The sequence below is a fragment of the Pseudophryne corroboree genome, chromosome 3 (assembly GCF_028390025.1).
Source record: "Pseudophryne corroboree isolate aPseCor3 chromosome 3, aPseCor3.hap2, whole genome shotgun sequence".
NCBI lineage: Eukaryota > Metazoa > Chordata > Amphibia > Anura > Myobatrachidae > Pseudophryne > Pseudophryne corroboree.
The window spans coordinates 274,103,090-274,239,854 of NC_086446.1; the positions used below are offsets into that span (position 1 = coordinate 274,103,090).

A 136,765-nucleotide genomic window follows, 5' to 3' on the forward strand; every position below is an offset into this window, starting at 1 on the left:
CTGGCTACATAGATTTTCAAAGCCCTGACTACGTCCAGCAACTTGGAAGTCTCCAAGTCCCTAGTAGCCGCAGGCACCACAATAGGTTGGTTCAAATGAAACGCTGATACCACCTTTGGGAGAAATTGGGGACGAGTCCTCAATTCTGCCCTGTCCATATGGAAGATCAGATACGGGCTTTTACATGACAAAGCCGCCAATTCTGACACACGCCTAGCTGAAGCCAAGGCCAACAGCATGACCACCTTCCACGTGAGATACTTTAGCTCCACGGTCTTAAGTGGCTCAAACCAGTGTGATTTCAGGAAATCCAACACAACGTTAAGATCCCAAGGTGCCACTGGAGGCACAAAAGGGGGCTGAATATGCAGCACTCCCTTAACAAACGTCTGAACTTCAGGCAGTGAAGCCAGTTCTTTTTTAAAGAAAATAGATAGGGCCGAAATCTGGACCTTTATGGATCCTAATTTTAGACCCATAGTCACTCCTGCCTGTAGGAAGTGCAGGAATCGACCCAGGTGGAATTCCTCTGTAGGGGCCTTCCTGGCCTCACACCAAGCAACATATTTTCGCCATATACGGTGATAATGTTTTGCTGTCACGTCTTTCCTAGCCTTTATCAGTGTAGGAATAACTTCATCCGGAATGCCCTTTTCCGCTAGGATCCGGCGTTCAACCGCCATGCCGTCAAACGCAGCCGCGGTAAGCCTTGGAACAGACAGGGCCCCTGCTGTAACAGGTCCTGTCTGAGAGGCAGAGGCCATGGGTCCTCTGAGATCATTTCTTGTAGTTCTGGGTACCAAGTTCTTCTTGGCCAATCCGGAACGATGAGTATAGTTCTTACTCCTCTCTTTCTTACTATCCTCAGTACCTTGGGTATGAGAGGAAGAGGAGGGAACACATAAACCGACTGGTACACCCACGGTGTCACTAGTGCGTCCACAGCTATCGCCTGAGGGTCCCGTGACCTGGCGCAATATTTATTTAGCTTTTTGTTGAGGTGGGACGCCATCATGTCCACCTGTGGCAGTTCCCAACGATTTACAATCTGTGTGAAGACTTCTTGATGAAGTCCCCACTCTCCCGGGTGGAGGTCGTGCCTGCTGAGGAAGTCTGCTTCCCAGTTGTCCACTTCCGTAATGAACACTGCAGACAGTGCTAGCACGTGATTCTCCGCCCATCGAAGAATCCTGGTGGCTTCTGCCATTACCATCCTGCTTCTTGTGCCGCCCTGGCGGTTTACATGGGCGACCGTCGTGATGTTGTCTGACTGAATCAGTACAGATTGGTTTTGAAGCAGGGGCTCTGCTTGACTCAGGGCGTTGTAGATGGCCCTTAGTTCCAATATATTTATGTGTAGAGAAGTCTCCAGACTTGACCACTGTCCTTGGAAGTTTCTTCCCTGAGTGACTGCCCCCCATCCTCGGAGGCTTGCATCCGTGGTCACCAGGATCCAGTCCTGTATGCCGAACCTGCGTCCCTCGAGAAGATGAGCACTCTGCAGCCACCACAGCAGAGACACCCTGGCCCTTGGGGACAGGGTGATCAACCGATGCATCTGAAGATGCGATCCGGACCATTTGTCCAACAGATCCCACTGAAAGATCCTTGCATGAAACCTGCCGAAGGGAATTGCTTCGTAAGAAGCCACCATCTTTCCCAGGACTCGCGTGCAGTGATGCACCGACACCTGTTTTGGTTTCAGGAGGTCCCTGACCAGAGATGACAATTCCTGGGCCTTCTCATCCAGGAGAAACACCTTCTTCTGTTCTGTGTCCAGAATCATTCCCAGGAAAAGCAGACGCGTCGTAGGAATCAGCTGCGACTTTGGGATATTCAGAATCCAGCCGTGCTGTTGCAACACTTCCTGAGAGAGTGCTACGCTGACCAACAACTGCTCTTTGGACCTCGCCTTTATGAGGAGATCGTCCAAGTACGGTATAATTATAACTCCCTTTCTTCGAAGGAGTATCATAATTTCGGTGATTACCTTGGTAAATATTCTCGGAGCCGTGGAGAGACCAAACGGCAACGTCTGGAATTGGTAATGACAGTTCTGTACCACAAACCTGAGGTACTCCTGGTGAGGTGGGAAAATGGGGACATGCAAGTAAGCATCCTTGATGTCCAGCGACACCATAAAATCCCCCTCTTCCAGGCTTGCAATAACCGCCCTGAGCGATTCCATTTTGAACTTGAACTTCTTTATATAAGTGTTCAAGGATTTTAAATTCAGGATGGGTCTCACCGTACCGTCCGGTTTCGGTACCACAAACATTGTGGAATAGTAACCCCTGCCCTGTTGAAGGAGGGGGACCTTGATTATCACCTGCTGGAGGTACAGCTTGTGAATTGCCGCCAGTACTACCTCCCTTTCCCTGGGAGCAGCTGGCAAGGCTGATTTGAGGTAACGGCGAGGGGGAGTCGTCTCGAACTCCAGCTTGTATCCCTGAGATACAATTTGTACAGCCCATAGATCCACTTGTGAGCGAACCCACTGGTTGCTGAAGTTTCGGAGACGCGCCCCCACCGCACCTGGCTCCGCCTGTGGAGCCCCAACGTCATGCGGTGGACTTAGTGGAAGCAGGGGAGGATTTTTGTTCCTGGGAACTGGCTGCCTGGTGCAGCTTCTTTCCTCTACCCTTGCCTCTGGCCAGAAAGGATGCTCCTCTGACCCGCTTGCCTTTCTGAGGCCGAAAGGACTGCATTTGATAATACGGTGCTTTCTTAGGCTGTGAGGGAACCTGAGGTAAAAAAGTCTACTTCCCAGCAGTTGCTGTGGATACAAGGTCCGAGAGACCGTCCCCAAATAATTCCTCACCCTTATAAGGCAAAACCTCCATGTGTTTTTTAGAATCAGCATCACCTGTCCACTGCCGAGTCCATAATACTCTCCTGGCAGAAATGGACATTGCATTAATTCTAGATGCCAGCAGGCAAATGTCCCTCTGTGCATCCCGCATATATAAGACGACGTCTTTTATATGTTCGAAGGTTAGCAAAATAGTATCCCTGTCGAGGGAATCAATGTCGTCTGACAGGGTATCAGTCCATGCTGCTGCAGCACTACACATCCAGGCTGAAGCAATAGCCGGTCTCAGTAGAGTACCAGAGTGTGTATACACAGACTTCAGGATAGCTTCCTGCTTTCTATCCGCAGGATCCTTTAGGGCGGCCGTATCCTGAGACGGCAGTGCCACCCTTTTAGATAAGCGTGTTAGCGCCTTGTCCACCCTAGGGGATGTTTCCCAACGTAACCTATCCGTTGGCGGGAAAGGGTACGCCATCAGTAACCTCTTAGAAATCACTAGTTTCTTATCAGGGGAACTCCACGCTTCTTCACACAAATCATTTAATTCATCAGATGGGGGAAAAGTCACTGGCTGCTTTTTCTCCCCAAACATAATACCCCTTTTGGTGGTAACCGGGTTAATATCAGAAATGTGCAATACATCTTTCATTGCAGTAATCATGCATCGGATGGCTTTTGTAGACTGTACATTTGTCTCATCCTCATCTACACTGGAGTCAGACTCCGTGTCGACATCTGTGTCTACCATCAGAGCTAGCGGGCGTTTATGAGCCCCTGACGGCTTCTGAGTCGCCTGGGCAGGCGCGGGCTGAGACCCCGGCTGTCCCAAGGCTGCTGCGTCATCGAACCTTTTATGTAAGGAGTTGACACTGTCGGTTAAGACCTTCCACATATCCATCCAATCAGGTGTCGGCCCCGTCGGGGGCGACACCACATGTATCTGCCCCTGCTCCGCCTCCACGTAACCCTCCTCATCAAACATGTCGACACAGCCGTACCGACACACCGCACACACACAGGGAATGCTCAGACTGAGGACAGGACCCCACAAAGTCCTTTGGGGAGACAGAGAGAGAGTATGCCAGCACACACCACAGCGCTATATAATACAGGGATTTACACTGCTAATAAGTGATTTTCCCAATAGCTGCTTTCCGTATCGATTTGCGCCTAAATTTATGTGCCCCCCCCCCCCCCTCTCTTTTTAACCCGTCTTGTACCTGGATACTGCAGGGGAGAGCCTGGGGAGCGTGCTTCCAGCGGAGCTGTGAAGGGAAAATGGCGCTGGTGTGCTGAGGAAGAAGGCCCCGCCCCCTCAGCGGCGGGCTTCTGTCCCGCGTTTTCTTTAACTTAATGGTGGGGGTTTTTACACATATACAGTTAACTGACAGTATTATGTGTATATTTAGCCAAAAGGTAATATAATTGCTGCCCAGGGCGTCCCCCCTCCAGCGCCCTGCACCCTACAGTGACCGGAGTGTGTGGTGTGCTGTGGGAGCAATGGCGCACAGCTGCAGTGCTGTGCGCTACCTTAATGAAGACCGGAGTCTTCTGCCGCCGATTTCATCTCCTTCTTCTGTCTTCTGGCTCTGCAAGGGGGACGGCGGAGCGGCCCCGGGAACGGACGATCGAGGTCAGGCCCTGTGTTCGAACCCTCTGGAGCTAATGGTGTCCAGTAGCCTAAGAAGCACAAGCTAGCTGCACGCAGGTAGGTTTGCTTCTCTCCCCTCAGTCCCACGTAGCAGTGAGTCTGTTGCCAGCAGATCTCACTGAAAATAAAAAAACCTAACAAGTACTTTCTTTTCTAGTAAGCTCAGGAGAGCCCACTAGGTGCATCCAGCTCTGGCCGGGCACAGATTCTAACTGAGGTCTGGAGGAGGGACATAGAGGGAGGAGCCAGAGCACACCAGATATAGTACCTAATCTTTCTTTTAGGAGTGCCCAGTCTCCTGCGGAGCCCGTCTATTCCCCATGGTCCTTACGGAGTTCCCAGCATCCACTAGGACGTCAGAGAAAGACTAGGAATACAATCAAAGGTTCAAACCAGTGATGGTTTTCTATAATTGGTTTCCTGCATTTATAAAAGTAACAATGATTTAGACCTTCTATGTCCCTTTCTTCAGTAGACTACCCTATGTTACATTCTAGGGGTTTCTGATCCAAGTCAGGACCCTTAGGATGGGCTCACAAGGAAAACAGAAACTTGGGAGGTTGGATATGACTTCTGTGCATAGACCCTGGCCCACAATGGCAAGTGTACCAGGGAACTGGAACTCACCAGCCAGCCCCTGGAACCAATGAGAGTAACAGCTTCATGCCTGAACCCCAGAACCACAAAGCTGGAACTCAGGGAGCTGAGCGGGTGGAACTCAGTGAACTGTAACCAGACTGGATCTGATAAAAATTGCACACTTCCCAGGAACCCAGGCTGGGCAGCTGAGATATGTTCCCTAATACCCACAACTCAGCACTCAGAAGCTCAGGAGAAGCCTCAGCAACCAGTCAATGGAGCCAGAAGCACAATTCACCACCATTAATGGTGCCACCAGTTGTGGCACCGGGGTCATGGACACCCAGAGGCCCCTGCGAGTGCCTTTGGCATGCCATTTGAAAAGGTGTGTGGACTCATAGGAGCCCCGCTGGCATCCCTAAAGGGACATGGCCTTGCGGGAAGCCCTGATTACTTCACTCTGGGAGCATGTGGGCTGCCCCGAGAGATTCTTCCAGTACTACTGGCTCCTTCTTAGTAACAGAAGCCAAATGCTGCAGGATAATATCACACTGCAGCACTTGGCTCCTGTCATTGCAAGGATTCAGCATTTTTATGTCAACCCCTTGAAGGGTGACACGGGATGCGGCACACAACCCTTGTTACTACTCTGGGTACCAATGGTGGTCCAATGATTGGAAGCTGTCTCAGAAGCTGGTATTGATTCTGACGTTTAATTGCTGAATAATAGAGCAGAAGCTGAGGACTAGTAGTGCAGATAGAAAGATGCAATGAGCAGGTGAGATAACAAAACTAAAAGTGCTGTGTAACACACTGGAGTTGCTGAGATCAATACAGATTGTGCCCAACAATAATGCTATATTCAGTATAGAAGCTGTTGTATTCAGGTGACAAGTTTGCCATAGTTCATCCTGTGCCATTTTGCCAGCCTGAAGGCAGCAACTGCATGGAGTCCCAATCCCATGAGCGATCTGTTGTATTTTATTCTCTTCAAAATGAGTACAGAGTGTAACAAAATCAGAATGATTCATAGAGACTATGTTGCATGCCAGTTAGGCAGGTTAGCTGTGCCAGTGGTCAGCTGTACGGCCAAGCCCCTCATATTCCTCCAAAGTAAGATCTATCATCGGGCCCAAAGAATAGTACAGTATATATTATATTTAATTTTCCTCTGTAGGTGGGATTGCCGCTGGTGTGACGAGGGTCTGTCCATTCCAGAACAGAAGCTCCCACACTGCTGAGTCTGGTCATCTTCAGTGCCCTAACCTCATGTGGACTTCACCACCCACTGACATGTCTCCTCTCTCTCCACATGCTATGCGCTTTGCTGCCAGTGGGAAACGCAGGATTTGCATGGTTTTTTTTTCCAGAACTGGGTGGAGCCAATCACGGGGGTGGGGACTGAGGTGACCCAGTATATGCTGGGTCCGTAAAACTAGTGTGTCTGTGTATATATATATATATATATATATATATATATATATATATACATACACACATATCTACACATATATATATATACCATATATACACACATATATATATATATATATATATATACACACTTATACATAGCATATTACACATGCATACACATATATATATCCAAGAAGAGTACAGGCACTCACCACTTCCTTGATGATAATGAATTTATTATACCTCACAGGTGTATCTCACATAGAGATGAACGACAGCATGTCAGCAAAAATGTCGACGTTTCGGCTCCATCCGAGCCTTTGTCAAGACAGACAAAATCACATCAGGCTGCTGGGTGTTAACCTGATGTGATTTTGTCTGTCTTGACAAAGGCTTGGATGGAGCCGAAACGTCGACATTTTTGCTGACATGCTGTCGTTCATCTCTATGTGAGATACACCTGTGAGGTATAATAAATTCATTATCATCAAGGAAGTGGTGAGTGCCTGTACTCTTCTTGGATATATTTTGGACTATTTGAGAGCCCTTTATGGAGCACCGCCCATGATGTAATTTGCAGCAGTGAGTGTGGATTCATTGGATATATATATATATATATATATATATACACACACACACAGTACACGTATATATACACATGTATATATATCATATGTGTGTGTGTTTATATGTTTGTATGTACGTATTACATGTGTATACTATATATATGCATGCACATGGATATATACTGTATGTACTTTAATAAAATAAAGTAAACTTTTATTAAGCACTTACAAGTGCCACCAGGAAGACAGCAGGCTGCATAGGACGCTAGACAGCCATTAATAATACTCATGCAGCAAAAAAAAAAAAAAAAAATTGTTGGAGGGGGGTTTCTGGGTGCTCGGAAAACCCCCCTGGGTGCGCCACTGGCTGCATCCTCACATTCAAAAAGATAAAGCCTTCAGAAAGAAAATAGTACAATAATTAGTGGTACAGCCCCACCATTGATGCCAAAACCATTAAAATAGAGCCATTCATGTTTGCTAAACATTGAGGTTGACCAATGGTCAACCCCATGGTATGTCCCTTAATTTTCCACAGGAGAGAGAAAGTCTGTGGGATTCCCCAGCATAAACAATATCAAGCAGCATGCTATGTAAGGATGGTCTTGACACACTGTGAGGGTTATTCAGAGATGAACGCAGATCGCTGCATATGCTGAGGGCCGCCCAGCACAAGGCAAGGCCGTCCAGCCTGTGTAAGGCCTCTTTCCCGATGCGCCCGCAATGTTATTGCGAACGCATTGGATCTAAGGTTGACCCCTGGCAGCGCAACCTGGCTGTGTTGTCAGGCGGTCAGTGGCCATCTTTTTTTTCAGAGCGGTTGCATGTGATGTCACGCAGCCGCCCCGAAAATGGTCCATCCCGCCCCCGTTTGCATCGCCCCGTCCTACCAATGCCGTGTCGCGGCCGCAGCTGTCAATCACATTGCTGCTGCATCCTTCACGAATGTGGCAGCAATGTGTATGTCCGTGCAGCCATGATGCGGCCGCTGAGCAGGCCACTGGCAAACTGCACTGCGTGCCGCAATAGCGGTGGGGTCTGAATGACCCGCTATAACAGCAAGATATGTGTTCACCTTATAGTATGAAAGCAGCCCAGCCTAGTCTTTGCAAACTCAAATGATCTAGAAAGAATAATATGTGCTCAGCCAACCTTACTGTTTTTCCCACATTCCAGCCAATCAAAAGTTGACCTACTGATTCTTGTTGCAGTTTCGCTAGGAGCAGGTTTTTCTTTTCTTTTTCTATGGACGTCTTTAGTAGAAAAAAAAATCATGAATTTAGGCAAATGATAATAAATTAGCTAAAGTTTTGATGGCCTTTTTTGTTTGAAGTAAAATGTGTTATATTTTTCTATTTTATTATACACTATTGTGGAACTATATATTTCAATGGGCCAGGGCTACTAAGACATGCTGTTCTTTCACAGTCAGTCAGTGGTTGCTGAAGCTGGGGGTAATTCAGACCTGATCGCTAGGGTGCGTCTTTTGCATCCCTGCAATCAGGTAGTCGCCGCCTACAGGGGGAAGGTATGGAGTGTGTGCAGGTGTGCGATCGCTTTTGTAGCAGAACTGCACAAACATCAGTTTGTGCAGTCTCTGCTCAGCCCAGGACTTACTCAGCCGCTGCGATGATCAAAGCCGGAGCTGACGTAAGACACCCTACCTCCAAACGCCTGGTCCCTCCTGCGTTTTCCCGGACACTCCTCTAAAATGGTCAGTTGCCACCCACAAACGGCGTCTTCCTGTCAGTCACCTTGTGATTGACCGTGCGATTTATTTTTCTTCCGCACCATCCCGTCGCTATGCACCGATTCCCGGTGCAGTCGTCTGACGCTACGGCGCATTGCGGTGCATACGCATGCGCAGTACAGACTTGATCGCCCACTGTGTGAAAATGCACAGCAGCGATCAGGTCTGAATTACCCCTGCTATTCACACCACAACAGTATTTCATCTAATTGTGACTTTTCACTAATACCTTGCAATCTGCAATAGCAGGGATACCTAGATCTATTCTGCACAAAGCTGGTTGACCCTGGGGTTGGTTGGGCATACACATTTTTGAGAGTCTGTCCACCCCAGAGTTTTATACCTGTGCACAGAGGCTACCTTAGTTTATGACAGAGGAATTCTATGCTTTGGGACTAGTGCACTAGTGTGACCAGCAAAGCCTGGTGCAAGTTACTGCTTTTGCAGGAAAATCCCATTCTCATTGTCTTACTGCATTAGCGGAAATCACCCCATGATATAGCCTTGGGGGGTCATTCTGACCCGTTCACTCGCTGCATTTTATCGCATCCGAGCGAACGGGTACCCACTGCCCATGCGCCGGCGCCGTAGTGCGCCGGCGCATGCCAGACGGCCGAAGGCCGTAGCTGGGCTGCGATCGCCTCTGCCTGATTGACAGGCAGAGGCGGTCGCTGGGCGGGAGGGGGCGGAACGGCGGCATTTGGCCGCCGTTTCGTGGGTGCGGTCCGGCCAACGCAGGCGTGGCCGGACCATGCAGGGAGTGGCCCACAGTGGCTGCGTGACGTCATACGCAGCCGTTGAGGGCCGGGGAACGACGAGTAGCTCCTGGCCAGAACGCTAAAGCTGCGCTGGTCGGGAGCTACTCTTGAAGTGCAAAGGCATGCACTTCTGCTGGGGGGGGCGGCACTGACATGCGGAGCGGACTACTCCTGTGCTGGGCGTCCCCCCGCATGACAGTGTGAATGATCGTAGCTATGCTAAATTTAGCACAGCAACGATCATCACAGAATGAGGGCCTTGGTATGGGTACTCATCTTACAGGATAACGTGCCAAATTGTTTATTTACTTCTTTGAACACTACAAATAAACAGCTCATGATGATGACTGCTATATCTTTACTATGACCACATGTATACACCAGAATGTAAGTTTACTATGGCCTACTGCATTTACTGTATCTTAAGATACCGTATCTTGAGATTTGTTTTGATCCCATAGTTTTATAACTACATTTGGGCCACATTTTTGCAGCCAACTTAAAACCAGAAAGAAGGAATCAGTAAGCAGTTTCTTTTGTTATCATCGAAAGCATTTTACTGTGTTCACCTGCAGATAGAGCTCTGTTCTTGCAACCATGAACTCAGCGAGGCATTTAATTATTGAGCTGATAATTGTCATGGAACGCTGCATATCACCTCAACACAGCTTGTAATTGATAAACAGAGGCCTACAGCTGAAGCTGTCATATACTCTGATTAAGGACAAGGTGTAGGCACAGATCTCCTATTGTATCCCGCTTTGATCTCATTTCAGAAAAAGGGCATCTCATATAGAGGGTCTCAGCTGCACCTAGGCTTGTGATGACCAGACCCCCCTCTCCCCAGAGGATTGCAAATGTTTCTGTCAGGACAGTTAGGGTTAACGTCTGCTCCATATCTACTTAATGAGAAAACTACCCATGGCAGATGAGACACGAAGGCAGTTTATTTATCACTATTTAGGGGAATCCACAGAGGTGAGGGTTGATGTGGTGACAATGCCCATTGGCAGTGGTTTATTATGCTAAAACTATCTATACATATAATAAAACTGTAAGGGTTGTATCTGTACATAGCAATTCTTTGGAGAAATATACTTCTAGGGACTGTTTATGGACTATGAAGACTAAATAAAATGCAGAATTTTTGTCTATCTCTCTGTTCGTTCCAGCATCACGCAAAAAGTACTGGGTGAACTGGATCGCGTTTTTCACTAATGTAGCTTAGTGGCCTAGAAAGAAACTGAGGTATGTATGATCTCAATGGGACATCAGGGAGAGAAGCAATAAAGGTAAAAACCAAAGACGCGTGACACCTGGCGCGTGCAAGCTCCTTAAGTCCAAAGTTTATATATATATATATATATATATATATATATATTGCACACCCCAAAAACACTCTGGGCTGCAAGTGTGGATCTCAGGACTAGCTGCTTCTCCCATAGGCAGCTTTGATTGGCTTGTTCACAAGTTAGTAGCCCCAAGCATCTTTGATCCCTAAAGGAAAAACTGCAAATATTGTTTACAAAGAAATTTTGTGATCAGTGTGTACAATATAAAATATACATCACAATATTAGATGGCACTACTGTCTTTGTAAAATTAGTTAGCCGCAACAGACCTCCAAAAGAGTGAAGCCGTGGGCGAACACTAGTATTAAATGTAAAAGATTAGTTCTAGTAAGGGAGAGATGCCAAGGTTATAATACAAACACACTGACTTCATCATTATTTTTTTAAAAGGAGTTCCACATTCTGAAGGCCTCTTGTAGCACAATATTTGTTATATACAATGCTTTTCACTTTGGGGGTAATTCCAAGTTGATCGCAGCAGGAATTTGGTTAGCAGTTGGGCAAAACCATGTGCACTGCAGGGGAGGCAGATATAACGTGCAGAGAGAGTTAGATTTGGGTGTGGTGTGTTCAATCTGCAATCTAAATTGCAGTGTAAAAATAAAGCAGCCAGTATTTACCCTGCACAGAAACAAAATAACCCACCCAAATCTAACTCTCTCTGCACATGTTATATCTGCCACACCTGCAGTGCACATGGTTTTGCCCAACTGCTAAAAAATTTCCTGCTGCGATCAACTTGGAATTACCCCCTTTGTTCTTACAGGTGGTTCATACTGTTATCCAGCATGGCAGCTTCTGCCATTTATTCCTGAAAATATCTGTTACTGTACCTCTAGACAATAACTTTGCAGTCAAGGAACTACATTTCTTAAGCAGCACTTTCCAAAGCCGTTGCATCTGTGGCGGTTTCTGCCAATAGATTTAATATTATTGGCTCTTAAATCCAGTGGACGAAACCGCAAAAGATTCAGCAGCTTTGGAAAGCACTGCTTAGTAAAGTTAGCCCTAGGGCAGGGGTGGTCAACCAGGCAGAGACAAAGAGCCAAAAAATCTTGTTAGGTACGTCAAAGAGCCGACATCGAGCCGAAGGCGCGTGTGCAATAATGGGGTGTGGCTTTTTGCCAGCTAGGACACACCCCTGCTATAAAATACATTGAAAAAGCCAGATCCAGCATAAGATACATTTTAAAGCCAGATCCAACATAAAATACATTGAAATAGTCACTTTCACATAAAATAATTGAAAAAGCCAAATCCATATAAAATATATTGAAAGCCAGATTCACATAATACATTTCATCTCCCCCTATGTATCCTCTATTTGCCACCTATAGTATTTGGCTCTGTCAGTTTTCAGTCCCTGTAGTGTTGCTGCGTGTCTGGCTGGAGTGCAGCGGTTTCTTTATCTGTTGTGGTCACGTGACTTTGAGTGTTGGGAACCACATTTGAGTAAAGAAAGAGCCACATATGGCTCAAGAGCCACAGGTTGGCCACCGCTGCCCTAGGGCTAAGTAGGTCTGAGGTCACCACATGAATATTTGGGTAAGAGCAGAATACAGCGTGGAAGGAGTGTACAGTCTACAGCAAGCCTGGCCAACCTGTGGCTCTCCAGTTGTTGTGAAACTACACATCCCAGCATGCCCTGCCACAGTTTTAGCATTCCTTAATAGCAGAACTGTGGCAAAGCATGATAGGACTTGTAGTTTTACAACAGCTGGAGAGCCAAAGGTTGGCTAGGCCTGGTCTACAGCATGTGGCAGTGGCGTAACTAGAAATTTTTCTCCCCCAAGCCAAAAAATTCTTCGCCCCCCCCCCCCCCCCATAATTGGCACTAGTAGAGGGACAAACATGCGCGCGCCGCCAAAAAGGGGGCGTGGCTTCGTTGAAATGGGCGTGGCTTCACATAAAGGGACGTGACATTGCAAGAAAAGACTACCTTATACCCCAGTTTTGCAACCTGCACGCCCAGACGTTAGCCACCACAGGAAAGAAAAATAATCCTGATTCATGCCCCTTACATTATTTGTCATTTTTGCTCCTTATAGTAATGCCCATTATACATTATGCCACATACTGCAATGGCCCTTAGACATTATGCTACACACAATAATGCACATGACACAATGGTGGTCATTCCGAGTTGATCGCTCGTTATTTTTTTTCCGCAATGGAGCGATTAGTCGCTAATGCGCATGCGCAATGTCCGCAGTGCGACTGCGCCAAGTAAATTTGCTATTAAGTTAGGTATTTTACTCACGGCATTACGAGGTTTTTTCTTCGTTCTGGTGATCGTAGTGTGATTGACAGGAAGTGGGTGTTTCTGGGCGGAAACTGGACGTTTTATGGGTGTGTGTGAAAAAACGCTGCCGTTTCTGGGAAAAACGCGGGAGTGTCTGAAGAAACGGAGTGTCTGGGTGAACGCTGGGTGTGTTTGTGACGTCAAACCAGGAACGAAACTGACTGAACTGATCGCAGTGGCAGAGTAAATCTCGAGCTACTCAGAAACTGCTAAGAACTGTCTATTCGCAAATCTGCTAATCTTTCGTTCGCAAATCTACTATGCTAAGATTCACTCCCAGTAGGCGGCGGCTTAGCGTGTGCAAAGCTGCTAAAAGCAGCTTGCGAGCGAACAACTCGGAATGAGGGCCCATATGCACACACCGTAATGCCCCCGACACATTATGCCACACACCGTAATGCCTGTGACACATTATGACAGGAATCGCAATGCCGTTATACATTATGTTACACACTGCAATGCCCCTGATACATTATAGCACATACAATGTCTGTGACACATTATGACACACACCGCAATGATCCTGAGACATTATACCACATACCACAATGCCCGTGATATAGTATACAACACACCGTAATGCCTGACACATTATGCCACACACCGTAATGCCCATTACACATTAAGTTCTACAGTAAGGCTTCTAATTACTTTTAAATTACCTGCTCGTTGCCAGGGGTTTCATGCTCTTGGTTTCATGCACGGTGCCAGGGATTTTCATGCTCAGGGTGTCATGCTCGTTGCCAGGGGTTTCATGCACTGGGTGTCATGCTCGTTGCTAGGGGGTAGTGCTTGTTGCTAGGGCCGTGCTCCCAGTGTCACATATGCCCCCAGTGCCAGGTATTCCCCCACAGTGCCAGGTACTCACATGCCCCCAGTGCCAAATATAGCCCCCCCCCCCCCCGTGTGCCAGGTACACATATACCCCCCCAGTGCCACATATGCCCCCAGTGCCAGATATTCCCCCACAGTGCCAGGTGCTCACGTGCCCCCAGTGCCAAATATACCCCCCCAGTGCCACATATGCCCCCAGTGCCAGATATTCCCCCACAGTGCCAGGTACTCACATGCCCCCAGTGCTAAATATACCCCCCCAGTGCCACATATGCCCCCAGTGCCAGATATTCCCCCACAGTGCCAGGTACTCACGTGCCCCCAGTGCCACATATGCCCCCAGTGCCAGATATTCCCCCACAGTGCCAGGTACTCACGTGCCCCAGTGCTAAATATCCCCCCCCCCAGTGCCACATATGCCCCCACAGTGCCTGCCACATATGCTCCCCCAGTGCCGCGCTCCCCCGCTCCTTTGTGTTGGAGGGACACGGAGGGCACAGCGCGCACCTCTCCTATGTCCCTCCTGGGTCTCCGGTGGGTCTGTTAAAGGAAGTGCCGGTTCGTGAGCCAATCAGAGCTCACGAACGGCACTTCCTTTATTAGACCCGCCGGAGACCCAGGAGGTACACGGGAGAGGCGCGCGCTGTGCCCTCCGTGTCCCTCCTTACAGCAGCGGAGGGAAGGAGACCGCAGATTGACATGCGGACGCTCATCCGCATGTCAATCTGCGCTAAATCAGTGGCGCCCCCAAGCCACCGCGAGGGCTGCGGGGGCAGTAGTTACGCCACTGGTATGTGGTAACATATCGAACAGTTTATTTAGTAGGTAAGCACATCTAATAGTACAGAGCTTACTCTTTTTAATGTTGGCTTAAAACACTAGCCAAAACATGTAATATATGACATATAATGGAATGAATACATTTAATGCACTTATTGTGAATAGGATTTTACAAATGGTTATTGAATATGTCAGAAGGGTACTGGGTTTAGCAAAGGTGTGACTTGGATTTTGAGGACATCTAAGTGAGAGAGGGAGAGTAGAGAGATATAAAGTGGAGAAGTAGCCCAAGGCAACCAATCACCTTCTGTCATTTATATAGCACAGATAGAACCGTGAATAGGACCAGATAGTATAGAGTGCAGGATCTTGTACTGTCTTTGCTCCATTTCAAGGGTGGACCTTGCACCTCTTTAGCAATAGCTGTAGGTTTACCAAGGGTTACTCACAGGTCAGACCTTCCTGTGTTCTTTTGGGTCTCCGGATGATAGGTCGACAGTCAATAGATCGACCACTATTGGTCCACATGCATTAGGTCGACATGGACAAAAGGTCAAAATTGACAAAAGGTCGACCTGGCAATGGTCGACACAGGAAAAGGTTGACGTATTCTAAAAAAAAAAACATTTTCAACTTTTTCATAATTTACCATCCACATGGACTACGAATGGAAATAGTAACTTGTGCTGAGTACAGCGGTAGCAGAGCGAGGAACCTCGCCCACTCGCTCACCATGCAAGGGGATGTGGTGCACTAATTGGGCTTCCCATTCCTTTTATGGAGAAAATGCCACCCCAAAAAAACAAAAAAAAACGTATGTCAACCTTTTACATTTACAGTGTCGGCCTTTTTACAATGTCGACCATTTTTCCATGTCAACCTTGTACGTGTCGACCGTTTGGGGTCAACCAAGACACTGTCAACCTTTTTCAGATTGACCTGTTGATCAATAACAGGTCTTTTGATGTGGTATTGCCTATCGGTGTCCTGCTGCAAGCAGGAAGTGGTTCCAATAAAATAAATTGTTGTAGTCAAGTAGCTTCCACACTGGGTAGTAGTAGAAGGGGTAGCTGTTTTGTTAGTATCCCTTTTATACCCCTGATTTTTTTTTATGGGTTTAAGTTGCCTTCCTTTTGTTCTAAGTATAAAACTAAAGGTTAAAAAATAATTCATCAGCTTCTCTTTAGCAGTAAGGAATAACTGTTTTGTAGAGTCCTGCAACTTTGCTGCAAGAAAGTGAGAACAAAACTCAGTACTCCTGGCTCTGTCAAGTTCTAATGTATACCCCTTTTAGACCGCCAGCTTTGAACCCGGGTTATTGCACATGAGCGCGCATAGGGTATATTCAATTGGTGTCGAATCCCGCACCAGATTCGACAGTTTGCCGATCCGACAGCATTCGACTGTCGAATCCCTCCTTCCTGGTCACTGAATTCGACATATTCAATTTGAAGTGGATTCGACACGCCTCCTGTCGGAAAGTGACCCATGCTCAGATTGTGGGCGGCCGGGATTCGACTTCATGAACATCACAATCTGGTCAGAAAAAGGCTCCATTATTGTAGTCAGTGTAAAAAAAATAAAAAAATATACATATATATATATATATATATATATAAAAAATATATATATATATATATATATATATAAGTTAAAAACGCAGATTGCCCTAAAAAAAACCATTCCACGAGAAAGCTGACTGTGTAATGGCTGCTCTTCTCCCTGAAGTCTCAAGCATAGGAGTGGCTTTGGGGAAGTGTAACTTGGGTAAAAAAGTGGAATCATGGGTACATTCCTACCCCCAGCCCAGTAAAGAAAAAAATATTTGGAAAAAAATCTAAAAATAATAATGTGGCTCATAAATACAAAAAACAATTATATGATTACTTAAAATATAAAGAGGTATGCTAGTAGAAATCAAAAACGCTTAAAAAAAAGTCAAGTATTTAAAATTCCTTGTCAGCTCACGACAGAAAAACTTGTCGGAGTGAAATTGTCGAAATTCACATCGAAAACCACTGACACCGATTCGACAATCTTCAATTGAATATGGTTTTGTCGAAAACCCCATTTTTTTTACCATTACAGACACTCAAATGTCGAAAAGTCAAAAGTCGGAACGGATCCGACAGTAATTTCGGCTAAAAGCGACTTATTGAATTGTCGAATGCAATTCGACAGGTTTTTTATTTCGGAAATGGGCCGTTTTCCGTCAAAATAAGGGACTCGACACCAATTGACTATACCCCATAACCCGTGTTGCTGTGCGGTATGAAAGGGCCCATTTGGAATAATCCGTGTTGAGTGACCCGGTATTCAAACTCAGGTAGCACGTGTTCAACCCGACTCGCTGTGCTGTGTGAACTGGAAGCCGGGTCGCATCAACACATTTTCCGATCACTCTGTGTGGACGGGCGACGCTTGGAGATCATCTGATCTCTAAGCGCCGCCCCCGCCACATCCCTGCTGACATCACCAACCCGGCAATATGCTGAGTTAGGAACAGCAGCGGCGAGGGGCCTGAGGTGGGTCGCACCAGTGTCAGGCTGACAATGCCGTTTTATATGCAGGAATGAAAGCTATACCTTAAACACACCTTAATACATTTTACCATGGAGCCGCTGCGGCCGCTGTACTTAATACACACTCTACGTACTTTGCACGCTATTAGCGTACAAAGTCCCATGCTGTGTACGGATTTAGCGTACAAACACCGCGCTGACGGTACAAAGTACTCACAGCGCGTACACACCCAGAGATACACCTTAAACCTTCTACAGCAATGCAATAATACACTTTAAACCTTATACAGCAATGCAATGCAATGATAATACACTTTAAACCTCAGCAGGGCAATGAAGATACGACACCAGATTGTAATTAAACCGCTGGGTTCCGACACCACAGGGTATTATTGCTGAAAGGGGGTTACAATACAAATAATACAATACAATATAACAGAGTAAATGGCTACATTCAATGGTACATACGTGAGTGGACAAGCTTGCGCAACCCGGCCGGTCCTCGGTCATCTGATAGATAACTTGGTGAGTCTTGTGTCTGACCAGGCCTGCTGCAGGCTCTCTTTATTCACTTCATCCAAAACATAACACAATGGGTACTGTAATCTCTTTGTCCATTGGACACAGGGATGGTCATTTACAGTACAGGAGAGGTCATAGGTCTGTTTGAATAGGTGGGCGATGTCTATTTTCACTGCTCTTGTGGGTGGTCTCCTCTGGATTCCCGCCGCATACATAATGTACAGTAAATACAGTTTATATCTATATTCTACTCCTGCACATAACTATCCGCAGGAACATGCGATCTTTCTCAAACCAACATCGGAATGTTACCCTTAAAATACCCTTCAGCTGGATACCAAACACCACCTTATAACCTTGTTCTGTCCCCTCCTATTCTGTAAAGGTGAATCCCTTTGTTCTGAAACCATTTAAACTGTTGTAACTTGCTGCTGTGGTGCAGGGAGGCTATGTGTAAAAGTGCACTATTTGGATTAAATATGTAATGTGTTTTGATAGCCTTCCATGCGTTCACAAACTCTACCATAAATACCCATACCACGCGCTAATGCGCAGGACCGCGGGAGCGACCATACGCAAATTGCGAATATGTGCACGCACAGCAGAGCAAATACGCGCACAGGGAGGCCATCTGTGTGTAGTTTGTACGTGATGTGTGTACTGCAATATTTTTCGACTTTGACAAGGCTCCCAGGTGCGATCCGCCTCAGGAGGTCTAAAAGGGGTAGTAGTGAAAATGGAAGGAATGGGTATAACAGCTCAGACCATCTTTTCAAGCTCAAATTATATTTTTGTCAGTAGAAATCTACAGCAGATATATTTGAAAAACCTGAATATCAATTGGGAGATCTCCATGAACACAACTGTTTCAACTTCGTTTTTGTTTGTTCTTTCTAGATTTGAATCTTCTTGTGTAAGCGGTAACTATGTACACTGTATGTAGTCTTTTGATCCTTTGTGTTGAAACTTAGCTAGGGCAGTTCATATTGCAAAGATCAGCTGATTTGAAGTATCCATACACATTGACTAATGGAAACATGACGAGGGCCCCAATCATAGATCCAAACTGCACTACTGCACCACACCACACAAGGGAGCTATGACTTTGGCTGCGTAGAATCACTCCAATCATTACTTTCACATAACTGAGCGCTCCAATAAAGAGAACCCAGGAGATTACCTGAAAAGACAGGATTCAAAAGATCAGACATTGGTACCTCTTAGAGGTTTAAGTTCTTAATTGGCTGTTAATTTTGTAAAAGCCCAATTTCATTTGTTTTTATTCAGTAATGAAATACAATCACGTCTGTAGGACAAGCTTTGCTGGCACTCATTTTTTTGGAAATGTGAAACACCCTGACACTGAACAAACCACTACTGTTAATCAGAGCCAGCAACGTTCCCACAAATTAAACCTACTGTAATAGTGACCCTTCAGATTTTACCAGGACAATGACCCCCTAATAATATACAGCACAGCTTCCCCACCTAACACAATAGTACAGTCCATCATTCCATGCAGGATGCCAGATCAGTGACTCTCTGATAGCTAGTATACAGGCCAGGACATATTCCCTGGTGGCTTGTGAACAGTATAGAGCTATTACCTAGCATACAGCACACTGTTACACATCACACATGATGGCTGGCATGTAATAGATAACGCACTGCCTGGTAACTAGTTTTCTGAACAGAGCAATTACACTGGGACTAGTGTACATTACAGGAATAATTGCCTGGGTTACTAGCACACAATACAGTTGCAATCTACTTGTGGATAGTATGCACTGACTCTACCATCCATGTCCCTTTGATAAATCAGCTTCTCTTTTTATTGTCTGATAGCATATTTGCTTAATCTCTTCTCACAGGCATTTGGAGTTCAGTGTAAGAGAAACAACCAAATGCTATATAGAACAGTAGTACTGCACTGAACTCCACTGTGGGCTGTCACTACCCACAGTGGAGTTCAGTGAAGTACATAGTGACTAGGGTGGTCATTCCGAGTTGTTCGCTCGCTAGCAGTTTTTAGCAGCCGTGCAAACGCTATGCCGCCTCCCACTGGGTACAATCCAAACCAATTTGTTGACTCACATGCGTATTGGTATTTTTTTTGTTGGCATTTCAGGTGAGAGACAACCCCCACAATAAATATATTTATTATACATACACACATCATTGGCAGAACCTATAGATGATGGTACAGGTGGCAGTAATGTGTGATGAAGGTCAATCCACACGACTAATAACTAAGTTTTGGTTTATTGATCAGACAGAACACCGGATGCAGGGTAACACAGGATGAATGCTGGTATGTAAACAGGTACACAATGTAGGCATATAACAGATGCAGCTGATCCAGCCAGGAACGTATGGGATTAACATAGATGGTGTGCTGTGTAGTGAGGCACATACTGTACCTGTATATGGGGTGTGGCTATTAAATAACAAGATATCTTAAATAACAAATATCTTGATTTAACTAGTTTATATATAAACATAATAGATTATGATGGACCACAACTCCTGGGTTGAATAGTGCTGTTACTGAATGATTTTGAAAGTGTATCTATATATTGTACTAAAATAATTGCTATACTATAATATGCTATACAGTAGGTCTAAAGTCATCAGGTAAATTTGAATAGTCATGCCTTGGTACAGTTGCAATAGTGAGATCTGGGTACTGTTGCAGATAGAAGAAATCAGAAACTGCAGTGCCACCTTGTGACGGTTTAAAGGCACTGCTGCTTTAAATGCCATTTTAAACTTGTGTTAAATAAAGCATAAACATTTAGAAGCACTCTAATATCAAAACTGTTGGTATCTCAAAAGTGACAGGATAGTTTAGGAGGAAACAAATTGTTAATGTAACAAATGCACAACCTATGACTTGTTGTTAAATTAAGCAGAGATATAAACACCTTGATTTTTCATCATCCGAGAAAGCCCAGTCTGGCGCGGTTGCATCTGATGCGGCCACGCCAGGCAACTGGTTAAAGTTGCTCTTGGAACTGCACAGGGTATTTATCAAGCAGTGTGCCAGTAATTTCACTACTGCAATGCTTGTTTTTTATTTCTCTGCTACATTATACAGCCTGTTGTAGTGTGTCCCCCATACCAGGGGCAAACACCAGATTTCTAGATGGGGAACTTCCAAATACTAGCATGCGAAAGCCTATACAAGTTAGTGCCACAATAGCTATTACGTTATATGTTTGTGTATGTGTCTGTTAGTGTTACCAGAGTAAATGCAAAAGGTATCAGTAAAGGTATCCAGTCTATAGATCTACAATAAAAAGGTCTACAGTCAATAGGTCAACCACTAATGGTAGACATGCATAATCCACACCCATAAGTAATATATGTCTAGCGCATTTGTGTCCTCTATTTGGTTTATTCTTTAGTGCTTTCATCCAAATGCCAAAAGGGCCGATGGCCTGATGGTGCGGTCCAGCCACACCGAGAGACCAGATCTGGCCAAGCAGCGAGCGCAGCCTCCTGGCGCTTTACTTGGCTGCCCGGCATAAGGAGAGACACAGGCTTGCTGCCAGGCTTTGTGACTCGTGGCATACCCCCTGTGAGCTGTGACCATGCCCCCGTGAGTTGTGGCCACGTGTCCGTGAATTGCAGAGTAATGTGCCAGAGCCATTTTCCCTGTCCGTACATGATCTGTGTTCCTCCCGAATTACACAAACAGATAACAATTTGAGAAAAGTAACCTATTTCATTTGAAAGGAACGTTTCTCCATTTTGAAGTGCTGAATTACTGGAGAAAGCATGAAACGTTATTTACAATTCTAGCTTGCATATGACACACCATAATTTATGTGAGTACAAGAAATTTGCCAATTTGTCACAAGGGATGCCACAATAATATTCTAAAAAATTGTAGAAGAATGTTCTAGCATAGGGACACTACAAGATAGGACCTCTAACTTTTATACATATATTGTAGCCCTACTTTCCCTGGTGGCGAATTTCAGTGGTGCATAGACTTTAGCTTTAGCTTATCACTCACACCCTGACTGTCAGGATGGTGACTGCTGGGATATTAACTACATCCCATTACAGGCTATGTTTGAAAAATGACAGAAGCTGATTGGTTGGTAGTTTATCTCTCCCCACTTTATCCCTCTCCAAAGCGTGGTACATCTGACCCTAATATTCCCTTAACTCATAGGAAAGGCAGTTGCATAGTAAGGTGAAGGTGTGCAGTATGTCATGGGGCTCAAATCCCTCTGACTAGTCTCTAGTTTGCAGACTTTGGCCCCCATTTATCAAGCCTGGGAGAGTGATAAATAGCACTGTGGTGAAGTACCAACCAATCAGCTCCTAACTTCCATGTTACAGGCTGTGTTTGAAAAATGACAGTTTGGAGCTGATTGGTTGATACTTTATCACCGTCCTATTTATCACTCTCCAAGGCTTGATAAATCTTGGCCTATGCTGTGAGTGTAAAGTGCTGAGGGAGACACAAACTTCATGACTGTATCTGTTCCCCTTTATAGTTCCCCACTTTCTCCACCAATCTCCATCAAGTTCAGTCCTTCTAAAGTGCCTACTCTCTCTCTGCCTCATTACTGGCAGCATCCCCATCTTGCAGTGCAGGTGCATGATGCACCATGCATCCTCTGTGTTCACTGTTACCTCAGACTTGCCCACACTATGGCAGCCTCTTCAGCACATTCCTCTGATTCTCCTACTGGGGGTCACTAGCCCTCTCCTTCACATATCTCTGTTACAGCTACAATTTCACCAGAGCAGGAGCCTGTCACCTCACTCAGGTCATTCCTTCAGGAACTGTCCAGTCAGTTACCTTAGACCAGGGGTGTCAAACTCGCGGGCTACGGGCCACATGCGGACCCTTTTTGGGGAGGAGATAACCGAGTCCGCCTCCGTCCGCCCACATCCGCCCTCACACTGCATCCGAGTCCGCCCCACTTGTCTGCACTGCCTACCTCATCCAGTCACGGCTGCTGAAGGAGGAGAGGAGGCTGGGTTTTGGCCAGGTTTACCATTACCTGCAGCACCCACCGGTGCCCATATCAACAGACCAGGGACGTGTGGTGAGCTAAATGGCTCAAGAGGCACTGACTAGCACCAGAGCACCAGATTTACACACAATATATGAGCCAAAGGGTACATCTGGGCATTATACACAGGTGCAGCAGTATAAACTCCTGGAAATTTGGTGAGTTTTGATCAGAGATGTGCGGAAAAGATAGACAGGTGAGGCACTGCCTCCCCTGCCATAGACTATTTACTCCAGAGTTTTGGCTATAAAAATTATTAGAATAATGCAAAGAAGATATTGCAAACATATTCTTTGTATTTTTCATAGTGATGTTTTGGTTTTGGTTCCATGCTCGTGTTTTGGATCTGGATTGGTTTTGCCAAAACCACCCTTTCATGCTTTGTTTTTGGTTTTGGATCTGGATGAGTTTTGAAAAAACATAAAAACAGTTAAAATCACAGAATTTGGGGGTAATTTTGATTCTACAGTATTATTAACCTCAATAACATTCATTTCCGCTCATTTCCAGTCTATTCTGACCACCTCACTCCTCACAATATTGTTTTTAGGCCAAAAGGTTGCACTGAGGTATAACTAAGCTAAGCGACACAAGTGGGCAGCACAAACACCTGGCCCATCTAGGAGTGGCACTGCAGTGGCAGACAAGATGTCACTTAAAAAAACTAGTCCCCAAACAGCACATCATGCAAAGAAGTTAAAGAGGTGCAATGAGGTAGCTGTATGACTAAGCCAAGCAACACAAATATGCGACACAAATACCTGGCCCATCTAGGGTTGGCACTGCAGTCCCACTGCACTAATGGCGGATACTGGATGCACGTCTAACACCAACATAGCTGTTAAGGCCTCAGTTATCCGCTTTGCAACAGGATGACTGCTGTCATATTTCATCTTCCTCGCAAAGGACTGTTGGACAGTCATTTGCTTAGTTGAAGTAGTACAATTGGTCTTCCGACTTCCCCTCTGGGATGACGATCGACTTCCAGCAGCAACAACAGCAGTGGCAGAAGCAGCAGTAGGAGGAAATGGTTCTTGATCTTTCCCTATTTTATCCTCCAAATGTTTGTCCTCCATTATTTTTCTGGCGTTATATAACAAAATGCAGCAAAGGAGAGCGTACCTGTACACCACACAGGGCAAACCCTGTACAAATTATTTGGATTAAATAGTAATAACCCCTTTATTTGGAGTAAATAATATACAGCACAGGACAGCACCACTGAACTTATATGGCAGCACCACTGGACTGGACTTATACGGCAGTACCACTGGACTGGATTTATACGCAAGTACCACTGGATTTATCCGGCAGTACCACTGGACATATACGGCAGTATCACTGGATTTATACAGCAGTATCACTGGACTTATACGGCAGTATCACTGGACTGGATTTATACGCCAGTACCACTGGATTTATACGGCAATACCACTGGACATATACAGCAGTATCACTGGAATTATACGGCAGTATCACTGGAATTATACAGCAGTTCCACTGGATTTATATGGCAGTATCACTGGAATTATACAGCAGTTCCACTGGACTTATATGGCAGTACCACTGGACTGGATTTCTACGGCAGTATCACTGGAATTATACGGCAGTACCACTGGACTGGATTTATACAGCAGTATCACTGGAATTATACGACAGTATCACTGGAATTATATGGCAGTACCACTGGAATTATACGGCAGTACCACTGGACTTCTACGGCAGCACCACTGGACTGGATTTGTACAGCAGTACCACTGGACTTATATGTCAATACCACTGGAATTATATGGCAGTATCACTGGACTTATACGGCAGTATCACTGGACTGGGTTTATACGGCAGTATCACTGGACATATATGGCAGTATCACTGGACTGGATTTATACGGCAGTACCACTGGATTTATACGGCAGTACCACTGGACATATACGGCAGTATCACTGGAATTATGTGGCAGTACCACTGGGCATATACGGCAGTATCTCTGGACTGGATTTATACGGCAGTACCACTGGACATATATGGCAGTATCACTGGACATATATGGCAGTATCACTGGACTGGATTTATACGGCAGTACCACTGGATTTATACGACAGTGCCACTGGACATATACGGCAGTATCGCTGGACATATACGGCAGTATCACTGGATGGATTTATACGGCAGTACCACTGGATTTATATGGCAGTACCACTGAACATATACGGCAGTATCACTGCATTTATACGGCAGTACCACTGGACATATACGGCAGTATCACTGGACTTATATGGCAGTATCACTGGACTGGATTTATATGCCAGTACCACTGGATTTATACAGCAGTACCACTGGACATATACGGCAGTATCACTGGACTGGATTTAAATGCCAATTCCACTGGATTTATATGACAGTACCACTGGACATATACGGCAGTATCACTGGAATTATATGGCAGTACCACTGGACATATACGGCAGTATCACTGGACTTATACGGCAGTATCACTGGCCAGGATTCATACACCAGTACCATTTATAGGGCAGTAACATTGGACTTATACGGCAGTATCACTGGACATATACGGCAGTATCACTGGACATATACGGCAGTATCACTGGACATATACAGCAGCACAGGGACACCACCACTGGACTGATGCAGGACAACACAGCACCACTGCAATGGACTGGACTTATACAGTAGCACTGGACATATGGCAGCAGAGCAGAGGACACCACCACTGTGACTGGACTGATGCAGCACAATACACTACCACTGAACTGATGCAGCACATCACAGCACCACTGGACTGGACTTATACAGCAGCACTGGACATATGGCAGCAGAGGACATCACTACTGTGACTGGACTGATGCAGCACAAGACACCACCACTGTACTGATGCAGCACAACACAGCACCACTGGACTGGACTTATACAGCAGCACTGGACATATGGCAGCAGAGGACACCACCACTGTGACTGGACAGATGCAGCACAAGACACCCCCACTGGACTGAGCAGCACTAGACAGCACTGGAATTGTCACCACACTTGCCCTGACACTGAGGATGGAGACACATCCTCTCACTACACTCTCCAATGCCGGAGTGAAAATGGCGGCGACACGCGGCTCCTTATATGGAATCCAAAACCAGCGAGAATCCGACAGCGGGATGATCCGAGCTCAGGTAGTGAAGTTCGGGGGGGTTCGGTTCTCAGAAAACTGAACCAGCTCATCTCTAATTTTTCATATACTTTATACAGTCAAAACTCTGGCACAAATGTTAGTATGACAGGAAAGGCTCTGCCTCACGTCACTGCAACAGACGGCCCACCCTTTCTTCAGAAATGATGTTAGATCACGTTTCCTGTGAGGAGGGAGGAGAGAAGCCGCCCTGAGAGGAAAAAAAATGACCAAGCGGGCGCAGAAGGCTGTTAGTGTGAGTCTCACCCACAGAGATTTTTACAGCTAATAAAAAGGTTAGCTCTTCCCCTTCAAAGTCCACACTGTGTATGTTACCCTGCTTCCTCTCTGTGTGTGGTTTAGTATGAAATACCTACAATCAAAATCCCGACAGTCAAAATCCCGACAACAATTGATCGATGGTCAAAATACTGACAAGGTCAAAATACCGACATTTAAAATGTCAACAGGTCAAAAAGTTTCTCATTTGTTTTTTGGTGTGTATGTCGACATAGGTCAACATGGACACCGTAACAGTGTACCGCGTGCGCTCGCCATGCTTCGGGCACAGTGCCTCACGGCACTCGACACACTATTATATTTCCCCTCCAGGTCCACTGGGATGGTAATGTATGAACAAGTCGGTTTCAATGAAAAAATAATGAAAAACTCATGTCTACTTTTTGACCTGTCAACATTTTAAATGTCGGTATTTTGACCTTGTCCATATTTTAAATGTCGGTATTTTGACCATGTCGGAATTTTGACCTTGTTGGGATTTTGACTGTCGGTCATTGGATGTCTGTATTTTGACTGTCGGTATTTTGATTTTAGGTAAATTGACCACATCCCTGATTTCCCTGCCTCTCCCCAGAATAGAGAAATATCCTGCACCAGTCTGATATTTGTAAGCAAACTGTGCAAATCAGCATATGAACATAAAATAAGATGCAACATTTTATGTATATATGCTGGTATTCACAGTTATCTGTTTGGGAGGTACATCATAATATTATTATTATTATTATTATTATTATTATTATGGAATTATTGTTATATAAATGAAAGTAAGAGGAGAGGGGACCGTATCCTTAAGACTTATATCCTTAAGACTTCATCAACTTCACCCATACTTGCCTACCTGACCCTCTCCATGAGGGAGAAAATGCTCTGTTCCTGGACTTTCCTGGTAATGTATGATTGCCATCACCTGTGGTGAAACACCTTTCTTATCAATTAACTAGCTCACCACAGGTGATGGCAATCATACATTACCAGGAAAGTCCAGGAACAGAACATTTTCTCCCTCATGAAGAGGGTCAGGTAGGCAAGTATGACTTCACCGCTTGATGAAGTCTTAAGGACAAAACACATTGGGCTTCCCTCACTGACCTCCTATGCTAAGATAAGATATATCTCCTACTTGTCTTCTACTGTGATTATATTGTGATTTATATTTAGCTTTCAAAAACGATTTAAATATATTTTTTAAGTATTTTTAATCATTATAATTGCTGTCATAAATAAATTATTATTCAGTTTATACTGGGCACCTGATCCTTTTAGATTCATTTTTTAAATTCTCATCAATAGTGTGGCATCATTGGTCACTTATACCCCTATTCACCCCACACACACACATATCAAGTGCAAGTGGATAGGTAGCAAAGCATACCTCCCGACATTTTTATGATTTATGATTGCCGGCACCTGTGTTGAACAAGTAATGGATAAGAAAGGTGTTTCACTACAGGTGATGGCAATCATACAGTAAGAGGGAAGTCCAGAAGCAGAGCATTCTGCCCCTCCTGGAGAGGGTCATGTTGGGTGGTATGAGCAAAGTGAGCCTTTGCTTTCTGTAACATCGGTGACTGTTAACAGGCAAAAGCCTGGGGCAGCGTGTCCTCTCAGTGGTGTGTAGCCGGCAGCTTGTTATCGGTTGGTGATAGGGAGGCAGCCGGGATCATAGCATGTACAACCTCCAACTCTCACAGAGTATCACTACAGCAGCTTTGTGGTGAATTTAAAGAGAGACTTTATTATCAGCACTGTGCTCCCAGTTAGCAGTATCACCCTCCACTTTGCATCCCAGATGGGGGGATTTGGTGTAGCTTATAGGGGATGTAGTGTACCATATAGGGTATGTAGTGTAGTAATGTATTGCAGTATATAGATCAGTGGTTCTCAAACTCGGTCCTCAGGACCCCACACAGTTCACGTTTTGCAGGTCACCCAGCAGGTGCACAGGTCTACTCATTACTCACTGACACATTTAAAACATACACGGATGGAGCTAAATATTTCACTTGTGATTCTGTGAGGAGACCTGGAAAACATGCACTGTGTGGGGTCCTGAGGACCGAGTTTGAGAACCTGTGATATAGGGGCATGTAGTGCACTGATGTGGTGTAGCATATAAGGGGATATAGTGTAGTGATGTAGTGTGGTGTATAGGGGCATGTAGAGTAGTGATGTAGTTCAGCGTGTAGGGGATGTAGTATAGTGATATAGTGCAATGGATAGGGGAATGTAGTGCAGTGATGCAGTGTTATGATATAGTGCAGTGTATGGGGACACACAGAGGAGCATGTAGTTAAACACGCTGGTGGGGCATGTGGTAGGGCATTTGAGGCACATAGGGGAATATTGTCCAATAGTATCCCCTTTTTTCAAAATTTTTGATGATCTGATTATTTTAGTCTGACATGGTTGTTTTTTTGTGTTGTTTTTTTTTTGTTGGGGGGTGAAAAATTGCTGTCTTGCCCCGGGTGACGAAAATCCTAGTTTTGTCCCTGCGATGGAGCATCCCAGCCAGAGGAGAAATATGAGGGGGAGAAAACTGTAAGTGACCCAGGGAGCCCAACTTCTTCTCCTCCTTGCCTGGGTGTATGGGTCTTGTGTGACCTGTTATCTAATGAGAGCATTCAAGCCTACAGTGAGATACATACACAGAGTCCTCCTGAGTCCTGTCCCAGTGTGTAAGTAGTACAGAGGCTGCTGCTATTCTTGCATGTGACAAGATAAATTATAGGTTTTATTTTCTGTGTACAGTATTTTAAGATTATTTTAGTTGTCTTTGTTCTACTACAAGAAATAAAATAACTATAAAATAGTTGTCTCTCAATTAGGTGGAGCTAAAAAGAGTACCCAGGCATTATTAAACTATTAGTTTAAATCTAATATACACCATTGGTTTAAATGTAATATAAACAATCCACACCTTCAATTATGACCCATTCCAGTAGTGACAAATGCTGTCTACCAGGACTTTACGCTTAATTTATAATTGCCATCACCTGTGTTGAAGTACCTTTCTTAGCAAATAAATAGTTCAACACAGGTGAGGCCGATCATACACTAAGAGGAAAGTCCAGGTACTGCACAGTTTATCCCTCCTGGAATGGGTCATGTTAGGAGGTATGCACAATTTAATATACACCCCTGCCCCCTTCCCACAGGCCCCCTGTCTTAAGTGCCCCAAGCCCCCAAGGCTTAATCCAGCCCTGTTATGGGCCCTACACACTTTGCGATCCGCTGCCGAGCTGCCCGACGGCGGATACGGACGATGTGCGACCCGGCGGCAGGGGGGCAGTGATGGGGGGAGTGAAGTTTCTTCACTCCCCCAGTCACCCGGCTCCATAGCAGTGCAGGCAAATATGGACGAGATGGTCCACATTGGCCTGCATGCACAAGCGATGAACGAGCGCGGGGCCGCACATCGTTCATCGCTGGTGCCTCTACACTGAAAAATATGAACGATATCTTGTTCATTAATGAACGAGATCGTTCATATCTTTCAGTATTATCGCCCAGTGTGTAGGGCCCATTAGGGGGCGACTTATCTCCATCTGCATCTGAGGATGCGGATGGGATGTGATAAAATCGATCCATTCCGCACTACAATAATTGATTACATACCACAGATGTATCAATTATCGCATGCAGGGTCAAAGCTTGCGAGCAAGCTCTGTCCCTGCAATGCCACTCTGCAGCATTATCGGGGTATTTTTCACAAAAAATACCCAGACTATGGGGGTAATTCCGAGCTGATCACTAGGCTGCTTTTTCTCACAGCCTGTGATCAGGTCCGAACTGCGCATGCGTATGCACCACAATGCGCAGGCACGTCAGACGCCTGCACCAGGCATCGGTGCATAGCAACGGGATGATGCGAAAAAAGTGATCGCATGGGCGAACGCAAGGAGATAGACAGGTAGAGGGCGTTTCTGGGTGGCAACTGACCATTTCTGGGAGTGTCTGGAAAAACGCAAGCGTGTCCAAGTGTTTTCAGGGAGGGTGTCTGGCGTCAATTCTAGTCCCAGACAGGCTGAAGTGATCGCAGCGGCTGAGTAAGACCTGGGCAGCGCAGAGACCACACAAAATCAGTTTGTGCAGCTCTGCTACACATTCGTTCGCACACTTGCACAACTCAAATACCCTCCCCCTGTAGGCAGCGACTATCTGATCGCAGGACAGCATAAATCGCTGCCCAGCGATCAGGTCTGAATTAAGCCCTATGTGTTGTGCTGACACCACTGACATCACAGCTAACACTGCCAGATCGACAACCCCAAACGTCGTAACTACACCCCCCCTCTCCCTTGCCGGTGATCATACTCATCAACACCTGGGGATCGTTGATCGGAGCTCCTGCCTAGAGGCAGAGAAAGCTGTGCAGAAGTACAAAGTCTGATGTTATTATCACAGGGCTCACTGCAGGTTTTTTACATTTATATATTTTTTTTAGTAAATCTGGTCAGATAGCATTTCCCATTATAAGTATGGGAAATGTGATCTTACAAAAAAAAAAAAAAATTAATTAAAGGGGTTGGAGCAGTTTTTCATGAAAACTGCTCCAAAAGCCCTTTAATACATTCAGGTGATACTAAAATAATGTAAATAGGGTGTAAAAACACCCTTTTTCACATTATTTTAGTAAAAAAAAAGTTAACAAATTTGTCCCTTTAAGTTGTTGGACTTCAACTACAAAAGGACTGCTTTTCCCATGGTCATTTGTATGTAGGATGCTCTAGAGTAGGAACAGATACAAATATTTATGTATACTCTCCTTTCAAAGAAACTTCAAATTTTGTATATAAAGAAGTTCTGCAAATTCTAATTTTACTTTAAACAGTGTTAAAATTACTATAAGGTTAAGGCAGAGGTACTTAAACATGGTCCTCAAGTCACCCCAACGGACCAGGTTTTAAGAATATCCAGCACAGATGATTGAATCAAATTGACTGAGGTGTTAATGAAGTCACGTGTGGCCAAGCATGGATAAACTTAAAACCTGGACCGTTGGGGTGCCTTGAGGACCGCGTTTGAGAACCTCTGGTTTAAGGTATAATATTAGTATTAGATGGGCTAGCTATGTGAGAAGTGTGTCACAGCACATAGAGCTGCAGGGTAGGGGGCGCTGTTGGTGACACTTGTCAATTATCTATTTTAATTACTTTCACTTGTAGCTTCCACCCTTTTTGAAGCCCAGCATCTACTGACCGCCATTGTCTTCTTCCTCCACCCTTTCCGTCGCTAATACCTATACATCATTCAACTTAACTTGAGAGCTCTTTGGTATTCAGTCACACTGTCCTTTATTACATTTCAAAATGCTGACATACCCGGGATTCAAACCCATTGCCTGTGGCATTTCAGTCAGACACTCTAATCATTGAGCTACTGTATCTGCCCTTACATAGAAAGCTAGAGACTAATGGTGTGTACACACGGTGAGATTTTTTCTTACGATTTTGACTATATAGTCAAAATCGTAAGAAAAGTTAGTGCAGATCGCAAGGTGAAAGTCACCTTGCGATCCCGATTCCATGTCGATGCGCGGTCGTCATCACAAGAATAGATAGACTGTGCAGGCAAGTCAATTTTGACTATCTCTATAGAAGAGATAGTCAAAATTGACACTTAGCCAAAATCGCACATAGTCAGTATCGCAAGCACATAATGAGTGTGCTTGCGATACTATGTGCCAAACTGGCCCCTGTCGCATAGTGAGAATCGGGCATAGCCAGAATCTCACCATGTGTATGGGCCTTTACCTAGAGAATTCTAACTATTTGAAGCTTACTTTGTACTCTGTGAAAAAATTATCGGCATTGAAGCTGAGCAGATCTATGTAGTGTGTGACTGCAAGGAGTTGGATGTGTGACTGTAGATCTGCTCAATTGCAATGCTGATTATTTTTTTTTACAAAGTGCCAGTAGCTTCATATAGTCAGAAATCTTATAGCTTTTATCCAGGATCAAACAGATCAATGAGTAGGATGTTTGATTGGAATGCAAAAAGTTATGGGTTTGACTATGGGGTATGGCAGTATATTGAAACGTGTTATTTAATGAGGAGTATTGTAACTGAGCCACCAAGTTAAGCACATGAACAGGGCCGGATTGGCCACTGACCTTGCCGGGGTGAATCCCGGGGGGCCGATTGGTGTGCGGGGCCGACTGTCTTACGTGGCCCCGCCCCCGCGCTTCACCCACTGACTCTGTGCTCAGTAAAATCAGTATGACGCGGCCACCGGCCGCTGGGAGAGCAGGCTCCGCCCCCATCACACCCAGGTGACCTGGCTTACACAGTGTATGGGGGCCGCGGCCGTCAGCCGATGGGAGAATAGGCTTGGCCCCCACCACCCCAGCTGACAGGAAGAGGAGGTCCGTGCGCCGCACGTCATTAGCGCAGACCTCAGGGGAAAGGGATGAGACAGTGAGTGCGGCCACGGTGTTCAGCAGGAGAGGTGAGTAGTATAAGTCTACTCTGACCTCGTTCTGCACTGTGCTCCTGGGCCACCAGTGTGATGTGATGCTGGCCTGTCTACAGGGAGGGAGGAAGCAGCCAGGACCTGAGTATTTGGGCCATGGAGTCTGTCCTGATTGCTCCAATCAGACAGATCTCCATGTCTACTGGCCCTGCAGCTTGAAGGACATTTTTTTGTAGACTGACATGCTGCCTGCAGAGCTATAGTGCCAGTGGTACATAGAGATCTGTCCGGGTAAATAAATGGAGATCTGATAGGGGGGAGAGAGGGGGGGGGGGGGGGGACACAAGTGAATAATAGGGACAGACAACCAGAGGAGTATCTAGGTCGGGGCGAGCAGGGTGCCATGACAGGTCTGACAGAGGAGGGCGCAGCCGGCCAGGTCAGTGTACCCTCTTTCAAGGGTGTTTACTGAATGAAGAGCTCAACCAGCCTCCTACTGCTCTGCCTCCGATCTGTAGGGGTAGTCGAGGAGTGTGGAACTGGGTAGCCACACCCGATGTCATTGCCGGGCCAATAGGAGTATGTAAGGGTGGGGATGGGGAAGTAGCCCACGGAGCATCACGGGTGGGTGGAATGTCCAGATCCTGGAAGCTCTGCACTATGTGTCTGTATTTTTTATTTTTTTTAACATCTCTGCCATAACAGCAGTTTGTGCCGCCGCGGGTCCCGGCGGGAGGGAGGGAAGGCAGCAGTCCTGCAGGTGTGACATCTCCACAAGTGTGGGTGAGTGACCTCGGCCGGGGATGTTTGCTGATTTGACGTGCAGCAGCAGCAGCCGCCATGTCACACCACACAGCACACTGCCCTTTTCTCTCCTCACTTATGGCTCCACCTCCTCACACTGCTGCGAATGTAAGCTGCCCCAGGTTTCGACTCCCGCTCCTCCACGGCATCCCCCATGCATGGCTGCACTGACTGACCAGCAGAGCGGAACCATAATTTCTTAAGGGCCCTACACACTGGCAGATAAAATGCACGATATTAACGTGCTCGTTCATTAATAAACGACAACTCGTTCATATCGTGCAGTGTGGAGCCACCAACGATTAACGAAGCGCGGCCCCGTGCTCGTTAATCGTTGGTGCCCCGTCGCTTATGCATGCAGGCCAATATGGACGAGATTGTCCATATTAGCATGCAGTGCTATGGAGCCGGGTGACGTGGGAAGTGAAGAAACCATGTTGCCTGTCGGCCGTGTCCGCCGTCGGGCAGCTCGGCGGCGGATCAGTATGTGTGTAGGGCCCATTACTGCAAGTTGGTAATGTGCTCTCTCTCTCTGTCCCTACTGTCTCTGACCCTGCTCTCTTTCTCTCTCTCTTGGTCCTTGCTGTCTCTCTCTGACCCTGCTTTCTCTCTCCGTCCCTGCTATCTCTCACTCTCTGTGTCCCTGCTGTCTCTCTCGCTCTGTCCCCGCTGTCTCTCTCTCTCTCTCTCTCTCTGACCCTGCTGTCTCTCCCTGACCCTGATGTCTCTCTCTATATGCCTGATGTCTCTCTCTCTGCTGTCTCTCTCTGACCCTGCTGTCTCTCTCTCTCTGTACCTGCTGTCTCTCTCTGTGCCTGATCTCTCTCCCTGTCCCTGCTATCTTTCTCTCTGTTCCTACTGTCTCTCTCTCTCTCTCTCTCTCTGTCCCTGTCTGCCACTTTATATCCCTGCTATCTCTCTCTGTCTCTCTCACATCACCCGCGTGCCAAGCTGTGTCAGGGGAAGAAGAACTTCGGTGAAGCTGCATACCCACAGAATGGAGGTCACCACACAGTCTGGCGACTGCTGACAGCTGCCTGTCCCTGGCAGAGGAGAGCGATCCAGTCACAGAAGCCTTAGATTTCAGGTGAGTATATTTTTTTTATCCGGCTTTTTTAATGTATTTTTTCTCTGCTCTTCCTCTTCCACCCATGTCCTCTGCTCTGTTCCTGGTCATCCCACAGCCTGTCATGACACTCCCACTAACCCCACTCACAGCCTGTCACCCCATATCCACTACCCCCACTTACAGCCTGTCACCCCGAACCCTCTACACCCCCTTCTCGCTCACAATCTGTCGCCCCACTCCTATTGACCCCAATCAGAGCCTGTTATCCCATTTCCGCTACCCCCACTCACAGCCTGTCACCCCACACCCGCTACCCCCCCTTATCACTCACAACCTCTCACCCATTGTCACCACTAATAGCTGCCTCTCTCTCTCTCTCTGTCCCTACTGTATGTTCCTCCTGCCTTTGTTCCTACTGTATGTTACTGCTGCCTCTTTGTCCCTACATCCCTGCTGCTTCTGTCCATACTTCCCTGTGGCCTCTCTCTGTCCATACATCCCTGCTGCATCTCTTTCTCTGTCCCTACGTCCCTGCTGCCTCTCTCTCTGTCCATATGTCCCTGCTGCCTCTCCGGCCATACATCCCTGCTGCCTCTCTCTGTCCATACATCCCTGCTGCCTCTCTTTCTGTCCTTACGTCCCTCTCTTTCTGTCACTACGTCCCTGCTCCCTCTGTCCCTACATCCCTGCTCCCTTTTTCTCTCTGTCCCTGCTGCCGCTATATCTCTGTCTCTACATTCCTGCTTCCTCTCTATCTCTGTCCCTATGTCCCTGCTGCCTCTCTCTGTCTCTACGTCCCTGCTGTCTCTGTGTCCCTACATCCCTTGTGCCTCTGTCCTTGGTGCTTCTCTCTGTCCCTATATCCCTGCTGCCTTTGTTCCTACTGTATGTTACTGCTGCCTCTCTCTGTCCCTGACGCTACTCTGTATCCATGCTGCTATGTCCCTGCTGTCACTCTGTGTCCCTGCTGCCACTCTTTCTGTCTCTATGCCCCTGCTGTCACTCTCTCCGTCTCTGTCTCCCTGCTAGCACTTTTTGTGTCTTGGTACCTGCTGCCACTCTCTCTGTATCTGGGTCCCTGCTGCCACTCTCTCTGTATCTGGGTCCCTGCTGCCACTCTCTCTGTGTCTGGGTTCCTGCTGCCTCTCTCTCTCTCTCTCTCTCTCTCTCTCTGGATCTCTGGTGCCACACTCTCTCTCTCACTCTGGGTTCCTGCTATCACACCCTGTCTCTGTGTCCCTTCCACCACTCTTTGTCTCTGGGTCCCTTCAAACACTGGAGCTGGATGCTGCCAATGTGGGAGCAGGAGCAGCTTGTTGGTTGGATCCCGCAACGCAGGGTCATCATAATGTCAAGATGCACAGTGATAACGTTTGTCTGATGAAGGGTCCAAATGTGTGGCATAATGTGTATTTCTGCCCTAATGTGTGGCATAATGTGTATTTCTGCCCTAATGTGTGGCATAATGTGTGTATGGAATACTACTACCATGTGGCATGATGTGTATAATGGGTACTACTGCTGTGTGGCGTAACATGTAAATGGGGTACTACTATGTGGTATAACATGTACATTTACATCCCTGGCTTAAATAGTAAAAAAAAAAAGCCCCAAGCAAGTTGTTTTTTTTTTTTTTTTTTGTATTCCATTCTGAAAGCTGTTTTATAGCAATCAACCAGTTTATATATCTATAGAAGATTTAAATAATGCTTTCATAGATTTTTAATTTTTTTTGGGAAGGGGGGGGCGCCGTTTTTCATCTTGCTCCAAAAAGCCTAGTTACGCCTCTGCAGACAACATACAGTACAAAGAAGAGACATAGAGGCGGGGTGCGTAGGCGGCGCTGGGAGATGAGCTCATCTCCACGCCACCTTTCCCTTTGTAGTGAACAGGTCCCGGGTCACATCGACCCGGGAAACCGTTCACGCTGCCACTGACCCAGTATTCAACCCAGGAATAACACTGCTTTATTCCCAGGTTGAATTACTGGGTCAGGCGATATTGAGTTATTTGCGCGGTGTGAATGGGGTATAATAAAGCTGATCCATTACTGCAGGTCCATTGACTAAGTCTTCTTGTCTGGATACATGGATGGAGGGTTAATGTAGATCTGTTTTGAGGGGGGCAGGGGGCTTATAACGGTATGTATATGCTCTGTATAGTGTTGGTTATATAGCTAGTTATGTATATGTTATGCAGGTTGCTATGTACTGTTAATTATGTATATGCTATGTACATTCTATGTATACTTGGGTATTTATGTGTTATGTCCATTCTGTGTTTAGTTTTGTATATAGTATGTATATGCTATGTTTAGTTGTCAATGTATCTGCTATGCACATGCTGTGGGTGGGATGTACTAAAGTGAAAATGCAGAAAAAACCCGGTTTTCGGGGGTTTTACCAAATTTTCATATGTACTTACCTTCATGAGCCGGGTGTCCGCCACGCAGGGTAACGCCAGCTTTCGCTAGCGTTATCCTGTAGAAGCCTATGGGGCTTCTTCCGCAATGCCATGTGGGAGTGTTCTCTCACGGAACTCTCCCAGCATCCCCCACGGACGCCACCTGTCTGTGCATGTGCAGACGGACTACCGGGTCATAGATTCAAAAATTCAGGAGCCGCAGTGAATCGTAAAGAAGAGCTCTTATTGGGAGAGCTGTCCTTTGCGATACTAATCACATATGTTAGTACATATGCGATTAGTATCAATGCGGTAGGTGACGGGATGTACCGTGATCCTTTGGTAAATCCTGCCCTGTGTCAGGTTTTTTAGGGGTATGCCAAGTATATTCTATGTATTGTTGATTATTTATAGGCTATGTGTAGTTGATTATGAGTATGCTATGTATGGAGATTGAGAGGTATTCTGTACTGAAAATGGGCTATTCTGTAATAGTAGGAGGAAGGTTATTTAATGCTAAGCTGCTTAAACAACATGGACTGTGTGATGCAAAAGTTCACAAACTTTCTTGAACCACAGTGCATCATAGTATCAGGCTTTTTTTCTTGGCACCCCTTGTCCAAAATTTTCTTATTGATAAATTGACAAATATTAAGTTAGGTCAATTGGGCTTACATGTTCTCCTTAGTTCAGTTATGTGGCTCCTCATTGTCTGTATGTTTTATGATTGGCAGCCACTATCACTGGTTTTGCCTATCGCTGTTTTGGTCCTGGACCACATCCAGTGGCACCCCTGCTTGCGCCCCCTGAGGAGAAGCTATAATTGCTTTACAATGTATTTAGTGAGAGTGCAGAGGATTAAGTGTCACCCCAGTTTTAAATTCTTAATTACTTCTGACTGCTACAACACAATACTTTCTAAACTTTTTAATGTGTTACATCCAGCTAATATAACATGCTCTGCCTTTTGTTAGTGTAACGCCATGTACATTACATTTTGAAGTATTAATCCCGCCTACTTTGGTATTGGCTCCACCTACAGTTGATTCGGTGCCGCCCACATGAGGCCACTTTTAGAATTTTTTCCAGGGCCACTTTTGATTCCTAATCCGCCCCTGCACATGAATATGGCATAAAGATTTGTTTCAAAATTTTGTCATGTCCCTTCATCACAATGGCATACATCTCTTGTACGTATTGGAAAAATGGAGGTGGGCGGGGGTGCACCAAAAAGTCTAGTTACAGCTCTGGGAATTAGTACAAATTTTAGCACTAAGCTTTGTTAAAATTAAAGTAATCAATATAACATTTTTGTTTTTGCTGTAGCTTTGTTATAAAATAATTATTGTCATATGAAAAGTATAAAATACATTTAGTTGGGGCGTGGCCTGATCTAGCTGTGAGAGAGAGAGAGAAGTTTTTCCCTGGAGCTCCCGCACTAGGTGCCTTTACGGGTTCTTACCTGCCCGACCGAGGTGCTGCTTTTCTCCAACTGACCCCCTGCTCTCCCCCCTCCTGTCCTGGGCAGCGTGGCGGAGCTGGAGACCACACTAGGTGATCCCGCGGGTTGTGGCCTGCCCGGCTTCCAGAGACCGGGACCTCGGCTTCGGGCGGCGCCAACCGCGGACTTCCGGACTGGAAGAAGCCGCGGTGAAGAGACCTCCTTAGCCTGCTGTGATCGCTGCCGCCGGGTCTGTCAGGTACAGCCGCTCAGCGGGAGCCGCGGCTCAAGTGCACCCGCTGGTCGCGCGAGCCTGCGCCCTCCCGCATCAGCACTGCTCCCCAGCACCGCGGTGGCCATTTGGCAGCTCCCACCCTGCTCCCCGGGACGACTGTCACCCGCAGGAACAGTCCTCCTGACCCACCCCCCCAAACAAAAAGTACCTCCTGTTTGTCACTGCAGCTACAGACCGTGCAATAAATAAATTTGGCTCCACTGCTTCAGGCTTTTAGACCCTTTAACCTCTGCGGCCGTCAGCTCAGGGTTCGCCCCACGGCGGGCGGTGGGTCCAGCAGCAGGGGTGCAGCTTATATCAATCCTCTACTGCTGCATGACTACTGCTGCCCGGGCTGCTGACAACACTGCAAACTGCATCTCCCATTGGAATCCGGGTCCCCATGTTCGTATTCCCTCTGAGGCTGGATCTAATGGGCTGTTTCCCCGGATCCTGAGTGGAGCAGAATTTCCGGTATTAACCTCTGGGTCGCTTCGTATCTGCCGGGGCGGGTGCCCATGCAGCACACTTATCACGTTTGCCAGGGTGCTCCCTGACCTGCTGCTGCGCCCTCTAACCGCCCTCTGACTTCCCCGCAGACATGCCAATGGGTGTGCACAACCTACTAGTTTTGGCAGTTCATTCACCACATAGAGGCTCAAACCATAATTATACATTGCACTGTGCCCCTCTGGGATCTCCCAGTTTTCTTCTGTGATCTGTCTACAATGTGACCTCACTATGAAAAGCACTTGGCCCCGTGTGTGATCCTGATGCCTTAGGAGCTCCCCCATTCCCATCCTGGTGTTGACTACCGCACTACCTCCTGTATCTCCTTTATCATGCCTCAAGGGGGAAAGAAGTCGAATGCCCACAACTTGGGTTATTTCAAGAACTCTACTCCGTCCTCTTCCCAGAAATCGTCACCAACTCCGCCTGCGTCTACAGCCTCCGACCGTGACTCGGATGATGACTCTTCCTCAACTCCCGCCACTAAAGCGGATGTCGCTCTCCTCTTGTCCGAAATGCGCAACATAAAAAAACAATCCGCGCGGAGGTGCAAGATGCTATCTCTGGTCTAAAAACGGACATGGACAGTTTGGGGTCTAGAGTTGATGCCGTAGAAAGGAAACAAGAAGAACTTATTGCCTTTCAGCAGGAATCGGAACAGGAGATGGCGCAAATGCGCACGGATGTTATGCTATTGGCGGACAAGCAAGAAGATTTGGATAATAGAGGCCGTCAGAACAATCTCAGAATTCTTAACATCCCCGAGACGGTGGAGCAGACCCATCTCACTGATTATCTCCTCCGCCTTTTCCGCTCTCTTGCTCCATCTGTCCCGGATGATATGCTACTCCTGGATAGGGCTCATAGGGCCCTCCGCCTTAGATCTCAGGATGCTAAAACGCCACGAGATGTGATTCTGCGCTTTCACTACTTTGCTGTCAAAGACCAGGTATATGCCAAAGCTAGGATGTCTCCTGTCATCTCTTTCGAAGGCTCCGATCTTCTTGTCTTCCAGGACCTGTCTCCGGTCATGTTGAATAGACGACGTGAACTAAAGGATATGACAATGACCCTGAGAGATAATAACATAAGATACAGATGGGACTTCCCCTTTGCCCTCCAAGTCAGATCCGATAGTAAAGTCTTATCTGCCAGATCCCCTGACGAGGCCCTCCAGTTGCTCCGCCACTTGAACATCTCCGGCCCTCTGATCTCCTCTCAACATCCTCCCCCAGTCAACACCTCCCATCCCCTTGCTGCCCCATCCTCAACTTGGAAAACTGTCGGCTCAACCTCCCATACGCCTCCAGTTACTTGACTCTGATTATGCTACTACCCTCGGGTAGATTCTACTCTCACAGTTGCTCTCATTGGACCTCAGGTTGACTTTTTGTGTATCATCACTGTTCCCGGACCATGTAGGGTCCTCTATTTAGTTGTTGATCGCTGTTCTTTAATTTGTTTTGGCTCGAGAAGTGGGGCCTCCTTGGACCTCGGGGTCTGTGTTTTTCGAAGTCAGCCTAACGAGCCTAGTAGTAGGCTCAGATATATTTGTTGTTATGGCTCAGGTTTGTACGTTCGTGGGCCCCGGCCCCGAGGGATCCAACTCGGTCACGCTTTCTATGTCTGCTTTCACCAGTTCTAAGGTGAGATTTTTCTTCTTCCCTAGGCTTATATATGTATGTTATCTGGGGGCTTAGGAGATGGAGGTCTTCGGACCTCTGTTTTTTCTAGGGTTACATAGCTAGCAATCCAGGTTTCCCTTTTGTTCCTTTAGATTCGCTCTCCCTCCTCGCCTTCCCTTCCCCCCTCTCCCTTCCTTCCTCCCACCTCCCCTCCTTCCTCCCACCTCCCCATTAGCTCCTTTTGCCTTCTAATTACACTACACATATTGTATCTGTCTTGTTCGCACACGGGTCCCGATCCCCACACGTCTTCCTTCTGTGCGGCTGGGTTCATCCATCCTCCATTCGGCCTTCACGGTCGACATCGGACATAATAGGCCTACGGGCCTACTCTCCCTTTGGGTCCGATTCGTGAGAATGGATTCTTTCCGTTATCTAGTTGTTGGTACGGGTTCACTACGATATGCCGGCGGTCGGGCTCCCGGCGACCAGCATACCGGCGCCGGGAGCCCGACCGCCGGCTTACCGACAGTGTGGCGAGCGCAAATGAGCCCCTTGCGGGCTCGCTGCGCTCACCACGCTACGTGGTGGTTGAACGACAGAATTCTTCTTAATCCCCAAACGAAAGCCCGAATCGCTGCCGAAATTTCCCATTACTTTACTACGAATGCATCTCCGACTATCTCTCCTATGCTGCTGTGGGACGCCCATAAAGCGGTCTTACGCGGTTATTTGATCAGTGCCTCCTCTCATAATACGAAGTCAAGAACCAATCGCATTCGGGAACTCTCGGATTTGGTTAGATCCCACTCGTTGAGACATAAATTATCAGGGTCCGCAGCTGATCTCTCCTCTTTGTCCTCCGCCAGAGGCGAGCTAAACTTACTTTTGACAGCTAAGGCAGAAACTAGTTTGAAATGGCTTAACCAGTCTTTTTATGAAAAGGGAGACAAGGCTGATCGACTGTTGGCTTCTAGGCTTCGGACCAAATTGGCAAAGAGCAATGTTCTCTCTATCCAATCTTCCCCTGGTAAGAAAACTTGCAACCCGAAACTTATCACCGAGACTTTCTCTCGGTTCTACAAGAAACTCTAGAATGCCTTTGGTCCCTCCCAGACTACTCCGAATTTTCTTACGGAAATCCGTAATTTTCTGTCCCATTGCCGTCTGCCCTGCTTGTCCCCAACGGCTGCCGCAGGGCTCAGCTCTAAGATCACTGAGGAAGAAATTGCCACCGTTATTAAAAATCTAAAACTTAACAAGACCCCTGGCCCTGATGGCTTTTTGGCTGCCTACTACAAGACCTTTCTTCCCCAGCTTCTGCCCCATCTTTCCATTCTCTTTAACGCAGTTTTACAGGGAGCGTCTTTTTTCCACATCTGCTCTGGAGGCTAGGATTATAGTTATCCCCAAGGAGGGCAAAGATGCCTCCAATTGCACTAACTATAGACCTATCTTGTTGCTTAATTCTGACATTAAGATATACACGAAAATCCTGGCCCTCCGATTGAATAATGTATTGCCCCTACTTATCAATAATGACCAGGTAGGTTTTCTTCCTGGTAGACAGGCCCGAGATAATATGAGACGTGTTATTATTAGCCTTATTCACAATATCAATCTCACGCATACCCCCGCTCTTTTGCTTTCTCTGGACGCGGAGAAAGCATTCGACAGGATCAGCTGGCCCTTCCTGTTCGGAACTCTCGCAAGTTTTGGTTTTGGGGGTGAATTCCTCACAGGGATTAGGGCCTTGTATTCATGTCCCTCTGCAAAAGTCTCCATAAACGGAGTGTTGTCTGACCCTCTACGGATCTCCAACGGTACTAGGCAGGGTTGCCCGCTCTCGTCCCTGATCTTCGCTTTAGTGATAGAACCGTTGGCAGCCCATATCCGGTCTTCGAACGATATCACGGGAATTGACGTGGGGGGCTCTGCCTACAAGATCTCCCTGTTTGCAGAAGATGTCCTCCTTTCGCTTTCCTCACCTCACACTTCCCTGCCGAGCCTTTTCAACCTCCTATCTGATTATGGTCATGTATCTGGCTACAAAGTTAATTGGTCTAAAACTGAAGCTCTTCCCTTCCACATCCCTCCTGCCCAGCTGGCCCTCATGCAAACCAATTATAAATTTTCCTGGTGTTCTTCTAAAATCTGATACCTGGGAATTTCTATTACACGCCGTTACGGAGACCTATATAAAGAGAACTTCTCCCCTTTACTTATAAATATTAAGGCCAATCTCCATAAATGGCAGTCTCTGATTATCTCTTGGCTAGGTCGTATTATTGCCCTAAAAATGAATATTATCCCCCGTCTGCTCTATTTGTTCCAAACATTGCCGGTGAAAGTCCCGGACTCTGTCTTGGCACAAGTACACTCCTGGTTTCTTCGCTTTGTCTGGAGAAACAAGGCCCCTAGGATAGGTTTCTCCGCTCTCCAAAAACCGGTACAGAGTGGGGGCAGAGGCTTTCCAGACATTCGCATTTACTATTTGGCCACTCATCTCAGTCAAGCTATTGCCTGGTTTGACCCGGCTCAGGGTCTTCGGTGGCTTCGGCTGGAATCTGCGCTATGCCACACTATTACTTTCTTTGACGTTCTTGCTCTTTTCCCCCTCTAAATCTAGACCACCTCACTTACAATCACACCCTGTTCTGGAATTTTCCTGCCAGCTCTGGGACTATTGCACACGTCGCTTCAATTTGCTGTCATCCCCCTCTTCGCTTACCCCCTTATGGGACAACCCTTCTTTTACTCCGGGTCAGTCTTTATCTCGCTCTCGTCTTTAGTCGGGTAAGAATATCCGCTTTGTTTTAGATGTACTGTCCAAGGGCTCCTGCATGCCTTTATCAGATCTCATGACAAAATATAATTTCCCTGAGGCTAATCCCTTCACTTATTTCCAGAAAATACATTTTGTCTCCTCTCTATCGAACTCTTCCCCGTTCCAACCTTTATCCACTCTGGAATCTTATTGCTATCATAAACCGCTTGCTCGCAGAATTATTTCTCTACTATACTCTCTCCTTATGGACCATGGTCAGTCGTCAACCACGTCATTTGTACTTCAGTGGGAACGGGATTTGGGCCCACCGCCTGCTGATTATGACTAGTCGGATATCTTCACTGCTGTTGCAAAATCTTCCATTTCCACCCTGGTAAAAGAAAATGCATATAAAGTGCAATATAGATGGTATTTTGTCCCCTCTAGGCTTCATAAAATGTTTCCTTCCTCTTCCCCCATGTGCTGGAGAGGGTGCGGCGGTCAAGGCTCCTTCCTTCATATCTGGTGGACATGTCCTAAGATTGGGTTATTTTGGGATAAGGTCGCACACCTGATTAGTACAGTGCTCAATATCCAGGTGTCTAAAGATCCTTGGTCTTTTCTTCTGGGCCTCCCTATTGTAAATACTCCTCCTAACTCCAGTAAGGTGACAACGCAGATCTTAAACGCCGCCAGATGCTCAATTGTCCTCCACTGGAAACAGAGCCCCCCCCCCCTATTAGTCGAGTCATTGATAAAGTATGGTACTTAGCAAGTATGGAAAAGATTACTGCATACCTCCATAATAGATCATTCCAGTTTCTACTGATGTGGGACCTGTGGTTCAAATCTCAAACTCCTGTATGTAGTTCACGCTCCTCTAGATGTTCTCTGATGCTCCTTCTATGACCTTTGTAATCTCCTGACCTTTCGCACTGACATGAGGTCGTTCTTTATAGTACCTTATCGTGTGTCTCTGCTACTATTTTCAACCTAGCTTTGGCTTTGTGAGTTGTATTTGTTTGGTATGGAGACGTACCGGCGGCCCCTCCACCTCTGTCTCTTTTCCCTCTATGTTGTACCTTCCCCTTCTTTCCCTTCTCTCTTCTCCTCTTACCTCTTCTTCACCCTTACGTTCTCTACTTGTACAATAGAAAATTCTAGACTTTTTTTATTTGGTTCTTCTAAAAATGTCTTGCTCATGTTACTCACAGTGCCAATCTCTTAATTTCTTTTATTATCAGTGTATAGTCTTTCACTCTGGGAACCCCGTGATTTCTTTACTTAGGTTATATTTTTGTTCTATACATATTGTAGTTTTATGAATATGTTCTCTCCACGTTTGTGGGGGGACACTGTTGTCTTTTATAACCTGAAAAATTAAATAAACATTTAAAAAAAAATACATTTAGTTCATTATTAAATCCTAGTCTCAATAAAATGTATTTAATTTTACTGAAATAAATGGGGTGAAGCAGGAGAGGGAGGGCAGCCATGGCAGAAAGCCTGCGGCTCACCCTAGAGTATGTACCTCTAGGGTCAGGTATAATCTTGGCTTGGCTGCGGCAAAAGAGCTGTGGCATGCAGCCAGGAGGAGTGTGGCCAGTGAGGAAGCCGGGTGCTGTTCGAGCTGCCCCAGCAGTGTGTGTCTCAGCCCCTACAGTCAGGACATAGGGAGCAGAAAAAATTCCCTGGTAGCTGCAGTAGTGCACAGCAGTAGGAGCGAGTCAAGCGCCATTCAGGACAGAGCATCTACTGATCTCCAATGCGAGCGCCTGAGTACGGAGCCGGGGGAGTGACCAACCACAATTAGCCCTGGGTGTTAGGAGAAGCTGGAGACGTAGCCACAGCCTGTGACAGCCAGAGGAGGTGGGAATGATGTCAACACCAGCCAGTATAGTGAACCAGCAGCTGTAGAGTAGACAGCACTATGGTAGCCGTGAGGCTGGGCTCTCCGTCGACCGCCGGTGGCGGTGTACAAGTGACTCTGGTGGGAGTACTGTAGCTAAAGGAAGGATTGAAAGGCTGCCAACTGGGGAGGAGTTACAGTTGAATGGAGAGAACTATATATATATGTATACTGCACCATTACACATGCAATAGGGACACTACTTAAAAGCCTGCCTCATTTAAGCCTTAATGCAGACTTTCAGCACAAGCTAATACATGGAGGGCTGTAAGTGAAATATACACTTTAATAGAAACAGACATTGAAGCATCGTAATAGGATGGCAGACATGAAGCGTAGACTAATATATATTACTAAAGCATGCCTTTGTCAGCTACACCTAGAGTACTGTACTAAAGCAAATATTGCATTTACTGGATGGAGTTATTCTCTTGAGCTGCCGTATATATACTTACATTATATATGCCTAAGCTGTATATGAGGACAGCAACCACCAGTTTAGGATCACATCCAGTGATAACATCTAAGGGCCCCAACATGTGCACTGCTGCAAATTGACTGTTCAGACAATAGACTAAACATTATACTGCAGTACAATCTAAAGTGTTTATACGTTTTGTGATTATATGTAATGTGGTTTTTTAAACATAGGAAGATTACTTATAGTCTAGTATTAAATATACGGTAATATACAGTAGGTAACCTACATGTAGGACCCTATCAGATTGTCTACATAAACGGCTTACCCAAGCAACTCCATCAAACTAATTACAGCTTGGGTGGAGGCACATGAGATAATTAGGTAGCCTACATCACCAACAGGGTATCAAGGTAGTAAAGGGGGGTTACATATAGAAACTGCTAAACCTTACAAATCAGACCCGCGCAATGACGGGTGACCCTGCTTGTGTGTGTGTGTGTGTGTGTGTGTGTGTGTGTGTGTGTGTGTGTGTGTGTGTGTGTGTGTGTATGTATGTATGTATGTATGTATATATATATATATATATATATATATATATATATAATGTGTGTGGAACAGCAGGGTGTGAAATCTAGTACAGGTATTCAGTTTGATCAAGTCTAAGCATCGGCAAACATGTTTACAGACACCTGTCAGCCTGCTGTTAAAATGGTTTCAGACACAAGAGACAGTGCTCCTGATGGTGAGCTAGTGGCCCAGGTGATAGGCCAGGAGGGTGGCTACTGCAGGAGTCCTGGATCAACGGTCTCTGGAGAATTTACATTTTGTATGCTAAGAACGTCTGTGAACTATTCTGTAACCTGTGACTTGTTCTATTTGGTATTGGTAACTGCTAATGTTCAGTTGTAAATTGCCTACCTGTGGAAAAGCTGTGGAAAAAAACCCGTCAGTGTGCAACTTTACCCGGTATATGTGATCCTTGTCACAGTATATATACTATATATATGGTAAATGATCTGTGCTAACATGTGTGTTAGGAAGAAAGGCTTATCTTTTGATTGTCTGCAATGCATGTTGGGTCCATATGCATTTCCTTCTATACAGTACAGATAAATACTTTGGGAAGCTAGTGAGGCACCACAGAGTCTACTTTAATTAATGAGTCCCTAGAAAAAAATGTGTTAATAATTGACCTAATAACAGCAAGTGCAAAGTTTTGACTTACAGTAAGGGCCACGCCCCAGTTAGAGCTCTGTAGAATAGGACATGGGCTCATTATTGCTGTCATCATGTTATATCCTGCAAATCCTGTCCCAATCACTGACAACAGCACAAGGCACACAAGGGACCTGCAGAGTGGAAGATACACAACATGGATGAAAGGTGTTACATATGGATGAAAGGTTGTTACATATGGATGAAAGGTTGTTACATATGCCTGACATCTTTATTACTTGACTTATCTGTCTACACAAAGTGGAAGTACCAATTTTATGGTCTGAACTAATATTCATGAAATTGTACTCTAACAACTATTAAAATCACTGAGACATCAACATGGTTTCCCTATGGGTATGCGACAGGGGTGTTTCTGTATCCTGGTACCAATGTCCAAGGCCCAAGTCTGAAACTCCGTGTCCTGGCTCATTGTACACATTATTTATAACATATTTAATTTATGCAGACTGCTTTGTGACTCAGGTATAGCTCTAATGAGCAATTATTTATTTGTTATTTAGTGCCACCTTGTGTGTCTGCAAATAACAACTAAGGGTATGGTTAGCTTGGTTGTTGGGACCCGGCCCCTAGTTTTAGGAGAATCTTTGCAGAGGGTGCACAGATAAGGCTTATATAGGGTTGTACAGAGCAGTGCCAGGCTTGGGTACTGTGGGGGGTTAACAGTGCCCCCAACATAACAAAAAAAAACCAACAACAATAAAATAGTAATTGCAGGGCTGCGAGCTGCACAAGGGGTGCTTGCGGCCACACATTTGTCCCCCTCAGAAGCCAGGGGTGGACTTGGGGGGTAACTCAGATCTGATCGCAGCAGCAAATATGTTAGCTAATGGCAAAACCATGTGCACTGCAGGGTGGGCAGATATAACATGTGCAGAGAGAGTTAGATTTGGGTGGGGTGTGTTCAAACTGAAATCTAAATTGCAGTGTTAAAATACAGCATTCAGTATTTACTCTGCACAGAAACAAAGTAACCCACCCAAATCTAACTCTCTCTGCACATGTTATATCTGCCCCCCTCCTGCAGTGCACATGGTTTTGCCCATTAGCTAGCAAATTTGCTGCTACGATCAGATCTGAATTAGGCCTCTGGCCAATTACTTGGCAAGCAGTAGCACATGGGGGTCATTCCGACCTGATCGCATGCTGCCGTTTTTCGCAGCGCAGCGATCAGGACAGAACTGCACATGCATATGCACCGCAATGCGCAGGCACGTTGTACGGGTACAAAGCGGATCATTGCTGAGCAATGGATTTAATGAAGAATCCATTCGCACAGCCGATCGCAAGGATATTGCCAGGAAGAAGGCATTTGTGGGTGTCAACCGACCGTTTTCAGGGAGTGTTTGGAAAAAACGCAGGCGTGTCCAAGCGTTTGCAGGGCGGGTGTCTGACGTGAATTCCGGGCCCGGATAGGCTGAAGTGCTCGCAGTGGCTGAGTAAGTTCTGGGCAATTCAGAAACTGCACAAAACTTTTTTGTACCGCTAGGCTGCACATGCGATTGCACACTTGCAAAGCTAAAATACACTCCCCTATGGGCGGCGACTATCTGATCACAGCGCTGCAAAAAAAAGCTAGCAAGCGATCAGGTCTGAATTAGCCACATTGTCCCATCCGCTCCGCGTCTCACTTGGTGGGCTCCAGGGTGCGCACAGTACCGGAACTCTTTTGTGTCTGGACAACGAGCAGAGTGGAGGGGGTACGCTGGGGTGTTCCCCTGTGACCAGGCAGCAGGCAAAATGGAGGGGCAGTCGTGGGGTCCTTTTCTAAGGCCAAGTGGCAGGCAGAATGGAAGGACATCCCTGAGGTTCTCACTCCTCTGTGTTTATGTGGCAGCACTGGGGACCCCTTAGTAGCCGACAAGAGCCCCCAAAAGCTTGGGTAATTAGTACCCGCTCCCCCTCTCCTCTCAGCACCTCTGCTCTTATGTATAGTAAGACGCTGCAAAAGCAAGTGGTGTCCTTGCTTATAGCTTTCAAAATGTAGTATAAACTATTTAGGAACTAAATATATTTAGGAATTACTCTTCGCCCTTTTACTCTGTGAATCTCACCTACTGTAACATGCCACAGTCATGTTTCAATGCTTTTTTCCAAACTGCTTATAAGCGTATTCTAATCAATATATTAAAGTTTGTGGTAAATCAATTTGCAACTTTTTGGGGAACTTTGGGGGTGATGTTTCATGTAGTGAAAGGAGTGGAGAAGTGGACCAGCTTTGAGGTAGCAATTTATGACGTGCATTCTATAAAATGATAGGTAGAAGCTGATCAGTTTCTATGAGTAACTTCTCCACTCCTCTCTTACTGTTTGATACATCTCCCCCTCGATGCAGAAATATTATTTGTTAAATTTCCAAAGTGTATTTGTAGCAGAGTAAAGCACAGAATAAATACCTTTCTCTCTGATTGCTTTTTATACACAGCGTTTATTACCTTTACTTATTAGCGTGATTTGATCTGTACATAATTAGCTTCCACCAGAGTGGGTCATTAAAATGATCTTGCTATTATATCTGTACATTAGGCTGGGCAATTAGGAAATATATTGATTTAACTGTTATTTTTATCTTAATGAACGATATGTAATGGTGGATATCTTGCAGTAAGTTTTATCTATTACAATGTTTTCCAGCTTCATGTACAGTAAATGAAAAACCATAACAATAACTCATTGCCTTGTATTTGGAATGTTGGACATACAGGCTAAATGCATTACAGGTACTGATAGAGATAAACATACAGATGTTTTATCCTCATCCCTGGTATATCAGCCACAATGGGAGGGATTCATACTGTCAGCCTGAATAACCCTCTGGATTGCAATAGCAATCTGTGACACTCCCGTACTGAGACTATAGAATCACACTGATAGTTTGGCTTTGTAGATACTCTGCATGATGTGGTGGTCCATGGCAGTGCCTGTATATTATTCATAATACTCACCATCTATGACAGGCTGATGGAAAACAAAAGAAGATTCATAGAGTTACCTGTAACTCGAACAGTAAAATACTGTAGGTGAGATTTTCTATTAGTAGAATTAAGAGGGATAGTATAATAAAAGTTAGTAAAAGTTGAGTTAGCCATAAAACCAACAGATGGTTGTCCGTGTTTGACCTAATGGTAATTGTCTGGGGTACAATACGCTTACAAAAGAAAGACATTATGGCATGAAATGGAAAGAGAGCAAACAATGATGTTCAAGCAGCTGTGTTGTCCTGAAGGACTCTGGACTCTGCCCTCTGCAGGATAACAGCATACCCTCCAACATTCTACACATAAAAATCGGTACAAATGAGTAAAGTGGGCGTGGCCATACCCCCTTTCCTATACTTTCAATGGACATTTGGAGAGTAAAAAAACGGTACGGACCATAAAAAACGGTACTGTACATGCCAAAAAGGTACAATTGGAGGGTATGTAACAGATATCAGTTCAGTGATTGCTAATACAGTATGCCTAAGGCCCCTTTACCTCTGTAAGGTAAACTGTTTCACAAGCAGAATTGGGTGCTCTACTAAAGGGCTTCCACTAAATCAGTGGTTCTCAACCTCGGTCCTCAAGTACCCCCAACAGTTCATGTTTTCCAGGTCACCTAGCAGTTGAACAGGTGTATTCATTACTCACTGACACATTCAGGGCCGGTTCTAGCCCTTTTGGTGCCCCGGGCGGAAAATAGGGGCGTGGCTTCATACAGGGGGCGTGGTCAGTTACGCCCCCTGTAGAGTTGTGCCCCTATTTGTGCCCCCATTTGTGCCCCCTGTAGAGTAGCGCCGCTTACACAAAAAAAAATACTTACAATCCCCCTCCTGATTCCCAACCGCTGCAGACCTCCGCCGGCGCCGCTCCTCTCCTCAGATCTATGGGAGAGACGTCATGATGTCTCTCCCATAGCACAGCATAGACAGACACTAGAGGTCAAATATGACCCCTAGCGTCTGTGTCAGTCCCACATTGGTGTGTGGTGCGTGATGACGTCATCGCGCACCGCACAGCAAAGGTCCTCTTCATGAAGGGAAACTAGATGCGTAGCGTCTAGTTCCTTTCACGGCGGGGGACACAGCGGGGGGCACAGTAGTGGATCTTGCCATGGTGCGGTGCTCTCCGGATGGCGCCGGCGCCCTCCGGAAGGCGGCGCCCCAGGCAAAAGTCCTGCTTGCCCGTGGCAAGATCCGCTACTGGACACATTATAAAAGACCCACCGGTGGAGAAAATTATTTCACTTGCAATCCTGTGAGGAGACCTAGAAAACATGAACTGTTCGGGGTACTTGAGGACCGAGGTTGAGAACCACTGCCTAGATCACAAGTTCTCAAACTCTGTCTTCAGGACCCCACACACTAGTGCATGTTTTTCAGGTTACCCCAGCAGGTGCACAGGTGTATTCATTACTCACTGACACATTTTAAAAGGTCCACAGGTGTAGCTAATTATTTCACTAGCGAGTTTGTAAGGAGACCTTCAAAACATGCACTGTGTGGAGTCCTGAGGACCGAGTTTGAGAAGCTATCCACTAGATGTTGGCCTGACTCAAAGATGTACGCAAACCAGATTTTTTGCAGTTGAGCGATTATCGTACAACTGCACAAGTGGCAGCATCATTAGCATTTTTTCGCACATCAGCTGCAAATTCATTAGCCTACATCTGTGAATCAGGCACCATCACCTGCTATTCACTGGGTTACGCCAAAGAAAAGATTCTGAAGCCTATTTAAGAAGATTCATGGCTGTTAGAAAAAAAAATGGTTTATTTATTTAAATAAAGCATTTTTTTAAAAAAACAATTTAATTGAGAAGTCAGAAAACACGCATCCATGGTAGCGCAAGATACACATAGACATAATAAATAAAAAAACCTTGTTGTCTGCACAGAGCAATAGTCAGGCAAGTCAATAGGTACAATGTAAATATTCAAGGCATTGTTCACAAATATTTGACTTTTTAATTTTTCATCAAAAAACACAATAAGAAATGACACAATGAAATAGGAACACAAAAAAGCATTTTTTTTTTCAAGCATAGTTTATTTCTTTTTTTTTCTTTTTTTAAATCATAATTTTGTTTAACTAGAGTAACTGTGTCTAATTACAGAAAGAGGAACATGAAGCCCAAGCTGTGATTATTATATTAGTAAATAACATACCTCCAAATTGGGATACGGTCAGAATCCTGACAGATCCCAACGGTAAGTACTGGGGTTAGGGATAGGCACTAGGGGTAGGCTGCATGGGGGGAGGTTAGGGTTAGGCTCCGGGAGTGGGGGAGAGGAGGTCATGATTAGGCTGTGGGAGGGGAGGGTGTGGTATAAAAGTTCTACAATGTCTAGGTCAACAGTCAAAGAAGGTCGACCCCATATGGCCGACATGCATTATGTTGACACTGAGAAAAGGTTAACATATGAAATGTCGACACAGGAAAAGGTTGACAGATACAAAAGGTCGACAGGTTCAAATGGTCAACACACCTTTTTACTTTTTTTTTTTTTACCTTACCATCCACGTGGACAGCAATTGGAAATAGTAACCTGTGTTGAGCGCAGCAGTAGCAGAGCAAGGCACCTTGCTTGCAAGCGAGCCATACAAGGGAACACAGTACACTAATTGGGGTTCCCTGTGCTCTGATGGTGAATGCCACACCAAAAAGAAATAAAAATGTTGTATCAACCTTCTTTCTGTCGATCATTCCCATGCTGACCTTTTCATGTGTCGACCTTTTGTACCTGTCGGTATTTTCCTGTGTTGACCTTTCATAGGTCGACCTTTTGTACCTGTCGGTATTTTCCTGTGTTGACCTTTCATAGGTCGACCTTATGTCAAAGATGGGGGTGGCGTGTAGCATGCTGGGCGGCCTTGCCCTGCGATGGGTGGACCCCAGCATGCGAGTCAAAGGAATTGCAAATTCTGCTAAGAAGCAGAATTTGCAATCCTTACTGACTGTCGGGATAGTGACAGCAAAGATTTCATAGAAACATAGAATTTGACGGCAGATAAGAACCACTTGGCCCATCTAGTCTGCCCCTTTTTTTTATCCTTTAGGCAATCTCAACCCTTTTTGAACCTTAATTCTTTGTAGAATCTTAATTCTATGCCTATTCCAAGCATGTTTAAATTGCTCTACAGTCCTAGCCTCTACCACCTGATGAGAGACTATTCCACTTATCCGATATCAACCCTTCCTAATTGTACTGATGTAGGCAACAAGAAAAGTTGGGTGGCATGAAATAAACCTTTCAGTGGTATCAAGTAAACAAAAACAGGGAGAACTGAGAAGTGGTTGCTTAGTTGGGCGCACAGAAATTTTGGTTACAGTAATCCATATATTAAAACTTTTATTACTTTTTATTAATTAAGAAGAGCCCCAATTTTCGGGGAGCATACAGAAAAAAATATAGAAGTTAAAATATTACATATACAAATGAAAAAGAACTGAAATATGTGAATTCAAATAGAATTAAAAAGCGGTGCCTCCACAATGGGATGCGGTCAATATGCCGCCGGCCGGAATCCCGGCGGTCGAAATACCGACGCCGGAATCCCGACCGCCACAATCCCGACATATTCTCCCTCCGTGGGTGTCCACGACACCCATAGAGGGAGAATATAATAGTGTGCCGAGCGTAGCGAGGCACCGTGCCCATAGCGTGGCGAGCGAAGCGAGCCCGCAAGGGGCTGCGTTCCGCTCGCCACCCCTGTCGGGATTGTGTGGTCGGGATTCCGGCGTCGGTATTTCGACCACCGGGATTCCGTCCGGCGGCATTTAGTACTGATCCCTCCACAATAACTCCTGCAAAAATGTATAATTATAAATATTGTGCTTTTGCCACTGAGAGTTCTGTAATGTGTTAATTCACCTAATCCCCTATACACAATGAGATCTTAGTGTAAGAGTATGAAGTTATGTTGGTCACTGTCAGACCCTGATTATGCGTGTTACTGTTTTCATATGTTACTATTGAGGAGGTGTAGCAACTTATTCATATGTTGTTACTGTACCTTAAAGCAACATACTGTATGTTGCAATGTTTTCCTCAGAAAGGTTGAACAGCTTTTGTTTTGATTCACATGCAACACCGTTTCTCCTACGGCAATTCCTTCCACTGTTTCTGTAAGAAACAGTATATGTAATTGCTGTTAATCAGCTAGTTGTAAAATTAGAATGGTGTATTGGGACGAGATTAGGATACCAAATATACTGTGATTGTATCACTTAGTACACTTGTTATAGAATCCCCTGTGTCTGTACTAACACTTGAATAGTCTTAGGCTTATGGTGACCGCAACAATAATTCTGGGCAGTTCCACACACGCTGAGCACAGTCCTTTATATTACTGTGTTCACGCCGTGCCACACGTCTGGATAAACGGGCGTTTCAGCGGCATGCCACGCTCCTATATTGTTAAATGCAATGTTGTATAAGTAGATAGAAATGAAAGTTTTTTAGACCTGCATCTAAACCTGTTAATATAGATAGTATGTAAAGCAAGGAATAAGAGTGAATAGTAGTCTCTTTCAATAAGCCCTGAGAGTAGTATTTCATTTAGGTGGAATTCCACCATTAGTAAATGTCAGTAACCATAGTGTGTAACACTGCCCTCAACAAGCCCACTTTGTGGCTATCTTATGTTTAAGGCTGTATTAATTTCGGTGTACATACACGGGACCTCAATAATAAATGCACTGACTATTATCCAATAGTGTCATAACTAGAGATGAGCGGGTTCGGTTTCTTTGAATCCGAACCCGCACGAACTTCACTTTTTTTTTCACGGGTCCGAGCGACTCGGATCTTCCCGCCTTGCTCGGTTAACCCGAGCGCGCCCGAACGTCATCATGACGCTGTCGGATTCTCGCGAGGCTCGGATTCTATATAAGGAGCCGCGCGTCGCCGCCATTTTCACACGTGCATTGAGATTGATAGGGAGAGGACGTGGCTGGTGTCCTCTCCATTTAGATTAGATTTAGAAGAGAGAGAGAGAGAGAGATTGCTGTGATACTGTAGATTAGAAGAGAGTGCAGACAGAGTTTAGTGACTGACGACCACAGTGACCAGTGACCACCAGAGACAGTGCAGTTGTTTGTTTTATTTAATATATCCGTTCTCTGCCTGAAAAAAACGATACACAGTCACACAGTGACTCAGTCTGTGTGCACTGCTCAGCCCAGTGTGCTGCACATCAATGTATTGTATATAAAGCTTATAATTGTGGGGGAGACTGGGGAGCACTGCAGGTTGTTATAGCAGGAGCCAGGAGTACATGATAAATAATATTATATTAAAATTAAACAGTGCACACTTTTGCTGCAGGAGTGCCACTGCCAGTGTGACTAGTGGTGACCAGTGCCTGACCACCAGTATATTAGTAGTATTGTATACTATCTCTTTATCAACCAGTCTATATTAGCAGCAGACACAGTACAGTGCGGTAGTTCACGGCTGTGGCTACCTCTGTGTCGGCACTCGGCAGGCAGTCCGTCCATCCATAATTGTATTATAATATATACCACCTAACCGTGGTTTTTTTTTCATTCTTTATACCGTCGTCATACTAGTTGTTACGAGTATACTACTATCTCTTTATCAACCAGTGTACAGTGCGGTAGTTCACGGCTGTGGCTACCTCTGTGTCGGCACTCGGCAGGCAGTCCGTCCAACCATAATTGTATTATATACCACCTAACCGTGGTTTTTTTTTCATTCTTTATACCGTCGTCATACTAGTTGTTACGAGTATACTACTATCTCTTTATCAACCAGTGTACAGTGCGGTAGTTCACGGCTGTGGCTACCTCTGTGTCGGCACTCGGCAGGCAGTCCGTCCATCCATAATTGTATTATAATATATACCACCTAACCGTGGTTTTTTTTTCATTCTTTATACCGTCGTCATACTAGTTGTTACGAGTATACTACTATCTCTTTATCAACCAGTGTACAGTGCGGTAGTTCACGGCTGTGGCTACCTCTGTGTCGGCACTCGGCAGGCAGTCCGTCCAACCATAATTGTATTATAATATATACCACCTAACCGTGGTTTTTTTTTCATTCTTTATACCGTCGTCATACTAGTTGTTACGAGTATACTACTATCTCTTTATCAACCAGTGTACAGTGCGGTAGTTCACGGCTGTGGCTACCTCTGTGTCGGCACTCGGCAGGCAGTCCGTCCAACCATAATTGTATTATATACCACCTAACCGTGGTTTTTTTTTCATTCTTTATACCGTCGTCATACTAGTTGTTACGAGTATACTACTATCTCTTTATCAACCAGTGTACAGTGCGGTAGTTCACGGCTGTGGCTACCTCTGTGTCGGCACTCGGCAGGCAGTCCGTCCAACCATAATTGTATTATAATATATACCACCTAACCGTGGTTTTTTTTTCATTCTTTATACCGTCGTCATACTAGTTGTTACGAGTATACTACTATCTCTTTATCAACCAGTGTACAGTGCGGTAGTTCACGGCTGTGGCTACCTCTGTGTCGGCACTCGGCAGGCAGTCCGTCCAACCATAATTGTATTATAATATATACCACCTAACCGTGGTTTTTTTTTCATTCTTTATACCGTCGTCATACTAGTTGTTACGAGTATACTACTATCTCTTTATCAACCAGTGTACAGTGCGGTAGTTCACGGCTGTGGCTACCTCTGTGTCGGCACTCGGCAGGCAGTCCGTCCATCCATAATTGTATTATATACCACCTAACCGTGGTTTTTTTATACCACCTAACCGTGGCAGTCCGTCCATAATTGTATACTAGTATCCAATCCATCCATCTCCATTGTTTACCTGAGGTGCCTTTTAGTTCTGCCTATAAAATATGGAGAACAAAAAAGTTGAGGTTCCAAAATTAGGGAAAGATCAAGATCCACTTCCACCTCGTGCTGAAGCTGCTGCCACTAGTCATGGCCGAGACGATGAAATGCCAGCAACGTCGTCTGCCAAGGCCGATGCCCAATGTCATAGTACAGAGCATGTCAAATCCAAAACACCAAATATCAGTAAAAAGCCTCTTTTTTTCTTTGCGTCATGTGCTGTTTGGGGAGGGTTTTTTGGAAGGGACATCCTGCGTGACACTGCAGTGCCACTCCTAGATGGGCCCGGTGTTTGTGTCGGCCACTAGGGTCGCTAATCTTACTCACACAGCTACCTCATTGCGCCTCTTTTTTTCTTTGCGTCATGTGCTGTTTGGGGAGGGTTTTTTGGAAGGGACATCCTGCGTGACACTGCAGTGCCACTCCTAGATGTGCCCGGAGTTTGTGTCGGCCACTAGGGTCGCTAATCTTACTCACACAGCTACCTCATTGCGCCTCTTTTTTTCTTTGCGTCATGTGCTGTTTGGGGAGGGTTTTTTGGAAGGGACATCCTGCGTGACACTGCAGTGCCACTCCTAGATGTGCCCGGTGTTTGTGTCGGCCACTAGGGTCGCTAATCTTACTCACACAGTCAGCTACCTCATTGCGCCTCTTTTTTTCTTTGCGTCATGTGCTGTTTGGGGAGGGTTTTTTGGAAGGGCCATCCTGCGTGACACTGCAGTGCCACTCCTAGATGGGCCCGGTGTTTGTGTCGGCCACTAGGGTCGCTAATCTTACTCACACAGCTACCTCATTGCGCCTCTTTTTTTCTTTGCGTCATGTGCTGTTTGGGGAGGGTTTTTTGGAAGGGACATCCTGCGTGACACTGCAGTGCCACTCCTAGATGGGCCCGGTGTTTGTGTCGGCCACTAGGGTCGCTTATCTTACTCACACAGCTACCTCATTGCGCCTCTTTTTTTCTTTGCGTCATGTGCTGTTTGGGGAGGGTTTTTTGGAAGGGACATCCTGCGTGACACTGCAGTGCCACTCCTAGATGGGCCCGGTGTTTGTGTCGGCCACTAGGGTCGCTAATCTTACTCACACAGCTACCTCATTGCGCCTCTTTTTTTCTTTGCGTCATGTGCTGTTTGGGGAGGGTTTTTTGGAAGGGACATCCTGCGTGACACTGCAGTGCCACTCCTAGATGGGCCCGGTGTTTGTGTCGGCCACTAGGGTCGCTTATCTTACTCACACAGCGACCTCGGTGCAAATTTTAGGACTAAAAATAATATTGTGAGGTGTGAGGTATTCAGAATAGACTGAAAATGAGTGTAAATTATGGTTTTTGAGGTTAATAATACTTTGGGATCAAAATGACCCCCAAATTCTATGATTTAAGCTGTTTTTTAGTGTTTTTGGAAAAAAACACCCGAATCCAAAACACACCCGAATCCGACAAAAATAATTCGGTGAGGTTTTGCCAAAACGCGTTCGAACCCAAAACACGGCCGCGGAACCGAACCCAAAACCAAAACACAAAACCCGAAAAATTTCAGGCGCTCATCTCTAGTCATAACGTATCACACTTCCAACTACGGCTAACCGGCCAATGGCTGCATCGATTAGATAAGCTGAAGGCTGCATAAGCCTGAGGCCATATAAGCGATCAACTTTTTGTGATTGGTTGTTAAATGACTAAGCAGTTGCTAGGCAGATCAGTTTTCCCGGTTGGTTTTTTCCTATTGGTTTAAGGGGTTGTGCATCAGGATGAAGAGGAGGGTCTTAGGTTAGTATATAGGGGGTGGCCATCTTGCTAGACTCCCTCTTGCCTTTCAGTTTATGCCCCAGGAAGGATAAGTACTATTGCTTATTTTCACTGCCTGTAAATTTGTTTTTGTTTTGTTTTGTTTTTTAATTTCATTTGCCTTCTCTAGGGCATTATACAGTGCTGTGCCCCCTCTCTGCGTGTCATTGTATACTTTTGCAGATTCTCCCCCCTCTGCCATGCCTCGTCCAAAACGTGCAGCTCCCCCCCCCCGGCGCCTCGTGGATGCGGGGAGCGCCTTCCGCTCCCCGAGCGTTGCGCCACAGAGAGGACTTCCCCCTGTTTCAGACAGGCGGCGGGGACGGGCAGTTACAGCCCGCTCCCCTGCCGCACGGAGACGGGCGGCCAGCGGCCGCTCGTCACGTGGTGCCGATGCGCGCGGCTCGGCCGGGCCGTGCGTCCCGGCGCTCGCAGCGGGACGGGCCTCTCCTCTCCCTCCTGCCTCGGGCGTCTGCAGCACTTCCCCTCCGGCGGCCGGCGGCCGCTCTGCACGTGGCGCGGGTGCGCGCGGTCCGGCTGGGCCGCGCTCCCCGGCGTCTCCCGCGGGCGAAACGACTTCCCTCCCTCCTTCCATAAGTGCCTCCGGCCCTCCTCCTCCATCCCCGCGGTCGGCTCTCGGCGGCGTCCTGGGGGCACAAGCTGTGCCGGACGGCCGCGGCAGAGCTGCGGGGGGCGAGGGGGGGGTCAATATGCAGCTGGGGGATATGAGCCCAGGGCAGCGGGTAGCGGCTCCCGCTGTCCCCGGGACAATACAGCGGGGGGTTTAGCACACCGCACCTCAATTTAAATAATATTGGGCCGTTTGGGCCTAGTGTCGCCGGGGCGGGGGACGTGGCAGCGGCGGCCGCCACACCCGCCCCGGCGGCAGTCACATGGCAGGGTTTTCCCCCGGCCTCGGTGGCCTGCTCGGGCTCCTCCTGGGTGTCAGACGCCCCGACGCCATTAACGGCGCCCCCGCTCGTCGGTTTTCAAACCCCTCTCCACGCCCTTCCCGGTCCTTTTCAGTTTGGGTCCACACAGACATCCGTCTCGGCGGCTTATATGACGCCCGGCGGGGCGCTTTCGGTAGCAGCGCAGCAAGGCTTCGCGGGGAGCCAGTCCTTCCCCGGGGGTTTTGCGTGGCCTCCGGCTCCAGCATTCCCCTTAGCCGCCAGCATGCCTTCCATGGGCTTCATGACGGTGTCCGGCACACAGTTTTCCCCGCACGGGGCCAGCGCGGGCGCCGGCGTGCAGTCCACGTGGTCGGTCGGTGGCCCCCGAGTCGCGGTGCCCTTGCCGGCCTTTGCGGGCCTGCAGTCAGGGCAAGCACCGGGCGGTGGGTATCAGGTGGCACAGAGTTGGCCCCCTCTCGCGGCGCCCCCTCAGTTCCTTCCGGCGTCATACGGATGGGCGGGGGCGGGCGGCTGCCCGCCGCATACGGCGTGGCGGCCGTCTTACCCCGCGAGTTTCGGTGCAGTGAGCGGGTCAGCCTTTACGCAGTCGATCGGGTACACCTCGGCGGGGGCCCCCTCCCTGCAGCTGCCGGGCGGCCATCCGCCACGGAACGGGGGGACGGGCTCTCCGCCTCCGCATTTGCGGACAAGTGTTAATGATGTTCTGGTTCCCCCGGTGCCGGTTGTCCCCTCTTTTTCTCCCTTGCAGGTTCCGTCTAATTCAGGGGCTACGCCCGTCACGAGGCGAAGGTCACGGACAAGCGCGACTGCGAACGTGGAGGTACGGCCATCAGCGGAGGCGGGTGCAGCGGACGACGCGGTTCCAGGTCCTTCAAACTCCGGTGAGCTAAATATTCCTTTACACGTTTCAACTTGTAGTTCCTCGTCTTCTAGCAGCGTATCATCCGGCTCTCCGCGGCGCCCGCGTAAATTAGCTAGGCTCATCGCGCGGCGAATGGCCAAGGAGGCGCACAAGGTGGCCGCTCCTGCGCAGGTGGTCCCCTCCGACCCTCCCCGTTACGGCGAGATGGTACATTGCGCCAACACGGCAGTGACAAGAGGGGTTCGTAAGCGCATGCGGGAAAAAATACGTAAGGGGAAGTATGTAGACATATTCACCCTTACAGAGGAAATGCGGCAGGGTTTTGACGCGGCCAAGAAACCGGGTGGTATTGGGGAAAATGCGTTTCGCAATTTTCACCAGTGGCTGCGTGGGTTTTTGGTGTTCATGGCTTGCTACACGGAATCGCGTCCCGCGGAGTATGCCAACTTGGTGAAATATTTGTTTTTAGTACACGATATGTACTTAAAGTCCAAGGGTTCCGCGTGGCGGGATTACGACGAGAAGTTTCGTCGCAATCAGGATGGCAACCCCACCCTGCCCGCGGGTTTTAAGGATGTTGAGGTGTGGTTGGAGGTCACGCAGCAGGTCAAACCCACCCCGGACGTCACGGCCAAGAAGCCCTGGGCGGCCGGGGCGGTGGCTTCTCGATTGACGGGAAAAGGCAAGTGCTTTGCCTACAACGACGGCAAATGCGGCAAAGGAACGGGCTGTCGTTTTCGCCACTCATGCAGGTTGTGCGGAGCCAGTCACCCGGCCAAGGAATGCACCGCGGCGACAGGCGGTAAGCCTGCCGCTTCCACCGAGGCCGGTGGAATTGGCAAGTAAGGCCTTCTCCCCGATTATAGTTCCCGAGTTGCAGCGCTGGCTTACCTTGTACCCCGATGAGTCGGCGGCATCGTTTCTCTTGCAGGGCTTTCAGCACGGTTTTCGTTTGCCAATCCCGGATTCGGTGTATGTGGTTGCACGCCAGAATTTGAGATCGGCTCGGGAATTCCCGCAGGAAGTCCGGCGGAAGGTTGACGGGGAGATTGGGCTGGGGCGCATGGCTGGGCCCTACGCCCTTTCCCCGTTGCCCTCCTTGTGCATTTCCCCAGTAGGGGTAGTGCCCAAGAAGGCCATAGGTAAGTTTCGTTTGATACAGCACTTGTCGCACCCGCCGGGGCTGTCGGTCAACGACGCTATCCCGGAAGCCCAATGCAGAGTTCGATATCAGTCGTTTGACGACGCGCTGCGATTAGTGCGGGATTGTGGTCCGGGGAGTCTGTTGGCAAAATTGGACGTGGAGTCGGCCTTTCGGCTACTCCCGCTACACCCAGATTCCCTGCGGTTTCTGGGTTTCAAAATAGGGGGCGAATTCTACGTCGATCGGTGTCTCCCCATGGGTTGCTCTGTCTCCTGCGCCTACTTTGAGTGCTTTAGCACGTTTTTGCACTGGTGCGTCCAGACCGCCTCCGGGCAGATGGGGGTGGCTCACTACCTGGATGACTTTCTTTTTGTAGGCCCCGGAGACAGTTCGGTCTGTGGGGACATTCTCTCGGTGGCCAGGTCGTTATTCTGCGCTTTAGGGGTACCGGTTGCGCAGGATAAGTGCGAGGGTCCTTGCACTTGTCTTAGCTATTTAGGTATCGAGATTGACACGGTAGGGGGGTGCTGTCGCTTGCCCGAGGATAAGGTGCGGAAACTATTGGGTTTGATTACAGACTGTTTAGGAAAACGCAGGGTTCGGCTTAAACAGGTGCAGTCCTTGCTTGGTTCTCTCAATTTTGCGTGTCGGATTATCCCCATGGGTAGGATTTTCTGTCGCAAACTTGAGCGGGCCACCGCGGGGACGGTTCGACAGAATCACTCCGTGTACCTTTCCCGCGAGATCAAGGATGATTTGCGGATTTGGGTCTCGTTCCTGGTGTCCTTCAACAGGGAAGTGTTGTGGCCCGCTCCTTGTTGTTCCAGTAAGCAGCTGCAGTTGTTCACGGATGCTTCAGGCAGTCGAGGTTTCGGCGCGTTCTTCGCTGGCTCATGGTGCGCTGCGGCCTGGCCGGCATCTTGGCTAACGCGTGGGTTTACCAAGAACCTGCTTCTGCTGGAATTGTTCCCGATCTTAGTGGCGCTTGAGTTATGGGCCGGACGGTTCGCAAATAGGGACATTTTGTTTCTTTGCGACAACTTAGGGGTAGTGCATGCGATTAATAACCAGCGTTCCTCATCTCCGCAGGCGCTGCGATTGCTAAGGCATTTAGTGTTGGTTTGTTTGCAGCGCAATATTAATTTTAGGGCTCGCCACGTACCTGGAGTTGACAATGGAATTGCGGATGCATTGTCCCGGTTCCAGTTTGACAAATTCAGGACGTTGGTTCCGGGAGCGGAGGCAGAGGGGTTACAGTGCCCACCTTCTGTCTGGCAGATGGTCGAAGCGGTCTAACGGCGTTGGCCAGGTGTGCACTGGCTCCCTCTACGCTACGAGCGTATGATGCTGCATGGCGGGATTGGTCAGCCTTTCAGAGTAGGTACGGGGTAGCAGGTGAGTCCTCGGCCGACGCCCTGTTGACCTTTGTTTGGGAGCATTACCAAAACGGTAGGTCAAAAGCGGCCATGGCTACTGCCCTTGCGGGCATCGCCTTTCACTCGCGACTCCACGGGACAACGGACCCCACGGGGTCGTTTGTCCTTTCCAGAGCGCTGAAAGGTTGGGCTAGGTTGCACCCGGCGCCTGCGGATTCACGTAGGCCTATAACGTTGCAGCTGCTAGCGGAATTGCTGCGTGTGCTACCTCGGATTGCGTCCTCGGAATTTGAGGTGGCATTGTTTAGTAGCAAGGCGTCCCGGGAATCGGGTCTGCTCTACGAGAATGTGCGCTTGCAGGAGGGCCTGTTGCTCTGTAGGATTGTGCGGTCCAAGACAGATCAAACAGGTCGGGGTCGCTGGTTGTCCTTGGAGGCTCAGGGAGGTATGGGCGTTTGCCCGCTGCGGTTGACGCAAGAGTATGTGCGGTTAAGACCTCCGGGGGGCAACCAGTTGCTGGTGCACGCGCAGTTGGACCCTCTGACAAAGTTTCAGTTCTCATCGGTGTTCAAGAAATGTTTGACGGCGTTGGGCTTGCAGGAGGCGGACTTCGGTACTCATTCCTTTCGGATTGGGGCGGCTACCCATGCGGCGGCCGCTGGTTCATCACCAGCGGCTATTCGGGAGTTGGGTCGCTGGAAGTCGGCCTCCTATAAGTCCTATGTCCGTATAGATAAGTTATAAGTGCGCCTGTTGCGCTAACCCAAAAACGTGTTTACTCGTCGGTTTTTGAACGCTTACCGTTCAGGAATCGAGGGTGTGAAGCGAATTTTTAAAATTTTTCCTCCGAGGGGGCCTAATTTCAATTGGCTGTTCTACCAAGGTCCACGGGAGGTTTTTTGAGTTTTCTCCTTCACTTGGGTTTTATTGGTTACGTTGTGTTTAAGTTACAGATTATGTGCATAATCTGACATTAGGATATTTTCTTTTACAGCTGTCAGCAATTTTGGAGACCACATATGGATGGTTGGTCATTCATATGTTTTTTGGGCGGAGAAACATCCCATGGCATCTAGGGCGACTGAGATTTTTGGGTCCCGGCAATTTAGATGGTTAGGTGTTAGGGGCATGTTATGGGGTGATTTGTTGCGCGTCCTTTTTTCTAGGGAGCGCCGCTGGGGTCGCCCCAGTTGTATTATCATTCATCTGGGTGGTAATGATCTGGGCCGAGTTAAAGGCATAGACTTGATTTTGTCTATAAAGGCGGATGTGGTGGCGATACGTTGTCACTGGCCTGGGGTATGCATTGTCTGGTCGGAAATGGTGCCCCGTTTCCATTGGCGTGGTGCGGTGCGTTTCTCGGCGCTGGAGAAAGCACGCAAAAAGGTGAACTCGACGGTGTCTCTGTTTGTCAAGGCCATAGGCGGAGTGGCAATTAAGCATCCTCTGCTGGTGCTGCGGAACAGGCAGTTCTATAGAGACGATGGGGTTCACCTTTCTCCGGAAGGAGTGCAGTTTTTTTTGGAAGATATTTTCGGTCTTTTTCGTTAGAGCTAGTTAGTTTCTGGTTGGTTAAGGTTCTGTTTGCGGATGGCGGTGGCGGTTTGGAAAACCTTGGTGGCGGGAAATCGCTGCCAACCAGCTGTCACACAGGCATAAGTGGTCATTGTGGGGCTCCCTCTTTAAATGGACGGCAGGTGTGTCCTTTTCTTGCGGTTGGACATTTAGACGTTCCCCTGCGGGAACCGAACGTTTGCCAGAGAAAGAGGGGTAAGGCCAGCACAATGCGGGTTATGCGGGAAGGAGGCGGGGTATGTGTACTCCCCTCCTTGGTTTGGTGGTTTGTCATCTAGGTGACGGGTGCTGGTGTTTGGCAGCGGTTTTCTGTTTGCCATCCTCCAAACTAAAGTTAATATATATTCAATTCAATTCTAATTCGGCCTCAATTATTAGTTTAAAGAGTTGGTCAGCGATTAATAAACATCGTCTGACCTTTAACTCCAGCTACTGTGTCCGTGTCTTTATTTCAGTGTGTGGTGTGGTTTTATTTAGTGATAAGCTAGCTTAAGTAAAAGGTTTATGTAATCACAATAAAGTTATGAGCGGCTTAGATAAGCTGAAGGCTGCATAAGCCTGAGGCCATATAAGCGATCAACTTTTTGTGATTGGTTGTTAAATGACTAAGCAGTTGCTAGGCAGATCAGTTTTCCCGGTTGGTTTTTTCCTATTGGTTTAAGGGGTTGTGCATCAGGATGAAGAGGAGGGTCTTAGGTTAGTATATAGGGGGTGGCCATCTTGCTAGACTCCCTCTTGCCTTTCAGTTTATGCCCGCCCGCCCTCCCAGAATGCGTCTACGTTTTTTGTTCTTGCTGTGGGCTATTGAAAGCCAGATTGGCGGGAAATCGCTGCCAACCAGCTGTCACACAGGCATAAGTGGTCATTGTGGGGCTCCCTCTTTAAATGGACGGCAGGTGTGTCCTTTTCTTGCGGTTGGACATTTAGACGTTCCCCTGCGGGAACCGAACGTTTGCCAGAGAAAGAGGGGTAAGGCCAGCACAATGCGGGTTATGCGGGAAGGAGGCGGGGTATGTGTACTCCCCTCCTTGGTTTGGTGGTTTGTCATCTAGGTGACGGGTGCTGGTGTTTGGCAGCGGTTTTCTGTTTGCCATCCTCCAAACTAAAGTTAATATATATTCAATTCAATTCTAATTCGGCCTCAATTATTAGTTTAAAGAGTTGGTCAGCGATTAATAAACATCGTCTGACCTTTAACTCCAGCTACTGTGTCCGTGTCTTTATTTCAGTGTGTGGTGTGGTTTTATTTAGTGATAAGCTAGCTTAAGTAAAAGGTTTATGTAATCACAATAAAGTTATGAGCGGCTTATTATAATTGTGATGTACTAAGTATTTTTAATACTGTTATAATATTAAATCGCGGCTAATTTTCCCGTGGCCGCCACATACGTCACCTTGTGTATGAACAAGTGGATTCATCCAGATGTGTGGCACGGTGTGAACACAGTAATATAAAGGACTGTGCTCAGCGTTTGTGGAACTGCCCAGAATTATTGTTGCGGTCACCATAAACCTAAAGGGGGGTACACACAGAGCGATAATCTAAGCAATCTGACTAGATTGCTTAGATTTTCAGCAAGATCGCTCCGTGTGTACCCCCTACAGCGATAGCGATGCGCAGTCCCGCACATCGCTATCGCTGGTGCTAGATTGGCCTGCATGCAGGCCAATCTAGCGGGTTGCTCACTTCACCCGCTGGGTGAAATGAGCGCCCCCCCCCCCCCCCGTCTCCCCCCGCATGCTCAGCACAGATCGCGCTGTGCTGAGCGGCGGGAGAGATGTGTGCTGAGCGGTTCGCTCAGCACACATCTCTCCTGCATCGGCCCGTCTATATGGGCCTTAAGACTTTTCAAGTGTTAGTACAGACACAGGGGATTCTATAACAAGTGTACTAAGTGATACAATCACAGTATATTTGGTATCCTAATCTCGTCCCAATACACCATTCTAATTTTGCAACTAGCTGATTAACAGCAATTACATATACTGTTTCTTACAGAAACAGTGGAAGGAATTGCCGTAGGAGAAACGGTGTTGCACGTGAATCAAAACAAAAGCTGTTCAACCTTTCTGAGGAAAACATTGCAACATACAGTATGTTGCTTTAAGGTACAGTAACAACATATGAATAAGTTGCTACACCTCCTCAATAGTAACATATGAGAACAGTAACATGCATAATCAGGGTCTGACAGTGGCCAACATAACGTCATACTCTTACACTAAGATCTCATTGTGTATAGGGGATTAGGTGAATTAACACATTACAGAACTCTCAGTGGCAATATTTATAATTATTAGAGATGAGCGGGTTCGGTTCCTCGGAATCCGAACCCCCCGAACTTCACCCATCTTACACGGGTCCGAGGCAGACTCGGATCCTCCCGCCTTGCTCGGTTAACCCGAGCACGCCCGAACGTCATCATCCCGCTGTCGGATTCTCGCGAGATTCGTATTCTATATAAGGAGCCGCGCGTCGCCGCCATTTTCACTCGTGCATTGGAGATGACAGGGAGAGGACGTGTGCAGCGTTCTCTCAGTTGTGTTCAGTGTGCTGCAAATATCTGTGCTCAGTGTGCTTGCAAATATCTGTGCTCAGTGTGCTGAAAATATCTACGTTCTCTGCCTGAAAAACGCTCAATATCTGTGCTCATTGTGCTGCAAATATCTGTGCTCAGTGTGCTTTATTGTGGGGACTTGGGACCACCAGTATTATATAGTAGGAGGACAGTGCAGAGTTTTGCTGACCAGTGACCACCAGTATTATACGTTCTCTGCTTGAAAAACGCTCCATATCTGTGCTGCATTGTAGTATATAGTAGGAGGACAGTGTAGAATTTTGCTGACCAGTGACCACCAGTATTATATCAGTACGGTACAGTAGTCCACTGCTCTACCTCTGTGTCGTCAAGTATACTATCCATCCATACCTGTTGTGCATTTTAGTTGTTGTGCGCAGTAGTAGGAGGACAGTGCATCATTTTGCTGACCACCAGTATATAATATATAGCAGTACGGTACAGTAGTCCACTGCTCTACCTACCTCTGTGTCGTCAAGTATACTATCCATCCAGCGACCTTGGTGCACCTCTTTTTTTCTTTGCATCATGTGCTGTTTGGGGACTATTTTTTGAAGTGCCATCCTGTCTGACACTGCAGTGCCACTCCTAGATGAGCCAGTAGTTTGTGTAGGCCACTTGGGTCGCTTAGCTTAACCATCCAGCGACCTTGGTGCACCTCTTTTTTTCTTTGCATCATGTGCTGTTTGGGGACTATTTTTTTTAAATCTGCCACCCTGTCTGACACTGCAGTGCCACTCCTAGATGGGCCAGGTGTTTGTGTCGGCCACTTGGGTCGCTTATCTTAGTCACACAGCTACCTCATTGCAGCTCTTTTTTTCTTTGCATCATGTGCTGTTTGGGGACTATTTTTTAAATCGACCATCCTGTCTGACACTGCAGTGCCACTCCTAGATGGGCCAGGTGTTTGTGTCGGCCACTTGGGTTAGCTTAGTCATCCAGCGACCTCGGTGCAAATTTTAGGACTAAAAATAATATTGTGAGGTGTGAGGTGTTCAGAATAGACTGGAAATGAGTGGTTATTGAGGTTAATAATACTATGGGATCAAAATTACCCCCAAATTCTATGATTTAAGCTGTTTTTGAGTTTTTTTTGTAAAAAAACACCCGAATACAAAACACACCCGAATCCGACAAAAAATTTTCAGGGAGGTTTTGCCAAAACGCATCCGAATCCAAAACATGGCCGCGGAACCGAATCCAAAACCAAAGCACAAAACCCGAAAAATGTCCGGTGCACATCACTAATAATTATACATTTTTGCAGGAGTTATTGTGGAGGCACCACTTTTTAATTCTATTTGAATTCACATATTTCAGAACTTTTTCACTTATATGTCTGTATATGTAATATTTTAACCTCTATAGTTTTTGCTGTATTCTCCCAGAAAATTGGAGCTCTTCTTAATTAATAAACAGTAATAAAAGTTAAGTTTTAATATATGGATTAATGTAACCAAAATTTCTGTGCGCCCAACTAAGCAACCACTTCTCAGTTCTCCCTGTTTTTGTTCCTAATACTAGTTGTAATAGGGCTGCACCCCCAGACATAAGATCTATAATAGATAAACTGATATTGGGGTTTTCCAAATAGCTGTTGTATATATAAAAGTTATTTACACTTTGTAAGTGTGCAGATATAACTCTTTTGCTCCATTTCGAAAAGTGGTACCAAGTAATCAGCCTCACTGAATGGTGTCTGTTCTAGAGATGAGCGCCTGAAATTTTTCGGGTTTTGTGTTTTGGTTTTGGGTTCGGTTCCGCGGCCGTGTTTTGGGTTCGAACGCGTTTTGGCAAAACCTCACCGAATTTTTTTTGTCGGATTCGGGTGTGTTTTGGATTCGGGTGTTTTTATCAAAAAACACTAAAAAACAGCTTAAATCATAGAATTTGGGGGTCATTTTGATCCCAAAGTATTATTAACCTCAAAAACCATAATTTACACTCATTTTCAGTCTATTCTGAATACCTCACACCTCACAATATTATTTTTAGTCCTAAAATTTACACCGAGGTCGCTGTGTGAGTAAGATAAGCGACCCTAGTGGCCGACACAAACACCGGGCACATCTAGGAGTGGCACTGCAGTGTCACGCAGGATGTCCCTTCCAAAAAACCCTCCCCAAACAGCACATGACGCAAAGAAAAAAAGAGGCGCAATGAGGTAGCTGTGTGAGTAAGATTAGCGACCCTAGTGGCCGACACAAACACCGGGCCCATCTAGGAGTGGCACTGCAGTGTCACGCAGGATGGCCCTTCCAAAAAACCCTCCCCAAACAGCACATGACGCAAAGAAAAAAAGAGGCGCAATGAGGTAGCTGTGTGAGTAAGATTAGCGACCCTAGTGGCCGACACAAACACCGGGCCCATCTAGGAGTGGCACTGCAGTGTCACGCAGGATGTCCCTTCCAAAAAACCCTCCCCAAACAGCACATGACGCAAAGAAAAAAAGAGGCTTTTTACTGATATTTGGTGTTTTGGATTTGACATGCTCTGTACTATGACATTGGGCATCGGCCTTGGCAGACGACGTTGCTGGCATTTCATCGTCTCGGCCATGACTAGTGGCAGCAGCTTCAGCACGAGGTGGAAGTGGATCTTGATCTTTCCCTAATTTTGGAACCTCAACATTTTTGTTCTCCATATTTTAATAGGCACAACTAAAAGGCACCTCAGGTAAACAATGGAGATGGATGGATTGGATACTAGTATACAATTATGGACGGGCTGCCGAGTGCCGACACAGAGGTAGCCACAGCCGTGAACTACCGCACTGTACTGTGTCTGCTGCTAATATATAGACTGGTTGATAAAGAGATAGTATACTCGTAACTAGTATGTATGTATAAAGAAAAAAAAAAAAAACACGGTTAGGTGGTATATACAATTATGGACGGGCTGCCGAGTGCCGACACAGAGGTAGCCACAGCCGTGAACTACCGCACTGTACTGTGTCTGCTGCTAATATAGACTGGTTGATAAAGAGATAGTATACTACTAATATTATATATACTGGTGGTCAGGTCACTGGTCACTAGTCACACTGGCAGTGGCACTCCTGCAGCAAAAGTGTGCACTGTTTAATTTTAATATAATATTATGTACTCCTGGCTCCTGCTATAACCTATAACTGGCACTGCAGTAGTGCTCCCCAGTCTCCCCCACAATTATAAGCTGTGTGAGCTGAGCAGTCAGACAGATATATAATATATATAGATGATGCAGCACACTGGCCTGAGCCTGAGCAGTGCACACAGATATGGTATGTGACTGACTGAGTCACTGTGTGTATCGCTTTTTTCAGGCAGAGAACGGATATATTAAATAAACTGCACTGTGTGTCTGGTGGTCACTCACTATATAATATATTATGTACTCCTGGCTCCTGCTATAACCTATAACTGGCACTGCAGTAGTGCTCCCCAGTCTCCCCCACAATTATAAGCTGTGTGAGCTGAGCAGTCAGACAGATATATATAATATTATATATAGATAATAGATGATGCAGCACACTGGCCTGAGCCTGAGCAGTGCACACAGATATGGTATGTGACTGAGTCACTGTGTGCTGTGTATCGCTTTTTTCAGGCAGAGAACGGATTATAAAGTAAACTGCACTGTCCTCACTAGTAAACTCTCTCCACTCAGTCTCTACACTTCTACAGTAACAGTACTCCTCCTAGTCAGCTCCAGTAAATCTCTCTCAGTCTCTTATAATCTAAATGGAGAGGACGCCAGCCACGTCCTCTCCCTATCAATCTCAATGCACGTGTGAAAATGGCAGCGACGCGCGGCTCCTTATATAGAATCCGAGTCTCGCGATAGAATCCGAGCCTCGCGAGAATCCGACAGCGTCATGATGACGTTCGGGCGCGCTCGGGTTAACCGAGCAAGGCGGGAAGATCCGAGTCGCTCGGACCCGTGAAAAAAAACATGAAGTTCTGGCGGGTTCGGATTCAGAGAAACCGAACCCGCTCATCTCTAGTCTGTTCAGTGCACTAATTAATTACAGCACCAAGGAAACGCCACCGTTTTTCTGTGCCAACTGTCATCTGCAAACAAAAGAAGGGTTCTGTGGCAATTGCCTGCCTGGTGCCTTTGCCAGCCAATCCTTTACTGAAACTCTGCATATAGACAATCATGTAAGGTCTCAGAAAAGTCTGGCATTGCAAATTTAAAGGTGTTGTAATTACTGACCAATTATTTGAATCTTATTGAAACAGCAATTAACTGACAGCATAACATAGGGGTCACAGGCCTTTAGTGTTTTCTTCTGATTCAGTTACCACTAATTTGGGAGGTTCTACCAGACTCCCGAGAATGTAGGACAACTTCCCGCATACTGCCAATTTACAACATGAAGTGGGCAGTCCAGAGGCTTAATGATGCGATTCGTATTCATACCTCTAACCTGGTTGCCATCTAGATGAGGTACAGTTATTCCTAAACACGATTAAGATAGACAAGGAACGCGGCACAGATGCCATCCACCAGTGTGTTTTAAAGGACCTAAGTTCATTAATTGGTGAACCACTGTGTCTTATATATTTATTGCCCCCTAATAACCAGTCATAAAATTGGTGGAAAGCAGATGTAGTTCTCATCTATAAAAAGGGAGCACAGGGGCTGATTCAGGTTGGATCCCAAAACTCGATCCAACTGCAAAAAAATTGCAAAAAGAATGCGGGAGCATGTGCAGCGCCTGTCCTGCGCCTGTGCCCGCATTTTCTGTACATTACAGAGAGGGTAAAAAAACATTGTTTACTTACAGTATATAGTGTATACAATTGCAGTACACAAATTGTCTCAAAACCTTTTTCGTGTCCGGACCATGCAGATGACATGGGTTCATTATTTACCAATGGGAGAGACCGTTTTACCATGTAGATGAGAAGAGACTATCCTTAATGTAAGGGTGGTAAAGATGAGGTGGTGTTGGCAAAGGGCCTGATTCCTAGGTGTGTGCAATGCCAATGTTGGGTGCAGTGAAGCATTCTATTTCCACTGTGCATGCGCCAAAGCCATACTGTGGGCGTGCTGTGACTGACTCGCAATAGCGCACTCACAGAGGAATTATTCACACAGTGCATTACAAGTGGTCAGCATGTTGGGGCTGTAACGGGGGTGGCTAGAGGAGTGCAGGCATGTCAGGACCGTTTTATGAGCATGCCATATTCAGCTGTAGAGGCCTTGGCATCTTAGGAAAGTCGCTCAGTCTGTGACAGTAAAGGGTTGTCCATGGTGCGTCCTATGGCCCTCATTCCGAGTTGATTGCTCGTTATTTTTCATCGCATCGCAGTGAAATTTCGCTTAGTGCGCATGCGCAATAGTCGCACTGCGACTGCGCCAAGTAACTTTGCTATGAAGATAGGATTTTTACTCACGGCATTTTCTTCGCTCCGGCGATCGTAGTGTGATTGACAGGAAATGGGTGTTACTGGGCGGAAACACAGCGTTTTAGGGGCGTGTGGATGAAAACGCTACCGTTTCCGGAAAAAACGCAGGAGTGGCCGGAGAAACGGGGGAGTGTCTGAGCGAACGCTGGGTGTGTTTCTGACGTCAATCCAGGAACGACAAGCACTGAACTGATCGCACAGGCAGAGTAAGTGTGGAGCTACTCTAAAACTGCTAAGTAGTTTGTGATCGCAATAATGCGAATACATCGGTCGCAATTTTAGGATGCTAAGATACACTCCCAGTAGGCGTAGGCTTAGCGTGTGTAACTCTGCTAAATTCGCCTTGCGACCGATCAACTCGGAATGAGGGCCTATATGCGTCCAATGTTCCTGCTTATCAGCGGTGGATGTGACTCCAGCACTGAGCGTCCCTGTGCACAAGACAGCATGAGCTATAGCATATTTTTGCAAGTACCCTGCGAGTGAAATCGCAACTACGCATACAACTGCCTGCACTTCTGACGCAGGCTCAAATTCACTAACATAGTATACAAATGTATTGCATGTTCCTCTTACAGGAAGTGGAATATATCATTAGTGGGGGGCATTATCGGGGTGATATTGTGTGATTATTGGTTAGGAATTTATCAGAAGGTCAGGTCTCATCCTCTGCCACTTTATTTTTTCTGGATCAACACTTTAGAATGTGTGATAGGTTGGAAATGATGGGTTGGTGTCTGTTTTTCAACCTACCTTTCTACAGTATGCTGTACCTTAAATAAACTCCCCAGTGTCACCGCTCCCTCTGTCAGCCTTTCCCAGTGCCCGCTCCTCCCCGCAGCATCTCCCTCATCTCCCTACCGTCCCCGCTCGCTCCACAGCCTGTCCCCCCGCCGCATCTCTCAGGAGTCCATGCCCATTCTGCAGTATCTCCCAGTGGCCGCTCCCACCCCCACAGCATCTCTCCAGTGTCGCAGCTACCTCTGCAGCCTCTCCCAGTGTCCTCTCCTCCTCCCTGCAGCATCTTCCTATGGGATGGGGTCAATTTACCTACAATCAAAATCCCGATGATCAAAATACAGACAACCATTGACTGATGGTCAAAATACCAAAAATGTCAAAATCCCGACATGGTCAAAATACCGACATTTAAATTGCGATGTCAAAAAATCGACATGAGTTTTTCATGATTTTTTCATTGAAACCGACTTGTTTATACTTTACCATCCCTGTGGACCTGGAGGGGGATATAATAGTGCCCGAAGCATTGTGAGTGCAGCGAGCCATGCGAGGGAACGCAGTACACTTATACGGTGTCCATGTTGACCTATGTCGACATACACACAAAAAAACAATTAAAAACTTGTGTCAACTTTTTGACCTGTCAACATTTTAAATGTCGGTATTTTGACCTTGTCAGTGTTTTAAATGTCGGGATTATGACCTGCTCTGTATTTTGACCTTGTCGGTATTTTGACAGTCGGTCGATTGTCGGGATTTTGATTGTAGGTGTTTCATACTAAACCCCTCCCTAGTATCCCACTTCCTCTGCAGCCTTTCCCATTGCCTGCTCCAAAGCAACATTTCAACATCCCCCTAGCGTCCCCGCATCCTCAGCAGCCTCTCTAAGTGCAGGCGCTCCATCAACCCCCCTGGTGTTCCCCCCCAAGCATCTCCCCATTGTCCCCGCACCCTTTGCAGTATCTCCACAGCAGTCTGTGAACTAATAAAGTTGGTCTGTCAGTTGAGTGTGCGCCACTGGCTTCAGGGGTATGTCTGAGCCTTTGACTGCACCATTGTACACAGATGTGAAGGCTCTGGCAGGTTACTTAGAGATCTGATGGTGCGACGAATGTGACCAATGGTGTGTCTCTGTACGCAAGCGGCAGATCAGACGCATCAGCAGCAAATCCCTGCATCATTTGCATATTTTCGCAGATCTACTGTGTTTGAATACGCAGTTTCGAATGCAACTGCATACACCTCTGAATCAGGCCCGTGGTCTTCACTTACTGTGAAATTATTACACCACGTTAAAAAAACGAATAAAAAAGATGAATGACTCCTGTTATATTCTGTACATGGCAGTAATACGGTTGATCTGTTTAGTTTGCGAAGAAAAATGTGATAACTTTTTTTTCCGTTCCCTAGATTTCCATCCTTTTATTATAGTTAAGTTCCTTTAAAGGATTGCACTGTAATACATTTTATGTTACAGTGATAAAAAGGTACAATACTTTCCCATGTATTTGTGACACATTTGAAGTTAATTTAATGCTATACTGTCTACCCTGGACACTGCACAACAAAGTACTCCTGGTCATTTAGTGGTTAAGCAATCATGATTGTTTATAAACAGTGACACTTACCTGCAGGGTAGGAACATGGCAATTAGACAGGCCAGAGGATTAGCCATGGAGCCCAGGGCTGCTGAAAGATGGTAGGCCAAATTACCATATGGCATGCATGAGTATGTCTGTATAGATGGAAGGACCCCATTGGTGAGGGCATTCACCCATCCGGTAAGGAAGTATATTAGTGCATAGTGACCATAAGAATATATTCCTGTATTTGTTACTGGGTCTGAAAAACTGCCTGTACTATTAATGGTGTCTTCACCATTCTTGCTTGTTTCAGGAGGTCCTGTGTTGTACGACTGGTTCAAGTCAGTTGTTGAATGGGAATTGAGGGTGACCATGCTTTGAAGCAGTGCAGTATTAGAGACCTCTTTTTGTAACAGTCTTGTTAAGAAAAAAAAAGCCACCAGGCAGAAAACCATCATAATGGTTAAAAGAAAGAAGAATACCTGAACAGAGAAGTTGGCCTGAAGGTACTGAGTTTCTATGTAGTGATCACCAGCAGCATTCAACCAATCTTGTGTAGCATTCTCATTCTTGGTAGCATTAATGCACTTTATCATCCCTACACCTTGAATCAAGGATAATAAGCCTGGGATTAGTCCACTAAGGCCTTCACCAATAAAGTAAGTAGTCATGTACTTGGGTTGCAGCTGCATCATGAATGGCAGAAAAGTCACTGACGAGGTACAATCCACAAGTGACAAGAAGAAGGTTAAGATCAGGAATCCAGTGCTGTGCAGCTGCCCTGATATCCACGTAGTTTGTTTCCAGAAAAATGCCAGAAGGAATGATGCCACAACCCCCAAAACGATAATGGTGTATATAACAGCAACCTCATTCAGTCGGCCCGGCTTTAACTTGTGCATTATGGTAACAAAGAGAGGCCCAATGTTGGCCATCTGGATGATAATGGTGAGGTAAGATGGTAAATACCATCCTTCCGGAAGATCATTAACAATAAGTGGAAGTTCCACCCATAGGCCGTTAATGGCAACCCATGCTCCAGTTCCAAAGACACATGCCAGTAGGTGAAGAACCAAAGCCATCTCTGACCACGTTTCCTAGAATTCAACACGTCCAAGCTGTAACGGTAACCAAATCCTAAGCAAAGTCAATGCGTCATCAAAGATCGGAAGTAGATACCTGAGTTTTGCCTGTATCTTCCTCTTGAGAGCTTTCTTTCCAATGTAAATAAACATCAGCTGACTGACATCCATTCAGTTCATTAAAAGAAACCAATAAAATCATATTACTATAGGATTTCAACAAGAACATTGGAACATAACATTTTTTCTTAAAGCATGTGACACTTGTGAGTACGTTTCTGTTGTTGATAATAAATACATCTGGTTGAAAATAAAGTATACAATGAGTCAGGGCAGAAATGTGATAGCTTTTGATTGTGAAAACTGGTACGAGTTAATAAACAAAGAAAAATAAAAATAAGAATTTACTCACCGGTAATTCTATTTCTCGTAGTCCGTAGTGGATGCTGGGCACTCCGTAAGGACCATGGGGAATAGCGGGCTCCGAAGGAGGCTGGGCACTCTAGAAAGATTTAGGACTACCTGGTGTGCACTGGCTCCTCCCACTATGACCCTCCTCCAAGCCTCAGTTAGGACACCGTGCCCGGACGAGCAGACATAATAAGGAAGGATTTAGAATCCCGGGTAAGACTCTTACCAGCCACACCAATCACACCGTACAACTCGTGATACTATATCCAGTTTGACAGTATGAAAAACAACTGAGCCTCTCAACAGATGGCTCAACAATAACCCTTTAGTTAACAATAACTATTTACAAGTATTGCAGACAATCCGCACTTGGGATGGGCGCCCAGCATCCACTACGGACTACGAGAAATAGAATTACCGGTGAGTAAATTCTTATTTTCTCTAACGTCCTAGTGGATGCTGGGAACTCCGTAAGGACCATGGGGATTATACCAAAGCTCCCAAACGGGCGGGAGAGTGCGGATGACTCTGTAGCACCGAATGAGAGAACTCCAGGTCCTCCTCAGCCAGGGTATCAAATTTGTAGAATTTTGCAAATGTGTTTGCCCCTGACCAAGTAGCTGCTCGGCAAAGTTGTAAAGCCGAGACGCCTCGGGCAGCCGCCCAAGATGAGCCCACCTTCCTTGTGGAATGGGCATTTACAGATTTTGGCTGTGGCATGCCTGCCACAGAATGTGCAAGCTGAATTGTTCTACAAATCCAGCGAGCAATAGACTGCTTAGAAGCAGGAGCACCCAGCTTGTTGGGTGCATACAGGATAAACAGCGAGTCAGATTTTCTGACTCCAGCCGTCCTGGAAACATATATTTTCAGGGCCCTGACAACGTCTAGCAACTTGGAGTCCTCCAAATCCTTAGTAGCCGCAGGCACCACAATAGGCTGGTTCAGGTGAAACGCTGACACCACCTTAGGGAGAAACTGGGGACGAGTCCTCAATTCTGCCCTATCCATATGGAAAATCAGATAAGGGCTTTTACACGATAAAGCCGCCAATTCTGACACTCGCCTGGCTGAAGCCAAGGCCAATAACATGACCACTTTCCACGTGAGATATTTCAGATCCACGGTTTTTAGTGGCTCAAACCAATGTGATTTTAAGAAACTCAACATCACGTTGAGATCCCAAGGTGCCACAGGAGGCACAAATGGGGGCTGAATATGCAGCACTCCTTTCACAAATGTCTGAACTTCAGGTACTGAAGCTAGTTCTTTTTTAAAGAAAATCGACAGAGCCGAGATCTGTACTTTAATGGAGCCTAGTTTTAGGCCCATATTCACTCCTGCTTGCAGGAAATGCAGAAATCGACCTAGTTGAAATTCCTCTGTTGGGGCCTTTTTGGCCTCGCACCATGCAACATATTTCCGCCATATGCGGTGATAATGCTTTGCCGTAACATCTTTCCTGGCCTTAATAAGCGTAGGAATGACTTCTTCCGGAATACCCTTTTCCTTTAGGATCCGGTGTTCAACCGCCATGCCGTCAAACGCAGCCGCGGTAAGTCTTGGAACAGACAGGGCCCCTGTTGTAGCAGGTCCTGTCTGAGCGGTAGAGGCCACGGGTCCTCTGAGAGCATCTCTTGAAGTTCCGGGTACCACGCTCGTCTTGGCCAATCCGGAACCACGAGAATGGTGTTTACTCCTCGCTTTCTTATTATTCTCAATACCTTTGGTATGAGAGGCAGAGGAGGGAACACATAAACCGACTGGTCACTAGAGCGTCCACAGCTATCGCCTGAGGGTCCCTTGACCTGGCGCAATATCTTTTTAACTTTTTGTTGAGGCGGGACGCCATCATGTCCACCTGTGGTTTTTCCCAACGGTTTACCAGCATCTGGAAGACTTCTGGATGAAGTCCCCACTCTCCCGGGTGGAGATCGTGTCTGCTGAGGAAGTCTGCTTCCCAGTTGTCCACTCCCGGAATGAACACTGCTGACAGTGCTAGTACATGATTCTCCGCCCATCGGAGAATTCTTGTGGCTTCCGCCATCGCCATCCTGCTTCTTGTGCCGCCCTGTCGATTTACATGGGTGACTGCTGTGATGTTGTCTGACTGGATCAGCACCGGCTGGTGTAGGAGCAGGGATTTTGCTTGACTTAGGGCATTGTAGATGGCCCTTAGTTCCAGAATATTTATGTGAAGGGAAGTCTCCTGACTCGACCATAGTCCTTGGAAGTTTCTTCCCTGTGTGACTGCCCCCCAGCCTCGAAGGCTGGCATCCGTGGTCACCAGGACCCAGTCCTGTATGCCGAACCTGCGGCCCTCTAGAAGATGGGCACTCTGCAGCCACCACAGTAGCGACACCCTGGTTCTTGGAGACAGGGTTATCAAGCGATGCATCTGAAGATGCGATCCGGACCACTGGTCCAACAGGTCCCACTGAAAGATTCTGGCATGGAACCTGCCGAAGGGAATTGCTTCGTAAGAAGCCACCATCTTTCCCAGGACCCGCGTGCAGCGATGCACTGATACCTGTTTTGGTTTCAGGAGGTCTCTGACTAGAGATGACAACTCCCTGGCTTTCTCCTCCGGGAGAAACACCTTTTTCTGGACTGTATCCAGAATCATACCCAGGAACAGTAGTCGTGTCGTCGGAACCAGCTGTGACTTTGGGATATTCAGAATCCAGCCGTGCTGGTGCAGCACCTTCGGAGATAGTGCTACTCCCACCAACAACTGTTCCTTGGACCTCGCTTTTATTAGGAGATCGTCCAAGTACGGGATTATTAAAACTCCCTTTTTTCGAAGGAGTATCATCATTTCCGCCATCACCTTGGTAAATACCCTCGGTGCCGTGGACAGTCCAAACGGCAGCGTCTGGAATTGGTAATGGCAATCCTGTACCACAAATCTGAGGTACTCCTGGTGAGGATGGTAAATGGGGACATGCAAGTAAGCATCCTTGATGTCCAGGGATACCATGTAATCCCCCTCGTCCAGGCTCGCAATAACCGCCCTGAGCGATTCCATCTTGAACTTGAATTTTTTTATGTATGTGTTCAAGGATTTCAAATTTAAAATGGGTCTCACCGAACCGTCCGGTTTCGGTACCACAAATAGTGTGGAATAGTAACCCCGGCCTTGTTGAAGTAGGGGTACCTTGATTATCACCTGCTGGGAATACAGCTTGTGAATTGCCGCTAGCACCGCCTCCCTGTCTGAGGGAGCAATCGGCAAGGCAGATTTTAGGAACCGGTGGGGTGGAGACGCCTCGAATTCCAGTTTGTACCCCTGAGATACTATTTGAAGGATCCAGGGATCCACCTGTGAGCGAGCCCACTGATCGCTGAAATTCTTGAGGCGGCCCCCACCGTACCTGGCTCCGCCTGTGGAGCCCCACCGTCATGCGGCGGACTTGGAAGAAGAAGCGGGGGAGGACTTTTGCTCCTGGGAACCTGCTGTTTGTTGCAGTCTTTTTCCCCTACCTCTGCCTCTGGACAGAAAGGACCCGCCTTTTCCACGCCTGTTTTTCTGGGTCCGAAAGGACTGAACCTGATAAAACGGCGCCTTCTTAGGCTGTGAGGGGACATGGGGTAAAAATGCTGACTTCCCAGACGTTGCTGTGGAAACTAGGTCCGAGAGACCATCCCCAAATAATTCCTCACCCTTATATGGTAACACTTCCATGTGCTTTTTTGAATCTGCATCTCCTGTCCACTGGCGAGTCCATAAGCCTCTCCTAGCAGAAATGGACAATGCACTTACTTTAGATGCCAATCGGCAGATTTCCCTTTGTGCATCTCTCATATATAAGACTGAGTCTTTTATATGGTCTATGGTTAACAGGATTGTGTCTCTGTCTAATGTGTCAATATTTTCTGACAGTTTATCTGACCACGCAGCGGCAGCACTGCACATCCAAGCTGACGCAATAGCTGGCCTAAGTATAATGCCTGTGTGTGTATATACAGACTTCAGGATCGCCTCCTGCTTTCTATCAGCAGGTTCCTTGAGGGCGGCCGTATCCGGAGACGGTAGTGCCACCTTTTTAGACAAACATGTGAGCGCTTTATCCACTCTAGGGGGTGTTTCCCAACGTGACCTATCCTCTGGCGGGAAAGGGAACGCCATTAGTACCTTCTTAGGAATTACCAATTTTTTATCAGGGAAAGCCCACGCTTCTTCACACACTTCATTTAATTCATCTGATGGGGGAAAAACTACGGGTAGTTTTTTCTCTCCAAACATAATACCCTTTTTAGTGGTACCAGTAGTTATATCAGAAATGTTTAACACCTCTTTCATTGCCTCAATCATACAGTGAATGGCCTTAGTGGGCATCAGGTTTGACTCATCGTCGTCGACACTGGTGTCAGTATCCGTGTCGACATCTGGGTCTGCTTGAGGTAGCGGGCGTTTTAGAGCCCCTGACGACCCATGCGACGCCTGGGCAGGCACGAGCTGAGAAGTCGGCTGTCCCACATTTGGCATGTCGTCGATTTTCTTATATAAGGAGTCTATACGTGCACTCATTACTTTCCATAAGCCCATCCACTCAGGTGTCTGCCCCGCAGGGGGTGACATCCCTTCTAAAGGCATCTGCTCCGCCTCCACATCATTAACCTCATCAAACATGTCGACACAGCCGTACCGACACACCGCACACACACAAGGAATGCTCCGAATGAGGACAGGACCCACAAAAGCCCTTTGGGGGGACAGAGTGAGAGTATGCCAGCACACACCAGAGCGCTATATAATGCAGGGACTAACTAAGTTATGTCCCCTATAGCTGCTTTTTATATTATATATGTATTGCGCCCAAATTTAGTGCCCCCCCTCTCTGTTTTTACCCTGTTCTGAAGTGTAGACTGCAGGGGAGAGCCAGGGAGCTTCCTTCCAGCGGATCTGTGAAGGAGAAATGGCGCCAGTGTGTCTGAGGGAGATAGCTCCGCCCCTTTTCCGCTGCCTATTCTCCCGCTTTTTTCTGGATTCTGCAGGGGAATTTACCACATATATAGCCTCTAGGGCTATATATTGTGGTATTTTTGCCAGCCAAGGTGTTTTTATTGCAGCTCAGGGCGCCCCCCCCCCCAAGCGCCCTGCACCCTCAGTGACCGGAGTGTGAAGTGTGCATGAGGAGCAATGGCGCACAGCTGCAGTGCTGTGCGCTAACTTGGTGAAGACTGATGTCTTCTGCCGCCGTTTTTCCGGACCTCTTCTTACTTCTGGCTCTGTAAGGGGGACGGCGGCGCGGCTCCGGGACCGAACACCAAGGACTGGGCCTGCGGTCGATCCCTCTGGAGCTAATGGTGTCCAGTAGCCTAAGAAGCCCAATCCGGCTGCAAGCAGGCGAGTTCGCTTCTTCTCCCCTTAGTCCCTCGCTGCAGTGAGCCTGTTGCCAGCAGGTCTCACTGAAAATAAAAAACCTAAAATTATACTTTCTTTCTAAGGGCTCAGGAGAGCCCCTAGTGTGCATCCAACCTCGGCCGGGCACGAAATCTAACTGAGGCTTGGAGGGGGTCATAGTGGGAGGAGCCAGTGCACACCAGGTAGTCCTAAATCTTTCTAGAGTGCCCAGCCTCCTTCGGAGCCCGCTATTCCCCATGGTCCTTACGGAGTGCCCAGCATCCACTAGGACGTTAGAGAAATAGTGTATACCACCCTTATAAAACCAGTACTAGCACTCCAGCCCAGGCTAGTGCTAGAAAAATTGGTGGGACAAAGAGTGCGGGTTCCCCCTAAAATTGCCATTACCAGTTAGGGCTGGTGCCATTATAGCAGGGAGCTTGCGGTACGCCTGCAATAGTGCTAACCAGCCTTAGGGTGTGTACACACGGTGAGATATTTTCTTTCGATTTTGACTATATAGTCAAAATCACAAGAAAAGTTAGTGCAGATCGCAAGGTGAAAGTCACCTTGTGATCCCGATTCGATCCCGATGCGCGGTCCCACCAGGTCAGCATCGCAAGAAAAGATAGACTGTGCAGGCAAGTCAATCCTTGCTAGATCGGTGTACTATCTAGTTCATCTCACATGTCAATGACATCTCACATAGGGAGGCGGTCAAGATCCCGCCGGACGGAATCCCGGCGGTCGAAATACCAACGCCGGAATCCCGACCGGCACAATCCCGACATATTCTCCCTCCGTGGGTGTCCACGACACCCATAGAGGGAGAATATAATAGTGTGCCGAGCGTGGCGAGCGAAGCGAGCCCGCAAGGGGCTGCGTTCCGCTCGACACCCCTGTCGGGATTGTGTGGTCGGGATTCTGGTGTCAGTATTTCGACCACCGGGATCCCGTCCATAAGCCAAAATCTCACATAAGCCAAAATCGTAAGCACACATAGTCCATATCTCAAGAAAAGTTAGTCAAAATCGGTGGTGCTGGGCTCATCGCAAGTGAAAATCGTGCATAGCAAGGATCTCACCGTGTGTACACACCCTTAGGCTAGTCAAAATGGGGCTGTATTCTCTAGGGAGATTGGCCTGGTAAAATAATGCAGCCACACTGCCACCACTAGGAAAAAGTAGACCCTGGGCAGTGGGTGTGGGATGATAAAGTGGTTAATAGAATAAACATATTTTTTTACTGGCACACTACAGGTCCCAGCAAAAATCTGTAATGCCCAAATTGAATGGCTACCAGAGTGTTCTGACCCTTGGAGAACCACAAGTGTCAGCATGCTATTGTATCTCCCTGCTATAGTGGTACCAGCCTTTTTGGTAATATCTAGTGCTGGCAATAGAAATTTTGATAGAACCCTAAACTCTTTGTCCCCCTTATTTGTTAATATAACTTAATACTAGCCTAGGCTAAAACACTAATGCTGGTTTTATATAGATAGTGGATATACACCCTTTCATTTCTAATGTGTTTCGTTGTTTAAAGCTAAAAACATGCAAGAATGCCAGCACTGTGTAGGTTTAAAGCCCAGATCGCCAGCAGCTTCGTGATTCAAAATCCTAATTGCCAGCTACTTCACCTGGCAATGGGCAAAAGCAATGTAAAATCTTACAAGGCGCTGCAAATTCACAGCCTATTGCATTCTTATGGGACATTACACTTTCACTGAACCTGACTATTCTTACACAAAACATAGTGTGCATCTTATCTCTACCTCTACAACCAAAGTCCGTTCCATTATGAACCACTTTAACTCCTGACCCTCTTGTAATATTTCAGTAGAAAGTAGAAAGTGTAGTTACTGTATACAGAAGACTGTGAGCATCTCAAATTATTATTAAGATTATTCATGAGTCATGATATAAACCTGTTCGCTGGAGACAAACTGATTCCTCACTCTACCTACAGCCTTCTTTTTCTTGGACATTATGGTCTACTCTATTTACTAAGCTTTATGTGGAGCTAAAGTGTCCACAGATAAAGATTCAGCCAGGGGCGTCTTAAGAAAGGAGGGGGCCCGTGTGCAGACTCCGGGTGGGCCCCCTTTCTCCACGGCGCCGTAGGCTCCGGCATTGTGTCGGAGTCTACTGAACATGTGCAGGTCTCCGGAAACTTGGCGCCCACCATGTTTCTGGAGACAAAATACGTTCTGCGCATGCGAGGCAGCCATTTTGGAAGTGATTTTTGATCTCAGCTGCAGCATCCAACGTTGGACTCCGGAGAGGTGAGTATTAAAATATGGGTGCAATGTGTGCGGTGTGGGCGTCCCAGAGGCCCGTGTGCACCACACACATTGCACCCATGATAGAAATGCCTATGGTACCAGCCAATCAGCTCCTTACTGCCATGTCACAGGCTGTGTTTGAAAAATGACAGTTAGGAGCTGACTGGCTGGTACTTTATCTCCGTCCACTTTATCTCCATCCAAGGTTTATACCGCATAAACACGGCGCGACAGGGTGTCGCGGCCGATACTGACTATATTGTGCCTGGAGGCTTGTAAGCAGTATCAGCCCCGCCTGCACCCACTATATTTTCTTGCGATGCCGATCCCGCGGGACCGCGCATCGGCATTGCAAGCTTATATACAGGGTGCTATATGCACTAAGGTTCCGTGCGATATGGACTATATAGTCTATGTTGCATGGTAAATCGCACCATGTGTATGCGGCTTTAGTAAATAGACCCCTATTATCTGAGCACACAATAGATATATCTGGTTGGTATTGCTCTGCACTGTGACCGGTATGTCCTGTATAATATAATGATTTTGCTAATTTAGCTGTAGAATGTCCTAGGAATTTCCAAAACTGTATTCTGTCAAAGGCTTCTAACTACAATATTTAAAGGTGCTCAAGCATAGGGGGTGCAATCCATAGGCAACTACTGACAAGTGTAGTAGATGTACTGTCTTTATACTAGACACTACTGTACTTTACTAGATTATATTCCCCACATATCTGCGTTTAAGAAGCTATTCCATAAGATAAGGTAAATGAAATAAATAGTAAATCAAGATGATATTGCATACTTACTAAGATGAATTCCATTAAATCAGAAATCACTCTGGAGTACATTCCGGTTTCATGAAAGAAGCTACTGTAGTCTTGTTCTTTCATGCGTGTGAGCCAGAGGTTCTGACACCAGAAGTAATTAGTTACTAATGCAATGCTGAAGGTAGAGTAGTATCTGTCTCACTAGGCTGTGGCTCCACCCACTGATACTCTGTGCACCTTGTCTTTCAACTTGCTGATATTACATACACAGACTCACAATTATTTTATTGCACCTCTTTCTGATCAGTCACACCATCATCAAATCTGTATCATTTATGTTTAAATAGCGTAGTAATTCACATAGATAATATTTTTTTGCCGCAAACATTTATACAAAATTTCTTAAATATTCTTTTTTTGTTGTTGTTGTTGTTGTTGTTGTAATTATCTCCAAAGCACTGTCCTGGTTCTGCAGTAATGATAAATTGTTCCACAAAGTATTTTTTCTAGTTGCAAGATGGATTTATTATTAATGGACACTTTTTCAGAAATATTAATAAATAGGTCACTTATATAATCTACATGAAGATATCAATTTACCATAAAGCACAAACTAGCTTGTAAAGACGCAGAGGGCAATATGTAATAGCCTGCAAGATGCAGGCTGTTCGGGAATTTCTGTGAGTCTGCCCTCAGCGGCAATCATTTACAAGGCAAAACTGGCCTGATTTTGCATTTGTAAATGATTGCTGCTTTACCAGGCTGAGGGCTGCCTAAGCCTGAATACACATAAGCGACCTGGTTTTTGTGACTAAAGGGCAGGACTAAAGACAGGGCAGTGCTAGCTTAGTGATGTCATATTGGGTCAGGTGCTCTTGTCTGCCTATTAGGGAGATTGTAGGAGCAGTACTTATAGGCAGGTCCTGGGGGCCATCTTTCTATTTGCCATTTTGGAAGCCTCTACCACCCACCGTGCAATTTTATTTTTATTTTATTTTTTCACTTTGATTTTTGGTTTGCTATTTTGGCTTCTATTTCATAATCGTAGTTGGCTTTGACAGCCAGATGGGCGGAAAGTCACTACCAGCCAGTGGTCAAAAGCTTGCATAAGTGGTGATTGTGGGGCACCCCTTTTTGGTAAGACAGCGAGTGGTCCCTGCGGGTGGAATACGGACGTTCCCGTGCGGTTTAGTCCATTGCTCTGCTAGAGTAAAGGGTGGTGAGTCCTACACAATGTGGGTTATGTTGTTAGGAGGCGGTGGTAAGTCCCCTCCTAGGTTATTTGGTATTATTCTAGTTGACTAGTGCTGGTGAGTTGGTAGCGCCTTTTTTTGCCATCCTCCATTACATAGTTAAAATTAGGATTATCAAACAATAAATACCTGTTGACCTTTTAAATCTAGCAGCTAGTCTCCGTGTCGTTATTTCTTAGTGCTAAGCTAGTTTAAGTATATATATGTTTAAGTGTGTCACAATAAAGTTATGGGCGACTTAAAGAATATGGGCAGACTCATAGAAATTCCAGCAGGCTATTGCATATTGCCCAGAGTACCTAAACCTTCAGTCATTCCAGAGAGAAAGCATTACCTTGACATTTTACTTTTAATGTTTGACGTTTCAAAAGTAAAAAAATTATAGTATTACCCATAACAGCGTTGTTTAGAAAAATCACAACAAAATACTCCCCAGAGTCATGTCTAGAGCTGGATTCTGACTCCAATATTCTACATATTCTGCAGAAGCTGGTTTACCACTTTCTTGAATCTACGGTTTTCTACTATGTGGATTGTTATCACTGCGATGTTCTTGGTTGTGCACCTCTTTTTTAATTTAGACTGGGAAGATGATCCTCTATGATGCGATGTTGTTTTATGCTGTTACATTTCTTTTTCATCCACTAGGGGTCACTGGAGTACTCTTGGGATATGGACGGTTCCACAGGAACTAGGCACTGAATAAATTAAAATTTGAGACTACTTCTCCCCTCCATATCCCAGAGTACCTCAGTGTTTTTTCGGTGCTCACCGAGCAACAAGGCCTGTGGCATTTGTCCACAATTATTGGATTTATTTTTGATTTTTCAATGTTCCACATCCCTTCCCCCCTTCCAGAAAGGCGAGGGTCCGGGATAGTGGAAGCTGCTGAAGCAGCTGTGGGTGTCGGACCTCTCTGAAAGAGCTCCCTCACCACCACGTGCAGGACTAATACCTGCAGTAAAGGCTGGACGGAACTTACAGAAGAAGCCCCGTCATAGCCCTCACCACAGGGTCCAGGTATGTTGAATGGGGTGGTCAGCTCACGCTGCCGCTCCGCTGTGTGGGATACTGTGTGTGTGTGGCCGCCCGCCGATGCCTTCAGCCGCCCGCTGCCGCTTCCAGCGCCGCTGTTTATGCTGTCTCCCCCGCCGCTCTGTGCGGCACCGGCCACGTTGATTTATGCATAGGCCGCTCCACGGCTCTATGCAGCGCGCTCCCCGGCCCTCGTTGCCGCTTTCGGCTCCCTTTCCACCATAGCCCGGCTCCGTGTATAGAGAGCGGTACACGGAGCACGGGGGGGGGGGGGGCACACAAATGAGAGTTAGTTGTAAAAGGCAGGCTCCATAGCCTAGTGAGTAACTTTGCTGCCACAGTGATGTTCCCTGCACACAGAAATGTCAGGGTCACTGGATAAAATCTCATGTTCAACTCTTGCTGATAAAAGAAAGTATGTTTACTAGAATACAGCGGCGCTGCATATGTATTACAACAGGCTATTAAGTCTTTGTTAAACAGGATACAAGTTATATGTGCAGGTTTGAATGCAACATAAGATGTTTATTAAATCTGCTTACATAATTATAAGTCTGCACTTTGTGTTATACTGTGAGCATGGGGACATATTTAACCATGCTTCCTGTTGTATTTCCAGAATTTCCTGTATTACATCTCTCCTCCATTGAAGGCGCAGGGGTGTTAAGGGGAATTTGGGATCAGGCATATTGCTGGCGTGCACTGCACTTGGCCAGATATATATTTATAGAGACACCTTAGTGCAGGCCTGGCCAACCTGTGGCTCTCCAGATGTTGTGAAACTACACATCCCAGCATGCCCTGCCACAGTTTTAGCATTCCCTAATAGCAAAACTGTGGAAAGGCATGATGGGACTTGTAGTTTTACAACAGCTGGAGAGCCACAGGTTGGCCAGGCCTGCCTTAGTGCTATTTACTGAGTCGCGCAAGTTGTCTGTCTTTATATTTTGTATTGTCTGTCTGCATAATGAGTAAGACACCAGCAAAGACTAAAAAAGCAGTTTCCCTACCATGTCTGTAAGAGTGTATTACATGGGCAAATCTGAATCATGGCTGTGGTCAGCCAAATACTGGCTTTGTATTAAGATGTGTTATACAATTGGTCAGCACATGGTGATTATAAAACAGTATCTGTGGAGCACTGCAAGCATTGTGAGTTCAGGTCTCACCTGCAGCAGCTTTGCTTAATTCACTTAGCCACACCACATTGGATACGCCCGATCTCATCTGATCTTGGAAGCTAAGCAGTGTTGGGCCTGGTTAGCCACCTGGGAATACAAGGTGCTGTAGGTATTTTTAATCTACAGCCACACCACACTGGATACGGGGCCCATTTACTAAGCTGCGGTTAAGCAGCAGACATCTCAGGTTTTTAAGCCTGTGAGTGGTCACATTTAGTTTCAGACTTCTAAGAATTATTAAACCTCTGAATCAGGATATATCTGGATATATGTATATGGGTATATAATATATATGTGTATGTATGCATATATGAAATATATATATATTTATAAAGGTCTGAGTATGTGTGAATATACATTGTTGTATATATGTATATATATATATATATATATATATAATATGCTGACATTACAAATCTATTTTGCAATAAGCAAGACTACAGTGGCGCAATTGGTCAGCACACAGTGCTTATTAAACAGTATCTGTTTAGCACTGCAAACATTGTGAGTTCAGGCCTCACCTTCCCAGATCCCCAGTGGCCTAATGGATAGGACACTGCCCTTCTAAACCAGGGATTGGGGGTTCAGGTCCCATCTGGATTGCAAGTCACTAGAGCAACCATTTCATCACCGGAGTTGATGTTTAAGCAGCAGCTTTGCTTATTATTTTTACAGGTGGCTCTGTAGCCAAGTGGTTAGGCTTCCCGCCCACAGTGAACATTGTGATTGCATGGACACTGGTTCAGATCCTGGTTTAACAGGTGTTTAAAAAAAATATATATATATATAAAAATAAAAAAAACATGGTAGGACACCATTTTTAACGTTACTTCCTGGTTCTTTCCCGGAGGTTGCTGCCCTACAACACTCAGCCTCTGGAGGAGCGGGGTGTTGTTGGGAATTTAATTTATTAATTGTTTTTGCCAGCATGACTCTACAGGAAGATTCACTATTGCTGGTAACCACATGCACGGTAATGCAGGTTTATACACACGTTTCTTCCGTGGTGTACTTACTGGTCGGGGTACATGATCACTAAGTCTAATGCATAGTCAAACAAGCAGCTTCGCTGCAGAGTCGGTCACACAGTGTGTCGGACAAATACGACTGCACAGACAGACCCTTACCGGTCCTCTTTGGGGGGAATGTGGGTGCATGTACTGCCTGAGAGGGGGGAAAAAATTTTTTTTTTACTGTTTCAGCTAGATTGTTGCGGTCGATTCGCCGCCAGCCCTCATAGCACCAGGCCAGTACGTCGGGTTCTCAGCGAAGGCTGAACAATTTCCAATGAGAGACAATTGCAATTATTGGGCGTTTAACTACCTATCGGAGTGTACCCTACACAGCAGTAGGGCTGTTGCTTCGCCCTGCTTTGGTAAGGGTTTGAGGTAACAAGGCTGTAGTGGCAGGGCACTCCAGTTCAGGTTTGCCCTAAATAAAGACCACCTTACACTTCTTGCTGCCTACAGCTTCTGTGGACGTTGGCAATTGGTTCTTGCGGTTTCAGCTTCGCTAGTGGCGCACAACGTCCACTTTGGCTACGTTCCTAACAGGCGGAGTCGGATTCCAAACGAGAATAGATCGCAGACCAAGTGGGGGGGAAAATCTGATTTCCTACCATTGTCTACGCGAATTCCTGAATGATTCCGTCTCAACGACTTCAATTCCTAGGTATGATTCTCGATACGGTAAATCAAAGAATTTACCTACCCGAACAGAAAGTACAGGTCACTCGTCATCTGGTACAATTAGTGCTCAAGCCACGCACAGTCTCGGTTCATTTGTGCATTCGCCTATTAGACACAATGGTGGCGGCTTTCGAAGCGCTTTAGTTCGGAAGACTTCACTTACGTCCTTTTCAACTGGATGTGCTCGCACAGTGGTCGGGCTCGCTTCTGCAGATTCACCGCAGGGTGAGGTGGTCTCCAAGGGCCAGGGTGTCTCTACTCTGGTGGCTCAAAGTACAGAATCTAACCGCAGGGAAACGGTTCGGCGCCTGGAATTGGATAATTCTCACGGCGGACGCGAGTCTCAGAGGTTGGGGAGCTGTAGTTCAAAATTTTCAGCTCCAGGGTCTCTGGCGGATCACGAAAGATTGCTGTCTATAAATGTCCTGGAACTCCGGGCAATTTACAATGCGCTACGACAAGCAGTGCACATGCTGCAGGCTCAGGCTGTTCAGGTGCAGTCAGACAATGCGACGGTGGTCGCATACATCAACAAACAAGGAGGAACGAAAAGCCGCATGGCAATGCGGGAAGTAGCTTGAGTCCTCAATTGGGCCAAGGTGATTTTGTCGGCAGTATTCATTCCGGGAGTGGACAACTGGGAGGCGGATTATCTCAGCTGTCGGGATTTTCATCCAGGAATGTGCATTAAATCCAGAAGTGTTTCACATGCTGGTCCAGAAGTAGGGTTACCCGCAAGTGGACCTGATGGCATCTCGCCACAATTATCAAACGCCCCAGTACGTGTCCAGAACGAGAGAGCCAAAGGCAGTGGATGCTCTCACAATCACGTGGCCATACAGTCTCGTGTATCTGTTTCCACCGTTTCCGCTGCTCCCTCTGTTGCTAAAACGGATCAAAAGAGAGTCCGTCACAGTCATACTAGTGGCGCCTCATTGGCCTCGGAGAGCTTGGTTTTCGGATCTCCGCGGTCTACTCGCGGACGTTCCTTGGCCGCTCCCACTACGTCCGGACCTGTTACAACAAGGTCCGTTCCTTTTCTCCGATTTAGCGCGGCTGCGTTTGACGGAGTGGCTGTTGAGACAGCCCTCTTAAAAAGAGAGGGCATTCCAGAATAGGTTATACCAACCATGTTACGAGCCAGGAAGCCGGGTACGGCAGCTCATTATTACAGAATTTGGCGTGCCTATATAGGTTGGTGTGAAGCTCGGAAGTTTCCGACATCATCTTTCAAGTTATCCCGTCTTTTGTTTATGTCTACAGATGAGGTTAGATGGAGGTCTGCGTTTATCCACACTAAAGGTGCAGATATCTGCGTTGTCAATTTATTTTCAAAGAAGATTGGCTCTATTGCCGTCGGTACACACCTTTATGCAGGGTGTCCTCAAAGTACAGCCTCCATTTCACTCCACTTACTGCGCCATGGGACTTGAATCTGGTTTTAGATTTCTTATAGTCTTTTTATTTCAAACCCTTACAACAAGTGGATATTAAGTTTCTCACTTGGAAAACAATTTCTCTCCTAGCCTTAGCTTCGGCAGGGCGGGTTTCAGATTTGGGTGCCTTGTCATGCAAGCCACCGTATTTAGTGTTTCATAATGACAGAGCGGAACATAGGACGAATCCCGCTTTCCTACCAAAAGTAGTGTCCTCTTTTCACATCAATCAACCAATAGTAATTCCTGTGTTAACAGGAGATTCTGGAATCTTGGTTGTGGTACGCGCATTACGCGTTTATGTATTCCGAACGTCTACAGTTCCTAAGACGGATACGTTGTTATCCTCTATGATGCGGCCAAGATGGGTTGGCCACCTTCTAAGCAGACCTTATCCAGATGGATAAAACTGACCATACGTCAGGCTTACCTTCATGCTAGGTTACAGCCGCCTACATCAGTAACAGCTCATTCCACACGTTCTCCGGGAACGTCATGGGCAGCTGGTCGTGGAGTTTCTACGACACAGCTTTGCAGTGCGGCTACATGGTCTTCAGTGCACACGTTTGTGCGCTTTTATAAGTTTGATACTTTTGCGGCATCAGCATCTAGCTTTGGCCGTCTAGTGTTACAGGTGCCAAACAGCTCTCCCGCCCACGGGGGAAACTTTGGTACGTCCCAAGAGTACTCCAGTGACCCCTAGTGGATGAAAAAGAAAATAGGATTTTGGTACTTACCAGGTAAATCCTTTTCTTTGAATCCATAGGGGGCACTGGACGCCCACCCAGAGCAGTTTTACCTGGCTTGTGGTAAGTTCAGGGGATCTTATGGTAACACACTCTCACCAACTGGTTCAAATTAGCAAATTTATCGGGTTGGTGTCAACTGTTAGTTGTCAGTAACGTTATGTGTCAACTTTATTGTAGCCAGTGGTCAAAAGCTTGCATAAGTGGTGATTGTGGGGCACCCCCTTTTGGTAAGACAGCGAGTGGTCCCTGCGGGTGGAATACGGACGTTCCCGTGCGGTTTAGTCCATTGCTCTGCTAGAGTAAAGGGTGGTGAGTCCTACACAATGTGGGTTATGTTGTTAGGAGGCGGTGGTAAGTCCCCTCCTAGGTTATTTGGTATTATTCTAGTTGACTAGTGCTGGTGAGTTGGTAGCGCCTTTTTTTGCCATCCTCCATTACATAGTTAAAATTAGGATTATCAAACAATAAATACCTGTTGACCTTTTAAATCTAGCAGCTAGTCTCCGTGTCGTTATTTCTTAGTGCTAAGCTAGTTTAAGTATATATATGTTTAAGTGTGTCACAATAAAGTTATGGGCGACTTAAAGAATATGGGCAGACTCATAGAAATTCCAGCAGGCTATTGCATATTGCCCAGAGTACCTAAACCTTCAGTCATTCCAGAGAGAAAGCATTACCTTGACATTTTACTTTTAATGTTTGACGTTTCAAAAGTAAAAAAATTATAGTATTACCCATAACAGCGTTGTTTAGAAAAATCACAACAAAATACTCCCCAGAGTCATGTCTAGAGCTGGATTCTGACTCCAACATTCTACATATTCTGCAGAAGCTGGTTTACCACTTTCTTGAATCTACGGTTTTCTACTATGTGGATTGTTATCACTGCGATGTTCTTGGTTGTGCACCTCTTTTTTAATTTAGACTGGGAAGATGATCCTCTATGATGCGATGTTGTTTTATGCTGTTACATTTCTTTTTCATCCACTAGGGGTCACTGGAGTACTCTTGGGATATGGACGGTTCCACAGGAACTAGGCACTGAATAAATTAAAATTTGAGACTACTTCTCCCCTCCATATCCCAGAGTACCTCAGTGTTTTTTCGGTGCTCACCGAGCAACAAGGCCTGTGGCATTTGTCCACAATTATTGGATTTATTTTTGATTTTTCAATGTTCCACATCCCTTCCCCCCTTCCAGAAAGGCGAGGGTCCGGGATAGTGGAAGCTGCTGAAGCAGCTGTGGGTGTCGGACCTCTCTGAAAGAGCTCCCTCACCACCACGTGCAGGACTAATACCTGCAGTAAAGGCTGGACGGAACTTACAGAAGAAGCCCCGTCATAGCCCTCACCACAGGGTCCAGGTATGTTGAATGGGATACTGTGTGTGTGTGGCCGCCCGCCGATGCCTTCAGCCGCCCGCCGCCGCTTCCAGCGCCGCTGTTTATGCTGTCTCCCCCGCCGCTCTGAGCGGCACCGGCCACGTTGATTTATGCATAGGCCGCTCCACGGCTCTATGCAGCGCGCTCCCCGGCCCTCGATGCCGCTTTCGGCTCCCTTTCCACCATAGCCCGGCTCCGTGTATAGAGAGCGGTACACGGAGCACGGGGGGGGGGGGGCACACAAATGAGAGTTAGTTGTAAAAGGCAGGCTCCATAGCCTAGTGAGTAACTTTGCTGCCACAGTGATGTTCCCTGCACACAGAAATGTCAGGGTCACTGGATAAAATCTCATGTTCAACTCTTGCTGATAAAAGAAAGTATGTTTACTAGAATACAGCAGCGCTGCATATGTATTACAATAGGCTATTAAGTCTTTGTTAAACAGGATACAAGTTATATGTGCAGGTTTGAATGCAACATAAGATGTTTATTAAATCTGCTTACATAATTATAAGTCTGCACTTTGTGTTATACTGTGAGCATGGGGACATATTTAACCATGCTTCCTGTTGTTTTTCCTGTTGTATTTCCAGAATTTCCTGTATTACATCTCTCCTCCATTGAAGGCGCAGGGGTGTTAAGGGGAATTTGGGATCAGGCATATTGCTGGCGTGCACTGCACTTGGCCAGATATATATTTATAGAGACACCTTAGTGCTATTTACTGAGTCTGTCTTTATATTTTGTATTGTCTGTCTGCATAATGAGTAAGACACCAGCAAAGACTAAAAAAGCAGTTTCCCTACCATGTCTGTAAGAGTGTATTACATGGGCAAATCTGAATCATGGCTGTGGTCAGCCAAATACTGGCTTTGTATTAAGATGTGTTATACAATTGGTCAGCACATGGTGATTATAAAACAGTATCTGTGGAGCACTGCAAGCATTGTGAGTTCAGGTCTCACCTGCAGCAGCTTTGCTTAATTCACTTAGCCACACCACATTGGATACGCCCGATCTCATCTGATCTTGGAAGCTAAGCAGTGTTGGGCCTGGTTAGCCACCTGGGAATACAAGGTGCTGTAGGTATTTTTAATCTACAGCCACACCACACTGGATACGGGGCCCATTTACTAAGCTGCGGTTAAGCAGCAGACATCTCAGGTTTTTAAGCCTGTGAGTGGTCACATTTAGTTTCAGACTTCTAAGAATTATTAAACCTCTGAATCAGGATATATCTGGATATATGTATATGGGTATATAATATATATGTGTATGTATGCATATATGAAATATATATATATTTATAAAGGTCTGAGTATGTGTGAATATACATTGTTGTATATATGTATATATATATATATATATATATATAATATGCTGACATTACAAATCTATTTTGCAATAAGCAAGACTACAGTGGCGCAATTGGTCAGCACACAGTGCTTATTAAACAGTATCTGTTTAGCACTGCAAACATTGTGAGTTCAGGCCTCACCTTCCCAGATCCCCAGTGGCCTAATGGATAGGACACTGCCCTTCTAAACCAGGGATTGGGGGTTCAGGTCCCATCTGGATTGCAAGTCACTAGAGCAACCATTTCATCACCGGAGTTGATGTTTAAGCAGCAGCTTTGCTTATTATTTTTACAGGTGGCTCTGTAGCCAAGTGGTTAGGCTTCCCGCCCACAGTGAACATTGTGATTGCATGGACACTGGTTCAGATCCTGGTTTAACAGGTGTTTAAAAAAAATATATATATATATAAAAATAAAAAAAACATGGTAGGACACCATTTTTAACGTTACTTCCTGGTTCTTTCCCGGAGGTTGCTGCCCTACAACACTCAGCCTCTGGAGGAGCGGGGTGTTGTTGGGAATTTAATTTATTAATTGTTTTTGCCAGCATGACTCTACAGGAAGATTCACTATTGCTGGTAACCACATGCACGGTAATGCAGGTTTATACACACGTTTCTTCCGTGGTGTACTTACTGGTCGGGGTACATGATCACTAAGTCTAATGCATAGTCAAACAAGCAGCTTCGCTGCAGAGTCGGTCACACAGTGTGTCGGACAAATACGACTGCACAGACAGACCCTTACCGGTCCTCTTTGGGGGGAATGTGGGTGCATGTACTGCCTGAGAGGGGGGAAAAATTTTTTTTTTTACTGTTTCAGCTAGATTGTTGCGGTCGATTCGCCGCCAGCCCTCATAGCACCAGGCCAGTACGTCGGGTTCTCAGCGAAGGCTGAACAATTTCCAATGAGAGACAATTGCAATTATTGGGCGTTTAACTACCTATCGGAGTGTACCCTACACAGCAGTAGGGCTGTTGCTTCGCCCTGCTTTGGTAAGGGTTTGAGGTAACAAGGCTGTAGTGGCAGGGCACTCCAGTTCAGGTTTGCCCTAAATAAAGACCACCTTACACTTCTTGCTGCCTACAGCTTCTGTGGACGTTGGCAATTGGTTCTTGCGGTTTCAGCTTCGCTAGTGGCGCACAACGTCCACTTTGGCTACGTTCCTAACAGGCGGAGTCGGATTCCAAACGAGAATAGATCGCAGACCAAGTGGGGGGGAAAATCTGATTTCCTACCATTGTCTACGCGAATTCCTGAATGATTCCGTCTCAACGACTTCAATTCCTAGGTATGATTCTCGATACGGTAAATCAAAGAATTTACCTACCCGAACAGAAAGTACAGGTCACTCGTCATCTGGTACAATTAGTGCTCAAGCCACGCACAGTCTCGGTTCATTTGTGCATTCGCCTATTAGACACAATGGTGGCGGCTTTCGAAGCGCTTTAGTTCGGAAGACTTCACTTACGTCCTTTTCAACTGGATGTGCTCGCACAGTGGTCGGGCTCGCTTCTGCAGATTCACCGCAGGGTGAGGTGGTCTCCAAGGGCCAGGGTGTCTCTACTCTGGTGGCTCAAAGTACAGAATCTAACCGCAGGGAAACGGTTCGGCGCCTGGAATTGGATAATTCTCACGGCGGACGCGAGTCTCAGAGGTTGGGGAGCTGTAGTTCAAAATTTTCAGCTCCAGGGTCTCTGGCGGATCACGAAAGATTGCTGTCTATAAATGTCCTGGAACTCCGGGCAATTTACAATGCGCTACGACAAGCAGTGCACATGCTGCAGGCTCAGGCTGTTCAGGTGCAGTCAGACAATGCGACGGTGGTCGCATACATCAACAAACAAGGAGGAACGAAAAGCCGCATGGCAATGCGGGAAGTAGCTTGAGTCCTCAATTGGGCCAAGGTGATTTTGTCGGCAGTATTCATTCCGGGAGTGGACAACTGGGAGGCGGATTATCTCAGCTGTCGGGATTTTCATCCAGGAATGTGCATTAAATCCAGAAGTGTTTCACATGCTGGTCCAGAAGTAGGGTTACCCGCAAGTGGACCTGATGGCATCTCGCCACAATTATCAAACGCCCCAGTACGTGTCCAGAACGAGAGAGCCAAAGGCAGTGGATGCTCTCACAATCACGTGGCCATACAGTCTCGTGTATCTGTTTCCACCGTTTCCGCTGCTCCCTCTGTTGCTAAAACGGATCAAAAGAGAGTCCGTCACAGTCATACTAGTGGCGCCTCATTGGCCTCGGAGAGCTTGGTTTTCGGATCTCCGCGGTCTACTCGCGGACGTTCCTTGGCCGCTCCCACTACGTCCGGACCTGTTACAACAAGGTCCGTTCCTTTTCTCCGATTTAGCGCGGCTGCGTTTGACGGAGTGGCTGTTGAGACAGCCCTCTTAAAAAGAGAGGGCATTCCAGAATAGGTTATACCAACCATGTTACGAGCCAGGAAGCCGGGTACGGCAGCTCATTATTACAGAATTTGGCGTGCCTATATAGGTTGGTGTGAAGCTCGGAAGTTTCCGACATCATCTTTCAAGTTATCCCGTCTTTTGTTTATGTCTACAGATGAGGTTAGATGGAGGTCTGCGTTTATCCACACTAAAGGTGCAGATATCTGCGTTGTCAATTTATTTTCAAAGAAGATTGGCTCTATTGCCGTCGGTACACACCTTTATGCAGGGTGTCCTCAAAGTACAGCCTCCATTTCACTCCACTTACTGCGCCATGGGACTTGAATCTGGTTTTAGATTTCTTATAGTCTTTTTATTTCAAACCCTTACAACAAGTGGATATTAAGTTTCTCACTTGGAAAACAATTTCTCTCCTAGCCTTAGCTTCGGCAGGGCGGGTTTCAGATTTGGGTGCCTTGTCATGCAAGCCACCGTATTTAGTGTTTCATAATGACAGAGCGGAACATAGGACGAATCCCGCTTTCCTACCAAAAGTAGTGTCCTCTTTTCACATCAATCAACCAATAGTAATTCCTGTGTTAACAGGAGATTCTGGAATCTTGGTTGTGGTACGCGCATTACGCGTTTATGTATTCCGAACGTCTACAGTTCCTAAGACGGATACGTTGTTATCCTCTATGATGCGGCCAAGATGGGTTGGCCACCTTCTAAGCAGACCTTATCCAGATGGATAAAACTGACCATACGTCAGGCTTACCTTCATGCTAGGTTACAGCCGCCTACATCAGTAACAGCTCATTCCACACGTTCTCCGGGAACGTCATGGGCAGCTGGTCGTGGAGTTTCTACGACACAGCTTTGCAGTGCGGCTACATGGTCTTCAGTGCACACGTTTGTGCGCTTTTATAAGTTTGATACTTTTGCGGCATCAGCATCTAGCTTTGGCCGTCTAGTGTTACAGGTGCCAAACAGCTCTCCCGCCCACGGGGGAAACTTTGGTACGTCCCAAGAGTACTCCAGTGACCCCTAGTGGATGAAAAAGAAAATAGGATTTTGGTACTTACCAGGTAAATCCTTTTCTTTGAATCCATAGGGGGCACTGGACGCCCACCCAGAGCAGTTTTACCTGGCTTGTGGTAAGTTCAGGGGATCTTATGGTAACACACTCTCACCAACTGGTTCAAATTAGCAAATTTATCGGGTTGGTGTCAACTGTTAGTTGTCAGTAACGTTATGTGTCAACTTTATTGTAGCCAGTGGTCAAAAGCTTGCATAAGTGGTGATTGTGGGGCACCCCCTTTTGGTAAGACAGCGAGTGGTCCCTGCGGGTGGAATACGGACGTTCCCGTGCGGTTTAGTCCATTGCTCTGCTAGAGTAAAGGGTGGTGAGTCCTACACAATGTGGGTTATGTTGTTAGGAGGCGGTGGTAAGTCCCCTCCTAGGTTATTTGGTATTATTCTAGTTGACTAGTGCTGGTGAGTTGGTAGCGCCTTTTTTTGCCATCCTCCATTACATAGTTAAAATTAGGATTATCAAACAATAAATACCTGTTGACCTTTTAAATCTAGCAGCTAGTCTCCGTGTCGTTATTTCTTAGTGCTAAGCTAGTTTAAGTATATATATGTTTAAGTGTGTCACAATAAAGTTATGGGCGACTTAAAGAATATGGGCAGACTCATAGAAATTCCAGCAGGCTATTGCATATTGCCCAGAGTACCTAAACCTTCAGTCATTCCAGAGAGAAAGCATTACCTTGACATTTTACTTTTAATGTTTGACGTTTCAAAAGTAAAAAAATTATAGTATTACCCATAACAGCGTTGTTTAGAAAAATCACAACAAAATACTCCCCAGAGTCATGTCTAGAGCTGGATTCTGACTCCAACATTCTACATATTCTGCAGAAGCTGGTTTACCACTTTCTTGAATCTACGGTTTTCTACTATGTGGATTGTTATCACTGCGATGTTCTTGGTTGTGCACCTCTTTTTTAATTTAGACTGGGAAGATGATCCTCTATGATGCGATGTTGTTTTATGCTGTTACATTTCTTTTTCATCCACTAGGGGTCACTGGAGTACTCTTGGGATATGGACGGTTCCACAGGAACTAGGCACTGAATAAATTAAAATTTGAGACTACTTCTCCCCTCCATATCCCAGAGTACCTCAGTGTTTTTTCGGTGCTCACCGAGCAACAAGGCCTGTGGCATTTGTCCACAATTATTGGATTTATTTTTGATTTTTCAATGTTCCACATCCCTTCCCCCCTTCCAGAAAGGCGAGGGTCCGGGATAGTGGAAGCTGCTGAAGCAGCTGTGGGTGTCGGACCTCTCTGAAAGAGCTCCCTCACCACCACGTGCAGGACTAATACCTGCAGTAAAGGCTGGACGGAACTTACAGAAGAAGCCCCGTCATAGCCCTCACCACAGGGTCCAGGTATGTTGAATGGGATACTGTGTGTGTGTGGCCGCCCGCCGATGCCTTCAGCCGCCCGCCGCCGCTTCCAGCGCCGCTGTTTATGCTGTCTCCCCCGCCGCTCTGAGCGGCACCGGCCACGTTGATTTATGCATAGGCCGCTCCACGGCTCTATGCAGCGCGCTCCCCGGCCCTCGATGCCGCTTTCGGCTCCCTTTCCACCATAGCCCGGCTCCGTGTATAGAGAGCGGTACACGGAGCACGGGGGGGGGGGGGCACACAAATGAGAGTTAGTTGTAAAAGGCAGGCTCCATAGCCTAGTGAGTAACTTTGCTGCCACAGTGATGTTCCCTGCACACAGAAATGTCAGGGTCACTGGATAAAATCTCATGTTCAACTCTTGCTGATAAAAGAAAGTATGTTTACTAGAATACAGCAGCGCTGCATATGTATTACAATAGGCTATTAAGTCTTTGTTAAACAGGATACAAGTTATATGTGCAGGTTTGAATGCAACATAAGATGTTTATTAAATCTGCTTACATAATTATAAGTCTGCACTTTGTGTTATACTGTGAGCATGGGGACATATTTAACCATGCTTCCTGTTGTTTTTCCTGTTGTATTTCCAGAATTTCCTGTATTACATCTCTCCTCCATTGAAGGCGCAGGGGTGTTAAGGGGAATTTGGGATCAGGCATATTGCTGGCGTGCACTGCACTTGGCCAGATATATATTTATAGAGACACCTTAGTGCTATTTACTGAGTCTGTCTTTATATTTTGTATTGTCTGTCTGCATAATGAGTAAGACACCAGCAAAGACTAAAAAAGCAGTTTCCCTACCATGTCTGTAAGAGTGTATTACATGGGCAAATCTGAATCATGGCTGTGGTCAGCCAAATACTGGCTTTGTATTAAGATGTGTTATACAATTGGTCAGCACATGGTGATTATAAAACAGTATCTGTGGAGCACTGCAAGCATTGTGAGTTCAGGTCTCACCTGCAGCAGCTTTGCTTAATTCACTTAGCCACACCACATTGGATACGCCCGATCTCATCTGATCTTGGAAGCTAAGCAGTGTTGGGCCTGGTTAGCCACCTGGGAATACAAGGTGCTGTAGGTATTTTAAATCTACAGCCACACCACACTGGATACGGGGCCCATTTACTAAGCTGCGGTTAAGCAGCAGACATCTCAGGTTTTTAAGCCTGTGAGTGGTCACATTTAGTTTCAGACTTCTAAGAATTATTAAACCTCTGAATCAGGATATATCTGGATATATGTATATGGGTATATAATATATATGTGTATGTATGCATATATGAAATATATATATATTTATAAAGGTCTGAGTATGTGTGAATATACATTGTTGTATATGTGTATATATATATATATAATATGCTGACATTACAAATCTATTTTGCAATAAGCAAGACTACAGTGGCGCAATTGGTCAGCACACAGTGCTTATTAAACAGTATCTGTTGAGCACTGCAAACATTGTGAGTTCAGGCCTCACCTCCCCAGATCCCCAGTGGCCTAATGGATAGGACACTGCCCTTCTAAACCAGGGATTGGGGGTTCAGGTCCCATCTGGATTGCAAGTCACTAGAGCAACCATTTCATCACCAGAGTTGATGTTTAAGCAGCAGCTTTGCTTATTATTTTTACAGGTGGCTCTGTAGCCAAGTGGTTAGGCTTCCCGCCCACAGTGAACATTGTGATTGCATGGACACTGTCAGGAATCTGCATTTTCCATCACATCACTGCTGTGGAACTACAGGTTCCAGCAGTTCAGTTCTGTTCCAGTTCTCGTTTTCAGTCCTCTGCAACCTGGAGTACATAGTGCTTCAACTAACTCACAGCTGATCTGGACACCCAATCCAGCTAGTATCTCCGCCTGCAGTTTGTGTCCAATCACTGCTGGGCAGGTGGTATAACTTCCAGTTTGTGGCTCTCTCACATGGCCTTGGACAACACGTCACATCCCGTGAACAGGTGGCTCCTGTTTGCAATCCTCTGTCTACAGAGATATCCTTGTGTAGTGGACCTGTGGAACAACAGGTCCCAGCTGTTCCAGTTCCGTTCCAGTTCCTAGCTGTTCCTGTGTTCCTGTGGAACTACAAGTTTCAGCAACCACTCCAGCTCTCCTGCTGCATTCAGTGTGTAAGTTCCTGTGTTCCAGTCTCCAGATCCCCGTGTTCCTGGTTACCTGCTTGTTACTCCGTGTTCCTGGTTATCCTACTACAGCTCCGTGGAACTACAAGCATCAGCAATTCCTGCATTCATTTACAGGCTTCACACCAATCTCCAACACAGTGTGCTTCAGCCTCAGCTGTAGAGACTCCATCTCCAGGTGCAGCTCATCACCTCACCTGTGAATCAGCTTGCAAGCTGCCTGTGCTTTCCAATAGCACTGTGAACCCTGCATCAAGTCTTCTTCATCTGCTATCAGGTTTGCTACCATTATCATCACCTCTGCTGGCTCCACGTGTTTATCATCTCTGGTTCCCATACCAGCATATTGCCATAGACTCTCACTGTATTGCCATAGACTCTCACTGTATTGCCATAGACTCTCACTGTTTTGCCATAGACTCTCAGCTTCCACGCTGCATCATACCCATTGCATTTATTATTGTTTATTTCTCCAAGTATTCCTGCTGCCATATTGTTTTATCTTTCTGCTTAATAAACAACATTGTGCACATGCGCAGGAATCCAATCCAGTATCCTCACTTCTTCCATCCTACCTCCACTGACCCACTAGCGCCCCCTCCGGGGACACAAACCAGACCGAACCTGACAGTTTGTCCAAGGCCCATGGACTCGGATGGTGGTCAGAATGTGGGGTCAGGGGCCTTACAAAATCTGGTCTCCCGTTTGGATGGTCAAGAGGCTGCGCAGCAGCAGATGTTCCAGTTTCTACAGGGAATGTCTATCCGTTTGGATACCTTGCAGCAATCCCTTCCAAGTTCTGTTGTTTCTCCAGTTCCTGTTCAAGTCACTCCTGCTCCAGTCATTTCAACTTTCCCTGCACAATCCGTTCCTGTGGATGGATCTTGCTCAAGTCAGTCCTATGGCAGTCCCTTCACAGCTAACTCTCCTGAGAGAGCGACTTCCTCCTTTGAAAGCTTCAAGACTCCTTTGTTGTCTGCTGTGAACTCTGAACCAATAAGCACTCTTTATCATCTATTGGAACAACTTCAAAGTCTTCTAACAAAAATCATTCCAATGATGCCAGAAATCCTGGGTGGTGCTTTAAACGCAGTGAAGAGTACTGCTCAAAGTATTGAGACTAGTGCGACCTCCGTGTCAACTTTTCTTCAAGCTAAAGTCTCTTCTCCTATGCAGAGAGAGGGCAGATTCCAGAGCTACCCGCGCTCCAAACTAACGGAAGCTGAACGCCGGCATCGCAAGCAGCTTCACCTCTGCTTTTACTGTGGGAGTTCTAGTCATCTTATTAAGGACTGTTCCTTCCGCAACTCAAAAGTTGGTGACAGGTCCCAGCATCACAGTGTTTTCACCTGCAAACCTTCCAACGTATCCTCTACAGTTTCAAGTTCCTTTACCTCGGACAGGAGTGTCCAAAAAGTATACGATTGGGGTCCTGTGACAAATAGACCCAATCCCAAGTTCAGAAATCAACAGAGACTATCTATGTTACCCATAACTAAAGTAGTTTCTGTGCCTACAGCCCGAGAAGGGGCATCTGTGCCTACAGCCCGAGAAGGGGCATCTGTGCCTACAGCCCGAGAAGGGGCGTCCGTGCCTACAGCCCGAGAAGGGGCGTCCGTACCTACAGCCCGAGAAGGGGCGTCCGTGCCTACAGCCCGAGAAGGGGCGTCCGTGCCTACAGCCCGAGAAGGGGCGTCCGTGCCTACAGCCCGAGAAGGGGCGTCTGTGACTACAGCCCCAGGTGGGGCATCTGATGTTGTGACCCCAGTAGGGGTATCTGATGTTGTGACCCCAGTGGGGGTATCTGATGTTCAGGTTCCAGAAGTGGCATCTGGGCATGCAACTCAAAGAAGTGTGCCTGATCTATTAACCCCAGGAGGGGTCTTTAGAGTTTCAGCCTCAAGTGAGGAATCCAGGGCCAAGATCCCAGGAGGAATTCTTAAAGTCACAGATACAGACATGAACTTTTGCTTGCCAACTTCAGAGAGTGCTACCAGCTCAGTACCACTCCAAGAGGGATCATTAGAACATCCGGATTCTGTCTATACAGAATCAAGTGTCAATGGACCTAGCCCGGTTCCAGCCGTCGGTCCAAAGTCTCCACTGGTTCCAGCCAGCCTGAGTGGCTCCAATGATGGGCTACCTCCTTTGGTTCCAGACGGTTCAAGCTTATCTGGACCCAATCCGGTCCCATCCGTCTGTCCAGATCAGCCTCTTACGGTTCAAGTCAATTCAAGTAGTCCTGGACAAATCCCTGTTCCATCCGTTTGTCCAAAGTTGTCGTCGGTTCCTGCCGATTCCAGTTCCTCTGAACCCGGTGTGGTTCTCTCCAGTGTTTCAAGTAAGCAACTCCTGTCGCTATGTCCAGAGTCTACAGTTCTTGCAGATATTGCAGTTGCCTCAACCCAGATGGAGGCTCTACGCATCTCACCCCAAGATGAAGCTTCTAGCGTTCTGTCAACCTCAGCAGAGAATTCCCGTCAGTCAATCCAGGAGATGACGTCCTCTCTTCACCCTCGAGCATTTCAAGTTGATTCTACTCCTGCTTCTGAATGCTTATTCCAGTCCTCAACTCTCAAGTGTCCTACATTGTCTTCCGAGACTTCAACTGACATTCAGCCTTCCAAGTGTCCACCAGATACAAAAGCTCCAGTCTACTTTGATGGTGACTATGCTCAGTTTCGTGCAGTGGCGAGCCAATACCTCGCTTTTACTGAGTCGGAACCTTCAGTGACTATTTCTCCAGCCAATGCAATCAGATACTTCCTCCTGTTCTTCAAAGGTAGAGCACTGGACTGGGCGAATCCTCTCATTGAATCTAAAGATCCGCTACTGAGTGATCTTCCCGCTTTCTGCGAAGCCGTAAAACAGGAGTTTGCTCCAAAGTTTATGCATTCAGAGTCATCTGGGCATTCTGGCCAATTTGTCAACAGTTTGTCTACTGCTAAATCCTCTCCAACATCTGTCTGTGCAAGATCAGGATACATTAGACCAAGCTATTAAAGATTTCCAAGCTGTAAAGTCAAGACAAGGTTCTCAGACTTCAGATTTGAAAGTTGCATATACTCCCGTGTCTCCATCCTACAGCAACACTTCTGAAAGTATTGACTCCCCGGATTCAACATCTGATCAGTCTTCCAGTTCTCAGTTTTTCGACTCAACTCCTTCCAAACATGAACAGGTTCTGTTGCATCAATGTATCAGAGATTTCAAGAATTACAAGAATTGGAGAGCTCAAAAACCAGCTCAAAGTCTACCATCTGTTGATGTAAGTGTTAGCTATGCCTTTTCCCAGGAAGTAAATTCTGTCTCAAATGACCATGAATGGTCTACTTGTTCTGACGGGGAAAATCTGTCTTCTGAAGATGAAAGTTGGGAAGACTTTTGAGGACCTCTGCTTTTGTGTATTTCTAAGTTCTTTTTCAAGGTTCCTCCAAGTTCCAGCGTAGGTGTTCGGTGCCCACCCATAAAAGGGGGGGTACTGTCAGGAATCTGCATTTTCCATCACATCACTGCTGTGGAACTACAGGTTCCAGCAGTTCAGTTCTGTTCCAGTTCTCGTTTTCAGTCCTCTGCAACCTGGAGTACATAGTGCTTCAACTAACTCACAGCTGATCTGGACACCCAATCCAGCTAGTATCTCCGCCTGCAGTTTGTGTCCAATCACTGCTGGGCAGGTGGTATAACTTCCAGTTTGTGGCTCTCTCACATGGCCTTGGACAACACGTCACATCCCGTGAACAGGTGGCTCCTGTTTGCAATCCTCTGTCTACAGAGATATCCTTGTGTAGTGGACCTGTGGAACAACAGGTCCCAGCTGTTCCAGTTCCGTTCCAGTTCCTAGCTGTTCCTGTGTTCCTGTGGAACTACAAGTTCCAGCAACCACTCCAGCTCTCCTGCTGCATTCAGTGTGTAAGTTCCTGTGTTCCAGTCTCCAGATCCCCGTGTTCCTGGTTACCTGCTTGTTACTCCGTGTTCCTGGTTATCCTACTACAGCTCCGTGGAACTACAAGCATCAGCAATTCCTGCATTCATTTACAGGCTTCACACCAATCTCCAACACAGTGTGCTTCAGCCTCAGCTGTAGAGACTCCATCTCCAGGTGCAGCTCATCACCTCACCTGTGAATCAGCTTGCAAGCTGCCTGTGCTTTCCAATAGCACTGTGAACCCTGCATCAAGTCTTCTTCATCTGCTATCAGGTTTGCTACCATTATCATCACCTCTGCTGGCTCCACGTGTTTATCATCTCTGGTTCCCATACCAGCATATTGCCATAGACTCTCACTGTATTGCCATAGACTCTCACTGTATTGCCATAGACTCTCACTGTTTTGCCATAGACTCTCAGCTTCCACGCTGCATCATACCCATTGCATTTATTATTGTTTATTTCTCCAAGTATTCCTGCTGCCATATTGTTTTATCTTTCTGCTTAATAAACAACATTGTGCACATGCGCAGGAATCCAATCCAGTATCCTCACTTCTTCCATCCTACCTCCACTGACCCACTAGCGCCCCCTCCGGGGACACAAACCAGACCGAACCTGACAGACACTGGTTCAGATCCTGGTTTAACAGGTGTTTAAAAAAAAAATATTCAATTCCTAGGTATGATTCTCGATACGGTAAATCAAAGAATTTACCTACCCGAACAGAAAGTACAGGTCATTCGTCATCTGGTACAATTAGTGCTCAAGCCACGCACAGTCTCGGTTCATTTGTGCATTCGCCTATTAGACACAATGGTGGCGGCTTTCGAAGCGCTTTAGTTCGGAAGACTTCACTTACGTCCTTTTCAACTGGATGTGCTCGCACAGTGGTCGGGCTCGCTTCTGCAGATTCACCGCAGGGTGAGGTGGTCTCCAAGGGCCAGGGTGTCTCTACTCTGGTGGCTCAAAGTACAGAATCTAACCGCAGGGAAACGGTTCGGCGCCTAGAATTGGATAATTCTCACTGCGGACGCGAGTCTCAGAGGTTGGGGAGCTGTAGTTCAAAATTTTCAGCTCCAGGGTCTCTGGCGGATCACGAAAGATTGCTGTCTATAAATGTCCTGGAACTCCGGGCAATTTACAATGCGCTACGACAAGCAGTGCACATGCTGCAGGCTCAGGCTGTTCAGGTGCAGTCAGACAATGCGACGGTGGTCGCATACATCAACAAACAAGGAGGAACGAAAAGCCGCATGGCAATGCGGGAAGTAGCTCGAGTCCTCAATTGGGCCAAGGTGATTTTGTCGGCAGTATTCATTCCGGGAGTGGACAACTGGGAGGCGGATTATCTCAGCTGTCGGGATTTCCATCCAGGAATGTGCATTAAATCCAGAAGTGTTTCACATGCTGGTCCAGAAGTAGGGTTACCCGCAAGTGGACCTGATGGCATCTCGCCACAATTATCAAACGCCCCAGTACGTGTCCAGAACGAGAGAGCCAAAGGCAGTGGATGCTCTCACAATCACGTGGCCATACAGTCTCGTGTATCTGTTTCCACCGTTTCCGCTGCTCCCTCTGTTGCTAAAACGGATCAAAAGAGAGTCCGTCACAGTCATACTAGTGGCGCCTCATTGGCCTCGGAGAGCTTGGTTTTCGGATCTCCGCGGTCTACTCGCGGACGTTCCTTGGCCGCTCCCACTACGTCCGGACCTGTTACAACAGGGTCCGTTCCTTTTCTCCGATTTAGCGCGGCTGCGTTTGACGGAGTGGCTGTTGAGACAGCCCTCTTAAAAAGAGAGGGCATTCCAGAATAGGTTATACCAACCATGTTACGAGCTAGGAAGCCGGGTACGGCAGCTCATTATTACAGAATTTGGCGTGCCTATATAGGTTGGTGTGAAGCTCGGAAGTTTCCGACATCATCTTTCAAGTTATCCCGTCTTTTGTTTATGTCTACAGATGAGGTTAGATGGAGGTCTGCGTTTACCCACACTAAAGGTGCAGATATCTGCGTTGTCAATTTATTTTCAAAGAAGATTGGCTCTATTGCCGTCGGTACACACCTTTATGCAGGGTGTCCTCAAAGTACAGCCTCCATTTCACTCCACTTACTGCGCCATGGGACTTGAATCTGGTTTTAGATTTCTTATAGTCTTTTTATTTCAAACCCTTACAACAAGTGGATATTAAGTTTCTCACTTGGAAAACAATTTCTCTCCTAGCCTTAGCTTCGGCAGGGCGGGTTTCAGATTTGGGTGCCTTGTCATGCAAGCCACCGTATTTAGTGTTTCATAATGACAGAGCGGAACATAGGACGAATCCCGCTTTCCTACCAAAAGTAGTGTCCTCTTTTCACATCAATCAACCAATAGTAGTTCCTGTGTTAACAGGAGATTCTGGAATCTTGGTTGTGGTACGCGCATTACGCGTTTATGTAGTTCCTAAGAGGGATACGTTGTTATCCTCTATGATGCGGCCAAGATGGGTTGGCCACCTTCTAAGCAGACCTTATCCAGATGGATAAAACTGACCATACGTCAGGCTTACCTTCATGCTAGGTTACAGCCGCCTACATCAGTAACAGCTCATTCCACACGTTCTCCGGGAACGTCATGGGCAGCTGGTCGTGGAGTTTCTACGACACAGCTTTGCAGTGCGGCTACATGGTCTTCAGTGCACACGTTTGTGCGCTTTTATAAGTTTGATACTTTTGCGGCATCAGCATCTAGCTTTGGCCGTCTAGTGTTACAGGTGCCAAACAGCTCTCCCGCCCACGGGGGAAACTTTGGTACGTCCCAAGAGTACTCCAGTGACCCCTAGTGGATGAAAAAGAAAATAGGATTTTGGTACTTACCAGGTAAATCCTTTTCTTTGAATCCATAGGGGGCACTGGACGCCCACCCAGAGCAGTTTTACCTGGCTTGTGGTAAGTTCAGGGGATCTTATGGTAACACACTCTCACCAACTGGTTCAAATTAGCAAGTTTATCGGGTTGGTGTCAACTGTTAGTTGTCAGTAACGTTATGTGTCAACTTTATTGTTGTCCGTTTGTTATATGTAATTCTCCATTGTCAACCTCTATAGCTCCTGTTCGGCTCAGTAAAAAAAAACACTGAGGTACTCTGGGATATGGAGGGGAGAAGTAGTCTCAAATTTTAATTTATTCAGTGCCTAGTTCCTGTGGAACCGTCCATATCCCAAGAGTACTCCAGTGCCCCCTATGGATTCAAAGAAAAGGATTTACCTGGTAAGTACCAAAATCCTATTTTCTGCTTCATTTCCGCTTTATTTATATTATTGAAAACTCTAATTAACAGATGAAAAAAAGAGCAAGTGGACAGTTGTTTTTGCATCTTTGTGTGAAAGTAACTATTTAAATAAGATTTTCTTTCTCTGTGATCAGCCTCTGGTTTATTTAGACACACAGACTGATCACAATAAATGAAGCTAACGCCAGACTCTGCTCTGCCAGTCAGGCATGCAGAAAGGGCAGAAGAGTAGGGGAAATGGAGGGAAGGCTGCATAACGCCAACATTACTATAAGCACAGTGAGTCACAGCCAGGGCCGGCGCTACCACTAGGCAGCTTTAGGCAGCTGCCTAGGGGCGGCGACCACTGGAGGGCGGCACCACACACTGAATAAATTAAAAGCTGGCAGCTCCCCCCCGCGATTGGCTCGCACGTCATGTTGCCCGTTTCCCTCCCCGCTCTCTGCGATTGGACTCCCCTGTATGTTACCCGCTCCCCCCGTAATTGTGTTCATGAATGTTACCGGCCCCCCTCCTGCATCTTTTTCTCCGCTGCTGGCACTATCGCGGGTAGAGATGAGCTTTGAGGGGAAGAGTTACTAGCGTATGTGACAGTGAGAGGGGCGCCGGGCAGCCTGGGCCACGCCCCCAGCCTATCTGGAAGGCCAAGCTGCATCCCCGGCTTTGTCGGCTTCTCAGCGGCGGCTCACTCTAGACGCCGGGCGGCCCGCGGCTGTGCGGCGATTGGCAGGGCCTTGCGTGTCAGTAAAACTGTGTCTGGTCCTGGTAAGCAAGATAACCTGGAGCCCCATATTCCTGCATTTCCGGAGCCACCATCTGGTAGTGACAGGTAATATATGGAATATATTATGTAGCAGCAGCACAAGTGAATGGGCTAACCCCTCCTCCCACTATTACCAGGTTAATCCACCATACCTCACCCTGTTACCAGGCTAATCTCCCCCACAGACCCCCCCCCCCCCCCACCAGGTTATCCCACCCTCGAGACTGACCACACCTCCTCCCCCTGATACCAGGCTAATCCCCCCTTCCCCCCCCCCCACCAGCCTAATCTCCCCTCCTCTCCCTGTCACCAGGCTAACTCCCTCAGCAAACTAATCCCCCTCCTCCCCCTGTCACCAGGCTGACCCACCCCCCCTCACCAAACTAATCACCCCTCCTCACCAGGTTAACCCCCCTCACCAGCCTAATCCCCCTCCTCCCCCTGTCACCAGGCTCACCCCCTCAGCAAACTAATCCCCCTCCTCCCCCTGTCACCAGGTTAATCCCCCCTCCTCACCCCCTCACCAGCCTAACCCCCTCCTCCTGTCAGCAGGCTAACCCACCCCCCTCCCCAAATGAATTCCTATTCCTCTCCCTCTCACTAGGCTAATTCCCCCTCCTCCCCCTGTCACTAGGCTAATCCCCCTCCTCTCCCTGTCACCAGGCTAATCCCCCTCCTCCCCCTGTCACTAGGCTAATCCCCCTCCTCTCCCTGTCACCAGGCTAATCCCCCTCCTCTCCCTCTCACCAGGCTAATTCCCCCTCCTCTCCCTCTCACCAGGCTAATTCCCCCTCCTCCCCCTGTCACTAGGCTAATTCCCCTCCCCTCCCTGTCACCAAGCTAATCCCCCTCCTCCCCCTGTCACTACTAGGCTAACCCCCCCCCCATACCAGCATAACCCCCCCTACTCCCAATGTTCAGGCTAACCCCCCTACAGACATATCACTCTTCCTCCCCCTGTCACCAGGTTAACACCCCCCTTCCCCTCACCAGGCTAATCCCCCCCTCCCCCGGTTTATACCCCCTCTTCCCTCCGTCACCCAGCTAATCCCCCCTCTTCCCCTTGTCACCAGGCTAATACCCCTCTTCCCCTGTCACCAGGCTAATACCCCTCTTCCCCTGTCACCAGGCTAATACCCCTCTTCCCCTGTCACCAGGCTGATCCCCCACTTACTCACCAGAACACCAGACTGTTTCCCCCCCCCATCTTTCTCCCATCTTCTATTGTTCTTCCCCATATCTCCTGCTGTTTTCCTCCCATCTAGCACCTGATCTTCCTTTCATCCCCCTTCTGCCTCCCATCTTCCCCTGTTCTCCCACCTGTCTCCCTCCCTTCTTCCTGCCATCTTACCTTCTCTCTCTAATCTCCTACTGTTCTTTCCCCTGTATCTCTCCCGTCTTCATCGCATCTAGCCCCCTGTTCTTTCTCCCATCCCCCTTGTGCCTCCCATCTTCCCCTGTTCTCCCGTCTCCCTCCATTCTTCCTGCCATCTTACCTTCTCTCTCCGATCTCCTACTGTTCTTCCCCCTGTATCCCTTCCGTCTTCCTCCCATCTAGCCCCTATTCGTTTCCCTGTCTCTCCCGTCTTCCTCCCATTTAGACCCTATTCTTCCTCCTGTCTTCCTCCCATCTTCCACTGTTCTTCTCCCTTTTTCCTTCCCTTTTAATAAAATAACTTTTGTAATATAATAAGAAAAGCGCTGAGATTTTTCTGTTTCAAACACACATACATACATACATACATACATACACAAAAATATATACAGCGCCCCCATACCAGTGGCCACACCCCCACCATGCTGGTCACACCCCTTGTGGTGGCACACAATAGGCCCTTCATAGATTTCAGCTCCAGGCCCATGAGGACCTTAATCTGGCACTGGGTGTCCCAGAGAACCCGGCCCCCGCCTGCCAGTAGGACCAACACCTGGACACGGAAGAGGAGGCTGCACTGAGAAGATGACAGCCGGGTCCGTGGATGGCAAAGCGAGCTGACATCTGCGTGGAGTGGCGCACAGCCGGGGGGTTACCCTCTGACCTTGTGTTAGTAAGTGGTGTCTGTTTAGTGTGTTTGTGTAAGTAAGTGGTGTTTGTGTGTCAGTAGTTGGTGTCTGCATTCTTGTCAGTAAGTGGTATCTATGTAGGGTGTATGTGTGTGTGTCACTAAGTGGTGTCTATGTGCATTTGTGTCAGTAAGTGGTGTGTGTATTTGCGGCAGTAAGTGGTGTCTGTGTGCATTTATGTCAGTAAGTAGTGTTTTTGTGTGTGCCAGTAAGTGGTGTCTGTGTAGTATGTGCATTTGTGTCAGTAAGTGGTGTGTGTGTGTGTGTGTGTCAGTAAGAGTTTGTGTCGGCAAGTGGTGTCTGTGTAGTGTGTGTGTCAGTAAGTTGTATCTTTGTCAGCAAGGGGTGTCTATGTACATGCCAGTAAGTGGTGTCAGTAAGGGGTGTACTGTATATCTGTAAGTAGTGTGTGTGTGTGTCAGTAAAGGGTATATGTCAGTAAGTATCTGTGTCAGTAAATTTGTGTCAGTAAGGTATGTCTGGGTATGTATATGCCAATAACTGGTGTCTGTCAGGGGTATTTGTCAGTAAGGGGCATCTGTGTCAGTAAGAGGTATCTGCCAGTAACTAGTGTCTATGTCAGTTAGGGGGTGTCTGTCAGTAAGTATGTATGTGCCAACAAGTGATGTCTGTGTCAGTAAGTAGTGGTAGTGTATATGTGTCAGTGTGTTTGTGTCAGCGGAATTTGTGTCAGTGAGTGTGCTTTTTTTTTTACATATATATTTTTTTTTTAAGGGACGGTCTCTTTTTGACAACTGTGGAACTTCTAAGAAGTCACTGCAACACTTTTTCATGAGGGGTGGGTGGGTGTGGGGGTAGGGGGGCAGCAGGCAGAGGTTTTGCCAAGGGTGCCGAGAAGCCTTGCACCGGCACTGGTCACAGCAGTGTATATAACCCCCCAAAAAATAAAAAATAAAACGTCTGTTGTAATGTTCAGGCACTTTAGTGTAAAATAAAGTTTAGAAGGTGCCAGTGTGCCACCATTATCAGTCACAGCAGGTGTGTAAAAAAATAATAAACACTAAAAATAAAATAAACTTGCATTTGTTCAGGGCCAGGCAGTGGCACAATGTTACAATAAAAGCAGAAGCGGCAACCAAGAACAAGTGCTGTGGCTGCTGCCAGTCATGATGATACCAGTACTTCAAACATAACGCTCTACTAGAACCAGTGCACAGAGGGTTTAAGTCAGGACACCTGAAATCCAAACAACATTTCAATATGTTAAAGAAATAAACATCACCTCTAATAAAGAGAAAGTTTACTGTCGAAAACAAACATAATTGTCAATATGCCATATAGCACACACAGTGGCAAGGAAAGGCTTGTGCCTTGGCTTTTATTTACAAGTGGCAGTTCTAGAACTGCCATAAGTAAGGCATCTTCTTCTATAATCTCACATGATGATGCAACACCTTCTGACACAAAGTCTAGAAGAGCTGTCAAATGCAAAACAGGCAAATCAGTGCATAAAAAGCACTAAGGGGTATATTCAATTGAAGTCGAATTCCGGCGTGAATTCGTTAGTTTTTGGATTCGACACTATTCGACAGCCGAAACCCTCCACCTGGGACCCTGAATTCGACATATTCAATTAAAAACGGATTCAACACGCCCTCTGTCGAAAAACGGACCAATCGTCGAATAGTGGGCGGCCTGGATTCGACTTCCCGCCGTTTGGAATCCTATATAGGGCTTGTTTGCTGCGTGCTCAGCAGCCATTTTGTGAACCTGCAGAGCGTAGTGAGGAGCTGCAGAGTGATCAAATTGGTTGTTTTTTGCTGTGGTATCGTTTGTACACTAGAGATGTGCACTTGAAATTTTTCGGGTTTTGTGTTTTGGTTTTGGGTTCGGTTCCGCGGCCGTGTTTTGGGTTCGACCGCGTTTTGGCAAAACCTCACCGAATTTTTTTTGTCGGATTCGGGTATGTTTTGGATTCGGGTGTATTTTTTCAAAAAACCCTAAAAAATAGCTTAAATCATAGAATTTGGGGGTCATTTTGATACCAAAGTATTATTAACCTCAAAAACCATAATTTCCACTCATTTTCAGTCTATTCTGAATACCTCACACCTCACAATATTATTTTTAGTCCTAAAATTTGCACCGAGGTAGCTGTGTGAGTAAGATAAGCGACCCTAGTGGCCGACACAAACACCGGGCCCATCTAGGAGTGGCACTGCAGTGTCACGCAGGATGGCCCTTCCAAAAAACCCTCCCCAAACAGCACATGACGCAAAGAAAAAAAGAGGCGCAATGAGGTAGCTGTGTGAGTAAGATAAGCGACCCTAGTGGCCGACACAAACACCTGGCCCATCTAGGAGTGGCACTGCAGTGTCACGCAGGATGGCCCTTCCAAAAAACACTCCCCAAACAGCACATGACGCAAAGAAAAAAAGAGGCGCAATGAGGTAGCTGTGTGAGTAAGATAAGCGACCCTAGTGGCCGACACAAACACCGGGCCCATCTAGGAGTGTCACTGCAGTGTCACGCAGGATGGCCCTTCCAAAAAACACTCCCCAAACAGCACATGACGCAAAGAAAAAAAGAGGCGCAATGAGGTAGCTGTGTGAGTAAGATAAGCGACCCTAGTGGCCGACACAAACACCGGGCCCATCTAGGAGTGGCACTGCAGTGTCACGCAGGATGGCCCTTCCAAAAAACACTCCCCAAACAGCACATGACGCAAAGAAAAAAAGAGGCGCAATGAGGTAGCTGTGTGAGTAAGATAAGCGACCCTAGTGGCCGACACAAACGCCGGGCCCATCTAGGAGTGGCACTGCAGTGTCACGCAGGATGGCCCTTCCAAAAAACACTCCCCAAACAGCACATGACGCAAAGAAAATAAGAGGCGCAATGAGGTAGCTGTGTGAGTAAGATAAGCGACCCTAGTGGCCGACACAAACACCGGGCCCATCTAGGAGTGGCACTGCAGTGTCACGCAGGATGGCCTTTCCAAAAAACACTTTCCAAACAGCACATGACGCAAAGAAAAAAAGAGGCGCAATGAGGTAGCTGTGTGAGTAAGATAAGCGACCCTAGTGGCCGACACAAACACCTGGCCCATCTAGGAGTGGCACTGCAGTGTCACGCAGGATGGCCCTTCCAAAAAACACTCCCCAAACAGAACATGACGCAAAGAAAAAAAGAGGCGCAATGAGGTAGCTGTGTGAGTAAGATAAGCGACCCTAGTGGCCGACACAAACACCTGGCCCAGGCATCTAGGAGTGGCACTGCAGTGTCACGCAGGATGGCCCTTCCAAAAAACACTCCCCAAACAGCACATGACGCAAAGAAAAATTAAAGAAAAAAGAGGTGCAAGATGGAATTGTCCTTGGGCCCTCCCACCCACCCTTATGTTGTATAAACAGGACATGCACACTTTAACCAACCCATCATTTCAGTGACAGGGTCTGCCACACGACTGTGACTGAAATGACGGGTTGGTTTGGACCCCCACCGAAAAAGAAGCAATTAATCTCTCCTTGCACAAACTGGCTCTACAGAGGCAAGATGTCCACCTCATTATCATCCTCCGATATATCACCGTGTACATCCCCCTCCTCACAGATTATCAATTCGTCCCCACTGGAATCCACCATCTCAGCTCCCTGTGTACTTTGTGGAGGCAATTGCTGCTGGTCAATGTCTCCACGGAGGAATTGATTATAATTAATTTTAATGAACATCATCTTCTCCACATTTTCTGGAAGTAACCTCGTACGCCGATTGCTGACAAGGTGAGCGGCGGCACTAAACACTCTTTCGGAGTACACACTTGTGGGAGGGCAACTTAGGTAGAATAAAGCCAGTTTGTGCAAGGGCCTCCAAATTGCCTCTTTTTCCTGCCAGTATAAGTACGGACTGTGTGACGTGCCTACTTGGATGCGGTCACTCATATAATCCTCCACCATTCTTTCAATGGGGAGAGAATCATATGCAGTGACAGTAGACGACATGTCCGTAATCGTTGACAGGTCCTTCAGTCCGGACCAGATGTCAGCATCAGCAGTCGCTCCAGACTGCCCTGCATCACCGCCAGCGGGTGGGCTCGGAATTCTGAGCCTTTTCCTCGCACCCCCAGTTGCGGGAGAATGTGAAGGAGGAGATGTTGACAGGTTGCGTTCCGCTTGACTTGACAATTTTCTCACCAGCAGGTCTTTGAACCCCAGCAGACTTGTGTCTGCCGGAAAGAGAGATCCAAGGTAGGTTTTAAATCTAGGATCGAGCACGGTGGCCAAAATGTAGTGCTCTGATTTCAACAGATTGACCACCCGTGAATCCTTGTTAAGCGAATTAAGGGCTCCATCCACAAGTCCCACATGCCTAGCGGAATCGCTCCGTGTTAGCTCCTCCTTCAATGTCTCCAGCTTCTTCTGCAAAAGCCTGATGAGGGGAATGACCTGACTCAGGCTGGCAGTGTCTGAACTGACTTCACGTGTGGCAAGTTCAAAGGGCAGCAGAACCTTGCACAACGTTGAAATCATTCTCCACTGCGCTTGAGACAGGTGCATTCCACCTCCTATATCGTGCTGAATTGTATAGGCTTGAATGGCCTTTTGCTGCTCCTCCAACCTCTGAAGCATATATAGGGTTGAATTCCACCTCGTTACCACTTCTTGCTTCAGATGATGGCAGGGCAGGTTCAGGCGTTTTTGGTGTTGCTCCAGTCTTCTGTACGTGGTGCCTGTACGCCGAAAGTGTCCCGCAATTCTTCTGGCCACCGACAGCATCTCTTGCACGCCCCTGTCGTTTTTTTAAAAATTCTGCACCACCAAATTCAAGGTATGTGCAAAACATGGGACGTGCTGGAATTTGCCCAGATTTAATGCACACACAATATTGCTGGCGTTGTCCGATGCCACAAATCCACAGGAGAGTCCAATTGGGGTAAGCCATTCCGCGATGATCTTCCTCAGTTGCCGTAAGAGGTTTTCAGCTGTGTGCGTATTCTGGAAACCGGTGATACAAAGCGTAGCCTGCCTAGGAAAGAGTTGGCATTTGCGAGATGCTGCTACTGGTGCCACCGCTGCTGTTCTTGCGGCGGGAGTCCATACATCTACCCAGTGGGCTGTCACAGTCATATAGTCCTGACCCTGCCCTGCTCCACTTGTCCACATGTCCGTGGTTAAGTGGACATTGGGTACAGCTGCATTTTTTAGGACACTGGTGACTCTTTTTCTGAGGTCTGTGTACATTTTCGGTATCGCCTGCCTAGAGAAATGGAACCTAGATGGTATTTGGTACCGGGGACACAGTACCTCCAACAAGTCTCTAGTTGGCTCTGCAGTAATGATGGATACCGGAACCACGTTTCTCACCACCCAGGATGCCAAGGCCTCAGTTATCCGCTTTGCAGCAGGATGACTGCTGTGATATTTCATCTTCCTCGCAAAGGACTGTTGGACAGTCAATTGCTTGGTGGAAGTAGTAAAAGTGGTCTTACGATTTCCCCTCTGGGATGACCATCGACTCCCAGCAGCAACAACAGCAGCGCCAGCAGCAGTAGGCGTTACACGCAAGGATGCATCGGAGGAATCCCAGGCAGGAGAGGAATCGTCAGAATTGCCAGTGACATGGCCTGCAGGACTATTGGCATTCCTGGGGAAGGAGGAAATTGACACTGAGGGAGTTGGTGGGGTGGTTTGCGTGAGCTTGGTTACAAGAGGAAGGGATTTACTGGTCAGTGGACTGCTTCCGCTGTCGCCCAAAGTTTTTGAACGTGTCACTGACTTATTATGAATGCGCTGCAGGTGACGTATAAGGGAGGATGTTCCGAGGTGGTTAACGTCCTTACCCCTACTTATTACAGCTTGACAAAGGCAACACACGGCTTGACAAATGTTGTCCGCATTTCTGTTGAAATACTTCCACACCGAAGAGCTGATTTTTTTGGTATTTTCACCAGGCATGTCAACGGCCATATTCCTCCCACGGACAACAGGTGTCTCCCCGGGTGCCTGACTTAAACAAACCACCTCACCATCAGAATCCTCCTTGTCAATTTCCTCCCCAGCGCCAGCAACACCCATATCCTCCTCATCCTGGTGTACTTCAACACTGACATCTTCAATCTGACTATCAGGAACTGGACTGCGGGTGCTCCTTCCAGCACTTGCAGGGGGCGTGCAAATGGTGGAAGGCGCATGCTCTTCACGTCCAGTGTTGGGAAGGTCAGGCATCGCAACCGACACAATTGGACTCTCCTTGTGGATTTGGGATTTCGAAGAACGCACAGTTCTTTGCGGTGCTTTTGCCAGCTTGAGTCTTTTCATTTTTCTAGCGAGAGGCTGAGTGCTTCCATCCTCATGTGAAGCTGAACCACTAGCCATGAACATAGGCCAGGGCCTCAGCCGTTCCTTGCCACTCCGTGTGGTAAATGGCATATTGGCAAGTTTACGCTTCTCCGACGACAATTTTATTTTAGATTTTGGAGTCCTTTTTTACTGATATTTGGTGTTTTGGATTTTACATGCTCTGTACTATGACATTGGGCATCGGCCTTGGCAGACGACGTTGCTGGCATTTCATCGTCTCGGCCATGACTAGTGGCAGCAGCTTCAGCACGAGGTGGAAGTGGATCTTGATCTTTCCCTAATTTTGGAACCTCAACATTTTTGTTCTCCATATTTTAATAGGCACAACTAAAAGGCACCTCAGGTAAACAATGGAAATGGATGGATACTAGTATACTTATGGATGGACGAGCGACTGCCGACACAGAGGTAGCTACAGCCGTGGACTACCGTACTGTGTCTGCTGCTAATATAGACTGGATGATAATGAGATGAAATCAATATATATTATATCACACTAGTACTGCAGCCGGACAGGTAGATATATTTATTATGTAATGACTGATGACGGACCTGCTGGACACTGTCAGCTCAGCAGCACCGCAGACTGCTACAGTAAGCTACTATAGTAGTATGTATAAAGAAGAAAGAAAGAAAAAACCACGGGTAGGTGGTATACAATTATGGATGGACGAGCGACTGCCGACACAGAGGTAGCTACAGCCGTGGACTACCGTACTGTGTCTGCTGCTAATATAGACTGGATGATAATGAGATGAAATCAATATATATTATATCACACTAGTACTGCAGCCGGACAGGTAGATATATTTATTATGTAATGACTGATGACGGACCTGCTGGACACAGTCAGCTCAGCAGCACCACAGACTGCTACAGTAAGCTACTATAGTAGTATGTATAAAGAAGAAAGAAAAAAAAAAACCACGGGTAGGTGGTATACAATTATGGATGGACGAGCGACTGCCGACACAGAGGTAGCTACAGCCGTGGACTACCGTACTGTGTCTGCTGCTAATATAGACTGGATGATAATGAGATGAAATCAATATATATATATATAATATCACTAGTACTGCAGCCGGACAGGTATATATATTTATTATGTAATGACTGATGACGGACCTGCTGGACACTGTCAGCTCAGCAGCACCGCAGACTGCTACAGTAAGCTACTATAGTAGTATGTATAAAGAAGAAAGAAAATAAAAAAACCACGGGTAGGTGGTATACAATTATGGATGGACGAGCGACTGCCGACACAGAGGTAGCTACAGCCGTGGACTACCGTACTGTGTCTGCTGCTAATATAGACTGGATGATAATGAGATGAAATCAATATATATATATATATATAATATCACTAGTACTGCAGCCGGACAGGTATATATATTTATTATGTAATGACTGATGACGGACCTGCTGGACACTGTCAGCTCAGCAGCACCGCAGACTGCTACAGTAAGCTACTATAGTAGTATGTATAAAGAAGAAAGAAAAAAAAAACCACGGGTAGGTGGTATACAATTATGGATGGACGAGCGACTGCCGACACAGAGGTAGCTACAGCCGTGGACTACCGTACTGTGTCTGCTGCTAATATAGACTGGATGATAATGAGATGAAATCAATATATATATATAATTATATAATATCACTAGTACTGCAGCCGGACAGGTATATATATTTATTATGCAATGACTGATGACGGACCTGCTGGACACTGTCAGCTCAGCAGCACCGCAGACTGCTACAGTAAGCTACTATAGTAGTATGTATAAAGAAGAAAAAAAAAAAACCACGGGTAGGTGGTATACAATTATGGATGGACGAGCGACTGCCGACACAGAGGTAGCTACAGCCGTGGACTACCGTACTGTGTCTGCTGCTAATATAGACTGGATGATAATGAGATGAAATCAATATATATATATATATATATATATAATATCACTAGTACTGCAGCCGGACAGGTATATATATTTATTATGTAATGACTGATGACGGACCTGCTGGACACTGTCAGCTCAGCAGCACCGCAGACTGCTACAGTAAGCTACTATAGTAGTATGTATAAAGAAGAAAGCAAAAAAAAAACCACGGGTAGGTGGTATACAATTATGGATGGACGAGCGACTGCCGACACAGAGGTAGCTACAGCCGTGGACTACCGTACTGTGTCTGCTGCTAATATAGACTGGATGATAATGAGATGAAATCAATATATATATATATAATATCACTAGTACTGCAGCCGGACAGGTATATATATTTATTATGTAATGACTGATGACGGACCTGCTGGACACTGTCAGCTCAGCAGCACCGCAGACTGCTACAGTAAGCTACTATAGTAGTATGTATAAAGAAGAAAGAAAAAAAAAACCACGGGTAGGTGGTATACAATATTATATATATATTATATACAATTATATATATATATATATATATATATATTAAACTGGTGGTGACTGGTGGTCAGGTCACTGGTCACACTATCAGCAACTTGCAAGTAGTACTCCTAAGCAGACAATCACAATATATATTATACTGGTGGTCAGTGTGGTCACAATGGCAGTGTGGCACTCTGGCAGCAAAAGTGTGCACTGTACGTTATATGTACTCCTGAGTCCTGCTCTCAGACTCTAACTGCTCCCCACTGTCAGTGTCTCCCCCACAAGTCAGATAATATACAGTCACACTATCTATCACTTCAGCAAGTAACTAGTACTCCTCCTAATGCTCCCCAAAATTACTACTTTGTCTCTCTCTACTGTCTCACTCTCTTCTCTATAAACGGAGAGGACGCCAGCCACGTCCTCTCCCTATGAATCTCAATGCACGTGTGAAAATGGCGGCGACGCGCGGCTCCTTATATAGAATCCGAGTCTCGCGATAGAATCCGAGCCTCGCGAGAATCCGACAGCGGGATGATGACGTTCGGGCGCGCTCGGGTTAACCGAGCAAGGCGGGAAGATCCGAGTCGCTCGGACCCGTGTAAAAAAACATGAAGTTCGGGCGGGTTCGGATTCCGAGGAACCGAACCCGCTCATCCCTATTGTACACCCAGCAGACTTTAATCCAGGATGGACAGAAGACCTGTCACCCCGGAGGAGAGTCGTTTTTGGAGCGAATTCTACGTTTGTAGGAAAGTACCACATGTGGTCTGGCGTTGCATGTAGGTGTTTGTGTAGTGTATGGGTGTTGTTTTGAGTGCTTGGCTACTGTTTTGGATGAGGTATGAGTGCAGCATGTAATGTTTGGGTGGTGGGGGGGGGGGGGGTGCCATGAGGTGTACATGTGGTGTTGCTTTGGGGTGTTAGGGGTATGTATATGTGTACAGTTGTGTATATAGGTCCAGTTTGTATTGCTGCAGGTCCTGCTTGTATTGCTGCATGTATTTTTTTGAGTTTTGTGTTTGGGGGTAGTTTGTCACGTTTTTTTTTATTTGCTGAAAATAGGTTTTTGGTCATGCTTTAACACTGGTGTACTACCAGCATGACATGTTGTGGGGGGGGAAATCTGATTTCCTACCATTGTCTACACGAATTCCTGAATGATTCCGTCTCAACGACTTCAATTCCTAGGTATGATTCTCGATACGGTAAATCAAAGAATTTACCTACCCGAACAGAAAGTACAGGTCATTCGTCATCTGGTACAATTAGTGCTCAAGCCACGCACAGTCTCGGTTCATTTGTGCATTCGCCTATTAGACACAATGGTGGCGGCTTTCGAAGCGCTTTAGTTCGGAAGACTTCACTTACGTCCTTTTCAACTGGATGTGCTCGCACAGTGGTCGGGCTCGCTTCTGCAGATTCACCGCAGTGGATATTAAGTTTCTCACTTGGAAAACAATTTCTCTCCTAGCCTTAGCTTCGGCAGGGCGGGTTTCAGATTTGGGTGCCTTGTCATGCAAGCCACCGTATTTAGTGTTTCATAATGGCAGAGCGGAACATAGGACGAATCCCGCTTTCCTACCAAAAGTAGTGTCCTCTTTTCACATCAATCAACCAATAGTAGTTCCTGTGTTAACAGGAGATTCTGGAATCTTGGTTGTGGTACGCGCATTACGCGTTTATGTATTCCGAACGTCTACAGTTCCTAAGACGGATATGTTGTTATCCTCTATGATGCGGCCAAGATGGGTTGGCCACCTTCTAAGCAGACCTTATCCAGATGGATAAAACTGACCATACGTTAGGCTTACCTTCATGCTAGGTTACAGCCGCCTACATCAGTAACAGCTCATTCCACACGTTCTCCGGGAACGTCATGGGCAGCTGGTCGTGGAGTTTCTACGACACAGCTTTGCAGTGCGGCTACATGGTCTTCAGTGCACACGTTTGTGCGCTTTTATAAGTTTGATACTTTTGCGGCATCAGCATCTAGCTTTGGCCGTCTAGTGTTACAGGTGCCAAACAGCTCTCCCGCCCACGGGGGAAACTTTGGTACGTCCCAAGAGTACTCCAGTGACCCCTAGTGGATGAAAAAGAAAATAGGATTTTGGTACTTACCAGGTAAATCCTTTTCTTTGAATCCATAGGGGGCACTGGACGCCCACCCAGAGCAGTTTTACCTGGCTTGTGGTAAGTTCAGGGGATCTTATGGTAACACACTCTCACCAACTGGTTCAAATTAGCAAGTTTATCGGGTTGGTGTCAACTGTTAGTTGTCAGTAACGTTATGTGTCAACTTTATTGTTGTCCGTTTGTTATATGTAATTCTCCATTGTCAACCTCTATAGCTCCTGTTCGGCTCAGTAAAAAAAAACACTGAGGTACTCTAGGATATGGAGGGGAGAAGTAGTCTCAAATTTTAATTTATTCAGTGCCTAGTTCCTGTGGAACCGTCCATATCCCAAGAGTACTCCAGTGCCCCCTATGGATTCAAAGAAAAGGATTTACCTGGTAAGTACCAAAATCCTATTTTCTGCTTCATTTCCGCTTTATTTATATTATTGAAAACTCTAATTAACAGATGAAAAAAAGAGCAAGTGGACAGTTGTTTTTGCATCTTTGTGTGAAAGTAACTATTTAAATAAGATTTTCTTTCTCTGTGATCAGCCTCTGGTTTATTTAGACACACAGACTGATCACAATAAATGAAGCTAACGCCAGACTCTGCTCTGCCAGTCAGGCATGCAGAAAGGGCAGAAGAGTAGGGGAAATGGAGGGAAGGCTGCATAACGCCAACATTACTATAAGCACAGTGAGTCACAGCAGTGTATAAAACCCCCCAAAAAATAAAAAATAAAACGTCTGTTGTAATGTTCAGGCACTTTAGTGTAAAATAAAGTTTAGAAGGTGCCAGTGTGCCACCATTATCAGTCACAGCAGGTGTGTAAAAAAATAATAAACACTAAAAATAAAATAAACTTGCATTTGTTCAGGGCCAGGCAGTGGCACAATGTTACAATAAAAGCAGAAGCGGCAACCAAGAACAAGTGCTGTGGCTGCTGCCAGTCATGATGATACCAGTACTTCAAACATAACGCTCTACTAGAACCAGTGCACAGAGGGTTTAAGTCAGGACACCTGAAATCCAAACAACATTTCAATATGTTAAAGAAATAAACATCACCTCTAATAAAGAGAAAGTTTACTGTCGAAAACAAACATAATTGTCAATATGCCATATAGCACACACAGTGGCAAGGAAAGGCTTGTGCCTTGGCTTTTATTTACAAGTGGCAGTTCTAGAACTGCCATCAGTAAGGCATCTTCTTCTATAATCTCACATGATGATGCAACACCTTCTGACACAAAGTCTAGAAGAGCTGTCAAATGCAAAACAGGCAAATCAGTGCATAAAAAGCACTAAGGGGTATATTCAATTGAAGTCGAATTCCGGCGTGAATTCGTTAGTTTTTGGATTCGACACTATTCGACAGCCGAAACCCTCCACCTGGGACCCTGAATTCGACATATTCAATTAAAAACGGATTCAACACGCCCTCTGTCGAAAAACGGACCAATCGTCGAATAGTGGGCGGCCTGGATTCGACTTCCCGCCGTTTGGAATCCTATATAGGGCTTGTTTGCTGCGTGCTCAGCAGCCATTTTGTGAACCTGCAGAGCGTAGTGAGGAGCTGCAGAGTGATCAAATTGGTTGTTTTTTGCTGTGGTATCGTTTGTACACCCAGCAGACTTTAATCCAGGATGGACAGAAGACCTGTCACCCCGGAGGAGAGTCGTTTTTGGAGCGAATTCTACGTTTGTAGGAAAGTACCACATGTGGTCTGGCGTTGCATGTAGGTGTTTGTGTAGTGTATGGGTGTTGTTTTGAGTGCTTGGCTACTGTTTTGGATGAGGTATGAGTGCAGCATGTAATGTTTGGGTGGTGGGGGGGGGGGGTGCCATGAGGTGTACATGTGGTGTTGCTTTGGGGTGTTAGGGGTATGTATATGTGTACAGTTGTGTATATAGGTCCAGTTTGTATTGCTGCAGGTCCTGCTTGTATTGCTGCATGTATTTTTTTGAGTTTTGTGTTTGGGGGTAGTTTGTCACGTTTTTTTTATTTGCTGAAAATAGGTTTTTGGTCATGCTTTAACACTGGTGTACTACCAGCATGACATGTTGTGGTGCAGGGATGCATTTACAGGCTTTTTGGGTTGTTTTGGTGAGGTTTTAAAAAAAAATTTGGCCATGAGGTGTACATGTGGTGCCATGCGGTGTACATTGGTGCTGCTTTGGGGTGTTTGGGGTATGTATATGTGTACAGGTGTGTGTATTATATAGGTCCTGTTTGTATTGCTGCAGGTCCTGCTTGTATTGCTGGCATCCAGCGATCAGCCGCGGTCATCAAGGGACCAAACGGAAAGTAGAAAGAAAAAGAAAAGGCCAAGACAGGTAATTCCTTTTAACACCTACAGCCACAACAGTATCAAAATTGACACACCCATGGGCTAGTTTGCACACTGCCAGGCACACCTACAGGTATCTTTGTGCACTGCCAGGGACACTGTCACACTCCCAGGGACATACAGATCATTATGATAGTATTAATTGCATGTTTTTCTCCCTAAAAGGCAAGAAGCCAGCCAGAGGATCAGTCGGAGGAGGAAGCCTCTGGTGAAGACACAGGACAGAAGATTACGCATGGACCCAGATACACAGAGGCGGAAAACTGTGCCCTAGTGGATGGCGTCGACAGGTCCTACAACGTTCTGTATGGACCAAGGGCACAGACAACAGCAGCAAATACGAAGAGAAACATCTGGGATGCCATCGCGAGACAAGTCACTGCAGTATCTGGAAACCGCCGGAGCACCAGAAACTGCATGAAGCGGTACAGTGATTGCCGTAGACAGACCAAGAAAAAGATGGGGATTCAGCGCTGACATGAGACAGGAATCGGAGGTGGTCCGCCTCTCAATTTCAAGTGGCTGCCCTGGGAGGAAGTTATAAAAAGGCGCATGAACCCTGTCATGGTCCAAGGAGTTCGTGGAGGTGTGGACTCCACCCGTCCTGCTGGCTTTCTCGAGGAGGAAGAACCGCCCAGAAGACAGAAGACGGGGGGAGCACAGCAGTCCAAAAGGAGGCGTGATGGTAAGAATACATTCAGATGAGCTGTACTAAACTTTTTTGTTTTTATTTTCTAATGTGTTTGTTCTTTCCCCTAGAAACGCCTGCCCAGAGGACATCACCTGCGCGCAGGACATCGCCAGCGCGCAGACCAACACCTGCGCACCAGACATCATAAGCGCGCAGAACGTCAGCTGCGCGTCAGACATCATCAGCGCGCAGACCATCACCTGAGCACCAGACATCGTAAGCGCGCAGACCATCACCTGCATGCCAGACATCAGCGTGCAGACCATCACCTGCGCGCCTGACATCGTCAGTGCGCAAACCATCACCTGCACGCCAGACATCATAAGCACGCAGAACGTCACCTGCGCACCAGACATCATCAGCGCGCAGACCATCACCTGAGCGCCAGACATCGTCAGCGCGCAGACCATCACCTGCGGGCCAGACATCATCAGCACCCACACCACCACCTGGGTGCCAAACTACATCACCTGCACGCAGGGCATCCCCAGCTCGTGATCTAACCTCCAGGAGCTCAGAGACTGTGACACAAGAGCCTCAAGAAGACATTACCCTTGTGGACCCATCACTTGAACTGATTGAGTCGACAGGGTTAACCGACGAGACATTTCTAGGATTTGATGACAGCCGTGCAGACGCATCCAACCATACCCAAGAAAAGTCTCCAGAATTGAGGACCAGTGAAGCTCCTGGAGCAGCGGCACCACAGGATGGAGAAGGTTAATATATTAAAAAAATTTGGGTGGGGGGGTCACCATTTTTGTATAGTTTATTACTTTATTTTTTGTGTTTTTTCTTTTGCAAACAGAGGTGCCACGGACCAGCAGTGGATTTGCGTCAGGGAATGGTCCCTACTTCAGGCCGGATCTCTTACAGGAAGAGTCGGACGACGAGGTGGAATTGCAGCAGCCCGTAGTTTCTACATCCCTCTGTGAGTAATTATATAACAAATTGTGAACCTTCAAACATATGTATGAATGTGTATTCTAATTTCTAATTTTCTTTTCATCTGCACAAATGCAACTGGTGGCAGACATTCAGCAAGGGTAGGATCCCTCAAATATTCAGAGGGTAAATACCTTGGCAGCAGAGATGAATGCCCGCCAGGATAATTTTACGGATGTCGTTGATACCAGACTGGAGGCCAGTGAGAAGACAGTGGAGAATATGGCAACCAGTATGGTTGAAATGCAGAAGGCTCTTGCCGACAGCACAACAGAAACACAAAAGACCAGGCAGGAAGATCACAGGCAAACTATGGACATCCTTCACGTTCTGGTCACATCCATCAACTGGCTGGTGGATAACACTGGATGCCAGTCACACAGCGTTCAGAACATGTCGGAGAGCCAGCGACATTCCGCAGCCAGCCAACAGATCATTGCAACAACGCTACAGAGGATCTACGAAAAACACCCAGAGCCAGCTCATCAACATGCTGGTCAACCACCACATCCGCCACCACAAGCCACACTGATGCCTCCTGCCCTTGCTCCACCACAATCCTGGTATGGACAGTCACAGCTGTACCAAGGATATACAGGGATGTACCCCACTTACCAGATGCCTCCAACACCGACCTCAACATCTACACCAGCACGGCCACAAAGGCCAAGACAACGCACTCCACAGCTGCCAAGGACACCGTCGCCACTTCAGGAGGAAGAGGATCCAGACAGCCCACACACACCATAGCGTGGTCGTATTATTTCATTATTTCCAATGTTTTTCATGTTTCCTTTTCTCTCCATCCCATTAGTTTTTTTTTCTTTCTATTGTTTAAATTTGTGTTCTCCTCCCCCACCCCCGACCGGGTACTACCAAGGAGCTATGTCTAGACATACATGTGCGGGCATGTATGAGTGTGGTAACTGATGAAAGCTCCTTGTGGTTACATATATGATGGGCCAAAGAGCTAATCTGATACTACTTTTTTTATTTTTTCAAATAAAAATCCCTTGTGAATTTGTGTAAATTAGGCATTCACTTTTGTGACACTTGACCATTCACTAGTGTATTTTTTGACTTCTTCATAGGAATGGTTTAAAAATTGTCGTGGACAGCGTTGTTCGTGTTGTGCGTACCAAGGTGAGTAAAGCCATGTTTCAATGTATATATTCAAGAAACTTTGTCCCGCCTGCCATTGGGGAACAACACAGTCCAGCAATGGGTCATGCAGGACTGTGTGGTTCCACAAATGCAGGCGTGTCAAAGTGCAGAATACTGACACCACGACTCTTCCACTTTGGCCCGCTTGACCTTGGGGAACCACACAGTCCAGCAAAACCCATTGCTGGACTGTGTGGTTCCACAAGTGCAGGCGTGTCAAAGTGCAGAACACTGACACCATGACTCTGCCACTTTGTCAGCCTGCCCTTGGGTAACAACACAGTCCAGCAATGGGTCATGCTGGACTGTGTGGTTCCACAAGTGCAGGCATGTCAAAGTGCAGAATACTGACACCACGACTCTTCCACTTTGGCCCACCTGACCTTGGGGAACCACACAGTCCAGAAAAACCCATTGCTGGACTGTTTGGTTCCACAAGTGCAGGAGTGTCAAAGTGCAGAATACTGACACCACGACTCTTCCACTTTGGCCCGCCTGACCTTGGGAAACCACACAGTCCAGCAAAACCCATTGCTGGACTGTGTGGTTCCACAAGTGCAGGCGTGTCAAAGTGCAGAATACTGACACCACGACTCTGCCGCTTTGTCCCGCCTGCCCTTGGGGAACGACACAGTCCAGCAATGGGTCATGCTGGACTGTGTGTTTCCACAAATGTTATTGTGAAAGGAATGTGAACATGACATGATTACAGTGCCCTTTACTTAATAGTTTGTTTTAATTTTTTTTAAAAAGATATCTACACAAGAAAAGACTGTACGAAGAACAAACACTTCTTTTTTTGTTTTATTTACATTTTATTTTTCTTACAATATATAAAAATTCAAGTGTGTTTTTCTTCAATAAATTGTTCAATTTAGAAGTTTTGTGTTTTTTCTATAAACAATAAATCTAAAATAGGACATTTCTGAAATGCGGTGGTATTGAAGGTCTTGTGGGAGGCTGTTGGTGACGACTGTAGTGTCACTTTACATCCAGAGAGGGTACTTGTTAGGGCTACTCCGTAAGACCTGTGGAAGAGAATAGTATGAAGTTCCAGGTATTTGTAATAGTGTCATCCTTCGTGGAAAAGAACAGGTACCAGCAACATTGCAAACAAACAGGTTACATCAGCCTTTGTCCCAAATGCAATCCTCCAGTGGTTGAGAAACTACACATCCCTGCATGCCCTGACACAGCGTAAGCATTGCTGTGTCAGGGCATGATTTGAGATGCAGTTTTGCAAAAGCAGGAGGGCCGCAGTTTGGACATGCCTGGGTTACTTGGACAAGAGGGAGTTTTGGGCAATACATCTCACCTGAGTGGTGTCTCTGCAACATGGCGGAGGTCCGGGTCCACATCACAAGTAGGCCGACCATGGTAGAGCTGGGATACTGTCATGTCACTTTACATCCACGCTGGGTACTTAGCACTTTGGGAAGGCTACTCCGTAAGACCTGTGGAAGAGAATAGTATGAAGTTCCAGGTATTTGTAATAGTGTCATCCTTCGTGGAAAAGAACAGGTACCAGCAACATTGCAAACAAACAGGTTACATCGGCCTTTGTCCCAAATGCAATCTTCCAGCGGTTGAGAAACTACACATCCCAGCATGCCCTGACACAGCGTAAGCATTGCTGTGTCAGGGCATGATTTGAGATGCAGTTTTGCAAAAGCAGGAGGGCCGCAGTTTGGACATTCCTGGGTTACTTGGACAAGAGGGAGTTTTGGACAATACATCTCATCTGAGTGGTGTCTCTGCAACATGGCGGAGGTCCGGATCCACATCACAAGTAGGCCGACCATGGTAGAGCTGGGATACTGTCATGTCACTTCACATCCACGCTGGGTACTTAGCACTTTGGGAAGGCTACTCCGTAAGACCTGTGGAAGAGAATAGTATGAAGTTCCAGGTATTTGTAATAGTGTCATCCTTCGTGGAAAAGAACAGGTACCAGCAACATTGCAAACAAACAGGTTACATCGGCCTTTGTCCCAAATGCAATCCTCCAGCGGTTGAGAAACTACACATCCCAGCATGCCCTGACACAGCGTAAGCATTGCTGTGTCAGGGCATGATTTGAGATGCAGTTTTGCAAAAGCAGGAGGGCCGCAGTTTGGACATGCCTGGATTACTTGGACAAGAGGGAGTTTTGGGCAATACATCTCACCTGAGTGGTGTCTCTGCAACATGGCAGAGGTCCGGGTCCACATCGCAAGTAGGCCGACCACGGTAGAGCTGGGGTACTGTTCTGTCACTTCACATCCACGCTGGGTACTTAGCACTTTTGGAAGGCTACTCAGTAAGACCTGTGGAAGAGAATAGTATGAAGTTCCAGGTATTTGTAATAGTGTCATCCTTCGTGGAAAAGAACAGGTACCAGCAACATTGCAAACAAACAGGTTACATCGGCCTTTGTCCCAAATGCAATCTTCCAGCGGTTGAGAAACTACACATCCCAGCATGCCCTGACACAGCGTAAGCATTGCTGTGTCAGGGCATGATTTGAGATGCAGTTTTGCAAAAGCAGGAGGGCCGCAGTATGGACATGCCTGGGTTACTTGGACAAGAGGGAGTTTTGGGCAATACATCTCACCTGAGTGGTGTCTCTGCAACATGGCGGAGGTCCGGGTCCACATCACAAGTAGGCCGACCATGGTAGAGCTGGGATACTGTCATGTCACTTCACATCCACGCTGGGTACTTAGCACTTTGGGAAGGCTACTCCATAAGACCTGTGGAAGAGAATAGTATGAAGTTCCAGGTATTTGTAATAGTGTCATCCTTCGTGGAAAAGAACAGGTACCAGCAACATTGCAAACAAACAGGTTACATCGGCCTTTGTCCCAAATGCAATCCTCCAGCGGTTGAGAAACTACACATCCCAGCATGCCCTGACACAGCGTAAGCATTGCTGTGTCAGGGCATGATTTCAGATGCAGTTTTGCAAAAGCAGGAGGGCCGCAGTTTGGACATGCCTGGTTTACTTGGACAAGAGGGAGTTTTGGGCAATACATCTCACCTGAGTGGTGTCTCTGCAACATGGCGGAGGTCCGGGTCCACATTACAAGTAGGCCGGCCATGGTAGAGCTGGGGTACTGTTGTCACTTTACATCCACGCTGGGTACTTAGCACTTTGGGAAGGCTACTCCGTAAGACCTGTGGAAGAAAATAGTATGAAGTTCCAGGTATTTGTAATAGTGTCATCCTTCGTGGAAAAGAACAGGTACCAGCAACATTGCAAACAAACAGGTTACATCGGCCTTTGTCCCAAATGCAATCCTCCAGCAGTTGAGAAACTACACATCCCAGCATGCCCTGACACAGCGTAAGCATTGCTGTGTCAGGGCATGATTTGAGATGCAGTTTTGCAAAAGCAGGAGGGCCGCAGTTTGGACATGTCTGGATTACTTGGACAAGAGGGAGTTTTGTGTAATACATGTCACCTGAGTGGTGTCTCTGCAACATGGCCGAGGTCCGGGTCCACATCACAAGTAGGCCGACCATGGTAGAGCTGGGGTACTGTCATGTCACTTTACATCCATGCTGGGTATTTAGCACTTTGGGAAGGCTACTCCGTAAGACCTGTGGAAGAGAATTGGATGAAGTTCCAGGTATTTGTAATAGTGTCATCCTTCGTGGAAAAGAACAGGTACAAGCAACATTGCAAACAAACAGGTTACATCGGCCTTTGTCCTAAATGCAATCCTCCAGCGGTTGAGAAACTACACATCCCAGCATGCCCTGACACAGCGTAAGCATTGCTGTGTCAGGGCATGATTTGAGATGCAGTTTTGCAAAAGCAGGAGGGCCGCAGTATGGACATGCCTGGGTTACTTGGACAAGAGGGAGTTTTGGGCAATACATCTCACCTGAGTGGTGTCTCTGCAACATGGCGGAGGTCTGGGTCCACATCACAAGTAGGCCGACCATGGTAGAGCTGGGGTACTGTCGTGTCACTTCACATCCACGCTGGGTACTTAGCACTTTGGGAAGGTTACTTCGTAAGACCTGTCGAAGTGAAAAAGAATTAAGTACCAGGTAATTTGAAAGCGTTTCCTCCATCCTGGGAAAGAACAAGAGGTCCCAGCAACACTGCGCATACACACAGGTTACTCAGACAAGAGGGAGTTTTGGGCAATACATCTCACCTGAGGGTGGCTCTGTAACATGGCGGTGGTTCAGGTCCACATCACAAGTAGGACGTCCATGGTAGAGGGGGGTAAACTTGCACAATAACTGCGGCAACCCAACAACAGGAAACAACTGGGGATAACAGGACGTCAATGGTACGTAAATGGTAATGACAAGGGCCGTCAACAGGACGTGAACTGGACGTCAACACGACGTCAACTGGCCAACTCTGTAATACATAAATAAACTTTTTTTTTAAATATGACAATCTCAGTTTACATGAATATATAAATATTACAAGTATACTCACAGGCAGAGGAAAAAAACATGTCGACAAGCATCCTTCGAGATTCATCTCCTTCGTCCATACCCACTGGTGGAGAAGAAGAATGGTTCCCGTGGCAAAAAGCCCTACGTTGAAGAGTCACCGGCAAAAGGTTTGCGACACATATGTTGTGTAAAATACAACGTGCATTTACCATGCCACAATCCTTCGCCAGTGAGTACAAAAAAGAACCACTGGAAGTGTCTAAACATCTAAACCGGCTTTTAAGTAAACCGAAGGCACACTCAATTACTCCTCGCGATGCAATGTGTGTCTCTTGGTACCGTTCTTCAGCTTCACTGACAGGATTAGACAATGGGGTCATGAGCCAAGATTTGTTGGGATAACCTGCATCGCCTATGGGAAAAAGAAAAATGGTGGGTAATATAAAAAAAAAATAATTACCTAACAGCCAGCCACCCGGCATTTGTCCTGTCTCAAAATCCTCAAACAGCGATGACTAGCTTAGGATGAAGGAGTCGTGAGATGACCCAGGAAATCCCACAAAAAGATTCGTAAATTTCATATTTGCATCACAGACCGCCTGTATATTCATGGAATGGAAGCGGTTCCAAAAACATTTTTTGGAACCGCTTTTTCGGTTTCGGTTCGCTTTTTCGGTTTTCGGTTCCAAAAACATTCTTCTGAATTCCGTGGCGGCCTAATGTGCATGTGGGTACAGTCAATCGCGCCCAGAACATTGGGAAATTTGTGTTCGGTGAAAAAGCCTAATTTGATCTCACGCCATCCACCGTACGTATCTGGAAATCTGATGAACTGGGTCGTCAATTTGCGGAAAGCCCTAATGACCTGGGTCAGGGCCGTCTTTTCGTATGGGCTCAATGGGCTATTGCCCAAGGGCCCCAGGAGTATAAGGGCCCTAGGCTGATAGCTGAGGGTCCCCTCTTTCCAGGGGTACCAGATTTTTGAAAATCGGCCATGGGGAACCGGAGATATCAGACTTGAAAGAAGTGGTCCCCATTCAAGCCTGTTAATTGCTCTTTCCAGACAGATATCTCAGGTTCTGTCTGACTTAGAGGTTTTCTGAGGGTATAATCCTAAAGCCGTGACTCTCCCCTTTTGGTGGACACTGGCATCTTGTCTCTACTATGCCCAGAACCAGAGATATCAGCCTTCAAGCAGCTGGTCACTGCTCCAGCTCCACACGCCTAATATGCAGTTTTAGATTTTCATTGGTGAATTGCTCTGGCTCCTGAACTCTGATCCCCAAGTTCCCAGAACCTCCTGAAAAGTGGCACTCTCTAGTTTTTTATTATCCCATTCCAATCTAAGAAATACATTTTCAGGAATTTGAGATATCTGCAGTCAAGCAAGCTGCCTTCCCACCGGAAATTGATAAATATTAAGCCCACTCCACTATCCACCCCTCCCCTACGTATTAAACACCCCCTACCTCCCTGAAAGTCATGTACTAGGGCTTCTTCATTCAGCCCAATGCCCTCTTCTACAGTTTAGCCCCATCTGTGCAGTAAAGGAGTAATTAGCAGAAATTACTGCCCCAGGTCCTACATGCTGAATGGAAGATAGAACACCCCCTACCGCCCACGGGACATCAAAGCTGCCGTTGATAGCACCCCCCACCCCTATCGCTGGAGGATGGGTAGGGGGCCCAGTGCATTGCTGTGCCCAGGGGCCTACACTGCTGTTAAGACGGCCCTGACCTGGGTTATACAGCGCGACAGTGTGGGCTGTGAAAAACCGCATGTTTGAGACAAAGTAGGCTGGAATGTACCTGATGCCAAAAAATGTAACGTAGCCAGCAGTTTCTGGAAACCACTGACTGCGCGATTGGATCCAGGTCGGCCTCCAACAGATCGTACAGTGAATATATTTCGCAGGCTGATAAGCGATAATTTTGAATCACTTCGAACTCGGAGAGATCCACCAGTTCACGCCTAGTGTGATACTGGCGTGGACGTGGAAATGAAACACGCACTACTGACTTACCAAATGCAGACATTTGCTGACCATGATCCTGATGTTCATTAGCCTTTTCTTCCTCCATACTTGCAGCCAGCATGAACATAACAATCTGGTCAGAAAAAGGCTCCATTATTGTAGTCAGTAAAAAAATAGGATATATATTTTGTAAAACGCAGGGATTGTCCTAAAAAAACGATTCCACAAAAGAGCTGACTGTAACGGCTCCTCTCCCTGAAGTCTCAAAAACGGGAGTGAGGAGAGAGGAGTGGCTTTGGAGAAGTGTATCCTGGGTAAAACTGTGGAATCTTGGGTTCATTTCCCTCAGCCAAATAAAGGAAAAAATATTCTTTAAAAAAATCGATTAAATAATACTGTGGGTCATAAATAGGCAAACCAAGTAGCTAATCCCTTCAATTATAAATACATATGCTATTAGCAATAAAAAAAGCACCAAAAAATACATGTATTTAAAATTTCTTATCAGCTCACGACAGAAAAAGGAGGCGCAATTAAATTGACGAAATGACTGTCGAAAAGCACTGACGTCGAATCGACATTTTTCAATTGAATATACTTTTGTTTAAATGCCGCATTTTTATCATTACAGACATGAAATTGTCGAATAGTCAAAAGTCGAAACTGAAATTACAGGTTTTTTTGTCGATAAGTGCCGTATTGAATTGTCGAATCCGATTCGACATGGTATTTTGGTCGAATAAGCTCCATTTTTCGACAATTTCACTAATTCGACTTCAGTTGATATACCCCTAAGCCTGAAGAACAAACTGTGTTCAGAAATGTCACAAATCCTAGAGCAGGCATTCCCAACCGCAGTCCTCAAGGAACACCAACAGTGCAGGTTTTAGTGATATCCAGGCTGCAGCACAGATGGTTAACTCAAAATAACTGAGGTACTAATTAAGTCACCTGTGCTGCAGCCTGGATATCACTAAAACCTGCACTGTTAGTGTGCCTTGAGGACCGTGGTTGGGAATGCCTGTCCTAGAGGATACTCTGAGGGTGTCCAGAGTGCTATGTATAAGTCTAACATTTCTTATACTAGACTCATAGAGAAGCCTCCTTCCACCATTTCTGCACCCTCTGCAAATGTGGGTCTGAGCAGTATAAGTAAAGATGGTGATGAGGACATAATAGAAACTGAGGATGCTAGTGTGGAAGTGCAACAAGATGAGGGTGATATTTGTGTACTATCTTATGCTAATGAGTATGTTGATGATGAGGATGCTGTTTCTGTTAGTCAGCCACCAGTGGCAGCAGTTTTTGTAGTGATAAAGAGAAATACATTGTCATGCCTCAGCGTAAGTCTAAAAAAAAAACACGCCTCTTAGGTGTGGAGTTATTTTCACCCAAATCCTGACAACATTTGTGGAGGCATCTGTTCCATTTGTGAGGCCAAAGTTAGTAGAGGTAGTGACATTAACAGTTTAGGCACCTCCTCCATGTTACATCATTTGCAGTGAGTTCATTAAATTTATTTTACAAAATTATAATACTTTGTAAAATAATAACAACAAGTCCAGTGTCACCTACCAGCAATTTGGACCAGCACATGCAATCTCTGGTGCAAACACCCTCATTATTAACCTCCTCATTAAAGATCATGGATAGTCCTTCCAAAAAACTGTTTTGTGGGGACCCAAACAAACCAAGCACTTCAGCCACAAAGGCATCTGTCACTTAAATACATGGTTTGCTAAACTGTGCATGTCCATTTTAATATCCAACATAAGTGTGGGTGGGATTACCCAAGGACAAGTTCATCTTGCATCACTTTTCTTTTAATTATGGGCTATTTGGGGGAATTGGTGATGGTCTACTTTGCAGAGACAAACATTTTTATTGTTTTGGTTATTGCTCTAAAATCTTTACTAATTTGCAACACATTCTAACCAGAAATAATGTGGTGCCTCACACATGTTAATTTTAATTAAAAAAAAATTCAATCATTCTTGGATACTTATATTTTTTCTTTTCTTTTGAGTTGTGCAAAACAGGCTACAGCTCTAGATCTAGGCCTCACACATGTTCATTTTAATTACTCAATCAATCAATCAATCAATCAATCAATCAATCAATCTTGTATTCTTTATGGACTTTCATCTTCTCAGTTGCTACAAACAGGCTACAGCTCTCAATCTAGGTGTCACACATGTTAAGTCTAATTAATCAATCAATTATTCATTCTTGTATTCTTTTATGGCCTTTTCTCAGTTGCTACAAAATGTGTCTATATAGCCCACTTGTCAATTTTTTTTTTTAGAATAATCTATTCGATTAATCTATCAATCTATTCTTTTACCTGCCTTCAACTACATACTCCACCTCCA

At 46.6% G+C, this 136,765-nt stretch overlaps 1 protein-coding gene across 1 annotated transcript; it reads right to left on the minus strand.

Moving 5' to 3' along the window:
• Positions 1-17,674: 17,674 nt before the first annotated feature.
• SLC52A3 (solute carrier family 52 member 3) lies at positions 17,675-76,091 on the minus strand. The gene is made up of 3 exons (XM_063959121.1): positions 75,055-76,091; positions 47,222-47,345; positions 17,675-19,024 (listed from the first exon to the last, which is right to left on the minus strand). The coding sequence occupies exons 1-3, from the start codon at positions 76,089-76,091 to the stop codon at positions 18,812-18,814; spliced, it is 1,374 nt and encodes a 457-aa protein (XP_063815191.1). The 3' UTR covers positions 17,675-18,811.
• Positions 76,092-136,765: the final 60,674 nt, after the last annotated feature.

Excerpts from the sequence above, each read along its gene's own strand:
- SLC52A3 (XM_063959121.1), bottom strand. The coding sequence starts at position 76,091 with ATGGCTTTGGTTCTTCACCTACTGGCATGTGTCTTTGGAACTGGAGCA. Across the intron at positions 47,346-75,054 it reads GCCATGTTCCTACCCTGCAG|GTCCCTTGTGTGCCTTGTGC; the intron begins GTAAGTGTCACT and ends TCCACTCTGCAG. Across the intron at positions 19,025-47,221 it reads ACTGGGGCGTGGCCCTTACT|GTAATCTCCTGGGTTCTCTT; the intron begins GTAAGTCAAAAC and ends CTGTCTTTTCAG.